The following is a 144,179-nucleotide window of genomic DNA, read 5'->3' as shown; positions in this document are numbered from 1 at the left end:
CCACGCGACATATCAGAAACAGGAGCGATGAGAGATCGGTTTTTAATTAGATTGGATAGGTACAGGGCCCGTATGCATAACGCTACTTAAGTTCAGATCTGTTCCGAACGGACGGACTTTTCTGAATGTCCTACGATACATTAGATTTACGATTGAAAATCTTAACTAAAGTTACTTTATGCATACAAGCCATGACACCTTTAAGATGCGAAATATGTTACAGTTGAATAACATAGATTTCAGTTTTTGATATATGACAACAATAAAAATATAGAACGAAACATTTCTTACTGGAAGCTTTTTTGCCATAAATAGATACGCACCTGCCATGAAAATAATTCCACCGCTTATTCCCAGAAGCACCAATAAAAGTATTCCCCAAAATGCAAGTTTGGATCCATTGGTATCAGAATTAGTTTTTTCTCCTAGAAATACTGATGTGTAAAGATTACTGCGTCCAAATGGATGTAAAAATTCGTCATTTTGCTGTCTTAGCGCATGCTCAACAAGATCCCGGAATTTAAAGTCTTTCGGAACTGTTTCGTCTGGTTCGAATGCTGCATTGACAAATTCTTGTGAGGACTGAAAAAGACAACAACACATTGCAATGCAATCATGTAACGTTATAAATATCAGAAAGCTGAAATGTTGCACTCTCTGGTGCTTTTAAAAAACTTTAAAAAAAATGCTAAGAACAATTACTGGTTATAACTTACATTACAAATTAGCTTCAGTCATCAATTAAGATATTGGCACTATCACACAGTGTTGAAAAACAAGGGCGAAGATTAATTTTGGCAACCAAATACTGTAATTACACCGCGTTTAAATTTACCATTTAAAATTCATCTCATCAGCAATTTAATAGACGTCACATGCTAACAAGATTTCGAATATACTACATGTACATGAGCGTTTGAGATCTACACCCATCTTTGGTAGGCAGCGTCTTGCTTGATCTCTAGTGTTCCATGTTGTGTTTTATAGACTGCTGTTTTTCGTGGATTTTTTATGTCATGGTGTCGTTGGATTTTCTTAAACTTATGATTTTTCTATTGTCCTATTGGTATATCTTTTTTATCAGTATTTGTTCGAGTTTCAGCATTATCAAATCGTTTTCCTGGTTTTCTTGTTATGAGGAAAAAATACACCCAAACATCTATCTTAACTCGACAACACATAAGTCTTAATGTTTAAACTATATTTTTTCTGAATACTAGCAAGTTTACTAAAAAAAAAACAGGTAAGCATCTTTCAGCTTAATAGGAAAATCACGCAGAAATCTCGTTTAATTGTTGTGTGGAGAGATAGGTCACTGCACCTGAATCAAATATTATGCCGCTATCTTTCTCGATGTCAAAAGCGGATATTAAAAACTATGTGCCATGCTACGAGAGATATACGATGTACCGTCGTGTTGATTTGTAATCAGATACTGTTTAGCAATGGTATTTTTACACGCGTTGTATTTCAAATGAAATACGACTTCACAAGTAACCTCGTTCACGTTTCAATTTCAAATAAGATAACAATGATATATTTCGAAGGCAAATGCTAATTCCTAACAGATTGAAAAGATGCAAGGGATTAACTCATAAAGGATCAAATTGGCAATTAATCAACTGACCTTGACCAAAACATGATAACTGAATTCCTCCTGTCTAACAAATATATATCTGTTCAATTGTGTAAATAATTGCAAAATATGTAACCAATTATATACCAAATGGCTGAAGTTTTGTCATTAATTCATTGACTATTTTCCAGAATTAGCCTTCATTTTTGTAAGAAAAATATACATAACCTTCAAGGATCAACCTTTGACATTAAATATTTTGAGGAATACGCTTCAATTTGTTTTGTGTCAAATTGTTGGCTACTTTGAAAACCACTTAAATGACAAAAGCGATGAAATAAAGTTAGAACTTTGCTCCAATTTCTCAATTTGAAATATGGTTTTACATGTATAAACACAGTCTGATTTTGAGGTGATGGTTTTTAGGCGGGGGCGGAGTTGGGAGGTGAGGTTAGAAGTATTTTTTTCTTATGGCTAAAAAATATTCACCGTTTTTTTTTAATCTATTTTCACTTTCGTATACCTTTGCATTCTGCATTAAAAATAAAATATCCATTTTCATTCAGTCTAGGACAAGGTTATACATTCCCATTCTTACCAGGCCAGATTATGCATTTTAAAAATCTTCATGCCCCCTTTCCCTCCAGATTATCAAACGGTCGTCCCTTTACTTTCATTGTAAACATATTTTACAGGTAAAAAAAAATGGGTATGGTAATAATTAACTTGATATAGTAGACTATAGATTAATTACTATAAATTTCAAGTGTAAATGAGGATGAAAAAGGAGGGGTAGCTATTATTTGAAATCGAAACCTGATTTTTTTTCGAGCCTGTAATAGTATTTTTATACCGTAGACTTGTACTAGCCTTTCATATTTATCATGTCGTAAGACCCAATTATTCTGTTTCTGACCTAAGATATCGTTTTCTTGTTGAGTATCAATACTTTATATTTACCTAAGAGTTCTTTTTATTTTGTTATACATTTCTTCCGAATTAGAGCCAACATTGAATTAAAATGTATATGAATAAAAGTATGCTAACTTACGTCAAGCTTCATCTCATGTCCTCATAGAAGCCAATATAACACACACATTATATTATTTAAAACATTCAATAATCATTAAAAACATGAAAGTAAGAATAAAACTCTCGATCCCGATTAAAAGATAGAACATAATCTATAACTGAATTACATTTTAATGCAAAATGCGATAATTGGTAAATTAATTATTAATATATTAATTGTTGAAAATGCAACACATATTCGATTTTGAATGGTTTAATATGGCTCCAAACTAGTTTGTGTATTATGTACACAACAGGTGTGATCGATAGGGACGATGTGACTATACATTTGTACCTGCAGCTGGACGTTAAATAATAATGTTGTTGATTAATTTGTATAAAAATGAATAGGGGATTTAATCGCTCTTTAAATATTATATTACCGTTTTAATATTATTTTGCTTCAGTTATTTGATATATAAATACAAAAAAGTCATGTTAGATACCAGAGGTTGGTTTGGTTTATTCAACCTATGCCAACATTTTGATATTTAGGTATTTATTTCTCAAAAGTCATACTATACGATATGGTGCTGCATCTGCATAATCAAATGGTGTCATGTTGTTATCCTTGAGTCTCTGGGGCAAGTTCACAAAAATATATCATGATTTTAACTACAATTCAATTTTGCAAACACTTCATTTTTGTTTCTGAATTTTAAAAGAGTAACATTTAATGCTTAAATATACTGACTGTATTTTACCTTTCATTAATTAAAAATTGTTATAACAACACCTTTTGTATTTTGTTTGTAGGCATAGGTTGAATATATTTTTATCAAATGTTGGCATAGGTTGAAGACACCGTTGGTTTATAGCAGGAAACAGGGAGAAAGCCCCTAGGGAGTCAAATATATGGCTTTTACTTGTCTTGCTCCTAGCGTCTCAATATCACCACCCACCCACATTCCGTCTGTCCGGTCACCTTTGCAGTAGACAGGTGCATGTATAAATACATTATAGTCAATACGTTAAGCGTTTAATTACATTTTGTTTTGAAAAGTTGTGAATACATTAGAATCTGAAATTAAATTTTATTTAACAATCAATTATAGTTCTCTCTCTAAAATATCACATTCATAATATCAAGTAACTTGTATCGTATCATGTTACCGAAATTTAATTTTATTTAACAATGATCATATAATATTATACATGTACATATATGTCCCCCCCCCCCCCCCAAAAAAAAATAAAAAAAAATACTACGGCTGAAGTATTAACTGAATGAAACTCTGGTGTTTTCTCCAAAATATATTGTTTTATACACAAATACAAGCAGGTAACTACAAGTATTTCATGTTAGGTTATGAATGAAATTATTATTTTAGCTGTCTTCGTATCCAATTTTATATTTTTAACATATAAATTATAAAACATATTTACATACCACTATCAAGTTTGCCCTCGATCCCATGTTTCCCTCTAGTATAAATGAAAAAAGTCAATTTAAAATAATGTTTTATTTAATAATAGAAATGAGCGAACAAAGCGTTCCCCGGACATACGCTGCAAAATTTATGGTTCATTGAAAAACAAGCATAATAAAGAAAATTTCGCCTTCCGTCAAAATAACGGTAACAGCTTTTCATCGAAGATTTTTAAATCAATATTGCATTAATATAAAAGGTATTCCTTTTACTATCAGATCAAAAAGTGAGAAGTTAATTTGCACGTGTCGATCGAAGCGTGATTAAAACGTGCCAGTTTATATTTTTACCGGAAGACTTGAACGCCAGCTGATATAACATATGTTTCGCTCTATAATAAAAATCATCAATGCGTTTTTACTATCGCTAGTGAATCTGTTGCGAACAAAATGTATTGTTTAAACTAGAGGATAACATTTTCATGTAAGGTCACAACTTTCAAGGTCGTCGTCGAAGACCTTCCAGCTACATGTACATGTACAATGTACGACCGAGATGAGAATATGGAATTTGATTTTCATAATGGTCATGAATTTGAATTGGTCTTGTTTTTTTTCTTTCAAATATATTATTCTTAATTTATTGAAAGAAATGTATGTTTTTGAAAGAAAAAAACGAGGAATTTCTTTTTTTTTAATAATTTGGCTAGAAGTTATTTAACATTTTGTGTTTCGTTTTCAATTCATTTTTATTAGTAACAAGAACATCAAATTTAAATGAAATTCACACGTGGGACTATACTAAATTTAAAACACACCATTTTAGATTGTATTTCCAATCAATACTGCAACCTAATGACAGCCAAAGACTTGCGTACATTTTTTTGAACGACAGATCTAGAAAGATGCGATAAACTCGATTCAATAACGCACAAGAACGTACTTAACCCCGTGTCCAAACTAGCTAGGTCAGTGGACCTTAGATCTGATGGTATTTGTAAATGGATGGCAATTGTGAAAATATTTGTCTAATGGGAAAATTAATTTATTAAATAATTAATTATTATAATAATTTGATGCTATAAGTTACTGTTGTTCATTTGTTGACACGATATTAATTATTGACATTAAATCATAAATAGTTATATATCCTATTGTTATTTCCTTCTTTAACCTTTTTTTATTGTTCATACCTGCATATCTATATACATGTATCATCCCTGTAAAAAGTTGTTAATTTTGTCATTAGATTCAATCGATTAAAAATGAAGAAAGTAGAGCATTTCTTTGACTCGGTGCGTGTTGATCGCGTGACTCATTTCAAACATTTCAATTTCTCTTAAAAAGCAGTAAAGCACTACAGGTTAAAGTCTAAAGCAACAAGGTGTGAAATTTAAAACGAAAGATAAAAAACGAATAGTTGTGTAATAAACATATTTATAGTTTTTGTCGTAGAGAAAATAAGGTCAAGAAGTTTTTACTGACTGCACTTTTCCTGTTATGAAATCTTATATCAACTAACCAAATGAATGGAATCAAAGAAAGACTCTTATTAAATGGTACGACGACGACGACGACGACGAAGAAGAAGAAGAAGACGAAGAAGAAGAAGATTGTCTTCATCCTGAGCTTCTTCTTTTTATCTCTGTTTAACTTCCTTCTGTGGTAAGGTGTACATCAATTGCTTGATTTTCGCAGTGGGCTTATATTAGACGGACGAAAACTGCTAAAAGCACTTTGGTATTTACAGTATAAAACGCACTTGCTTACATGTATTACAAAATATGGGCTTATGAAAGATATTAACAGCTATTCACTTTGTTTCTTCGTTTACCCTCGCTTTCCACAAACGACAGAAACAAAAAGGTTCGACCATTTTTGTTTTCCGACCATCACGAAATAATTAAATGATTTGCACCTGCTTCCAGTTCTGAAATATGGCAATATATATGCCTTTTAGCAGGTTTTCTGAATAATAGATAGATTTTATATCCCACCCTCTAATATATTGTACAATCAATCATTCAGCTAATTGATTTTGAAACACTATGCTAAATAGTAAAATTCTAGTTCATGTTTCATTTAAACCGATTTTTCTGGTCTTTGTTAGTTTGTATATTTTTTTTAAATTCTAGTTCATTTAGATATATTTTAGCTGGGACTATTATACTTACGTTAGTATAAAAGTCTCAGGTTTAAGAGTTTAGTGTGAGGTCTATTTTCACTGAACTAGAACACAATTTTTATTTAGAAGTCCAGCTGAGGACCACCTCCAGGTGCGGGATTTTCTCGCTGCATTTAAGACCCATTGATGGCCTTCGGCTGTTGTCTGCTGTTTTGTCGGGTTGCTGTCTCTTTGATATATTCCCCATTTCCATTTTCAATTTTATTATCGACTAAACAAATTAAGCATTTTTTTCCAATAAAAATGATATAACTTTTCATTTGTAACAGCTATGCTAGATTAAGTTGGGTTTAAATTAAAGTGAATCTTAATGGTATTTTAATCTTTTGATCGCTGAATGTAAATTTTACATTTAATCCCATGTAAACTGATAGAAATAAGATTTTATAAGATATATCTCTGGGTCTTTGTTATGAATCAACAAAGCACGTCAAGCCACGCGACCTGTTCCGAACAGCTGACTTTTGTATGGCTTATGATACATAGACACGAGTGTTATCTTTATTGTGTTAAAAGTAGGTTGAAAATCAAGCTTTTTATCACAATGATCATGAATTTTCTCAATGATAAGCTTTTACTGATCGTAAATAATACAATTTAAGCCTGAAACCAAAAAAAGAGATTTATTTGTGATATTAAGTAGGTTAACCTTCGAATTCAATTGTGTTACATTGTACATTTGAGATTAATTTGGTAAATGTATCGTATTTGTTTCAGGTTACTTTGATAAATATTAATTTATATTATAATGGTACGCTATATAGCTAGTAAATAAAAGCGTGCATAGAAAATAAAATCAAAAGACTGAAATTGATTTTTCCCTATTTTCTAAGATTTTCGATGAAATCTATGTACATGTACAATGTCAATCATGGATATATTAGACAAGATTTTTTGATATCGTAGCAAAATATTTTCATGTTGATATATAGTATCTATTAAGTTTACGGCCCTTGGTGTTTGTGCCATTTCATAGGATATTTGCAAAGTTTACAGGTTTTTCTAATGGACATTGCGCTTTTACAATTTTTGCTTCTTATGACTCCCCTCCGGCTTATTTTATTCGAGCTTATGACCTTTAGATTTGACCTGGCACTGTTAAATTTAATAATGTTCATTATGATTAAAAAATCATTTGATAGCACAGTAATGTATTATATATAGAGCTCAACGTAACATTTCTAAAGACGTTTAGTCATCACAGGTCAGTGTTCCCTTGATATCTGAAAATCAGGGAATCAAATTTTAGCTTTTTATTATATGTCCTGACTTTTATTTCGCCCATATTTCAAACACATATCTTAGTTTCTCATTCATTCTCAATTCTAGACTGAGGTCCTAGTTCATCAATATAACGAATTTTAATGCTATAAACCAACTGTTGTTTATTGATAAAAATCCATCGGGTCTCCTTTGGCAGTCTATAACTCTAAGCTCTTTGTTTCACTGTAGAGTAAGATACCACAAATATATGTTAATTTTATTTACTCAACTCATTGAAATTAAAAGTAGACGGCTGAAGGTTAAATCGTCCAGTCAATTTAATACAGGTGTATCAAAATGTTAAGTGTCAATGTCCATAGTGTTTTTAGAGCAAATCTCCTATCGTAATATTACAAGTGTCCGTTGCCCAAAATTTAAGCAAAAAGGGGTTGTAATGACATATTGATTATGTCTGTATGCAGTTGTGTAAATATTTGTCATTTCTTTTAATTGGCGCATTTATTTATTCATTCTGTACATAACTTATAAGTTGATTTGCAAATGAGTTTTCTTTATAGTTTGATAAAATCATAATTCTTAAATTCAAATATTAAATTTTCTCCATCCAGAAATTACCCTTTACATTTCCTATAAAACCCTTTAACCATTCATTCAGACACGAAATTATAAACGACGGACAATTATTGTTAAATATGTGTTCTTATGTGAAAAACTTGTGCAATTGTGAAATACTGTCCAACTCTGACTGTTGTCTAATGTTGGGCTATTTAAATGCCCAACCTACTATAGTAGAGGGGCATTATGTTATCTGGTCTGTGCGTCCGTTCGTCCGTTCGTCCCGCTTCAGGTTAAAGTTTTTGGTCAAGGTACATTTAGTTTTTGATGAAGTTGAAATTCAATCAACTTGAAACTTAGTTCAAATGTTCCCCATGATATGATCTTTCTAATTTTAATGCCAAATTAAAGTTTTGACCCCCATTTCATGGTCCACTGAACAAAGAAAAAGATAGTACGAACCTCAGTTTAAAGTTTTGGTTAAAGTTTTTGGTCAAGGTAGTTTTTGATGAAGTTGAAGTCCAATCAACTTGAAACTTAGTACACATGTTCCCTATAATATGATCCTTCTAATTTTAATGCCAAATTGAAGTATTGACCCCCAATGTCAGGGTCCACTGAACGTGTAAAATGATAGTGCGAGTGGGGCATCCGTGTACTATCGACACATTCTTGTTTATTGGGAGTTGAATCAGATACTCAAATATATAAAATGATGCACGCACCCACTATATCAATTGGTAACCCTATTTACATAGGAACCACTATGCCTGGAAAACTCCAACAAAATAAACATCCTTACGACACAATCCATTTACCACTATTTTTAATTATTGAAAAGACAAAGAATTTAGTACTCTAAGATCAGTGAGTTTAATAATTAAACTGTTTTTGATTAAACCTATTCATTTTCTAATGGTATGACAAAAATCAATGGGTTATTAATCAATAAACTTGATAGCTTTGTGTTTCAGATATCTGTAACAAACTAGAACATGGCAGGTATCTTAAATAACTGAATTAATCTTATACCAGTTTTTAAGATCTTCTTAACGGAAGATTTATTGCTTTTAAAATTTTATCGACTTTCGAAGCAGGTAATCTATTCGCATGATACTACAGTGTAAAAAACCATAGCAATGATAAGGTTATAATGATTGTATGCTATGATAAAAGAAATAGAGACTGAATAAACAAATCAACTGCTGACTAAATGGGGAAAAATAACGAACAATGAAAGATTGAGCAGCACGAGGATAGTTTAGATCAACAAACACACTACAGTAATCACCAGTTTACATGTAAGACCGAGCTTCCACATGCCATTACAATTTAAATGTACTTCAACTACTGCTTTTTAATAAAATGAGGTCATATTGCTGAAATCCCCCCTTTTAAATTATTGAAATCTTCCCTTTAACATTACATATTAGTGTAAATCGCGGTACTATTTGGCAAGTGTTGAAACAAAGAGTTTTTAAATCATCTCGCTGGCAGTACGTCGACTGAGATTGCGCGAAATCGTATAAGACACGTATCAATATCGGTCTTTGAATTGGGTTATTTTCTCAAAAATTGGCGTTTTTTGTAGAAAAAAGATTGATTGAAAGACAAATTAAGGAAGTACCATACACTTCATTTAAACACCATATCACAAATATTTCCGACTTTGTATGGTTTCAGATGAGATGCAGCTTAACGACATCGATCCCTTGCTTTAGTGGTACATGTGTATACATTGATTAGAATCACGTCATCAGTCTATAGTCCACAAGTTTGTCTTGTACCTAAAGTCAGACCACCAATTCAAACCCATATATAACCCAATGAAATTCAAAGTTTGCATTATATCTATTTTACTGATTCCAAGTCATCATCATACAATCGTCTTCTCTGCATTTAACATTTATTTCACGCTGTTAATTCCCCCTGCCGCTCGTCCATTCGAGAAAAAAGTATGAAAGAAACGTATCAAAATATTATACTTCTGCCAAAGTGACAAGTCAATGTCCAAATGTATATCACAAAAAACATCACAAGGATTTAAAGTTAACAAATATACGTCCTAAATCTAAGTGATACCATGGCAAAAATTAAACAACATGAATTGTATATAAATAACAAATTAAAAATGTAAATTAACATTTTTTTTGCATATTACGATAAAACATTGCACAGTTACGATGAGAGATCATGCACCAAATCACTCCAAATTATACCAATAAACAAGTAATACGGAATTTAATGCTTTAATAATTAAGTTTTTATGAACTTGAATTACAGATAATTATTCTTCCAAACAGAAGTTAAATTTAAATGAAGGCATTATTTACGCTTGTCGGTAAAATAATTCATCAAATTGTATTCACGTTCGACATCAAAGTGTTTTATAAATTCAACCGTCTTTAAAACTTAATATCAAATGAGAATATCGTTTTTTTAATGTTCGTGCACAACATGCATTATATATATTCGGCTAAAAGCTTTCACCCACACAAGTTGTTGTTTGGTTAACTTTTGCAATAGATGTCAAGAGACGCCTAGAGAGAAATCTACTTAGGAATACGGAACTCGGAAAAGGAGTTAACATGGTGTTTCACGGATACATACAAACTCCATCACATCGTGTGGATATTTTACTTAGATGACCGATATATTATAAATATACACGATAGATATACGAAGATGTGGTATGAGTGCCAATGAGACAACTCTCCATTAAATTCACAATTTTATAAAAGTGCACCATTATCATGATCATCCTGCCAAAGTACGGCCTTCAACAAATTCACAATCAATTTTGATCACAGTTAAAGTATTCGCTATAAAATGTTGAAACAGACTCTGTGAAAAAATCTAACAGTTTCGTAAAATTAGTTCCCTTCTTTGGTTAATTCATGAAAACAGTGTTTTGTTGGCTAACAGTATAAGCATGATAAGGGAGGGTTGAGATATCACAGAACATGTTTAATCCCGTCGCATTTTTGCGTCTGTCTCCATGTCAGGAGCCTCTGACCTTAGTCAGTTTTGAAGGTTTTTTTAAAATTCTAGTTCATTATATAAATATGTTCTGGAGTTTTGTATGACGTCCATTCTAACTGAACTAGATAAGGGGCAAGATAAAGCTCGACTCCGGATGCGGGATTATCTCGATGCATGTGTTGAAGGCTCATTAGTGGTCTTAGGCTGTGTTATGCTCTTTGGTGAGTTTGTAATCTCTGTGACACATAATTTCTGCATTACAATTGTCAATTCTATTCTGACATTGAACATGATTCATTGAAAAGAGGTGCATTTTGTACATTTTTTTTCAAATTAATCAAGGTTACATCAACTTAACTTTTACCGACGACATTGACTGCTGTAATATGACACTAGTGGTTATTCTCGTATCAAGGCTTCAAAACGAGACCTGGCATTACCAGCGACGTCACAATGAGAGAGGAAAAGTTATCAGCGACGTCATAATGCGAAAGGAGACGTTATCAAGCGTAAAACTGTCTTAGGAAGAGGAAAAAGACCAGTAATGGAACGATAAACAGATAATAGGCTCGAAACTTTTTAGCTCGGTCGCTGCGCTTACTCGCCAAAAAAATTCACATTGTGGCTTGCGGCTGATATTTTACGATATCAATGAATAAAAAACCCGATAATCTATACTTATGTTGAGAGTGATCATTACATATGTCTGTTCGGGATTTATAAATACGAAGCCGTCCCTAGTTAGAAAGGGTACTCATATATCCGGTATTACTTGACTACAATCAATTTGGCTAGTTAAATATTAATCTGAATATACCAGCTCTGACTTCCTCCCTGTCTGTGTATTTGAATATCTTTTTCTTTTGTCTTTTTAGGGAGCTACCATTTGATTTTTATGGGGGGGGGGGGGGGTCCTGACTTTCTGTTAATCGCTGTCCTGCCTTTTTATTTTTCACTCTGTTCGGTCCTGCCTTTTTTCTTTAGTTTATCCTAACTTTTTTTTACCTAAATTGTCGTCCTGACTTTTTATTTTGCAAGTGTCTCATCCTGCCTTTTTTTTTTATTCAAAACTCCTGTCCTGCCTATTTTTTTCAAATTTCATCCTAGCCCCCCCATAAAAATCAAATGGTAGCTCCCTTACTAGCTTCAAACAGACCGAGCATATTCTTATAAATGTGAAACGTGTATGTTTAATAATTTGGGATGTTTTCTGCTCTTTGGTCTCGTTTTTGTCTATCTGCATGACACAATTACATAAATCAGCATAACCATGATATTCAATTACCCGCATAATATAATTTCCAACTAAAATACTTCGTAGATGCTAATAGACACAATTAAGTTTGATATAAAAATTCTCCTTTGAGGGAATTTGATTTCCTACATAATTTCAGAATCATTTCCGGTAATGAAGAAATAGTTAATAGACCAATATTTCTGTTAACTTGAAAGAAAATCCAGTTAATTTGAGGTCATTCATCAAATAAAAAAAGGATACGTCTAGCAAATAGTTTTATTCCAAACATTTTCGTCATCAATAGATATAACTTTAAGTAGGCGTACTATACGGTTGTTTGATCATGTGTAGTGGCAAGTATTTCATGCAAAATCAGAAACAAAACAAATTAACACTCAATTAAATAGGAAAGTTGGACAAGTGAATCTGTTGAAATAAGGGGCTGAACTGTAGACTTCACATATACATGTATAATGACAAAAATATTAGATATTAAAGAGGTAAAATAAGAAAAATACAAATTACAAGCCTTAGGAAAATTCTCAAATCGGAAAGTCACTTATCAAATGACAAAATCTGAAGCTCAAACACATCAAGCGAATGGACAACAACTGTTATAGTCCTGACTTATTACATGCATTTCCTTATAATTACATTATATGTTTCATCATATTACTGTATTCTGATTGGCTACCTGTACATCAAGTGTTATTCCTAAAGCAATTGCATCACGCAATAAAACTTTCCATTCATGATAAAACGTGGTCCCACAATAAAGTGCACAGGTGAATTAAATAAAACAATTATAAAATTCGTGTTTTCATGATCATAGCTAAAAAATGTAATTATAAGTATTGAATGCTTCTTTTTGTAACTTCATAGGGTTGTAAAAGCGTTGACCGTGCGCACATTTTTGGTATGATGCGCTTCCGCGCTTCATAAAAAATGTACTTCGGTCAACGCTTTTACACCCCAATGAAGTAACAAAAACTTAAATATAGAAAATGTTTGGTTAACATGGATTTATAGCTAGTCTCCCACTTATATAACAACGAACAACACAAAAAACCTCGAGTATAGATTATGTCCTGCGGCAAATATAAAAAAAACCCACATGCTACAGTAGTCGATAAATGACACACACATATACCTCTCTATGTTATGGACCGAAACAGCGATTCGATAAGAATTTTATGTATTCATATACATTTTATGTGACGCGCTTAGCAACGTTTTTATATGGTTGACTTAAAAAAGGTCAAGAAGTTCAATCACGACCTGTCGCATATAGCTAGAACATTTTATACCAAAGAAGCTTTTGCCATTTTATAATGCAGCCTTCTCTATTTGAGAACATCTACCCAAATATAGATAATTGTGTATATGTATATGGGAACTCTAGTTATATTGTCCTCTTACTTTGTGTTTGTCACAAACTTTTTTTTTTTAAAAGTGTAAATGTCAAAAAAATAATTGAATTTGATAATAACCAAATACTTATACGTCTCAAAAGTGTATATGGCAAAAATAATTGAATTTGATAATAACCAAATACTTACGTCTCAAAAGTGTATGTGGCAAAAATAATTGAATTTGATAATAACCAAATACTTACGTCTCTACGCCGTTTAAAGTTTGGAAAATGAAGACGATATTTCGGAACCCTTGAATTCAATTCCCCGTCTGATTTTGCATGTCTTGGTAGTTTCGGACTTTCGGATTCAACATTTATTAACGCTGGCTCGGAAGTCTGATTTTTCAGAATGCCACGCCTGGGTAAGGGTGTTAAATTCACATCATTTTCTTTCGAAACAGTATCACTATACTTCCCATTGTTTGTTGGCGTTTCACTTTCTACAGAATCTTGCCGAGCGGTGCCCTGATCAAGGGTATATTTTCGTGAGAATATAGGAAGTATTTTGTGTTCATGCTTCCCAATGATAAAATTCCCGCCATTAAGAGTGCAAAATTTATGATTTGTAGCATTTGAATTAATTTCGTTTCCTGAAATGCTGCTAATTGCCTCTTCGACATATGGATCATTCATTTCGCTTAATCCTCATCTTTATACAATAAATCACTAGCTGGTTTATGCTGCCATACCAATAGAACATACCTTTACACTGTAGCAACAATCATATATGGTCTTTCTTTTATTCACTTTCGCGTTGAATTTCCCAGAATTCCATTCAAAACTATCTTCCGATCAGAGTTACGTAATCCAATATTTAAACCTGAAAACAGAATATAACTTTACACTGTAGTAACGATCATAAGGTCTTTCTTTTATTCTCTTTTGCTTTAAATTTCCCAGAATTCCATTCAAAATTATCTTCTGTTCAGAATTACGTAATCCAACATTCACACCTGAAAGCATACGACAGCATTAGTTAACTATTCATTATTTCACATTATAAACTCAACAACCAGGTATTGATTTGTTATTTCAATGTATTTTTTGGCTTATGTTTTTAAAAGATTGGTATATCATATAGAGTCTTTAGAGACCAACCTACATGCCATATGTATAAGGGTGTCTTCATTTCTGTATACCTTGATTTTAACCCATCCATTGTTTTTTATATCCCCCCACAGGCACTTGTCTCAGAAGAAAAAAATCATATATACGTTAATATAACACAAGGTACTTAACTTGCATTTTAGAAAAATGTCTGGCGGTGACGAAATTCCGTTATTATAAAAAGAATACATTGAAAAAATGAATAAGTCCATAAAAACGATCTATTATATAAACCAATGGAAAGAGAACAACTGTTATATTTCTTATTATGTCTTTGAAAAAGATGCTAATTATTACGCCAATTATTCACGTGAATTAGCTATCTTATCTTCTTGGTTACTGTATATATGTATTTCATAACATGTATAAGAACAGATATGATAAAGATAACAATGAATTCAAGGCATTACGTTACTGGCGCTTTCACAATTTTCACTGATCTTCAGATATGCATGTATATTTAAGTTACAATTACTCTAAATAAAGAATGTACTTAATTTGTAAATACATGTACTTGGAAAGTGAATGTAAAACCCGGCATTCCTTAACTACTAACCATAATTAATGCTTTCTATAGCAAATCTAATTAGAAATGACGCCGGAAGCATATACCTGATCAAAAGATTTTCACTGATGAGAGAAAATAGTTCAGCTTCTATATTAATGTCATTACAATTACTGCCTAATATCAGGAATAACAGTTTGATACTGAGGTATATAATGAAGCTGTCGAATAAAAACACTATCTACACAACTATTGGTACGGTGTTCCTGCATGTGCTTTAGCTGGTGTTTGTTAAAAATTTTGGTTCCAGGCTTTCATATGCACTTGTATTATATTGTATTTGTATATAAATGTCTCTGAAACAACACGATACAAGTATACAAAATGTTCGTTTAACTTTTTTTAATTTTAATTAAAATTTTAGTTTCGAGGCTATCAGATACGTTTTAGATAATTTGATAGCTGTTAAATGAACAAACAAGAACTTTATCATATCTGCCAACTGTCACTATTTGTTGGGGGATTTCCCCCCACGGAGGCTCCAAACTGAAAATTTTGAAAGAACTATTTTGTCTAAAATGTAAAACAAAGCAATAAATTGCCAAGGGTATAGGATTGTAAAAGTATAACGAAGCAAATCAACAACATTAAAATGTGAAGGCCCCGTTAAAGGTTTTATAGGACTATGATAATCATCTTGCACGAACAACCCCTCTGGGTATTTTAAAATGTTGGCAGGTATGCTTTATACATAAAAAACAAAATTAAAACAAATATTAGTATACATTATGCTGCATCTGTACGTTTGTTACTTTATGTACGTGTTATTGTCTCGTTTTTTGCCTGGAGCAACAACGAAGAGACATTTTAAAGTCGTTGAAATATCAAAATTGTACCGTTTACGTTAAGATAATTCATTGATCCTGTTGATAGTAAACAGCAACACGAGGTGTATTATAAGCATTATGATAGTTCTTCTTTTGCTTTCGTACCAACGTCTTTTTACAAATTTTTACAACTATCTCAAGGAAAATACGACTTTGTATTGATACATACATCTTATCATTTACAGGTTCCGGAGCACCTGAGATCACCCCTAGTTTTTGGTGGGGTTCGAGTTGTTTATTCTTTAGTTTTCTATGTTGTGTCGTGTGTACTATTGTTTTTCTGTTTGTCTTTTTCATTTTTAGCCATGGCGTTGTCAGTTTGTTTTAGATTTATGAGTTTGACTGTCCCTTTGGTATCTTTCGTCCCTCTTTTTTTTGAAATATCTATCTCTTTACCAATCTTATACAATTATACAATGTGTCTTATTTTCTACAGAATTCAAACACATATCTTAATCCAATCTTATAAAATTAAACATTACAAAAGTATCATGCCAAAAGTAAAAACATAATTTACCTGTAGATTTATGGATAACAGGCAGATTCCTTTAAAACATTCACTTCCGTTAACAATGCATCTGAAATCATTCAGTTATTTTCTCAATGATTTATCGTGACTTTCTTCAGATTTATCTAGATTCTAACAGACCGGAAGCACGTGATATAAATAGAAGAAAATGCAAATCAATGTTTTTATTTGAACAGGTTGTAGTGTATCAATAGACATCAATTAATGTCTTTATAATTAAGATTTTAAAGTCAATATACAATAGATAGATTAACCAATATAGTAATTGACTAATGGGATTTGAGAGTTTTACTACAGCTAAGTAATCTATTTATCAAGGGTCAATATCTCCCAATAACATTTTGTTTAGAACATCCATTTTGAATTCAAAAATTCTTGTTTCAATTTTATGTATATTATGAATTGTATTTACAGAGTGGGAGGTCTTTTAATGATTTTCACCTATTTTTAATTGTTATAACAATTGAAGACAATATCTTCCTGGTTGTAATTGCCAATGGCTAGTTTGTCAAGAAACGCAGAGTATGATAAGCAGTCCTTCTGGAATTGATTGATAATAATAAAAATGTCAATTTAGTGTCACATTTCCTTGTCTCGGACAATGCCAGAAGTAACAAATAACAGCCCGTTTTGTTTGCCAACCACAACTGGTAATATTACGGTTGCAAATACTGTTTTATTTGGATGGTGATTTGAGCCATGTTATAATATACCTGTAACTGTTTATTCGCAAACTGTCAAACAAAGTTAAAAAAAACTTGTCAAATACAGAACTTCAATCTGTCTCTATACAATCTTCGTTTAAGGTTCGAAACTAAACATTTCAAATATTTCAGTAACACCAACAGTGATTGTGCAAAGGTGTTGCCAATAAATGACTTTAACAATCAACTACGGAATTGACAAACATACGTCATCCATTCAGAACAAATGTTACATGTCATATTACACTGAGATCGCAATTGGACTAACACTAATTTTAATGTACGATCTATATGTTTCAGCGACCAAGGCTGCAACTTTCAACTACAATTTTTTTTGTATGTGAATGTGTAGTTTGTACTTATAAATTCAGTTCACTACTTTGTTTTGGACGTTATTGATTCTAATTCGACGTTGTCAGTTTCTCTTACATGTATGAGATTTGAATGTGCGATTGGTAAAATACAATCTAATTAAAAGTCGTATAGCAGTACATAAAGAAATCAATTAGCTTAAACTTACAAAAATATATGTTTTCATGTTTTAGATTTTATGTAAACTTTAAATTATACAACGATAGAATTGTAAAAGCATTAAACACCATACTGTAGTTAAAACAATAAAAGCCTACCTGCTGATACAATATTTATTATTTGCATTTACACCAATGTTAAGAAAATCGTTACTAAAACACGCACAGTTACTTTTGGTAGAACCCCAACTTATTCCGGTATATATCAAGTCATTAAATGGTCCTTTTGAAGGCACTTTTAAATTAAGCAAATCGATGTGTCTATTTTAGTATAACAGAAGACATTTCTGATCATCAATGTATTTATAAATACAATTAATGTTTTATTGTCGCCTTGCATTGATTAACAGATACTCTTCTGCGATGACAAGTTTGAAAATATTGACAATTTATTTCCTATAATATGTTTATAAAAGATATACTGTACGTAATTAAGTGGATGTTTGTTTGGGCTATTGTGCGATCCTTAAAATTGTAGATTTGATTTGATTTTTGGTGTTTTAACGCTACTTTAAAGCACCGCTTTGGGACTCTTTCGTTGCGGCCTGTTTTTATTGGTGGAGGAATCCGGAGTTCCCGGAGAAAACCACCGACCTTCGATAGGAAAACTGACAATCCTAGTCAATTAAGGTAGCAATACACAGTTAGGAAAAAAACTTAAAATTGACACTCATAATTTTTAAACACCCTCTTTCCCCTCCTGTCTAACAAAGAAGGCTTTATATGTGTGTAATGCATGTATATACTTATAGAAAGAGAATCTTCCATAGATTTGATTTCTAATGGTCATAAGGGTGAAATATAATCCCTTTTGGGTGTAACCATGGCAACAATCTGCATTTCTTAGATACAAAATATAGCAAAAAAGGGGGGTGAACATGTCACAAAAGTCTCAAAAATTTGGTCTAAAGGAAAATTTCAATCAATTACAGTAATACCTTTCCTGAATCCATAGGTTTATATCTATCAAGTGGTCCCAAAAAAATCATATGCTTATCTGCTCGTTTTTCCATAAAATTGAATTGAAAAGATCGAGTGCAAAATCTTTGTTGATAAACACTACAATAATGTATGGACCTATGAACGGTACGGATAGAAAAATACGGACTGTCAATCATATAAATGGCCTATAAAACATGTTAAAAACAATCTTAATGTTCATATAAACCCACTAAGAAGGCTATATTATTCTTCAATTATCTAAAAATCAATTTTATTGTACAAAAACTTTCATATTTAAAAAATTCACAGGGGCCATAATGCGAAACTAAACTTCTAACTGTGTATTGCTACCTAAATTGGAGTCGAGTGCACCCGAACGATCGGGGTTCGAACTCACAATCGCAGTGTTGTCTGGCTATTGATTACAGTAGTACGTGACTACTAAGCCCACTCGGACAACGATGTTCCTAAAATTGTAGAAGACTTCTCAATCTTTAAAGCATCTCATAATACATAGACACTTGTATTCAATGGTACATATGTTAGTATTGACGATTAATTTCTAATTGTTTGAAAAAGTATGTTGTTAAGAGTGTTTATAGCCATTTTAAATCAATAAAGATTGCAGCATTTTGTTTCAATCCGTCCATTGTGTTATAGACACTCTTCAGCGATGACCCTTTGAAAAATATTGAAAATTTATTTCTCTAATTTTTGTGCTATTTTCACATTTCCTGACCAGTGTGAGAAAAATATTTCTCCTCACTAGTGAAAAATCTGTTCTCGGCAAATGATTAGTCGAAATTTGATTATGACGTCTAAATGTTTTGTTTTCTTCTGAATTTTCCTATTGTGACGTCATGAAAACAGGCGACCATGCCTGATGACGTCGCATATAAAGAACACAAGTTTCTGAAAATCTTTGAAAAAGAAGGATAAAAATCATTAGAGAAACAGATTTCTACACTATAACTCGTGTATTACGACATTTCTCCACTCTCGACAGTTAAATTTTAGTTATTTAAAGAGCTCGGCAAGCCTCGCGCTTTAAATAATAAAATTTAACTGTCTCGAGTGGAGAAATATCGTAATACACTTGTTGCAGTGTAGGAATCTATATTTCTTATGTTTATAATTGATATACGTTTATAGAGCTCGAGGACGTTTGTTCAGGGCTTTTCTTTGTTCCATACATTTTATATCCTTTCATGATATATAGACTCTTATGCGATGATACTTTGTTTGTAATGATGATTTATTTCCAATAAATGTATAATAGATTTCAGATGAAAAGAGGGTTCAGAGTCATTGTTAAGTAATAAGCAATGCAGCAAGTTTTCAATCCATTCACGATTTTACAGACTCTCTTCTGCCATGATTGTACAATATTTACGATTTAGTGATATACGTTTGTTCAGAGCTTTGTATTGTCTGTAAAACTGCAGAAGACTATAATGACACATACTGTCTTTGGTGGATATCTGTCTTATTGGCAATCATAGCACATTCCTTTAATTTAAATATAAGATAGTAATGGTCAGAACCAACACAGATAACTACAATACCGTCATGAGTCGTTCACGGAAACACAGGATTTTTTCAGTTGTTGTGTATGGCTGATAATCATATGTCACTACGCTTACATAGTTCAAAATAAATTCGTCCCAGAGTATTTATTCAATATCAAAAACGTGTCAATCAACAGTAGTGTGTTTTTAAAAAAATAGAAATATGTGGTATGATTGCCAATGAGATAACTCTCCACCAGAGACCAAATGACGTAAAAGTATACACATAATGGCCACCGTACATACGTTGTTTTGTTTTCTTGTTGTCAATATTTATCAAGACATCTCTTTGTCGTTTCCGCTTTTCATTTGACATCCTTGATTAAGTGAACTGGGAAAAGATGCTTTCAGCTAATGATGAACAACGAAATCCAATTGATGCTTGTCATAATCAAAGATCCACGTCTAATTCACGTCATTTCTTGAGTGAATATTGTCACTGCAGTTCAACCTTTCAATTTTTTTAAAATACGAAACCTCAGTGAGTATAGCTTTATTCATCTGACAGATACTATATTACACATTACGTCTTGTAGGGCTTTATCTGAACGAATAGTTCAAACCAGTTGATCTCAGATTTAATAGTCTTGAATATGAAAAGGAGACCACATCCCTTGAAATAGAAATAAACTGATTTTCATGTACTGTTCTGTGCTTAAATGTATTTTAAGTCATCATAGATACCAGGGTTAAAGTTTTATGTCACGCCAGACGCGCGTTTTGTCTACAAAAGACTCACCAGTGACGCTCGAATAATTTTTTTTTAAAAAGGCCAAACAAAGTATGAAGTTGAAGAGCAGTACGGATCAAAAATTCCTAAAAGTATGCCATTAAGCTTTTTATAGGCAGCTTGTATTAAATGCGATATTGATTTTCTATTTCACTCAAACAAATTTTCCTACGTTATCTTTGAAATGGTCTTTTATCCTCGAAGGTGTTCTCAGCTTCATCCCATCTCAGGTCTCTTTCGCACTTCGATAAGATTCTTGTCGAAAAAAACCATCGACACTGTAATATAATCATGTAAATAGCCATAATTCTAAATTGCAAACATTTTCCCTCTTTTCCTAACTAACATCTAGCTTTTTTAAAAGAAAATCTAAACATTGGGATGTATGCCCTTATTTTGTTCAGTTATGGGTTGTTTGCCTGAGAGAGATTTTTATGTCCCACCTACGATAGTAAAGGGGAATTATGTTTTCTGGTCTGTGCGTCCTTCCGTTAGTTCGTTCGTCCGTTTGTCTGTGCATCCGCCCGTCTGTGCGTTCGTCTGTCCCGCTTCATGTTAAAGTTTTTGGTCAAGGTAGTTTGTGATGAAGTTGACGTCCAATCGACTTGAAACCTAATACACATGTTCCTTATGAATGTATGATTTGATCTTTCTAATGTTTATGTCAAATTAGAGTTTTTATCCCATTTCACGCTCCACTGAACATAGAAAATGATAGTGCGAGTAGCCTGGGGCATCTATGTACTGGGGACACATTCTTGTTTTTTACATGTTTATGAAATTTGTTCGTACTGGTTAATTACAATGGTTTACTTTAACAAATTGTGACTTGGATTTGAGAGTTGCCTCATTGACACTCACCCAACATCTTCTTATATCTATATGCAATGTACATACATGTTAAATGTGTAAGAAATAAAACAGAACGACATTCATTGGGGTTTTAAGGTGGTAACCAACACTTTCACTAAAATTAATTTGGCTCGTTTAATTTTCATAAATTTTTTACAAAGTATTTACTTTGACCTTTAACAAAAATATTAAAAAATGAAAACATTCGAACCAAGCGTTTTATCAGAAAAATTACACTGGTTATATAGCAGTTTGACAAACACTAATTTTGATCATTGAGAAGCTTTATATTGCTCTCACAACGCAACGTAATTAAAACGTTTAGCTGATATTACAGAGTTATCTCTCTGTAGTGTTAGGTACCACCTTAAATTAGATTTATTTAGCAAATGCATGATAATTTTCCATTAATCTTCATCGAAATCGAAAGTGTATGATGTCTTATTTCAAGGCTTTTAGAGAAACTAAAATAAACATTATTTTGACACAGAAGTTCGTTTGTGTGGGTCAAATATGATTGATCAATAGATAAAACGTTAGGATAAGTTTGCATGCTATTTATGCTAAAAAAGAAGAAAATATGGCAATTGAAATCAATAAATCATGGCAATAAGAAAAAGACGAAAAGAAAACCAACAATCCACTAAACACTACATACTACATGTTGAGCAACACGAACCTCTCAAAACTCGGGGATGAACTTAAGTGGTCCCTTCACAGAACTATTAACAACTAGGTTCTGTCACAACGCAGAAAACCACACGACATATCATTGGCATATTCATGGATATTCTGCAACGGTTAACACTATTTACTAGAAACTCGTTTTTGTAGACAATAATCCTAAAAAAAAATAATTCTAGGGAAACGGTCAATGTAAGCTCTGAGGTATAGTATCAACTTGACAGGTATATTCATCACACACATGTGCTGTGATGAGACTGTCATTAAAGTGAGAGGGTTAGCGCTATAGAACCAGGTTTAATCCACCATTTTCTACATTTGAAAATGTCTGTACCAAGTCAGGAATGTGACAGTTCTTGTCCATTCGTTTTTGATGCGTTTTGTTATTTGATTTTGCCATGTGATTATGGACTTTCCGAATTGATTTTCCTCTTAATTCAGTATTTTTGTGATTTTACTTTTTGCAGCAGAAAGTGTGATTTTTTAAAACCATATTTTGGTATTGAAAATATCCTGCAAATAGTAAAACATTAAAAATATCAAACTCCAACGAAAATTCAAATTGGAAATATCTTAAAATTGCAATATCAAAAGCTCAAACACATCAAGCGAATGAAAAACAACAAAATCATATTTCTGACTTGGAACAGTAATTTCCTTTTGCAGAAAATGTTGAAATATTGATAAAAAAAGTTATAATTACTTTATAATGAAGGAGTATAGATTTATTATCGCTGCACGTAAATAAAACGTTTGTTTTTTGTGCATTTAATGGATTCAATTTTTTTAAACGTATTTAAATGATGTTTAGATTACTACTTTTCAATATTTTGACAAACCTGTACGGCTAATGATGTAAAACGACCAATTACCGCTGTAATTAGTTCTGATGGATATTAATATTTCATAATGTATTTATTACCAACAATTCAGATGGCATGATCTGTTCAGTAGTAAGTACTTCTGAACTGAAATAATTCATAACAAGCATTTTCTTTAATTTTCCGTTTTTCAGTTTAGAATTATAAAGAAACTAAGTTTCCTTAAGCAAAATTGACCTTTGATGCCTTCAGCTAGAGGATTTACATCCTCTTTGGTTATAAAGCTTCTCTATTGTTCCAGCTCCTTAATATACTTTGCTTTCAAATATTTGACGTTGAAAGTTCCTGATAAAAATAAACCTAGAAAAGCTATAAAGTGTCGTTTTCATTTTTTATTAAGAGTATATGATTGCGAATAAAGCAGTCTCTCATTAAATCATTTGGAAAAAACAAATATAAAGTTTTATAGATTTTCACTCTATAAATTTAAAAAAACAAACTTTTATGATTCAATCACTTGACAATCGTTTTTAATATTCTTTTTTTGAAATTGATTAGCTATGACACTAGAAACCAAACAAATATTGATCAGAAAAGTATATCTGTATTATGTATAAGATAATGATAATTTAATAATTCATATTGGTTAAAAGTGTTATTGAAGGCAAACAATAGAATTATTGTTTTGCTGCAGCAATCAGGATGGCAGATAAACACATAATATATCTATGATAATAACATAAAGCCCAATGTGGAAGCGAAACTTTATAAAACAAACATTATATCGTTTACCATAGCGATAGGAATGACTGTTTATACGAATCTATACAAATTGACACAAATTCAGACGATAAAAGGCTATCGGGTATATAATAATAGCATTTGGTTACATTCGATAAATATCAATTCTGCTTTGCTAATATGGTTTGATTAATTTTCATATATTCAAGAACAAACGATTACAGTGACAACATGAACGTACTGCTATGCAAATAGACGCAAAGAATTGAAAAAAAAGACAACCTAAAATATTTGAAATGCATTTGATATAAACATCAATTTTGAAAAGGCTATAATATGTATACAGCTCAGTGTTACTTGCATTCAAAGAAGAACAAACAGTTATATTAGAACTGATATATTACATCGATTTCAGGGACAATAGGAACGACTATCTAAACTAATGAAAGGACTTATTTACAAATAGACACAACATTAGACATGTTAGAAGATACATGGTAATCTGAATTATTTGAAAAAACATTTCGCAAACTTCTATAAAATATCTATTAGTATCGACGATCCAAAGAGTGAAGGAAATATTACGATTAATCTGTGATAAAAGAAACATCTTTAAACTGGCCATCAACCCTAGTCTTAATTAACGTCTATTAACTTTGTAACCCATACCATCTATCAATATGATATATTTGTTTACATTTTGTACAGCTGAATGATTATTTGTGACAGGTTCATTTAACTTATGCCAAAACTAAAAACAAATACGTTTATAAACGTATAAATTATATATACGAAAATGCATGTACAAAGGAATATGTCAGTTCCTTTGATGTGTTTGAGCTTTTGTTTTTGCCATTTGATTATGGACTTTCCTTGTTGAATTTTCTTCGGAGATCAGTATTTTCGTGATTTTACTTTATTCATTCGTATGGTGGTTAAAAAAAAACCAAACAAACCCCGTGAACTAATTTTCATTCCTTTGCCAGATCACTGATTCAGTGTTAATAAATAAATGTTGAATTTCAGTGTTTAACGACATTAAGCATTTTGTGTAAAGGATTGTTAGCAAACTTAGAAAAAAACCCGCAATCATATATCCTCGAAAATGCAATTTGTCTCAATCAACAAAAAAGCAATTACCACGAAAATAAATGAATCCACACTAAGTTATAATTTGCTAATTAATATACAATTAGTTTAAACTTTGAAATTTAGAATCATCATTTATCAGGTACAATCAATCATTTTCTACATTTGAAAATACATGTAACAAGTCAGGAATATGACAGTTCTTGTCCATTCGTTAGATGAGTTTTGAGATTTGGTCCAAATAGAGTACGAAGTTGAAAGCATTGAGGACCAAAAACTCCTAAACGTTTTGCCAAATACAGCTTAGGTAACCTATTCCTGAGGTAGAAAAGCCTTAGCTTTCTATCAATATTATACAACTACTGTCTTTTGATGAGGTAAATATGCGGTTTTATTGACTTTTGAAAAAAACTGATATTCACTGAGGCCGACGGCCAAAGTGAATATCAATTTTTCAAAAGTCAATTAAACCCCATATTTATCGAAACAAAAGACAGTAATTGTTTTATTCCATATTCCGACGAAAGAAAATCTATTTGATGACAAACATATACCAAAACAAATTTTACATGAAACATTTTACCATAACGTTGCATGTAAAAGCGCGTGACGTTTAGCGCGGTGAATAACACTTTCTCGGGTGAATATGCTTTTTTTCAAAATCCAATTCATATAGAGAAACCTACTAAAATAATATCAATATGAATAATATATTTTATTCGTCAATTATGTAAAATAACTGGTATTATATAGTATATGGTGATACTAAACACTCTCACAGAAATTAATTTGGCTCGTTTAACTTTCATAAATTTTGACACAATGTTTACTTTGACCATATGACAAAATTATAAAAAATACAAAAAACTTGAACCACACACTTTATCGGAAAATTTTAGATGGACAAATAGAAGTTTGACTAACACCATTTTTCATCATTGAGAAGCTTAATATTTCCAGAATAATTGAACATAATTAAAACGTTTAGCTGATTTGTACAGAGTTTTCTCCCTGTAGTGTTATGTACCACCTCAATCCACGATTTTCTACATAAGAAAAAGAAAATGGTTGTACAAAGTCAGGAATATGATAGTTGTCCATTCGTTTGATGTGTTCGACAAGCTTAGGAAGCGTCAGGAAAGCTTCGACAAGTATGACATTTTTAAAATAAAAACCATCAATCATCATATCTAGATAACATCTTATGCAATTAAAGTACGGTGTAATTATAATTGGATCCAATATAAAATTCTTTTTTATTATGCTTGATGCGTATCTGCAATCTATAGTATAAGCTGACTAATTGAAAGCAAACCTTTAAACATCTATTAACTCGTTTAATGCCATAAAAAGACAACCACGCAAAAGAAATGCCAATAAACATATCTAAATAAGAAAAAACTGAAAAAAACTAAACAAAGCAGTATTGACAGGATGATAACATACCTTCTCTTATTTTTGCGTTATTTTTTTTATCAGTGTGAGAAAAATATTTCTCTTCACAAGTGAAAAATCTGTTCTCGGCAAATAATTGGTCAAATCTAATTGTGACGTGGATTTTTCTAGGTTTCTTCTGAATTTTCTTATTGTGATGTCATGAAAAAAGGCGACCATGCGTGATGACGTCACATTAAAAGTACACAACTTTCTTCATATCTTTGAAAAGGAGAGATAAAAATCATTAGAGAAACAAATTCCACCACTATAACTCGTGTGTTACGATATTTCTGCACTCTCGACAATTAAATTTTAATTATTTGAAAAGCGCGGCAAGTCTCGCGCTTTAAATATTTAAATATAAATGTCCCGAGTAGAGAAATATCGTAACACACGTGTTGCAGTTGTAGAATCTATTATAATATTTTAATGTTTTGTAAATATTGACCTCTAGTTATTTTGGCTTGATAACTGTTTATTTTGTGTACAGAGAAAATTAATGACGCAAGGCTAATTTGATAAGTTGCTAGTTTATTATCTGCAGTTAAAGTTGAACTGTCAGATGTGATTAAGACCAGAAAGAATGTCTTGGTGTGTAGGGTAATACATTAGCTATACCTATTTGTTTATCTAGAGATGAAGTAATTAAACTCGATAATAAGGTCAGTTGGTCAAGAGACTGGCAGATTGTGTATCAGCTGTGATACTGTAAGGATGTGTTTTCCTTGAAGTCTTGAATCAGTTAGATTCTGGAGGACTTGTATTTAAAGTTTATATGTTTAAACTTTGTAGCTAACTTTGTCAATGTGTCTGAAGTAATGTACATTTGTTAATAAACTTGTATATATAAATACCGTATTATTTACTTACTGGGAATTTACCACAGGATATATTGTCGTGCCATAGATGGCTATGTCCGTCCGTCTGTGTCGGTGTTGACCTCCCCTCGATCACGTTACACTATATATAAATAATCTTTACACCATAAACGTAAGCGTCATGAGAAACTATAATGTACCACTAGAGATCGCTACCTTTTTCGGTTTATATTAGTTTGTCCTTTCCTTAATACAATATTTGTTGTGGACTGCTGTCTTATTCGGATTCATATGAAATATCATACTGATAAAATACTAAAGACCTCCCTCATAAGCGAAACATATTGCCTATACGCGGTAGTGAGGTTATTAATTACTAGAATATACGAAATAACACAACAAAGACACAAATGAAAAATATCTTGCAGGGTTCTTAAACATCAGCATTTTATCTCCATATATGCAAATTGAACATCGGTAACGTACTATTTCCTACATTTCAAATATGACATTAAATAGTACACGCTTGTATTATTTGTCATAACCCGTATCGTTCCTTGAGTTAATATATATTTTATCAGCATGACACGTTTTTCAAATGCAGTTTGATTCCTAATGTACCCAAAATGCACAAGGTAACGTAAAAATCATACAATTGTTATACAAAAAATAGTATGCATATATAGTTTTGAATAACTCGATACAACACAAATGATGAATTCGAATCTTTTGATTCATGACACACAAATTGCAACATGCACTTGTCAAACACGTTGACTGCATTTTGACGAAGGATGTGACACTATAAAACAGACCAAGTATCTATCACAACTGAATGCTTTATTTATCAACTTGTAGTGAAATGTGAGTTTTTTATCCGTGTTTATGGCATCAATGTAATTTTGAATTGACATACCGCTATGTGTGTTTTTTTTAACTTCTGCTGTGCGTGTACTGATTTTGTGTCATGAATAATCATTATTAATTATACAATTTAAAAAAAAATATGTGTGCCGATTCGCATGCAACTCAAATGATATAAGAATTGTTAATGTACTGATAGAAAATGCAAAACATTTTTTACATGACTAACTGGATTGCCTCTTAGATAGGCAGACAATGCAGTCTATAATCAGTATGCCTATCGATGTAATGCAATAAACCCCTGTCATTGTTTTTGTATAGAGAACAACACAATTATCCGATGGAATAAAATAAACTTTCATAGAAATGTATCCTACTGGATTTTCTATATATTTACCACCTGATAAAGGATCCTTAGAGTCAGGTATATGTTGTCATAGTTATCATAGAAGCATTTTTAACATTGCAACAAATTCTTGAATGTGTCTTAATGTCTTATTAACTGCTCAACTAATACCGTTATTAAGAAAATTTATCATATCTCCTTATGTTTTTTTTTTATAGATGTAACGTAATTTTGAAACGTAATTTTACCAAGCCATATGCATGTAACAAATAGTCTGCGCAATGATTGGCATAATTTCTCATCTCGTAATTAATAAACCAGGATAAGATGCTGTTTTTAAACAATTTTAAGGTAGATTTTATGCTTATCCTTTGTACAGTAATAGACATTGTTCAAGACTTATGACTTGTGCTTTAATTTATATCTATAGCATAGCAGTTCAGCAAACATAATTTCTCTAAAAATATTGTTTTTATCCATGTTGTAGCAACGCTTCAATGAGGTTCAAATCTACTATTTTGTAACATATCGCACATTAATATAGAAATTGTCTGATAAACACAGCCACAGTTGTGAGAAGAATTTGGCTATGATTTAAGGTAAAACAAGAGTCCACTAACACGTGAAAAATTGGTGCTAAAATGAGGTACGAAGGGTGAATTAATCACTGTAACCAATGTATAAACATAAAAAGTATCAATTCAGAAGTTATCAAAAATTAAAGGTTTCAAGTCACAACGACAAACTTAATCTTAGATTGTTTTATATTAAGGTCATTTTTGTTTATACATGTTAACAACTCTCTCGGTTCTTATACATACATTTTTAGATGAAGATTAATTTGAAACTAGATGTGTCAAAGCGACACGAATGGCTCCATTTCAAAATGTTGAAAAGTCTGCAATTTCAATAACACATGTGGACACAAACATGATGGTAGTCTCACATGTAAAAAAATCATGTCAAAATCTGGAGGCATAGTTTAAAATCTGTATAACTGTGACTTTCGACAATTGTCAAAGTTGTTAACCCTTAATTTTTGCAAAAAGTAGCGGAGCAAAACGAAATTTAAACTTAATATGCAACTCATCATAGTTAGCTCATATACAAAAAATCAGCCCAATTTCTGAAAGCTTTAAGAAAAAAAACACCGTATAAATGTAATTTTTCAAAAATTTCCAAAGTCCAAAGCCCAAAATTACAGCAATAATTAGCCGAGTGAAACAAAACTTAAACTTGCTCTGTAATCATCATGGGTGACTCACATACCACACATCAGCCCAATATCTGAAAGCGTTTAGAAAAGAAGTCCGTATAACTGTGATTTTCAACAATTTATCAAAATTCCATAGCCCGTAATTTCGGTTAAAGTTAAACAAGCAGAACCAAACTTAAACTTGATCTGTAACTCATCTTGGTTAAATCACATGCCATAAATTATCCCAATATCTGAAAGCGTTTAGAAAAAAAGTTCGTATAACTGTGCTTTTCAACAATTTATCAAAGTCCAAAAACATATAATTTCGGTAAAAACTAGCAGAGCGGAACGAAACTTAAACTAAATCTGTAACTCATCATGGTTAACTCACATACCAAAAATCTGCCCAATATCTGAAGTTGTTTAGAAAAAAAAATCCGTATAATGGTTTGTTGCGCAATGACGGAATTTCGGAATTTCGGAATTTCGGAATTTCAGAATTACGGAATTATGGACAAGGGTAAAACTATACGGCACCGACAACTTCGTTGCAGGGCAAAACACATTCACGATTTGGACACATTACATGTTAATTTCATTCATTCATGTTTTAAAACCCCTACAATTGTGCTACTGTATTCCCTAAAGTACACCAAGTTCACGTTGTACATGATCTATTTGTACTCGGTGATATATGCATGGTTTTCAATCACGCAAAGATCACTGATTGTGAATTATAGGATAGTAGGATTGAACAAGCAAATACGATACAAGGTAGCTAATTACAGACAATGTCATTACACCAATGTTCAAAGTATCCTCAACGTTTATGTTTGATACACAAGCAAAATATATTTGTAACCAAACCTTTCCCATAAAGGTAAATAATTGAGTAATCACAGAAGTTTAAAAAGGAACAAAAAAAAAAAAAACCCCAAGCCATGATGTTAAAAACAAATAAAATCAAACATGAATCTGTAATTAATTGCATTTGGTTTTGGTTTTGCTGTTGTATCTATGGGTGTGTGTTGCTTGGTTTGAAGTTTTCTATGTAGTCTGCTGTTTGTTTTATGTGTTTGTGCTGATTATGATGGAAGGTAAAACGAAAGTATCGTTTTATAAATGTTCGCTTTGTTTTTGTTGTAAAATGAAACTTAGAAAAATATCAAATCTTTGATTTCGACTCATTGAACTATTCTATAGCTATAATAAATTGAAATCTAGTAAAGTATTACTTCAAGTATTTAAAATATAACCACTCCCATTAAATCTAAATTGAGATAATAAAAAATAACAAACACAAATTGTTTATGTATACAATAGAAAAAAGTCTGTTTCCTCATTACCACCAACTATATTATTCCTAGCTTTACAAAAAAATTAATCAGGATGAACATGTTTATTAAGTCATTGATTTATTGAACCCTTGTGATAATAACTGAATTAATTTATCAAAAAATCAGAAAATAACATTAAATTTATCAGTATGAATAATGAGGAAAACACAAATGAGACAGTATAGTTATTTATTATCAAAGAATGTCCAAATGAGGTACTGTACACTTTACAGATAAATAAAACATTATAAATAAACTCATCACAGATACCTTGCTCCTCCTACCTGTCATACACAGTTTCATCCTTTTAAAAAAAACATTGAATGCATCTAGACTCAAAAACGCCCAAATGGGCAAATAGAGTATAAAATGGAGGATCATTGAGGACCAACAAATCGAATGGTGTTACTAAATGCAATAACGGTAAAGCATCCCAAATAATTCGAAAAATTCAATGTTTAAAAAAATGTAGAAATAAGAAGTCTGAATACAATTCCAAATAAAAGACTACATATATGTCAGGACTATTCGAAATGTTTCATACACAGATACAAGCAAATGCAAACTGCTACTTAAAAAAACTGAGGAAAGTACTTAGCAGAACTGATGTTAAGAACTCCAAATCCCAATGTCATATACTGTGAAAGTATTTTAATTCGTTGGTATTATTTTCGTGGTTTGAGCAACAATTACATGTGCATGGGTTTTTAATTTTAAAATTCGTGATTTTAGTTTTAAAAAAAAAAATGAAAAAAAAAATGAAAACATGAAGTCATCAGAAGGTTACACATTGTCTTGATTGAAGGAAATTGCAAAGTAAACATTGACCCGTGTAAATCGAAGTGATCAAAATAATTAACCTGAGATAGGGTGATTAACAAATTAAAGACCATCAAAGGTTAGACCATATCATGTTACCTAAAGAAAACAGTTGCATTAACGAATGCTATTAACGTATCTTGAATTGTAAAATAATTCTTATCAACAGCAAGCCCAGCATGAAATTATTATTTCCCATACGTACCAGAATTATGAAGATACAAAATGAACACTGTAAAAATACAGGAAATCTGACTTTAATCGATCAAAGAATTTTTTATGAGAATGAAAAGATAAAATATTGTACAGTTTATGTTTTTTAAAGATTAAATGGGTATAATTCTTCCTGCAGCTGTCGTTCGTTTTGCGTTTGCTCTGTGACTATTATTGTAGTCTTCACAGATTTGACGATAATCAATATATTCCGTAGATCATATCAGTAGTAAAACCTACATAGGGATCTTTACATGTCTTGATTTGGACAACGGTTGTTTTATTTCGTTGAATACTTAAATTCGTGAATACGGTCATCCCACAATTAAAAGCACTTTCACAGTGTTTATTTTCTAATCTTATTTCATTCTAATAGTTACAGATAATACGATCTGGTATGCATTATATATATTCTGACAAGATAGTAAAAAGTGGTTCTGAAACACAAAATTATGAACAATTAAAAACGTAAGACTTTTAGGGTATACAGAGTACAACTTTTAAGAAGTAATTGTAAATGTCTTATAAATTATATAAAAAAAGTCTTATTTTCATCTTTTTCTCACCAATTTTGTATTGTATTATTACCCACAATTCAGTTTCAAAGAAGGTAGGTTGTTAAGAACAAAGAACACTAAGACAACGCAAAACGAAGTCAACCAGTTTTACAAGCACCCGGCCAGGTCCACATGTATTTTTCCATCTGATGAGTTAAGCCCTTTTCAACTGAATTTTATAGTTCGTTTTTATGTTGTACTGGTTTACCACTGTCCCAGGTAAGAGGGAGGGTTTGGATCCCGCTAACATGTTTAACCCCGCCACATTATTTATGTATGTGCCTGTCCCAAGTCAGGAGCCTGTAATTCAGTGGTTGTCGTTGGTTTATGTGTTACATACTGGTTTTTCGTTAATTTTTTTTCAATATAAATAGGGCCGTTAGTTTTCTCGTTTGAATTGTTTTACATTGTCATATCGGGGCCTGTTATAGCTGACTAGGCGGTATGGACTTTGCTCATTGTTAAAGGCCGTACGATGACCTTTAGTTGTTTATTTCTGTGTCATTTTGGTCTCTTGTGGAAAGTTGTCTAATTGGTAATCATACCACATCTTCTTTTTTATATCAACCAAAACATTCTAGGTGTTAGAAAGTAGTAGTTGCTTATTTTATGTTTGATGTACATGTATATCAACATAATGTCAGCTCTGCTTTAGTTTTGCTAATTCAGATTTTGTTAAGGGCTGTGTTATATCCGAATATGTTCCACTTCAATAATCTACATAAATATGAGCTCACGTAGGTCGAATATATGTTGTATAGACGCTTTGATTCTTAGAATGGAACTAGTGTTTGCACTTATTGACTCTTATTAGAGTTGAAATAACATTAATTTTCAAATTGAATTGCATCATAGGTAAACATAAAGTATTAGCCTGAAATTCAGATTATCGAAATTAGATTTTAATATATTTAATGGTTTAGGTTCAAATGTCATTGCTTTGTCGTATTATTTAACAATAGCTGAATTAACAAATATAACTGCCAACCAAGGAATCTATTTGATTGATGTTTGATAACAATGATACTCTGAGTCATACAAGTCTATTACATTATTTGCCGATAGTAAATACCGGAAATTACCGAATAATTAAGCAGAACTAGTGAAACAAATATTTTAACCTCAAATACTTAGAAGAAAAGAAGAAAACGAACTGATAATCCTTAGGGTTTATACTGTGCTAAATACATTTGTGTGATTTATAACGGGGCCAGGATTCGTAAGCTGCAGGAGCAATTAGAGCACCACTGATGCTATATTAAACATCACCCTCATATTTGTTAAGCTCTCAAACAATGTCAAATAAGTGCATAACACTGATCAAAACATACTCGCGTTTCAGTGCCTAACACAGTGTCCAACATGCTGGCGTGCCAGTGCAAGGAATGTAGCGTCAAACATTTTTATGTGTGTCAGTGCACAACACAGCGTCAAATATGTTTATGTTTCAGTCCATAGCACAGCGTCAATCATATGAATGTGTCAGTGCACAACACAGCGTCAATCATATGTATGTGTCAGTGCACAACACAGCATCAAATATGTTTATGTTTCAGTCCATAGCACAGCGTCAATCATATGAATGTGTCAGTGCACAACACAGCGTCATATATGTTTATGTTTTCAATGCACAACACAGCGTCAAATATTGTTATTGTTCAGTGCACAACGTTAACACAGGGTCAAACATAACTGTGTTTCGGGGACAACACATCGTCTAGAGAGCTAGTTTCTTAGCGCACAATACAGCATCCGGCGTGCGACGAACATGACTAGCGGCATGAATTATAACAATACAATTTAAAGGAAACAAAAATGACAAACATGAACAAACGACAACTACTTAACTACATGCTTCTGAATTTCGACAGGCTCATAACGAATGTGTTGTTTGTTGTTTTTTTTGTTTGGGGGGGAGGGAGTTAAACGTATTTTCTGAGTGGTCCCCTCCCCCAGGGCTTGGACAGAAATGTCAAAGCACAATAAGCATCACTAATATAATTCAGACAAAAGAGATCGATACAAAGCAGAAAAACACAAGACAGGACACTGACCGGAAGTGGCGAGTATTTATTCATCGACCATCCAGTACGTAATAACTCACTAGACCTTTGGCGTTGGGTGAGTTTAAAGATGAACTGATAACATTTATAGTGTAAATATTAGCACGAGTTGGATCCAAAGATAGGTTTGGTCATATTTCTAACATTCAAATTCGGCTATAATTTATACTTTCCTTTATACAGAAATGTAATATTACTGGCGTTCGATGGAATAACTTAATAGTTTTTGTACAGACATTTTTTGCGTATGAGTATATTTGTGTATTGCATATAGGAGATAGTGAATTCTGGAGAAGATTAATGCTGTTTTTTCCATTTTATGTCAAGTACGGATTTGTTTTGAATGCACTTGGACTATTAAGTGTAAGTATGTTACACAATCACTCACGTGACAATGAAATATCAAGGTGCAAAACTCTAGTTGGAAGTACTACATGTTAGTAGGGTCCAGTTAAATTCATAATAGAGAGTATTATACAATTACGTGGAGAGGGCTTACATAGGCTATGCCTGTTGCCCAATCCAATTAAATTTATTTGAATAAAATATTGTTTAAACTAAATTATACAATTACTGTCTTTTGATGCGGTAAATGTGTGGTTTTATTGACTTTTAAAAAAAACGGATATTCACTGAGGCCAACAGCCGAAGTGAATATCAGGTTAGCCTCAGTGAATATCCGTTTTTCAAAAGTCAAATGAATGTAATAGAAAATATTTACCAAAACCAATTGTACATCAAACGTTTTTTACCAAAAATATACACGTAAAATAACGCGACGTTTTGCGCGGTGAATATACTTTTTCTGCAGGTGAATATGCTTATTTATCAAAAATCCCATTCATATATATAGAGAGCCGTGGTGTAGTGGTTAGTGCATCGGACTACTAACACAAAGGTTCCTGGTTCGATTCCCGTTTGGGATGAAAATTTCAGGAACTCAATTTTCGGCTCTCCCTTGACACCATTTGCGAGTATGGTCTTGAGGAAACGATGATAGTCCGTCGGACGGGGACGATAAATGGCTGACCCGTGTTAAGAGAGAGCCATATCTCTTGCACGTTAAAGACACCCTTGTAGATTTCGAAAAAGAGTAGGCTAATGCCGCTACAAGGCAGCAATCGCACCCGCAAAGTGGAGAGGGATTAATATAAGTTGCAAAACTTGTTTCCCAATCCACTATAAATAAATATGTTTAAAACTATATATAGAAAAAACATACTAACATTTTATCAATATGGAATAATAACAAATTATTTCACAGACAAGATTATTGACATTTATCACAAAGGGAAACTTTCATGAACCCCTATCGTTAATATAACAATAACATTACAATGCCAGTATGACATTATTGATAACGTAACCTTCCTCAGATCTGTTTTAGATCTTTGAAATGCTTGTGTTTGATTGGCCTATCAATTTGTATTGCTATTTTCCCTTTTTATATTACGTGTACATGTTTTATTTGTATATGCCTCTTGTTTTAGTTGCATAAGTGTTAGTAGTCTAGTATGCATCTTCGTGTTTTATGTGTATATAGAGTATATGTTGTATTTGTATATATGCCTCTTCTTTTGTTTAACATGTATACATACGTTCTATTTGTATATATGCCTCTTCTTTTGTTTGACATGTATACATACGTTGTATTTGTATATTATATGCCTCTTCTTTTGTTTAACATGTATACATACGTTCTATTTGTATATGCCTCTTCTTTTTTAATGTGTATACTTTTTATTTGTAATGCCACGTTTAATTTGTATATGCCTCTTCTTTTTTAAAATGTTTATTGATTTTATTTGTCTATGCTTTTTTTAACGTGACTGTGTATATGTTTAATTTAAACATATATATGCCTCTTCTTCTTTATACTGCATCATTTAGCCTTTCTACCTGCCACTAGGTTTAAAGGACCATAACTCTATATTTTACAGGAAGTTGAAATGCGCAGTGCAATCACAACTTGTTTTCCATAGACACAGACAACTATCTTGAAAGGACCCTACTATTTGGCTTATTTGCACCTTTAATTGTGTTGTTTGGATCTATTTTTTATAATAGGTACAGTCATTGTATTGAACACAATCATTCCTCTTCACCGCTTAATTTATAGATAATGCACAGTGATGCACGTTGACCTAATATGAAAGTACATATGTAGTTGTCTCCCTTACGAGTATAATCAATTTCAAAATGTTCATTGTTATTTCCCTTGTTCAAAACTATACATTTCATGCTTCTTTATTTAATGATTTACATAATGCTTATTCAGTACATATTTGTTTAATTGAATAGATCTGAGTATTTTAAATTCATTGGTAAAAGATATTTATTTATATCCTTAATTTAGTACTTGCATGATCGCAAATCATTGATAACTTTCTTTGACAGACTTAGGCCTATACATTATATATGACTGGTTCAGTTCAATAGAAGTATATTGAATTGTCTGAGGTCTGAAGTATTCAGACCAATCAATTCAAGCTGTGATGAATGCAAATCTTCCTTAACTTATTGTGTTATGATATTGTAATTATTATGTTTATTTATGTTGGCCTAATTTGTGTTGTATGGCCTGATAGTTGTTTACCAAATAATCTTATAACTGTGCAGTTTAGAAATGATTGGAACTTTCTAGAATGATCCTTATAAAAGATTCGTAATTTAAACTTCTACGTTATTCCAGAAACTTCCGTTGTAACTTTCCAGGATTTTCCACAATGTTCCATTATAGAGTGTTCTAGAATTTTCCATGACAACACTATATATACAGACACTAAAGTTAAACTCTCATAATTAAACTTGGACATAGACATTGATAGACATTAGTATTCACAGCATTTGGATTGACACTTTTATTCTACAAACAACATCATACTGGATTGTGACATTAGTAGTGAACGTAATATTCAAATTGGATTCCGAAAGATTTCCGGATACAGATAAAGATAACAGATTGGACTCATATTTTGACAGTTAAGTTAACAGTAATATTTGTGTAATACCTTTTGTAAACTTTTGTATATTAAATATTGTTAAATTTTACTATTGATTTGTGTCTTTTGTTGGCTACAATTTAAAGGCGATTTCTGGCCGTAACAGAAATTGGGGGCTCGTCCGGGATACTGAATTATCTTATTCAAAATTTATTTAGTAATTTTTATTATAACTAGCCAACAAAATTCTACAAAATGGCATTTGATGCCGGTAAATTTTTGAAAACGCCTGACCTGGAGGGGTTTGATAATTTAAAGAAAGAGGAATTAGTGTTACTTGCTAAACATCTGAAATTAGATTTTAGAGTATCTATGAGAAAACAAATTATAAAAAATTTGGTTATAGACAAATTAGTGGACGCAGAAATTTTTGGTGAAGAGGCTCTTGAACTCAAGGTCGAAAATGTTGACGCCTTTAAATTAAAACAGCTTGAATTAGAACATGAACTTAAATTAAAAGAACTAGAAATGAAGGAAAGATTGGAAATGGATAAAAAAGAAAAAGAAGATGAATTTAAATTGAAACAAGATGAATTAAAGTTAAAACAGGCAGAACTTGAAATGAGGGAAAGACTAGAGATGGAGAAACTAAAACTTGAAATGGTCAAAGAAGAAAGCAACACTAAAGTCCAGTCAAAATCAGAATATTTTGATGCAGCAAAAAATATACGTTTGGTTCCCAAATTTTGTGAAAAAACAGTCGATAAATATTTTCCACAGTTTGAGAAAATTGCTAATAATTTGAAATGGCCAAAGCCATATTGGACTACAATGCTACAAAGTGTTTTTGAGGGTAAGGCCGCTGAAATATACTCTGCACTTCCATCAGAAAAAAGTTCTGACTATGACACGGTGAAACAGGAAGTTTTGAAAGCTTATGAGCTAGTACCAGAAGCATACAGACAGAAATTTAGATCTTATAAAAAGTTTGATTCGCAAACCTATGTGGAATTTGCTCGGGAAAAAGAAGATCTATTTGATAAATGGCTTACTTCAAAGAAAACTTCAAACAATGTGTTCATTTAGACTTAAAAACACATTTAGACGACAAAACTGTTGAGTCAATACACGATGCAGCTGTTATTTCAGATAATTATACTCTTTCACATAAAAGAAGTTTCAAGGGTCAAAATGTTAATACTTCCAGTGGAAATTACAAAAATCAAAGCACTGAGCATACTGATAGTAAGCCTGTTTCACAGAATAAGAGTCAGTCCAGTTATAATATGTCTAGTCCAAAATTTGATACTTTTGAGAAGAAGTCACTGACTTGTGCTTATTGTAAGAAGATTGGTCACCTGATGGCTGATTGTTTTAGACTTCAGAAGAAGAATGAACGAGATAATAAGCCGAAGACCAGTGCTTGTACGACACCTTATATTACCAGTACGTTGGAATGTCCTGCGAGTCAGGCTTTTAAGTCCAGTTTTTGTGATTACATGGAGGAATATAAACCCTTTATGTCTGATGGGTTTATTTCTATTGTTGATGATACCACTCTTCAGCCTATTAAGATTTTACGAGACACTGGAGCTTCTCAGTCTTTATTGTTAGAAGGTGTGTTGCCTTTGTCCGAGAAGACTTCTGTTGGTGCCTCCGTTTTGTTACAAGGTGTAGAGTTAGGTTGTATAGATGTTCCTCTCCATCATATTTATCTGAAGTCAGATTTGATAACTGGACCAGTTATTGTAGGTGTTCGTCCTAATCTCCCTGTAGAGGGTGTTACATTATTGCTAGGAAATGATCAAGCTAGGAACAAAGTGGTTGCTGAACCAATTGTTACCAGTGAACCAGTGGTGGATGTTAAATCACCTGAAGATGATGCTGACTTGTATCCATCTTATGTTGTAACTAGGGCGATGGCTAGAAAACAACAAGATGAGGATTTGCAAGAAAACAAGTTTGATTACATGGACCTTTCTGACACTTTCCTAACAGACATTGAAGGTCCTGGTAGCTCAGAAAAGGCCATAATAAGACCAACTTATGTTAACAAGAATGTAATTATGCCATGGCCAGACGTAAACAGCCATTCATTAAACAAAAAGAACTTTTTGGAAGAACAAAATAAAGACCCTGAGGTTCTTCAGCTCTGCAATAGGGCTCAACCACAGGAGGAAGCAGACAAAGTGGCTGAATGCTATTTCCATCAGGACGGCATTTTAATGAGGAAGTGGAGGCCTCCTGATGCTACCCCAGAGGAGGAATGGAGAGTGGTATACCAAGTGGTGGTGCCTAAAGTTTATAGGCAAGAAATTATTGGTCTTGCCCATGACACCCCCTTGGCTGGACACTTAGGTATAAGGAAGACTTGCCTTAAGATCTTGCAGCATTTCTACTGGCCAAGACTTAGAAATGATGTTGCAGAATACTGCAAATCATGTCATATATGCCAAGTTGTTGGTAAGCCTAATCAGAAAATACCACCAGCACCACTTCTGCCTATTCCAGCCTTTGACGAACCTTTCAACAGAGTTCTAATTGACTGCGTTGGACCTTTACCAAAGACCAAAACTGGAAATGCGTATTTATTGACGATCATGTGTACCTCCACTCGCTTTCCTGAGGCTATTCCGCTAAGAAATATCAAGACACCTACTATTGTCAAAGCACTTATCAAATTTTTCACATTAGTAGGACTTCCTAAGTCTATACAGTCCGACCAGGGATCAAATTTCATTTCAGGTTTATTTCAGCAAGTCGTGTACAAGTTATGGATTGCTCAGTATAGATCAAGTGCGTACCATCCAGAATCTCAAGGTGCCTTAGAACGTTTTCATCAAACATTGAAGAACATGATTAGAACTTTTTGTCTTCAACTTGACAGAGACTGGGATGATGGAGTTCACTTTCTACTTTTTGCAGTCCGAGAGGCTGTTCAAGAATCCCTTGGATTTAGTCCCTTTGAGTTGGTATTTGGCCATACTGTAAGGGGACCGTTAAAATTGATTAAGGAAAAGTGGCTTACTGAACATACTGACTTGAATCTTTTAGACTATGTATCTAGATTTAAAGAAAAATTGTACACTGCTTGTCAAATTGCTCAGAAAAATTTAAAAAATGTACAGAACAAGATGAAAATATGGTATGATAAAGATGCCAGGGACAGAGTTTTTGAGCCTGGTGATAGGTACTTGTATTTTTGCCAGTCCCTGGACATTCTTTACAGGCTAAATATTGTGGTCCTTATACAATAGAGAGTAAAATCAATGATTTGAATTATATTGTAAAAACTCCAGGTCGGCGTAAACAAAACAGAGTGTGTCATATTAATATGTTAAAACCATATTTTGAGCGTACTAATGAATGTGAGAGTAAACCAGTTGCCACTTTAGGCATGGTTAAATTTGAGAACAATCATGACAAACCAGATGTAATTGAACCACCTTTTAGTTCTAAAACTTTGGAAGAGACAGTTAGATTGAAAAATTCAGAAATTTTGTCAAATTTAGACTCAAAACTTGCACATCTGTCTTTTGATCGTAGAGAAGAAATAAAAGCTTTGGTATTTTCTTTTAAAAATCTTTTTCCAGATGTGCCAAACAAAACCACTGCTGTTTGTCATGATGTTGATGTAGGAGATGCTTCTCCAATTAAGCAACATCCTTACCGGCTCAATCCACTCAAACTTGAAGCTATGAGAAAAGAAATTAAATATATGCTTGACAATGATATTATTGAGCCGAGTAACAGTGAATGGAGCTCTCCTTGTCTCCTTGTGCCAAAACCAGATAAAACTTTTCGTTTCGTGACTGATTTCAGAAAAGTAAATTCAGTCTCAAAATCTGATTCCTATCCGATTCCAAGGATAGACGATTGTATTGACAATATTGGTCAAGCAAAATTTGTGAGCAAATTTGATTTATTGAAAGGTTATTGGCAAGTTCCATTGACACAGAGAGCTCGTGAAATATCAGCTTTTGTTACACCAGATGGCTTATTTCAATATACTGTAATGCCATTTGGCATGAAAAGTGCTCCAGCTACATTTCAAAGAATGATCAATAATGTTATAAAAGATTTAGACTGTTGTTATGCTTATATTGATGATCTTATTGTATGTAGTGATAGCTGGGAACAGCATTTAACACATTTGTATGATACTTTTGATAGATTGTCATATTCAAATTTGACTGTTAATCTTGGTAAAAGTGAATTTTGTCAGACCACTGTTGATTATTTAGGGCATATAGTTGGCCAATGTGAAGTAAAACCTATTATGGCTAAAGTGGAAGCTATTTCCAAATTTCCACCTCCTACAAATAGAAAACAACTTATGAGATATTTAGGCATGATAGGATTTTACAGGAAATTCTGTTCAAATTTTGCTACTGTTGTTCAACCATTGACTCATCTTTTACGAAAAGATTCTAAATTTATCTGGAGTGAAAATTGTCAAAAAGCTTTTGAAAATAGCAAATCACTTTTAATTAATAGTCCAGTTCTGATTACTCCAGACTTTGAAAAACAATTTAAACTTGCCGTTGATGCAAGCGATGTAGGAATAGGAGCTGTTTTATATCAAGAGACAGATGATAATGTTGAAAAACCTATATCATATTTTTCTAAGAAATTAGATAAACATCAGAAAAATTATTCAACTATTGAAAAAGAGTGTTTTGCAATGTTGTCAGCACTTCAACATTTTGATGTATATTTGAATCCCACTGTATATCCTATTCTTGTTTATACTGATCATAATCCTCTCACCTTCATGCATAAAATGAGAAACAAGAATCAGAGGTTGACTAGGTGGAGTTTATTGTTACAGGAATATGATGTAATTGTAAAACATATTAAGGGTAAAGATAATGTAATAGCTGATGCTTTATCTAGAGCTTATTAAATCACTTTGGATATATCATGTATTTTTGTTCATATTATTCATGATAAGTTTTTGTTACACTAAAACTTCTTTTAAGGGGGGAGGTGTTATGATATTGTAATTATTATGTTTATTTATGTTGGCCTAATTTGTGTTGTATGGCCTGATAGTTGTTTACCAAATAATCTTATAACTGTGCAGTTTAGAAATGATTGGAACTTTCTAGAATGATCCTTATAAAAGATGCGTAATTTAAACTTCTACGTTATTCCAGAAACTTCCGTTGTAACTTTCCAGGATTTTCCACAATGTTCCATTATAGAGTGTTCTAGAATTTTCCATGACAACACTATATATACAGACACTAAAGTTAAACTCTCATAATTAAACATGGACATAGACATTGATAGACATTAGTATTCACAGCATTTGGATTGACACTTTTATTCTACAAACAACATCATACTGGATTGTGACATTAGTAGTGAACGTAATATTCAAATTGGATTCCGAAAGATTTCCGGATACAGATAAAGATAACAGATTGGACTCATATTTTGACAGTTAAGTTAACAGTAATATTTGTGTAATACCTTTTGTAAACTTTTGTATATTAAATATTGTTAAATTTTACTATTGATTTGTGTCTTTTGTTGGCTACAATTTAAAGGCGATTTCTGGCCGTAACAATTGGTTTACTGTTGCTTAGATATAAGACAACCCCCCCTCCCCCAATTTTTTTTTTAAATTGAAAATTTTATCAATCTTAAAAAAAAAGTATGACCCCCCCCCCTCTTCCTATTTTTAATAAATTTGAAATTTCAAATTATATAAATTCACCAAACACATTTGACATGCTATAATATTTTGCGGTGGTATAAGTATAAAACATTACAGAGAAAATGATTTTATTCTTTGCTAGATAATGGAAGAAACAGACTATACTTAATGCAACTGGTGAGTGAAGACCTTGAGTTATTCCTCTTAGTATAAGAAAATGTCAAAGAAAAACTCTGGTTATTCCCCTTGTATTCATTTGTTGTTTATAAAAAAAAAATGAAATACTGTTTTCTCAGGCGTGCAAGAATATACAGTCATTGTTTTGGTTTTATTTTGCTCTAATTGTAGATGACTGTTTAAAAGAACAAGTGGAAAGGCTACATCGTTTTATGTGCTTATTATGTTTTTCGGTCCTCAATGCTCCTCAACTTCGTACTTTATTTGGTCTTTATACTGGAATTGTTTCAAACATCAACGAAGAGTCATTTGTAGAGAACACGCGCGTCTGGCGCAAATACAAAATATCAATCTTGGTATTTATGATGAACTTATTGATATGAGGTTTTTGTTTCTTATACATGTTTTCAATTTGTTTGCTATGTTCGGATAAGTTATGTTATTTCACTAATTTACTAAGTACTAAGCTCTAACAATCAATTCTATATTCAATCACTGACGATGATATTTATTTTAATGATGTTGTTTAAAAACCATGGTAACTAACGTTTTCAATCTTGAATTATAATAACTTCCTGTCTTGTAAATAACCGGATGTATTGTCAAGACGTTCAATAAACCTGGATGTGCAAACTCATTTCAAAATGTTTAAAATGCGAAGCTTAAAATGGGCGCCGTGATAAGAAGCAGTTATTTGGATTAAAATGAACTTTCCTTTAAAGGAACTCGGCTATTCATTCTTTGAAATTATCATCAATTTTCAAGAGCAACTATACAAAAAGTTCAAGATGAAAGACGAAGTATTGTAAATATATCTTCATCTTCTCAAACTGATCATTTACATTACGAATACTTTATATGGATGTCTTTTAAACTATAAATTATAAGTGTGTTTGCTCTCCATTTAAAACAATGTAAATTGTAGGGATTTGTTGACTAAATGAATAAAATGTTCTTTGTAAAGAAAACAAGATATTTTTGCGATTCTTCCCATGTTGTACTTCCGATTTCTAGTTCAAAGAGAATACTTGTCTGTGATGTCAAAACACGGACAATATACGAATAATGTATAGATAAATGAGAAGGGCTTTAAACAACTAAATAATCGTAAAAATATGCATTTGTCAATTTGCTTAAGGATCATGATGAAACGATGTACGTTGACCACCATGTTCATTTCTATTTAATTGGCCGTTTATTCTCTTCGTTTATTTTGCTGCTTATTCCCTCAACTCCATATAACATGCAGCGTTCACTAAATTTTACAATAAATAGTCGAACCAATGAATTCAGCGTTGTTATAAAAGCTAAACTGATTTAAACCATTAAAAGACATTTCACTGGTTTATTTATACTATATGTAATTTTGTTCCAACACTTTGTCTACATATGTCATTTTAGGAGAAGTTGAATTATTGGTCCCTTTTATCAATTAATGTAGCTAATTACGTGAGTATCAATACTAAAATTAATTTCTGGATAATTAATAAACGTTTAAATATGTTAAAGTAGTAAATTAAGTCGAATACATGGCGCGGATATAATTTCACTCTACTTAAAATATACTTCGTGCGTAGAACTATAATGCAAGAAAAATAAGTCCTGAAAATTAATCACATTTATTTTGCATGTGTAATGTTTGATAAGGGGATATTTATCTCATGACAGATAATTTAAAATAAAAAATTGACAATTTATCATTACTTTTAAGTGTTACCTTCTTTGTATTTTTAAATATATATAATTATTTACTTGTTAAATAACGATCTGGTGTAGAGTGCTGCTGTGCTAATATAGTATATTCACGGTAATGGATGATCACAAATGACGGGTGTATGAATTTTGGTCTTCCTGTTAACTTTCCCTGTCGGCATTTAAAGCTCTATATACTGTAAAGCCTCCTATTTGCTGCTCAGGATGCAGAAATACGCGGACACATCCAATATCGTTAAATCTGAAGCTCTGTGTAGAATGTTATAACTCAGGAGGGGTTTATACATATAGGTGGCTGAACCGACTAATGGCTTTAGTTACTTATTTATCCTGAATTGATGAATTATGTTTTACTTGACTATAAAAGGCAACACTTTTTAATCCTACTCTCTGTCCTGTTTATGGTTGATTTTTTTATGATATTGTTAGCTGATAATCCATATGCACAGGGTTGGGTTCAACATCATAGCATCTACATAGAGTTATGTAATTTTTGTGTACTGAACGAGTAGCTAGCCTAGCTGATATTAATATCTATATAGCAGCTAGGCTAGCTACACGTTTAATAGTCATAAATCTACGTAGCTTTATGTAGCCACTACGATATTGAACCCTGGACACATTTAAATAAATAGATTAGTGAAAATAAAACACAGTTTAAACAATAAAGCTGTCTACTAGTATTTCATTTCTATTCGTTTTGGAAAATATCCAATTCAGCTATTAATTATATCAAACACCGTGAAGGTGGGCAGATTTTAAACATGATACAAGTATAATATGTTACAAATACTTCAACAGCTGTTCAACAATTTAAGTTTATTACATTTACAATGTCAATAAATTTTACTTACACTCATTCATTCATAGGAAAATGGTGGTTGCAGGATAAAGTAAGATACCTTTTTATTAATTAACCCATGTGTATTATTATCGTAACGAGCTATGTACGTTGTGCATATTAAACTAAGATGAAACCTACAAGAACCTTACCGTTAAAATGAATAAGACTGTTTGATTTCTGACAAGTATATTAACGATATACTGTTAAAACTAGATTTGTGAGTATTAGAATAGGATAACAAATATTTGTGTAGATCAATTTATCAAATTTATTTTAGCATTTCCGTAAGATAATACAATCACTTAGGGATTGTAAATCCTACTACAATCCAGCACATAAGCAATGTATCGGTATAAAGCAGGTACCCGACTCTAAATAATTCTTGTTAAAAATATCAATTAAATTGAGGATGAATAAAGGCAACAGTAGTATACCGCTGTTCAAAACTCATAAATCCAGGGACAAAAAACAAAATCAGGGTAACAAACTAAAACCGAGGGAAACGCATTAAATATAAGAGGAGAACAACGACATAACACCAAAACGTAACACACACAGAAACGGACCAAGCATCAGACTAAACACCACGAGAATAACAAATATAAGTGGGTAATGTGTCAAAGAGACAACAACTCGACCAAAGAGCCGACAACAGCAGAAGGCCACCAATGGTCATATCAATATTGCATATTGACAAAATAAACGATACCTATGTATCAAAAAAAGTTATCACAAACTGATAGCTGATCTAGTTTAAACGAAAAAATAACCATAATCTGCAATCAATAATTGTGAACATGATATACACTTGTTATTAAAATGCACTTACATTAATTGAATTTCTTCTGTTTTCTTTATCCAGGTAATAGTATATTAAAGACGATTTAGTCACCGATAAATCCCACTCTGTATTTCTCATCTAACATCTTAATGACTGTTTCCTGGAAAAGTTCTATAAATTTAATATAAAACATCCCAATTACTGATCCATGACCGGAAAACAATTTTTTAATCACGTGATTGCATACCGTTAATTGTTCAATAAAATCATTTTCTTGTCAGTAGCAGGATGCATACCGTCACTGTAGGATTGATGTTTATTTTCTAGGTGTGAAGCCTTAGTTAGGTTAATTTAGTAACTTCTGCTGTGATGAATTAATGTTTAGTAAGAGTCATACAGAAATATATTGATCAAATGTTGTATAAATCTATGTATTTGATAATGTTTTTAATTAATTGAATTACAACCTCCAAATAAAGTCTCGTTAAAAGCCTTCTTTATAAGGTGACACGATTTTTGTATTAAAAACACAGGGCACCGACCTGACGACATATAATCTTCAACTAATATTGCTAAGTTGGTGAACACACATTATAAGCTATACATCGTGTTGTCGCAGCTCCTGTGTTTTGTTAAACAGACATCACCAACGATATGCTATTTGAAATCAATGTTTTTTTTGTAATTATGGTAATTACTAAATCCAATAAAAAAAATCATAAGAATGTTGAATATCGAAAACTCATTGTTTATCCCGCATCATTTGAAGATTTATGTCAGAACTGATATAAAATATACTACAGATGGATATAAATGGTCTCTCAAAAAGGTTTGACGGTATGATTTCAATAAAATTAATAAAGCTATGCATAAAGAAATCAGTTAGATTTAACATACATTTCTTACTTAAACTTTAAACTATATTAAGAAGATAAAAACACTAGTATAGTATTATACACCATACTGCAACTAAAACAGATAAAAACATACCTGCTGACACAATATTTGCTATTTGCATTTACACCAATGTCATGGAATACGTCACTGGAACAAACACACTTACTATTGATAGAACCCTAACTTATACCATATATGTCAAATAATTTAATGGTATTATAGAATGTGCTTTTAAATTTAGCAAATGGATTTGTCTATTTAAAGATAACAAAAGACATGTTTGATCATCAATTTATCTATAAATACAAGTAATGTTTATTGTCGCCTTGTATTGATCATCAGACTAATCTATTAATAAACACCCTTCTACGATGACATGTTTGAAAATATTAACGATTTGTTTCCTATTTGTTTATAATTGATATACGTGATTAATAGGAAGTTTGTTCCAGGCTATTGTTATGTCTATATATCCTGAAAGATTTATAATTTGCCAAGTCTTCTGTAGCTTTAATGTCGAGACAATATCCTTGAACAAACGTCCGCTTAACTACAGAAGACTTTGCAAATCATAAACCTTTCAGGATATATAGACACTCGTTTGCGATGACACATTTGATAATTATGGGTTGTTGGCCTAGATAAATTTTTTTACATGTTTATAATATCTTTTTTCTTAATGGTTATTTATTATTGTTTACTTTAACAAATTGTGACTTGGATTTGAGAGTTGGTTCTTTGAAACTCATCCAACATCTTCATATATCGATTTACAATGTTCATACATGTATAACGTGTAGGAAATGAAACAGAACGACATTCATTGGGTTTTAAATTAGATCTATTTACCAAATGCATGATAAGTTTCATTTAATCTTCATCGAAATCGAAAGTGTATGATGTGTGATTTCAAGGTTTTTGGAGAAAGTAAAATTAAACATTATTTTGGCACAGAAGTTCGTTTGTGTGCTTCAAATATGATTGATCAATAAATAAAACGTTAGGATAAGTTTGCATGTTATTTATGCTAACACATAGGAAAATATGTCAATTAAAAGCAATAAACTGATGAAGAACTGGCAATATCATGGCCATAAAAATAGACGAAAAGAAAACCAATAATCCACTAAACACTACATACCACAGGTTGAGTAACACGAACCTCTCAAAACTCAAGGATGTACTTAAGTAGTCCGGTAGAGTGATTATTAAAAACTATTAACAAATAGGTTTTGTCACTACAGAAGACTACACGACATATTATTGGCATATTCACGGACGGTTAACACTATTTACTATATATGGTATTCGTAAACAGACTTCAATTTTTTACTAGAAACCCGTTTTTGTAGACAATAATCCTAAACAAAGTATTTCTAGGGAAACGGTCAATGTAAGCTCTGAAGTATAGTATCAACTGGACAGGTATATACATCAAGCACATGTGATGTTGCAGCAGAAAGTGTGAATTTTTAAAATATTATTTTGGTATTGATTTTTTGGCAAAAAGTAAAACAACAAAAATATCGAACTCCAACGAAAATTCAAAACGGAAATATCTTAAAATTGCAACATCAAAAGCTCAAACACATCAAACGAATGAAAAACAACAAAATCATATTTCTGACTTGGAACAGTAATTTCCTTGTGCAGAAAATGTTGAAATATTGATAAAAAATTATAATTACTTTATAATGAAGGAGTATAGATTTATTATCTCTGCACGTAAATTAAACGTTGTTTTTTGTGCATTTAATGGATTCAATTTTTTTTAAACGTATTTAAATGATGTTAAGATTACTACTTTTCATTATTTTGACAAACCTGTACGGCTAATGATGTGAAACGACCAATTAATTATTGCTGTTATTATTTCCGATGCGTATTAATTTTTCATAATGTATCTTTATTTGTGACCAAAATTCGGATGGTACATGTATCATCAGTTCAGTAGTGAGTACTTTTGTACTGACATAATTCTTAACAAGCATTTTTTTTAATTTTCCGTTTTTCCGTTTAGACTTATAAAGAAACTAAGTTTCCTTAAACAAAATTGACCTTAGATGCCTTCAGCTAGAAGATTTACATCATCTTTGGTTATAAAGCTTCTCTATTGTTCCAGCTTCTTAACACACTTTTCTTCCAAATATTTGACGTTGAGCGTTCATGATAATAAAAAAAGCGCTTACGACGCATAAAATCTACTAAGTGTTGTTTTCATTTTTTTTATTCAGAGTATATTGTTGCGAATAAAGCATTATCTCATTAAACCATCAACAAATTATTTTATAGATTTTCTTTCTTTACATTTTGAAAACAGAAATATGTATATATGTATGACATAAAATCAATCAGTTGAAAATCGTTTGATTTTTTTTTTAAATTGATTAGGCATTTGACACTTCAAAACCAAGCAAAATACCTATCAGAAAAGTATATCTGTATTAGTATAAGATAATGATTGTTTGATAATTAATTTTTGTTTAGAGCGTTATAAAGGCAACAAATAAAAGCATTGGTGTGCAGCAATCATTTGGATGGCCGATATACACATCATGATATTTTTATGATAATACAAAAGGAACCATTGTAGAAATAAGTAGATATTATATCGTTTACTATAGCGATTGGAATAACTGCTCATACGAATGAACGAATATCTATACAAATTGACACGAAGTCAGACGATAAAAGGCAATCGGGAATATAAAAATAGCATTTGGTTACATTCGATAAATATCTATTCTGCTATGCTATGATGGTTTGTTAAACTTTCATTTATACAAGAACAAAGAAAAATATTAATGACAATATGAACGACTATCTACACGCATGAACGGAGATCTACGTAAATGGACGAAAAGACATATGAAAAAAGACAACCTGTAATATTTGAATATCATTTGGTAAACTCCTATAAACATCAATTCTGTAGTTGTTATAAATGTTAGTGTTACTTGAATCTAAACTAAAACAAACATTGGAACTGATATATTATGTAATATCGATTTTATTGACCATAGGAACGACAATCTAAACAAATTTACGGACTTCTAGACGCAAAGCCAGTTGAAAAATACAACCTAAAATATTTTAATAGCATTTGGTTAACTTCTATAAGATGTTATAAGTCTTATTGTTAATTGTATTTAAACTACAAATCAGTGCAAATAGACGAAAAGCCATACGATTCTTAGTCTCACTGGGTCGATGCCTCTGCTGGTGGAGATTTAGTTCCACGAGGGTATCATAAGCCCAGTAGTCAGCACTTTTTGTGTTGACATGATGAATTATCATTGATATTGTTATATTTATAAATTAACTATTTACAAAATTTTGAATTTTTTGAAATACTAAGGATTTTCTACCTCAGGCATAGATTACCTTATCTGTAATTGGCAACACTTTTAAGAATTTTGGATCTCAATGCTCTTCAACTTCGTACTTTATTTGGCTTTTTTAAAACTTTTTCGGATTCGAGAGTCACTGATGAGTCTTTTGTAGACGAAAAGCGCGTCCGGTGTATACATAAAAAATTAGTCCTGTTATCTATGATGAGTTTATTTATTTAATATCGATTGAAGTGACAATATGAATTATAATCTACTCAAATGAACAGACTGCTATGCAAATAGACGCAAAACTAGATAAAAAAAAACACCCAACAACATGAATTGTTGAAATAGCAATTTTGAAGTTTTGAAGTTGCTTAAGGTTTAGTTTTACTTGTATTTAAAGAAGAACAAACAATAATATAAGAACTGATTTATTATATCGATTTCATGGACAATAGGACAATAGGAACGACTATATATACTAATGACAGGACTGCTGAGCTAATAGCCACAACATTAGACGATATAATGCAAACTAAAATATTTGAATAATATTTGGTATACTTCAGTTCTGCAGCTGCTATCAAGCTTAGTTTCACTTGTATTTATAGTAGAACTAACTTTCAAAGTGATATATTTTATCGATTGCAGTGACAATAGTGAACGAACTGCTATGCAAATAGACGCAAAGCCAGATGAAAAAAGACAACCAGAAATATTTAAAAAACATTTGATATAAACATCAATTTTGAAGTTGCTGTAAGGCGTAGTGTGACTTCTATTTAAACAAGAACGAACAATAATATTAGAACTGGTATCTAGTTTCAGGAACAATAGGAACGACTATCTATACCTATGAAAGGACTGATTTGCAAATAGACACAAAATTAGAAGATACATGGCAATCTGAATAATTTGAAAAGCATTTGCCAAACTTCTATAAACATCAATTCTGCTGTTGCTCAATTTTGCTATTAGGCTGAGTTTTATTTTCATTTTCAAGTTATACAAAAGCAAACAATAAATTCAACAAAAATATCTATTAGTATCGACGACCCCAAAAGTGTAGGAAATCTTTTGATTGATTTGTGATAAAAGAAACATGTTTAAGCTGGCCATCAACCCTAGTCTTAATTAACGTCTATTTACTTTTTAACCCATACCATCTATCTATATGCTATATTTGTTTAAATTTTATACATCTGAATGATTATTTGTGACAGGTTCATTTAACTTCTGCCAAAATAAAAAACAAATACGTTTATAAATGTATAAATTTATTGTTAGAGGATATCTGTTAAAAAACAGGTTAATTGTGAAAAATCATATATGGTAGATTTTACATATTATTTCTGTTTATTTTGTTAACGCAAAGTTGTCAATATAATGGATTGTTTTGCGACTGTCATACACGTGAAAGGCTTAGTTAGGTATACACCAGGTTCAATCTACTTTTTTTTCTATATAAGAAAATGCATATACAAAGTCAGGAATATGGCAGTTCGTTTGATGTGTTTGAGCTTTTGTTTTTGCCCTTTGATTAGGGACTTTCTTTTTTGAATTTTCTTCGGAGGTCAGTATTTTCGTGATTTCATTTAATTCAAATTCGTATTTTAAATTCTTAAAAAAGCAAGCTCCGTGAATTAATTTCGATATCAGTGTTAATAGATTAATGTTGAATTTAAGTGTTTAACTAAATTAAGCATTTTTTTTTTAAAGGATTGTTAGCAAACTTAGGAAAAACCCCGCAATCATATATACTCGAAAATGCAATTTCTCTCTATCAACAAGCAAGCAATTACCACGAAAAAAAAATGAATTCACACTAAGTTATAATTAGCTAATTAATATACTGTTAGTTTAAACTTTTCAATTTATAATCATCATTTATCAATTATTCTTCATATGAAACATTGCAATTTTTTAATAAAGCATTTCAAACATTAAAAGACAGCGGAAACATAGTAGTCTTCGTATCCAATCAATAGAAATACAAATCTCTTCATGTACAATTGGAACATTGCAATTAGAGAATCATTCAATTTGATGTATGATGGAAATCATTTAATGCAAATTTCAGGTATTTCTGTAAAGTGCATGTTGACATGCAGATACAAAATAAGCCCTTTACATATTTTAATCTGATAAAACCAAATGAGGGAAATGCGCAAATATCACCAGGTAAAACAAACAAATGTCAGACCTTATTGCATCAAACATGTCAAATGCACTTGCAGAAATTAATCCATCGAGTTAAGGATTTTTTATATTCACAACAAAACTCATATATCGAGTATAATATGAATGTTGAAAATTAACTTTGTTCTATATTTTCCTATAACAAGTATAAAACGTCAGGAAAGCTTCGATGCGTTTGGCTTTTTTTTTTTTAAACATCAATCATCATATCTTGATAACATCCTAAGCAATGAGACTAATTATAATTTGATGCAATATAAAATGCATGTTATAATGTTTGATGCGTATTTATATTGTACTGTATAAATTTACTAATTGAAAGGAACGCGTTAACCTTTCATTTGTTAAATGCCATACAAAGACAAATCATTACATCACGCAAAATTAATACCGGTAAATATTTCTAAATAGGAACTGGACAAACCAGACAGAATAGTATTGACAGGATACAGAAATTCCATTGACATTATATGCATCATTATATACGTTATCGAAGTTAACAGCAGGAACTACTTACATGTACCACCAGAGATCACCAGTTTATACTATATAAAATGATATATATACAAGTCATCAAAGACAAAACAAACAATGGTTATCGATTAATAAACTTACTATCAAAAGAATATGCATTCAATTTCCTGCAAACAATTAGTTATTTTTTTAGATACCAGTTGTTGGAAATTATCCCTCCATGATAATTATTGTCACAAAAACTGCGAGGAGCTAACTTAAAAAGCTCCGAGCATCCTACTGGTATGTTCTGAGCTTCATCATAGGAATAAATCTATGATCCCTTAAGTTCGTCTTTTAAATCCTTGTCATATTTTGCTTAATTTACAGTGAACTGCTGTCATTATCGAATAAAATGGAATACTTCTAATATATAAGTAGTTAATGTGAACACCACATGATGCCTTTAAACGTTAGCGAAATTGCTAAAATAGTATTCAGTTATTGCTTTGATCACTTATTTGTTCTAATAATGAATATGCATGAAATTTTGCCATTATACGATAAAAGGTCACACTCGATCAATATCACTTTCTATCCTTTATTATTGATTATTTTTTATGATATTTTTAACAACTCCACACAAAAGACCAAATGACACAGACATTACCCACTATAGGTCACCTCACGGCCTTCAACAATGAGCAAAGCCCCTCCCACATAGTCAACTATTAAAGGCCCCGTAATGACAGTTTTAGTTCGTAACCCGGATTTGTTTTCTCTCAATCGATGTATGACTTTCGAACAACGGTATACTACTGTTGCCTTTATTTAACTGATGATCCATATCTGGACACATTTAAAACATAGAGATTCAGAAAATGAGGTTCAGTTTAAACAATAAAGTTATCGACTGGTATTTCATACATATGAATTATCTCCCTTAACGCTTAGGACGACATATTTAAAACATGACACATGTATAAAATGTAACAAACTCTTCAACACTTGCTTAACCCTTTGTGTTTTCTAAAGTATCAACGAACACAAAAGATTTATAGCGATAACCATATCATTGTTTTAGAAAATGTAAATATGGAAGCCTTAAAGATAATAAAAAAAATGACTAAAACACAGTTGAAATTTGACCTTATTTATTCTTATTTAGTGTCATATTTTTTTACGGATTGGGAGGTTCTTCATGTTTGTATTATTTTAATTCTTTATATAGGAATAAGAAAATGTGGTACGAGTGCCACTGAGACAACTCTTTATCCAAGTCACAATTTATAAAAGTAAACCATTATAGGTCAAAATACGGTCTTCAACGTGGAGTCTTGGCTCACACTGAATGGCAAGCTATAAAGGGCCCTAGTTTAAAACAAATCAACTGGGAAAGCCAACGATTTAATCTATATAAAAAAAACAAGACACAAGAAATACTTACGAACCACATCAACAAACGAACAAACGACAACTGCTTAACACCAGAGTCCTGACTTATGAAAAGGTGCAAACTATTGCAGCGGGTTAAAACGTTTTAATGGTATCAAACCTTCATCCTCATCTGCAACAATAGTGTATGTTTCTTTTTTAAATATGTTTATTCGTCCACATTACACATATGTGTTGTATTTTTTAGCATAATAGACAGATTTGTTAAGACGCCATACACACATTTAGCTTATATCATTAGTGTCAATATCTATTAGGTATCTCTTGCCTCCGTGTTGTGTCTTTAAAACAAACAATGGAACACTCTTCATTTTTTCTCAATCAAAAATCAATCTTATGGGGTTTAATATTCATAATCGCTCATTTCAAGTGAAATGAATTTTACCTACTCGAGTAGAAAGAGAGTATGACGTCATAAACTTTGTAAATTGACAAACTTCAATTAACAGATCATAAATGGTCTTTTAACCTCGAGTATGATCTCGACGTCATCTCATCTCAGGTATCTGTCGTCTTTCGATAATAATGTTGTTGACAACCCCATCTTTATCATCATGTAAACATATATCATTCTTAATTTCAAACATTTTCCCTCTTTTCCTACTTAACGTCTATTTTTGTTTACTAAAGATATAAACATACAATGTACATACATGTATATTGTGTAGGAAATTGAGATAAAAACGATATTCAATAGAATTCAATAAGATTTATTCAGAAATGCATGATAATTTTCCATTAATCTTGATCTATCTTGAAAATATGTGATTTCTAATTTGAAGGCTTTCAGAGAAACTACAATAAACATGATTTTGGCACAGAAGCTCCTTTATGTGCGTCAAAAATGATAAAAACAATAGATAAAGTGTTAGGATAAGTTTGCATGATATTTTTGCGTAACAAAGAAGAAATATTGTATTAAAAAAGCAATAAAAGAGGGACGAAATATAACATAGGGAGAGTCAAACTCATAAATCGAAAATAAACTGACAGCGCCTGACTAAAGACGAAAAAGACAAACAAACATTCAATAGAACACAAGAAACAACATACAAAACTAAAACATGAGCAACACGAACCCCACCAAAAACTAGGGGTGATTTCAGGTGCTTCGGAAGGGTAAGCAGATCCTGCTCCCCATGTGGCACCCGTCGTGTTGCTTATGTTATTAAAAAATCTGGTAAATAGTCTAATTCGGTAGGTCACATTCATGAAAGGGAAGGGGATTGTAGTTACGACTTAAAGAACATATCCGATATCATTTTTTGAAACGGTTATTCAATAACGGTCAACAGCTCGACCAATAAATCGATGAAGAACTGACAATACCATGGTAAAAAGAAAAAGAAAAAAGAAAACCAATTATTCACTTAACACTACATTGAATAACACGAACCCATGAAAACTCGTGGATGACCACAAGTGCTCCGGAAGAGTAAGCAGTTCCATCCCACACTAGTGGTATTGCATAGAACTATTAACAACTAGGTTTTGTCACAACAGGAAACTACACGACATATTATTGGCATATTCGTGGATAATTTGCAACGGTTAACTTAATTTAATGGGATCACTGATAAACATATTTCAATTTTTTACTTGAAATCCGTTTTTCATAGGCATAAATCCTAAACCTATTTTTTTTGGGGGAAATGTACAATGTAAGCTTTGAAATATTGTATCAATTGGATAGGTTTTTATATCACCTACAGGTGATGTTGCAGCAGAACGTGTGATTTTTTTAAACATTATTTTGGTAAAGAAAATATTCTGCCAAAAAAATAAAAATAAAAAAAAAATGACGAACTCAATTGAAAATTTAAAACGGAAACTATCTTTAAATGGCACTTTTTCAACCAAAGATGAAGAACTGGATCTTGCATCACTGTATTGGATATCTAAACTACATAAGTGTCCTTACAAACAACGGTATATTGCTGGGTCTTCCAAGTGCTCCACGAAACCTCTTTCTAAATTATTAACATCTATTTTATCAGCAATCAAAGACGGGCATCAAAGTTATTGTGAAACTGCATATTCTAGAGGTGGCGTGAATCAGATGTGGATACTTAAAAATTCCAAAAATCTTTTAGAGTACATACAATCTAACTCTCTTTCATCTTGTAACAGTATTAAAACATTTGACTTTTCTACTCTTTATACAAGTATTCCACATTCCAAACTAAAAGACAAATTGAAAGAGTTGGTATTACTTTGCTTCATAAAAAAGAATGGCCAACGTAGATACAAGTATCTTGTCTTAGGGAGGGATAAATCATACTTTGTAAAGAATCACTCTGATTCAAACAAAAAATTCTCTGAAACCGATATTATCAAGATGCTTGATTTCTTGATTGACAACATATTTGTAACGTTCGGAGGACGTGTTTTTCAACAGACTGTCGGCATCCCAATGGGAACAAACTGTGCCCCTCTACTTGCCGACTTGTTTCTTTATTATTATGAGGCTGACTTCATGCAGGAACTTCTTAGGAAGAAAGATAAGAAGTTAGCAATATCCTTTAACTCTACTTTCCGCTATATAGATGATTCAAAATTTGGTGACAATGTGGAACGCATCTATCCCATCGAATTGGAGATAAAGGATACTACAGATACAGTTAAGTCGGCTTCATATCTTGACTTACATCTAGAAATTGACAATGAGGGTCGGTTGAAAACAAAACTTTACGACAAAAGAGATGATTTCAGCTTTCCAATTGTGAACTTTCCATTTCTAAGTAGCAACATTCCAGCAGCACCTGCATACGGGGTATATATCTCCCAATTGATACGATATTCCCGTGCTTGCGTTTCCTATCATGATTTTCTTGATAGAGGGTTACTGCTCACAAGGAAGCTATTAAACCAAGAGTTCCAAATGGTGAAGTTGAAATCATCCCTTCGTAAATTTTACGGACGCCATCACGAGTTGGTTGACCGTTATGGAATAACCGTTTCACAAATGATATCGGATATGTTCCTTACGTCGTAACTACAATCCCCTCCCCTTTCATGAATGTGACCTACCGAATTAGACTATTTACCGGATTTGTAATCACATAAGCAACACGACGGGTGCCACATGTGGAGCAGGATCTGCTTACCCTTCCGGAGCACCTGAGATCACCCCTAGTTTTTGGTGGGGTTCGTGTTGTTTATTCTTTAGTTTTCTATGTTGTGTCATGGGTACTATTGTTTTTCTGTTTGTCTTTTTCATTTTTAGCCATGGCGTTGTCAGTTTGTTTTAGATTTATGAGTTTGACTGTCCCTTTGGTATCTTTCGTCCCTCTTTTATAAGTCCAAACACATCAACATGATCAAACGAATGAAAAAAAACAACTTATATCTTATTTTGATTTTGTACAGTAATTTCCTAATTTCTAAAATGTTGCATTATGGATAAAAATATAATTACTTTATAATGAAGGGGTATAGATTTATTATAGCTGCACGTAAATTAAACTTGTTTTTTTTTATGCAATTAATAGACTCAATTTTTTTTAAAACGTGTTTAAATGGAGTTATAATGTACTACTTTGCATTATTGTGACAAACTTGTATGGCTAACGAGGTATAATGATCAATTACTGCGGTATTAAAAAAAACATATAGATATTTCATAATGTATTTTGATTTATCATTTTGAGGGATCACCAGCTTAATATTTTTTTAAATTTGGAAAATAAAAGGAAACTTAGATTTTGCCTCCATCAGACAAAATTGACCTTAAATATATTTGACTATGGTATTTAGGTCCTCATTGGTCATATAGCTCTTGTACATCATTGGCTTTCAAATACTGTAAAATCAGGAATTAATGCGTGCATTTATTATTGCGATTTTGTCATTTTAGACTAAAATGCGATTTTAATTTTTGAGACATTCAGAAAAATCCTGTTTGATTCATATGAAAAATTCCAAAATGCGAGTTTTATTATTGCGATGTTAGCCCTTTCGCATTGTTTTCAATGAAAAAAATCGCAATAATTTCTGAATTTACAGTTTTTGACGTTGCTTGTTTCTGGTAAAAGTATATATGAGAAAGCGCTACGGACGAATGAAATCTATAGTCTTGTTTTCATTTTTGTTCAGAGCATTTATAGAATATAAAGCATTATGTCATTAAATCATTTGGAAAAACATGTATATTTTTTTATAGTTTTTTTTGATACATTAAAAAAAATCAAAAAAGAAAATCAACCAGAAATACGTTATGGCATTAAATCAATCACTTGACAATAAGACCAACTATTTATACTAATAAAAGTACTGCTCTGCAAATGTACACAAATTAGACGATACTATAGCAGTTGGTAAACTTCTGTAAACGTCAATTTATTGGTTATGCTATTGAGCTTATTTAAACATCAATCTATAAAAGAGCTAACAATAAATTCAACAAAATATTTATGATATCGACAACCGAAAGAATCAGAATAATATATTTTGATTGATCTGTGATAAAAGAATCATCTTTAAACTGGCCATTAACATGATTAACCCTAGTCTTAATTAACGTCTATTTACTTTTTAAACCCATGCCATCTATCAACATGATATATTTGTTTACATTTTATACATCTGAATGATTATTTGTGACAGGTTCATTTAACTTATGTCAAAATTAAAAACAAATATGTATGAAATATGTTGTCAGAGAATGCCTTTTACACAAACAGGTTAATTGTGAAAAATTAAAATACTGTGAATTCATTCAAATTCGTAGTGTGGATACATATTCATTCTTTTTCGAGACCAGTGTTTATAGATAAACGTCGAATGTAAGTGTTCATCGAAATTAAAACATTTTTCTAAAGTATTGTAAGCAAACTTACGAAAACAGATATCCACAAAAATGCATTTTTATTTCAATCCACAAACAAACAGTTAACAGGGGGAACAAGCGAAACCACACATAGTCATAATAAGCTAATTAATGTACAATTAGTATAAAGTATTCCAAACATTAAAAAGACAGCGGAAACATAGAAATTGTCGTTTTCAATCAATGAAAATAAAAATCTCTACATAATCAATTTAAACATTGCAATTAGAGAATCTTTCAACTTGATTTATGATGGAAATCATGTAATGCACATTTCAGGTATTTCTTTAAAGTGCATGTTAACATGCAAATACAAAATAAGCCAATTACTTGTTTTAATCTGATAAAAGCAAATGAGGGATGTGCGCCAATATTACCAGGTAAAACAAACAAATGTCATACCTTAATGCATCACACTTGTCAAATGCACTTGTAGACATTAATCTGCATGTCTTACATGTCAACCAGTATCATTAATAAACATCGGACTTATGCTCTACACTCCCATCAATAGTAAACCTTTATTCATCAAATATTTGAAATAATTGGTACTATAGGGCTTAATCCAAATATTATACATGTAATATTGGTCCTCTCCGCTGCGTCTCAGTGAATCGGTCAGTATTACTAGGTCACTAGTAGTACAAGGACTGATCAGCTCGAAGTCTACAAATGCGTCTGGTTATATCTCCTTACGGACTGAGAATAGTGAGCTAGCACACTAACAATCCCGCTGTACGTTTAATATGCATCTACCCATCCATCGAAGGAGAATTTATATTCACATTAAAACTCTTGCGATGTAGTATACTATTAATGTTTATAATTATCTTTTTTTCAAATATAACATTTTCCTATAGCATGTATATAACTTCAGGAACGCTTCAACAAATTTGGCTTTTTATTTAAAAAAAAACCATCAATCATCATATCTAGATAACATCAATGGCAATTAGAGTAATTATAATTGAATCTAATATACAATTCATTTTGTAATGCTTTATGCGTATCTATTATCTGCAGTATGAGCTGATTAATTGAAAGCAAACGCATTAACCTTTACCGTTTAATGCCATTAAAAGACAAATCATTCAATCACGCAAAATAAATGCCCGTAAACATATCTAAATAGGAAAGAACTGGAAAAATTTTGCAAAGCAGTATCAACAGTATGATAAAATACCAAAAATAATATTCACATCATCAACGTTAGTGTCATGAGCTACTAGTATGTACCACCAGAAATCACAACGGTTTTCATCTAAGTTCGTCCTTTTCTAAATATATTTACGTGTTTTGTTTTGGACTGCTGTCCTATTGGAGTGAAATATCAAATACTGCACTTCGCAAGCAAAAAATATTGACCTTACAATTTGCGTTCATGAATGTATTGAAATTGTCTAAAAAACACAACGATAGTTGACTTGAGATGATTTGGATTTTATTCTAAGGTCTTTTTTGGTTCACGTTACCAGTAAAAATCGTTGACGACATAGGTTCGAAGGATAAAACAATCAAAGTAACCAATATTAACCGAAAAAATACTTTCAGCTTATCTATTCAGAAGTTAATGAAGGTTAAAGGTTTCGACTACAAACGACGAACTTAATCTTAGATGGCTCTGGCTTTCGTTTTAAGTTCAATTTTGCCATAAAGGTTTTCAACTATCTTGGTTCTTATACATTGTTTGCGTTCAAATATTCTGTTTTGAGTGTTCCCGATGGAGATAAAAGCACTCCAGTCGCATGACATATTTTCAGATATTCATGTTTTTAAAAACATGACAATGGTTTAAGGTATAAGTTCATGATGTACATGATCTATTAGTACTCAATGATATATGCATCGTTCTCCATCACGCAAAAATAACTGATTGTGATTTACAGGATTGTAGGATTAAACAAGCAAATACAATAAAAGGTAGCTAATTAGAGTCAATGTTATGAGACCAATGTGCAACGTATTCTCTACTTTTATGTTTGATACACCAGCAAATTAAATTTATTCAAAATTTAACCAAAACCTTTCCCCTAAATGTACAACGTTGAATGATCTCTAAAGTTTAACTCCCTGAGAAAAGAACCCACCCAAAACAAGCTATAATGTGAAAAAACAAGAATGAATCTGTATTTTGTTTTTGTTTATGTGCTCTTGTATCTAGGTTTGTTTTTATAATTAGCTCGGTATAAAGCTTTCTATGTCGGCTGTTGTTTGTCTTTTAAATATGTCGTTTTTTCCTCAATTTCTAATTAGCTAAAGTAAAAAATACTTCTTGCAAAATAATTTTTGGGTGGTATTAGAGCAGAAGTAATATTAAATTGTTCCAGTCTGGGTCATGAATGGTTAAAGAAAGCGTCGTTTTATAAATGTACTTCGTGTTTATGTTGTAAAAAACTTAGAAAATATTGATTTTTTTTTTAAACATATTAAACTGTTTTGCATCGCTGTAATGAATTGAAATATATAAAAGTATAACTTCAACTATTTAGAGTGTAACCACTTCCAATAAATCTACCTTGAGATGATAGTAAACGACGAATACAATTTTTTTTATGTATATAAAAGAAAAATCGTGAGGACTTTTCCCCCATTACCGCCAAAGACATTATTCTTAGCTTTACAAAACAGTAAATTAGGATGAAGATATGTATTGAAACATTAATTTATTGAACCCTAGTAATAACAACTGAATCAATTTATCAAATAATCGGAAAATAACTTAAACTAAATCAAATGACAAGCTAGTATGAATAATTGGAAAACACAAATGAGACAGAAAAGTTATTAATTATCAAAGGATTTACATGTGTGTCATTTTACACTTTGCAGACAAATAAAACATTATAAATACACTCATCACAGATACCTTGCTGATCTTGAATGTCGTACACACCGATTCATCTTTTTAAACAAACATCATGGAATGCCTCACGAACCAAAAACGTTAAAAAGGTCAAAAAGTTAATCCAAAATAATTCGAAAAATTCAACAACCCGTCTGAAAGCAACACAAAACACTACACTGTTATAGTATATCAGAACATTTCGAAAGTTGCATAAACAGATAAAATCAAATGTCAACTACTACATTTTGTACTTAAAATACTGATGAAAGTACTTAAAGGAACTGATGTTGAAAACTCCAACGCCCAATGTCATATATATTTTTTTCTAATCTTAATTTATTATTATAGTTGCATATAATACGATCTGGGAAAAAGCTCACAAAAAATCTTGGGACTCTTTTTTTAATTCAGTAATGAAGATAGTTGATATACGTATTCAACATTTTAAAGAACATTTTACTATTAACAATAACCACAATAAACCTATTTCTCGTATCAAACATAAACTAAAAGACCTAGCAAAGAAATTTGTTTTTGTCCCCGCCGATAAAGCTGCTAATAATATTATTATTGTTTGAGGTAAATTTTACATTGAGGTTCTGAAAAAAGAAATCACCAATTCACCAACATTCCAACTGACTCCTTTTTCAGAAAACGACATCTGTAACAAACATAAACTTTTAGCTACCGCTTTACAAACAGAGCAAAATACAATGAAAGTCCCAACTATGTATTGGCTTCCGAAGCTACACAAAACAACTTACAAATATAGATTCATTGTTCCACTACTAAATTGTCTACTCTTCTTACCAGCACACTTGGAACCATTAAAAACCTGATAATAAATTGTTCAAATAAGGCCTTCGAAAATAGTGGAATTAATTACTTTTGGAGTGTCAAGAACTCGTTGGAAGTACTTGATAAATTGCATGCTTATATTGGTGATTTTGAATCTGTTCAAAGTTTTGATTTTTCTACCCTGTATACCACATTTCCTCACATTGTCATTAAGAAAAAAATCACACACCTAATTAAATGGGCATTTAAAAAATCAGAATGTGAATATATATGTTCAAACTCTTTTAGGTCATTTTTTAGTAGCAATAAACAAAAAAACTATGTCAATTGGACATGCTTTGATACCATATATGCCCTTGAATTTTTACTAGATAACATTTTTGTTCGCTTTGGGGATTCCGTATATCGTCAGATTATCGGAATTCCAATGGGGACTAACTGTGCACCACTTATTGCGGACCTGTTTTTGTATTACTATGAGTTACAATTTATAACAAAAATAAGCAAAGACCCATCGAAACAACATCTGATAAACAAATTTAATAATACTTTTAGATATTTGGATGATATTTTGGCTCTCAATAATGACGACTTCAGTATGTATATTAAAGAAATTTATCATGTTGAACTTACTTTAAATAAAGCTAATACTAACAATGACCACTGCCCTTTCTTCGATCTTGATATCTATATCACTAACGGAAAGCTGAATACTAAAATTTATGATAAAAGAGATGATTTTTCATTTCCTATCGTTAATTATCCATTTTTAGATGGTGACGTTCCCTTGTCACCATCTTACGGTGTTTATATATCTCAACCTGTACGATTCGCTCGTGTATGTAACAATGTTTTAGATTTTAACGAGAGAAATTTATGTATTACTGAAAAATTATTACACCAGGGTTTTCGATATCACAAACTAGTCAAAACATTTACTAAATTTTATCATCGGTATAAGGACATCATTCGTAAATATAGCTCAACATGCAGACTTCTTATACATTCAGGTATTTCACATCCAATCTTTTATGGAAATATTCTTTATAAAGCACAAAGGTGTCCGTATTCACCTCAAAAACTAACAAAACCTTTGAATGGACTTATTAAGAAGGGATATAGTTACGATATTGTTGTCAGGTCATTAAAGATTGCATATTTTGGCGTTAATATTGATTCACTTATAGGGTCTTTGCATCGGAACTAAACACATTTATTCAAAAACCAGTTGTTGGCATGACACAGGTTATGTTCTTCTCATATATGTTATGATGGTATGATACTAAACCCCTAACGAGAAGGATTGTGCCTGATGTTCATATGATGAAATCATAATCTTTCAGTCAGTTTAATTGAAGTCTGGAGCTGGCATGTCAGTTAACTGCTAGTAGTCTGTTGTCATTTATGTATTATTGTCATTTTGTTTATTTTCTTTGGTTACATCTTCTGACATCAGACTCGGACTTCTCTTGAGCTGAATTTTAATGTACGTATTGTTATGCGTTTACTTTTCTACATTGGCTAGAGGTATAGGAGGAGGGTTGAGATCTCACGAACATGTTTAACCCAGCCGCATTTTTGTATTATTTTAATTTTAATTTCTTGTGTACAATTTGGAAATTAGCATGGCGTTCATTATCACTGACCTAGTATATATTTGTTTAGGGGCCAGCTGAAGGACGCCTCCGGGTGCGGGAATTTTTCGCTACATTGAAGACCTGTTGGTGACCTTCTGCTGTTGTTTTTTTCTATGGTCGGATTGTTGTCTCTTTGGCACATTCCCTATTTCCATTCTCAATTTTATTTCTTCATATAAGCTAGTAAAGAGAGATTTTGAAACCAAAAAATATGCACAACTAAAAGCGTGAGACTTTTAGGATATACATACATGTGTTACACGTTTAATAATTGTAAATTGTAAAGCTTCTTAATTTTCTGTTTTTTCCTCACCAATGCATGCATCGTATTATTGCTTCCAATTCAATTTCTAAGATAGTAGATTAAAAATGAGAATGGAAATGGGGAATGAGTCAAATGGACAACAACGCGACCATTAAACAGACAAGATTCTTAACAACAACGAAAACTTAAGACTAAGCAAAACAAACTCCACCAACAATTTGTAGGTGTTACATTGTATATAGTTGCTAATTTTATGTTTGATATACATGTATACCAACTTGTTATCATCTGTGCAATAGTTTTACTAATCGTAATTTTTTCAACCCGTCCTATTTTCTTCGTTTGTGACATCACATACATGTATCTTGCTAAGTACTTGCAATGAACAACGTGACATTAAGACATGAATGACTGACACACCATTATCAGAACACTTTCAATATACGTTGTAAAGACGCTTTAATTCGTAGAATCAAACTAATGTTTGTACTAATTGACTTTTCTGAGAAATGAAAAAAAAACATGTTGTTTTAAATTGAATTACATCATAGGTGAACATAATGTATTAGCCTGAAATTCAGATTATCCAGATTAAATTATAATATATTTTATGGTTTAAGTTCAAAAGACATTGATTTGAAGTATTATTTGAAAACAGCTAAATTATCAAATCTAACAGCAAACCAAGGAATTAATTTGATTGATGTTTAATTACAATGATAGTCTTGGTCATCCAAGTCTATTACATTATTTACCAATAGTAAATACCGAAAATTACCTAATCATCAAACAAAGCTACTGACACAAAATATTTTAACATCAAATACCAAGAAAAAATGAAGAAAACGAACTGATAATTCTTGGGGGTTTATTCTGTGTTCAAAACCTTTGGGAAATGTATAACGGGATCAGGATTTGTAAGCTCCAGGAGCAATAAGAGCACCACTGATGCTATATTAAAACAGCACCCACATATTTGTTCAGGTCTCAAACAATGTCAAATAAGTGCATAACATAGATCAAAACATGCTCGCGTTTTTATGCCTAACACAGTGTCGAACGTGCTGGTGTGTCATGTATGAGTCATTGCTAAACACAGCGTCAAACAAAATATGTGTCAGTGCATAACCCAGTTTACATAGATACAAGAAGATGTTTTATGTGCCAATGAGATATATCTCCATCCAATCTCAGTTTGTAAATGTTAACCATTTAAAGTTCGATCGTCAGCACGGAGTCTTGACTCACACCATATTTTTTCATGAATGTTTTGGTTTCAACCCTAATTCTAAAACAGCGTCCTACGTACGACGAACGTACAGGAACAAACGACAACAACTGAACTACAGGCTTTTGATTAAAGATGGCCACATAACGAATGTAGGGGGTTAAACATGTTTGAGAGCGCCCACCCTCCCCTAACCTCGGACAGTGGTGCAAGAGCAAAATAAGAATAAATTATACAATTCAGACGAAAAATATCGATTTAAAACAGAAAAAGAGCAAACAAAACACAAACCGCACGTAACAGGATATTCGACCACCCACTATCCCTTACAATATTAGGTTAAAAAAATCTTTGGGTCAGGTCAGTTCACAAATGAACTACAAATAGATATAGTTTAACTTATAGCACGAACTAGGACGAAAGATACGTTTGGTTAAAAGATGTCATATTTCTTGTACATGTATTCACAATTGGCGATAGTACGTTGTGTTTTTATTTTAAAGAAACATAATTATTAATTTGAAAACTCTCTCGGTTACTGGCGTGAGATGGAATAACTTAATGCATTGTTAGTTTTACTGTATTTCTTGGTCAATGGGTCCTCAACGCATCGAGAAAATCCCGCACTTGGCTGTGGTCTTTAGCTGGCCCCTAAATAAAAATATGTTCTAGTTCCGTGACAAATACGCCTTTTTTGTTTATACAGCATTATTCTATGTGCTTTGTGTGTATTGATATGTGCTATTTTTTTTTAATTTCAGGCATAAGTTTTCTATTTGTTTGCTACGTGCGGATTGATTATGCTATCTTACTAATTTACTTAGTACTAAAATCTAACAATCAATTCTAAATTCAATCACTGTCGATAATAATTATTGTAATGATGTTGTTAAAAAACCATGGTAACTTACGTTTTCAATCTTAAATTATAATAATTTCCTGTCTTGTTATTGAACCGGATGTATTGTCAATACGTCCATTAATCCCGGATGTGCAAAATCATTTCAAAATGTTGAAAAACGTAAAACGCAAAATGGTCGCCGTGATAAGAAAAGAGGGTATAAGGATTTTTTGGCTAACGGAATAAAATGTTTGTTGTCGAAAACATTATGTTTGTTTTTGTCGATTCTTCCATTTTGTACTTCCGATTTCTAGGTCAAAGATAATAATTCACTGTCATGTCAAAACATGGACAAAATGCAAGTAATTTATCGATAAATGAGAAGGGCAATAGATAACTTACTAACAGTATAAATATGCATTTGTCACTTTTACTTAAAGGTCATGGTGAAATGATGTACTTTGACCATTATGCTCCCCATTTTAAAGTTACAACTTTTATTCGCCGTTCATGCTGTTCGTTTATATTGCTGCTTATTTCTTGAAATCTATTGACAATGCAGCTTGTTAAACAAGTTGCTATTTTAAGTCAGAGCAATCGAATCATTGTAGTTATAAATACATTTCACTGGTATATTTATATTATTTGTAATTTTGTTTCAAACAATGCAAATGTCATTTAAGAAACTGTTGATTTGTGTATCCTATTCGTCATCCATCTATTGACGAAAGCATCAATGATAAAGATGTTTTCTGGATAATTAATAAAAGTTTAAATATGTTAAAGAAGTAAATCAAGTCGATAAAATGGCCCGGATTTTCCCCTCTAAGTAAAAAAAACTTCGTAAATAGAATTATAATATCCTTAAAAAGTATAAGTCCTGAAAAATAATCACAAATCGCATTTATTTTGCATGTGTGGTATTTGATAAGGGGATATTTATCCAGTGACATTTACTTTAAAAAAAAAATCGAATATTTATCATTATATTCAAGTGTAAGCTTCTTTATACTTATATATTTTTCTTGTACTATATCGATCCGATGTAGAGTGCTCGTGCGCTTATATAGTACATTCAAGTCAATGGCTGATCCTTATTAATGATAACAGACCTTCAACTTATTGTTCGATTATTAAACAAAACCACCCGGCCAGGACCCCCTTCTTCCCAAATGTATCTAGTTATATCCAGTTAAATAACAACTTTTCTAACAAGGATGTCAAATAAGCGACTCTCTACACTTTATTAAAATGGTTGACACTCATCCTTTAATCTCTACCGATCGGCATTTAAAGACCTGTATATATAGTTTAGCCTCCGATTTGCTGCGCGGGATGCATAAATACGCGGACACATTAAATCAGAATATAGAATATTAATATAATGTTCTGTGTAGGATAAGGGCTCTGTTGTCAGCGTTTTTAGGAAAGTTAAGAACTATAGAGGGGTTAATACATGTAGACGGCTGAAACAACTTATTGCTTTGATTACTCATAAGTTTTGCAATGAATATGTATAAAATATTTGCCACTAGACGATAATAGACAACACTCGATTGTGCCTACCCTCTAGCCTCAGTTTTGTTTATGTTGTATTTTAGCTGAAAAGCCATATGTCTGGACACCTTTAAAATATAGAGAAGTGGGAATGAGATAAGGTTTCAACAATAAAGCTGTCTACTAATATTTCATTTCTTTTCATTTTGCTAATAAACTCATCATAGATACCAGGACTAAATTTAGTATATACGCCAGACGCGCGTTTTGTCTACAAAAGACTCATCAGTGACGCTTGAATCCAATAAAGTTAAAAAGGCCAAAAGCATTCCATATATTTATAATCTCACACACCGCGAAGGCAGACAACTTTTAAACACGATACATGTATAAAATTGTACAAATACTTCAATACTTGTTCAACTTTTTTGTGTTTCCTACAGTATTAATTTACAAAATAAATAAATATTGATAACCATACATTAGTCTCTTGTTTTTGAATATGTTAATATTGAAGCTTTTAAAAAGATAATTAAAAAAATATATAGCTTGAATCACAGCTGGTATTTGACCTAATTTATTCGGATTGATTTAGTATCATATTTTGTACAAAAGTCTTGATTGGGAGGCTCTTTATGCTTGTATTGTCTTCTTTTTATTCCTTGTATAGATATAAGAAGATGTTGGTATGAGTGACAATGACACAACTCTCCATCCAAGTGACATTTTATCAAAGTAAACCATTATAGGTCAAAGTACAGTCTTCAACAAGAAACCTTGGCTCATACAAAACAGGAAGCAATAAAGGGTCCCACAACTTACTAGTGTAAAACCAGAAGGCCATCGGTCTAATCTATATAAAAACAAGAAACGAGAAACACTTATGAACATATCCACAAACGAAAACAATTGAACATCAGATTACTGCCTTAGAACAAGTGCAAACAATTGCAGCGGGTTTAAATGTTTGAATGGTACCAAACCTTTACGCTTATCTGAAACAATATTCTAAATAATTATGCCAATTGTTCTCTATTTATTACATTTTAGTACTATATTATTCTCTTTTCTGTAAACCCCACAAAGACTCATGTATTGTATTTTGGTATGAGGGCATTATATGTCTCCATTAATCGGAGCAAAATAAGTAATTCAAGTATACGTAAAGCAATGTGGTTTTTATTTTGAAAAAAGGCTTACATGTATACATCTACGTATGTTTTATTACATTATTTATACTTAAACCGATTTAACCCTTACAGTGCCGTAATATCCCCGTATTTAATTCTAATGATTGTTAATCACTGGTAAACCAAACTATGACACGGTAATTAACAACTTGCAGTTATTTTCCATGAACAGTTTTAATCAATTTTAAAAAGTAAATTATCACTGATATTCGATATATTTATCATAGATTTAATCAAAATACTTGTTTCTTCTTTCAATAAAGAACACGTGTTATGTTACAATGTTTATCGCTGGTCAACACTATACTAGAACTGCATAACATAACCGGAAATAAACAACCGACTCCATACACATTTCTCGGGATTATTCTTCGTTGAATTCTTAAATTCGTGGTTCGCTATGACTCACGAAACCCACGAAAATTGGTATACCACGAATAAAAATGAATCCAAAGTAGTTTTGTTCATAATTGTATTATATGTCTCAGTTAACATGAACTTCTTCCTACGAAAATGCCGGTAATTTTCCGCCATTGGAGTTTTGAACTTTTTATAGTTTAAAAAAGGTCGTTTTTCATAAAATCAAAAGAATGTCATAGAAATCATATTAAAATTTTGTTCGCATTGTAAACAACTACCAAAAATTGATCTCCTGTTCATTAAAAAAATGACACCATTTTATTTGAAATCTGTTATTTCAAACAACTCGAGATAAGTCTTTTAATTAGAATTGAGATATAATAAGAATTAAAATACTTAAACTTTTATTTTTGTGGACTAAGAATGTCGTTATTGCTTTATTTTGATACAAATTATCAACCGCCATATGATTTCAGTACTTTTTGTTCATCAGAATTGGTTGTTCTTCATAAATTATGTTTACTTGAAGGAAAAAGGTATTAAATATTTGTACGCGTTGACTAAAATGCAAATGTTTCTTCTCATATTTGAAAATATTGTAACGTCAATTGCAATCAGTTGTTATAAATTCTTTTTTTTTTTTGTATAAAATTTGAATATTTGAAGAACAAGCATCTGTTTACTTTTGATTTTGTTGAACCAGAATGCAATAATTTCTTCATTTGAATGGAAATTATTGACCACAATTTGATTTTTTTACTGTATATAGTTTTAAATTGGTAGTTTTTTCATAAAATTAAAAGAATGACAGAGAAATCATACTAAAATTTTATTCGCATTATTTAAAATATCCAAAATTGTTCTTCTTTTTATTGAAAATGATACTATTTTATTTGAAATCCGTTATTTTTAACATCTTGAGATAAGTCTTTTAAATAAAATTGAGATAAAATAAAAATTAAAATACTTAAATTTTTATTTTTATGGAATAAAAATGCAGTTATTGCTTTTTTTGATAAAAAATATTAACCGCCATATGATTTCAGTACTTTGTGTTCATCAGGATTGGTTGTTCTTCATAAATTATGTTTACTTTAAGGAAAACGATATTAAATTTTTGTACGCGTTGTGTGAAATGAAAATATTTCTTCTCATATTTGAAAATATTGTAACTTCATTTGCAATCGATGACCGCTGATTGATCGCTAAAACAGTAACGCCTAAGGTTGCAAGTACTGTAGCACATGGGCAATGCGTCGGTATAAAACAGGTACCCGATTCAAAATAATTATTATTAAATATGATATCAATTAAATTAAGAATGGAAGTGGGTATAGTGTCAAAGAGAAGTTTCAGTCAATATGACCAATGGTCATATCAATATTGCATATTGACAAAATAAACTTTCACTATACATACAAAAAAGTTATCACAAAATAATAGCAGAATTAATTTAAACGATAAAACAACCACAATCTGCAATCAATAGGTGAATAGCATATAAACTTGTTATTAAAATGCATTTACATTAATTGAATTTCTTCTTTTTTGTTTATCCAAGTAACACTTTATTCAAGACGATTTAGTCACCGATAACTCCAACTCTGTATTTCTCATATAACATCTTAATGATGACAGTTTTCAGGGGAAAAAAATACCGTCACTGTGGAATGAATGTCTATTTTCCAGGTGTGTAGTCTTAGTAAGGTTAATTTTGTAACTTCTGCTGCGATAAATAATTTTTTAGTTAGAGTCATACGGAACTGTATTGATAACATGTTGTATAGATTTATAATGTTTTAATTAATTAAATTTCGTTAAATACATTCATTATTAAAAGACCGAAAAAAGCACGAATTTTATATCAACAGAATGATGAAGAATCGTGGACCAGCATAGGAATAAAAAGACAGATGAGCTTTGTGTCATTGAAAGTAGATTTAACAAAGTCAACGAAAGAATGAAGGAACACATCGTGACAGAAAAAACAACAACAAATAACTGGGAACTCAATATGATCAGCGTTAAAGAATGTAAAGCCAAACTCTAAACCTAAATAAGATACCAAATAAAAAGCCTCCCTTTTATAGCAATTTTCTGAAGTTATCTTTCTTTACCCGCAATACAATTCGATGAAAAATGTTTCAAATAAGTTACGAAAACTGATAATCTCTCGAAAATAACGTTTTAAATTTCTAGTTAAAGAAACGCGTGAACTTCATTTAGGAAATATAATGTTGATGTACTGTTTATTTTTACAGTAAATTAGTAAAGACAATTTAATATCCTTTAACTGTATTGTTCGCTTTATAGATGACGTTCTCTCACTAAATCATTCAAAATTTGGTGACTATGTTGAACGCAATGGAAGGGAATATCTGCCATTATCGCAACGCAAGTAAATCATCATTTTGTGATTGTTTAACGCCGTCACGTGGTGACCCCCTATGAGACCGCAGGGGGTTCATGACGCGTTAATGGTGACGTCATCTAACAATGTTGTTGTGTTTCATTGTTTATTTTTCAACAAAAGGCAGCAGAAAAAGTCTAGCGTGTGATGACTTCGTAATACGGTTAACTACCGACCCTCTACGGATCAATAGGTGAATTAAATCCATAGGGGATTCGATAATTTACTAATCCTCTATGGATCCGTAGGGGGTCAATAGCGAACCATATAACTTATATCATTATACATTTCCTAATTTGTAATCGCAATTCCTAAGTTTGCAACATGCAAATTCATAATTTCTGAAACGTAATTTCTTTGTATGAGTCACGTTTTTGGAGATCGTGTCAGTAGAACATTTTTAGCAGTGGTTACCCTTACCAGACAATGAGCACATATACATATTACAAATTAAAAATCACTTTTTTTCAAATTAAGAAATTGCATTTACAAATTAAGAAATGTATGATTATGGCGAATATTCCCTTCCATAGATCGCATCTATCCTATAGAACTAGAGATAAAGGATACAACAGATACAGTTAAGTCGGCCTCCTATTTTGACTTACATCTAGAATATAAAAATGTGAGTATGTATCTCCCAATTGCTACGATATTTACGGGCGTGTTCTTCCTATCATGATTTCCTTGAAAGAGGATTGCTGCTCACAAGGAATCTATTAAATCAAGAGTTCAAAATGACGAAGTTGAATTCATTCCGTCGTAAAATTTATTAATCACGAGTTACCGACCGTTTATTCAATATCCGTTTCACAGATGATATCGGATAGGTTCCTTATGTCGTAACAATCAGTTCCCTTTTCACGAATGTGACTTATCTAATTAGACTATTTACAGGGTTTGTAATAACTTGAGCAGCACGACTGGTGCCACACTAGGAGAAGGCTTTGTTAACATTTCCGGAGCACCTGATATCACCCCAGTTTTTGGTGGGGTCGTGTTGCCCAATCTGTAGTTTTCTGTGTTGTGTTTAATGTACTATTATTTGTCTGTTTGTCTTTGTCTTTTTTAGCCATGGCATTGTATGTTTATTTTCGATCTATGAGTTTGAATGTCCCTCTGGTATCTTTTGTCCCTCTTTTAAGTTGTACATTAAAAGTATTCTTACAAGCATGAAAATGACAAATGACATAAAAACAAAACAAATCTAAATTTAAATACGTCAATCCAAAAAAATATAAACCTTTAGGGTAACATTTAGCAATGATCTGTTTATTTTTTTGAGAACAGAAATGAGGAACGTTCAAAAGAGACGACAACAATATTAAAGCGTGGAAAACTGACAAAGACCATCGAATAGTTATCAACACTGTGAAGAAATCCCCCCACCTAGAGGCGTGCTTCAGTTGGCCACTAAACTTAGTATACCAAGTCTGAGTAAAGGGACGTCACACGTAACTCCGTAACATTTAAATGAATATTAATAGAACAAGAAGCTTTCTTTAATGAAAGAAGGGCAATATGTGAACCCGAAAATGAAATAAACTTTAAAAAAAAACCATACAACAAGTTCACAAATTTCGTCAATTAAATAGTCACATTTGAAATCAATTTATTGTATTACAGGTTCCATGTAAACGCCCTACCATAAGATGTCCACGGCTATTTTGCGATTACTATTTTTATTATTCATGTCATTGTCATCAAGTTACACACATAAGTGTCTGTTTATCAAGTTAGTTCTGTTTCAGAGAGAGCTAGAAAAAGTCGTTTAAACAAGGAATGCACACGGAATACGCAAATCGAAGCATTGCGACATAAATGAATGTCTACTGGGTTATATCATTCACCTTTTCTGAAAGACACCGAGGATTATTCACGAACCTTGGACAATGTAAACCTACATGTTTGTATCGACGAGTTCTACTTCTAAGATTCAGATTGTGACAATGACATTTTGGACCTGGCTGACAAATTGATTGAGGAAAACAAATGAACAAAAATAAGAGATCCCTATGAAAGAGACACATTGTATTTACAAATGAGGAGTATTATCAGATAAAATGAATAATTTCATATTTGCGCCTTTGGTTTCATAATATATTAACCTTTGAAATGCCCGCAGGATATATTATAGCTGTAACGTGTACTAATTGTAGTAATATTCGTTTACTTTTAAAACATGTTTTAATGATTTTTTTTTCTAAAAAAAACCCTCTGCAAACAAATGAACAAACATATGTTCTAATACAAAAAAAAAAACCAAAAAAAAAAAAAAAAAAACCAAACCAGACGGATTATTTGGCATTTGTCACTGAGACAACATCCTAATAAAACAGAACATGAACAAAAATGGCATCGATCATTTTAATCACGGTCTGGCCTTTACCGGTGGGAAAAATCATATACCATGTCTTTGATCTATGAAGATAATTGTTTTCAAGTATGATTCAATATGATTAAATGACAATGATTGGAAACGGAGACGGAAGCCAAGTGATGATAAACTTGTTCATGGATAGTTGATTTAAAAAAAATAGAATTCATTCACTAAAACTTGAAATTAAATTAAAACAAGAACAACAGAGTAAATAATAAGGTAAATACAACATATTCTGCTACATGTATTTAACTCAAACAATGTTAACCTAAAATAAATAACAATATTCCAATGCTACGCAGTTCTTTGCCTGTATTGCAAAAAATTAAGATAACTTGTTTTTATCGCAAGACGTTTTAAAATAAACTATCATAGAAAAAAATGTTCACATAAATCTGTTAGAAAACCCTCTTATACTTTTTTGCTCGACACTTTGAATACTTATTAAAAAAATAAATATAACTTGAAGAAATCTACTTTTGCTAAACATACAACCTCATATTACTAAGTGAACCTTCCTTGCACACAATCAATTAGATACATAATATAAGGAAAAGTGCTTTTAAAATATCTTTTGGCTTCATTTCAAGAATAGAATGTTTCAGTTTTTCTGGAGTGACTTGCAATTGTCCTAACTCTGAACGGAAACATTCAATCACATATTGTGGTTGTTGAATCAACTCTTTATGTGTTGACTCTTTGCCGACATTTTCCGAATTCATTAGTTTTCTACAAAAATGACTATAAGAAAGCACAAGGTATGATAAAGGCTATTTTTGGCCCCCTCTCCAAATAATTTTATATTAATATCAATGATGGTCTTAGTGTAGACACTTGAAAAAATAATGATTCTATTGTGTTCCGGTGAAAGGAAGGTTGCCTAGCAACGTTTTTTTTTTTATTAAGAATGCAAATTATTACATATTAATTGCTTTATCAGTACAAATTTAAATATTTGCAAAAAATATTGTTTGTCCAATAAGAACTTGCAGTCATAAATGAAACTTCCCTTTGAATATGTTTACTATAGGCTTACAAACAACCTTAGTAAACTGAAATGTTGCTTAGCAACGGTTAAAAAATGGGTTCTTGCCCCTCTCAAGGGGCCTCGCTGGTCTAAATCAAATTTTTAATTAATATAAGATTTCGCTATTTTTTTCTTAAATGAACTTTTTGTTATACCTTATAGAAAAATAAAAAATGAAAGGAGGGGTCACCGATCATTTACGCTCACAATTTGCCTTCGAAAGAAGCATACATTTTTGTAAATGTACTTTTTTCTGTTGACATAATAGGAAAAAAAGAGGTAATATCGAAATAGAAAAATAACCTAACTACAGAAATTTCTTAAATTTTACAAATATTAAGGTAATGTATAGCTTATTTGAAAACAATAATAAAAAATATAGGCCACCGATGAGTAAAAAAAGATATTTCAATTTTAATGCCAAAAAGTAGCATTTTTGCACCAAAGGTAAAAAAAAGATAATTTGAAATTTGTTCAATGACATAAAATTGAGAATGGAAATGGGGAATGTGTCAAAGAGACAACAACCTAACCATAGAATATATGCTAGTTCAGTGATAATGAACGCCATACTCATTTCCAAAAAATACACAAGAAACTAAAATTAAAATTACACAAGACTAACAAAGGCCAGAGGCACCTAACTTTAGACAGGCGCAAAAATGCAACCGGGTTTAACATGTTTATGAGATCGCATCCCTCCTCTTATACCTCTAGCCAATGTAGAAAAGTAAACGCATAAGAATACGCACATTTAAAATTCAGTTCAAGAGAAGCCCGAGTCTGATGTCAGAAGATGTAACCAAAGAAAAATAAACAAAAATGACAATAATACATAAATAAAAACAGACTACTAGCAGTTAACTGACATGCCAGCTCCAGACTTCAATTAAACTGATTGAAAGATTTTTATTTCATTATATGAATATTAGGCACAATCGTTCCCATTAGGGGTTTAGTATCATATCATCATAACATATATGAAACGAACATAACCCGTTTCATTCCAACAACTGGTTTTTGAATAAATGGGTTTAGTTCCGACGCAAATACCCTATAAGTGAATCAATATAAACGCCAACATATGCAATATTTAATGACCTGGCAACAGTATCGTAACTATAGCCCTTCTTAAAAAGTCTATTTAAAGGTTTTGTTAGTTTCTGAGGTGAATACTGACATTTTTGTGCTTTATAAAGAATATTTCCATAAAAAATTGGATGTGAAATACCTGAACGTATAAGAAGTCTGCATGTTGAGCTATATTTACGAATGATGTCCTTATACCGATGATAAAATTTAGTAAATGTTTTGACAAGTTTGTGATATCGAAAACCCTGGTGTTATAATTTTTTAGTAATACAATTTCTTTCGTTATAATTTAAAAAAAAAATGTTACATACACGAGCGAATCGTACAAGTTGAGATACATAAACACCGTAAAATGGTGACAAGGGAACGTCACCATCTAAAAATGGATAATTAACGATGAGAAATGAAAAATCATCTCTTTTATCATAAATTTTAGTATTAAGCTTTCCGTTAGTGATATAAATATCAAGATCGAGGAAAGGGCAGTGGTCATTGTTAGTATCAGCTTTATTTAAAGTAGGTGCAACAGGATAAATTCCTTAAGTATATTTACTGAAGTCGCCATTATTGAGAGCCAAAATATCATCCAAATATCTAAAAGTATTATTAAATTTGTTTATCAGATGTTGTTTGATTGAGTCTTTCCTGATTTTTTTCATCAATTGTAACTCATAGCAATACAAAAACAGGTCCGCAATAAGTGGTGCACAGTTAGTCCCCATTGGAATTCCGATAACCTGACGATATACGGAATCTCTAAAGCGAACAAAAAAGTTATCTTGTAAATATTCAAGGGCATATATAGTATCAAAGCATGTCCAATTGACATAGTTTTTTTGTTTGTTGCTACTAAAAAATGACCTAAAAAAGTTTGAACATATATATTCACATTCTGACTTTTTAAATGCCCATTTAATTAGGTGTGTTAATTTTTTCTTAATGAGAATGTGAGGCAATGTGGTATACAGGGTAGAAAAATCAAAACTTTGAACAGATTCAAAATCACCAATATAAGCATGCAATTTATCCTTTACTACCAACGAGTTCTTGACACTCCAAAAGTAATTAATTCCACTATTTTTGAAGGCCTTATTTGAACAATTTATTATCAGGTTTTTGATTATACCAAGTGTACTGGTAAGAAGAATAGACAATTTAGTAGTGGAACAATTGCTTGAAGACGAAATAAATCTATATTTGTAAGGTGTTTTTTGTAGCTTCGGAAGCCATAAAATAGTTGGGACTTTCATTGTATTTGGTTCTGCTTGTAAAGCGGTAGCTAAAAGTTTATGTTTGTTGCAGATGTCGTTTTCTGAAAATGAAGTCAGTTGGAATATTGGTGAATTGGTAAATTTTTTTTTAGAACCTCAATGTAAAATTTACGTCAAACAATACTAATATTATAAGCAGCTTTATCGGCCGGGACAAAAACAAATTCCTTGGCTAGTTCTTTTAGTTTATGTTTGATACGAGAAATAGGTTTATTGTGGTTATTGTTAATAGTAAAATGTTCTTTAAAATGTTGAATATGTATATCAACTATGTTCATTACTGAATTAGAAAAAGAGTCTAAAGATTTTTTGTCAGCTTTTTCCCGTTTTATCCATTTCAAAAAGTAAGTACGGAGTGAGTCGTGGATGATATTACGACACTCATTTTAATTAATAATTGACGGCGGGGGGGGGCGATATTTAGGTCCTTACCTGATGAATGATTTTAACTCTCGGTCTTGAACAATGTTAAGATCTCCTTCCATAACATGGGAAATGGGTTCATAAATGTATTCGGAATTACTACAATTACATGAAGTAGGTGTATTTTCACTGATATTAACATCTTTACACAATTAGTTATAATTAAACACAAATTCCCGGTTAGATTTCTTGTAAATATAACAAATACGAGGGAGCTCAGTATTGTCAAAATATATAGGAATTTATTCTTTAACAGAATGGTCGTTAACTATACCGGCAATATTTACAAAATCAAAACCTTTATTGACATACTTTATTTTAATAAAATGTTTTTATGATCTTCTGGGCGATCAATTTTGAGAAATTGTTTAGAATACCACTATGCCATAATAATTTGAACTATTTCATACTTAGGACTGCTATATGAAATTGTGTTGCAATCCTCCAATTTTTTTTTAACCTATTAACCGGTAATGGACAGAGCTTTGTTAACAGATAATGTCTGCCGTTGGTTTTTTTTTAAATAGAAATTAAGTCTGAAATATTGGTATGATTGGTCCGAAATTTTCTTTGATTGCAATTTTTTCTATGACCGTAAGAACGGGTTTTACGAACAGGTTTAGAAAATATATCCAAAATGTTATGAATATTTTTTCATATATTTCTTTTTTTTATTCTTTAAAAATTCCGTATTGAACATAGCAAAACATGTTTGAATTAAAGCCAACTACAAATCAATTAGTCATTTTCTTGAACAAATTAAACTGAATGCAATGCAGATTTTCTATTTGTGAACATGTTCAGGTAGAAATGAAAAGTAAGTCAATTGAAGGTCACTACACGCTGATCAACAACTAAGCAAATCAACCAGGCAATAATAGGTTCTTTATATTTTTTGAAGTATGAACTTAGTTAATTTTTAGGAATATACTACTTAATACGGTGTTACACTATAATATAAACATCTAGGTTATCATTATTTTTTGGAAACATTCTATATCGAGTGTAGAATCCCACATCTTGCTTAGCAACAGCAAACATTTTTTTAGACCACTACAACACCTTTGTTTCAATGTGAAGGTCTTTTCATGATAACAAGAATATACAGGATTAAATAATTAGAGATGAGTTTGAACAGTTTTTAAAGATACTTAACATTTAATGGAATGAAAGAGATGTGACTTGTACCACAAACAGACATCGTATGGAATAAAAAGACTAATCCAGGCAATTACGAATTAATATGATGTAAGGGTTGGAATGTGAATATGTCCTTTGCATGGGTACAAAATCTATGGTGAATTAGAAACGACTTCTCAAGGCAAAAATGGGGGGGGGGAGGATATTAATCATTTTTGAGTTATTAAGAGGCATCAATTGACCTAAGGAATGAATCCTATTCTGCAGTAAAGAAAATGGTATAGCCTGTAAGAGCATATATGGTCTAAGGGTTGGACAATCATTTAACCATGAAAGTCAAAGGTCAAGAACAAAACATCAGTAATTAGACCTTGAGATCAACGGTAAATGTCATAATGATATTAGACTGTTATGATATCTGAGTCATGGCTATACACTGTATGTCAAATATCATAAGTCAATGTGTATGAGAATAAAATTTCAAAATAGAAGAAGAATAGTTATGCTTAACATAATGTATCCATTCATTTCATCTTGGAAGCCAGGGAAAATTGACAAAGAAAAGTGAGAATTGAGTACAAAATAAACTGATGTTTCTTTCACGATGAAAAGGACTATGGTTTCAATGGTTTTACAGTTATGTAGTTATTTTAGGGCCCTTTATAGATTGGTGTTCGGTGTGAGCAAAGGCCCCGTGTTGAAGGCCGTACATTGACCTATAATAGTTTACTTTTATAAATTGTTATTCGGATGGAGAGTTGTATCAATGGCTATCACTGCATCTTCCTATATCCATGGAATATTTTTGTTATCTGTATTTATGATGTGGATACTGGCAATGACGAATGATTTGTGAAATATCATGTAAAATGCATGTATGTGATTAATTTGCATTTTGTGATTTTTTTGTTGTTTTTTTGTTTTATGATTTGTTTATCAAAACGAACTACAGCAGCTGTAATTAGACATGCAAGGTACTAATACGAGTATATAAGTTCGGGTTAGGGTAAAGGTTGTCGCCTGTTTAAACGTTAACACATTCTGCGTTTGCTTGCAGCTAGTAAGAAACCTGTTCAGTGGTTGTCGTGGTTCATACGTGATCCTTGTTTCTAGTTTATTTTCATATAAAATTAAACCGTTGATTTTCCTGTTTGAATTGCTACATTAGTCATTTTTGTGTCCTTGGTAGCTTGCTGTTCGGTGTAAGCCAAAGCTCTGTGTTAAAGGTCGTACTTTGACCTATAAATAAAGGCAACAGTAGTATACCGCTGTTCAAAACTCATAAATCCATGGACAAAAAACAAAATCGGGATAACAAACTAAAACCGAGGGAAACGCATTAAATATAAGAGGAGAACAACGACATAACACTAAAATGTAACACACATAGACAAAATCCCACGAGAATAATATATATAACATCAAAACCAAATACATGAATTTGGGATAGACAAGCACCGCGACACGTCCTATCGCAATGTGAATTCACACTCAAAAATAAGAGATACTAATTGTTTACTTTTAATTGTTGTGTCCTGGAAGGAGATTAGTATCATTGGCACTCATACCACATCTTCCTATTTAAATATTTGTTGCAGAAGGTATTTCTTTACGGTGGATGTGTATGTTTAAGTGCGGATTCATATGAGATGGATTCTTACAGTATGCACCTTTTTTTAATTCATTGTACAATTAAATAAATATAATAAATGATTTAAAACGCCTGATATCGTGGGTTCTAATACCGGCCTGGTCAAACCTAGGACGACTTTAAATTTGGTATTTGCTGATTTCCGTTAATCAATTGGCATTAAGGAGTTAGACTAAGAGCAAAGACTAGTTGGATCGGAGTGTCAAGTTAGAGTAATATTTCTTCCTGTGGACTGTAACCTTTTTAGCTAGCACAATAAAAATTATTATTGAAATAGTCAATTTTATGAATTAACTGTCAACAAAACTTTATATTGTTTGCCAATCTACGGATAATATATTCAGGAATAAATAACCTTTATTAGCTGTATTTGGCGAAAAGACCGTCACTGATGAGTCTTTTGTAGACGAAACACAAGTCTTACAAGCAAGACATCTTTAATTAGGATGCGTTTTATTCCTTTCATATTCAATGCTTATTTTATTTTCTTTGACGTGTAAATATCTGATTAAAAAATAAAGGAAGCTTTTATTCTTTTGAAAATGTTTAAATTCACTATAGTACTGTTATTTTAGAAGATATATGATTGCTTGAATGTTGTTTTCTGACCGTCCAGTGACAAATACTTTATGCATGCATATTTATAACGGAAAGATATGTGGAGAATGATTGCAAACAAGAAATACGAAGTATCACTCGTTGTCGTCAAGATAGAACAATGGGAAGGCGGGGGACAATTAAAAATATCAAGTCCAATAAATTCAACATCATGACAAACAAAAACCTCAAGATACATAATTTAGATCATAAAAGTGTTGGATAGTTTTGTTTAATCTTGCTTATTGTTACACTTACACAATCAACTTATTAAAATTGTCACATGGTGTCTTCTTATCTCATATGAATTACAATATATGTTATTATTCACAGTTCTGTGATTTATTTTCGCCATCTATATTTGTATCAAATGTTTGCCTAAAATGTTAACTTGGCATGCCATACTTGGTAGAAATGCGGACGTGAAAGAAAGCACTTTTCACAAAAGTGTCAACGGAGGTTAAAACATTCCAGGGCGGCGATTTGTTCAATTATGAAACTAAATACGTATATGTATTGTTTGAGTATGAGCCAGTTATATTCATTCACAATTACGTTCCAAGAATTTCTCTAAAGTTCCGTCTAATTTTGGATCAAATTTCGACGGTCTTCTAAAATGTCATTTTAAATTCAAGAGTAATGAAATATCCTGTTTACCTGTCTCAAATATGTTTATTTTTCGTCCTAAAGAAACTAACCATTGATGCGTAGCATGAATACATGTCCGTCGTCGGATCCAGTAAATACCGGACATTATCTCCGATCCGCAGTTCGTTTACAAATTTCGATGATTCAATGAAAACTACGACGATTTTTGTAACTTTTTTGAATTTTTTACTATGAGCGTACTTACGACCCACTAAAATATTTAAACCGCATCAATATTTATGTTCGAGGAATGTCTAGTATAAGTGGTCCGAGAACACAATTAATTCGTGGTGCATTTCTTTTAGAACATAAATGAAAATTAAAAAAATCCCACCTGCGCTTTCTCAATGAAATTTTTACAGTGTGTTGTACTACTTTTGGGACAAGTTATATCAAAATTATAGAAAACTTCATCGCCTCTAACTCAAAATATGGACAATTTTGTGTTTAGGGTGTCTTGAAATCTTTTGACAGCTTCCGAAGTGCTAATTTTTAACCTTTTTCAGCTGGACCAAATCACTACTTTCCTGTAAAATTCTGGACCCAAATTGTTTTACAGTGTAATTTCACCCCACTACTTACAATTTGAGGCATTAAACATGGAGAAATAAATTTGGAAGGGGTTTAAAAATTATTGGCAAGTAACCCACTGTTAACAATAGGGACTATATTCGTGAACAACGAAAATCAAGGGACGACAATTGTGGTCTCGGACCAAGTATGATCATGAGTCGTAGGTACGCTCATAGTTTAAAATGAAAAAACGGTTTGGAAACTGCTATGTTTCTGCCCTTTTCGTGAGTCCTGAGGTCTTTACAACAATAGAGCATGAACAATATCAGTGTAAGTTGAAAAATCTATTGATGTTTACAAAAATATAGGTTTTAAACTTAAAAATAATGTATTAATTATTAATGGCAAATCATTTTATAATTTGAACGAAATCAGGGGGGGGGGGGGGGGGCGTTCTCTGATCCTTATCGTACCTTGTGCTCGACATGTGAAAAAAGTTTATATGTGAAAAGTAAACAAAACCACGAAAGTGAAAATTACTGGATTGTAGTGTACATATATAGATCTATATAAGAAAATGTGGTATGAGTGTCAAAGAGACAACTCTCCATCCATGTCACAATTTTGGAAATAAATCATAATATGTCAAAGTAAGTTATTTAACACGGATACCATACAGTTTCCCACGTTGACCCTCAAATACGAAAAACAAAATTTTCCTTCTATAGATAAGAACACGAGTGCGTTATTTTTAAATCTTTATCATAACCATGAACGGACTTTGTTTTATCTGTCAGAATGGAGAACGTTTAACTTAGCGGTAAGCTTTGTTTTTTTTAATTACAATTACGTGTTTATGCATCATAAGTCTGTCAGTGAAATACACCAACTAAAATTCATTTTATTTGAATTTATGCAATATAAAGACAATTTAACTTGATATCAAGATCACTTCACATATTCGTATGACCTGTTTTAACTTGTAAATATGTGCAAAATGTTATCTAGTTAAATGATATTTCTACTGTGTCATATAAGAACGTATGCTTTTAATTAACTTGACACATTTGTTTTTAATAGATTATTGTTAAAGTTGTGTTAAAAATATCACATATTAGTAAAGTTTATAAAAGGCCGTGCCCAACATTGTACAACAGATATGAAACATTCACACTGTATGACATTAATTACAATATATAACAACATATTTCATATAAAACTACTACTAAGACATATTATAAATTTCTTATTAGTATCAGAAACATTCCATAGTGATGATGATATGGATTGTTAACAAGGTTAGATAACGCATTTTCTAGCATGTGATCAGTCATCGAAGATAACAAGCTGAAAGTGTATTTATGTCATAATGATATTGTTAAATTTATGTATACGATTTACACACTTATCTTTTGACCTGACAGAACATTAATATTTGTTAAACGAAAATACTACTACAACAAAAAATCAACAAAAAGTGGATTAATGATTCGACTCACCTCTTGGCAGAAAAATCCGCATCAGGATAACGTATATATTGAACTATAATTTTGCAAATTGTTGTAAAATTGCGTTTAAGTGTGACTTTTACTTCGTTTCGTTTATCATGTTTATTATAACCTGATACTGTATCATTAGAGCCTTGATTCTTATTAAAACTCTTTTGAATATGTAAAGGCAAACAAAGTTTGTAGAAGGGATTGTATATGGTACGAGTAAACAAGTTATCTTGCACAGACATTTATTGTCCTTATAGCGATAATAAATGATTGCAGAAATCGGCTTGCTTATCTCATTGCTGTTGTAAAAGATAACTACGTTAATGTATTTGATTGATAGCTAGACATTAATATAAGTTCTCAATATTTCATATGTTTTACTACCATTGTTGTTTGAAATTGACACTAGTAAGCTAATTTCCTTCTCACTATATCTCTCTAAATATAAACAAGAAAAAACAAAAAAACAAAAACATCATAAAAAACAATCAATGCGAGTAGTCGATTCACTATATCTAGACATGGTTAGTTCGTGTTCAAACCTACTTGAAACATGTTGTCTCAAACATCGTTTAATCATATCTAACCATATATACATATATGCATCTACAAATCCATCTAGACATTTGTTTTTATTTAAACGATTCACACGGTGTTAAGTGATCAGAAATTGATACATCTTTGACATTAAATGGATTGTTAGTGGTAACTTTGTCCGTTTGCTCTGTAAATAATAAATCCTTATTTTCAATACGTGTACATGTTAGAGTTATCGAGCTTTTTGGTCAGTTTAATTTTGGTTATTATTTTGGTTTCAATTGTGGTTTTAGTTTATATAATCAATGATGAGGTTCGTTATCATTTTGGATCGACGATTTCTGTTACTGTACGCTTTTCAAAATTGTTTTTCAATTGATGTTACTCAAACTGTTTAGAAAATTTCTTACTACGTGAACTTTGATCTGAGCGTGACTGATGAGTATTTTGTAGACTAAACGCACGTCCGGCGTATCAAATTATTAGCTTTGTACATTTGATAATTATATAATATGGTTAGTATTATTTCTATCTAAAAAATAAATTTGAAAGATTTTGTAAAAGAACATTATGTTATTATCACTACAAACCATTAAAAGTCTGAAATGGCCTATATCTGTACTCGACTGTACTGATTTTTACTCGACCAGTCTGAATTCGTCTTAGATTTACCTATAATACTCGACTGTAGTCTGAACCGTACTTAACAGTCTGAATGTGTACTTGACCAGTACTTAACTGTTTTATACGAGTCTGAACCGTACTCGACCTAGTCTGAACCATACTCGACCTAGTCTTAACCAAACTAGACCTATTCTTTGTATCTATCAGATGAATTTTATCAATTTAGGATTTTTTTTTAATAAAAATGAAATTTGAACAACAACTTGAAATTAAAAATGTATTCAATACAGTATTGAAATTAAAATTTCACAATAATCAATCATAATATAACTTCAACTCAATATTAATCAACACTTACATAATAATTTATATCAACTTTTAAAATATAAATAAAACAAGCTGATCAAATTATCTAAAACAAAATGAATTGTGACTAATATTTTCTATATTATTCAAAATTTTATGAATATTTCGGAAGTATTTTATGGTAACTGAACTATTTTCACCATTAACTTAAGCCTAGTATAGGTTTATGGTGTCAGTTAAGTTCAGGTAATAATGCAGTGAATGTTTTTTGTATTAAGATATATATAAAATAGTATATAAAACAACTTAATAAATTTTAAAAAAATAAGATCTTAATTGTTTTGTTTTATTAAACCAAGAATTTAATTTAATCATTATAGAATTTCCATAGCAATCCTTGATTACCTTTTTAAAAAAGGAAATGTATTCCAAAGTAACAGTAAAACAAAATTTCAATTAATTTAAGTTTTTTGTTGTCAAATTATCATGGCATACATAAAGCACTTTAATATGTTCTAACTACCTCAGTACATGTGTGTTTTACAGGTAAAAAGAAAGCCCTATTTTCTAAAATTCGTGTATCACTTATCTAGTACCTACATGTATATTCGGAAGGCCTTGTTATTTAATTTAAACAGAATGTTGCAATCTTGAATCAATGTAATTTAGAATTTTAAAATACCTCTGACCAGGTGTGATCTTATTCATGAGTTTGCCCCCAAGCAGAGGTTATACTTTATATTTCACCACTAATCAGAAAAACAATTTTATTTATTTATTTAATTTTATCCCTTTTTGATATAAGTTATATATAATATATTTTTTTATCCTAAATATAATCAGAGATATATTTCTTTTATAAGGTTAAAATCTTTTATAAATTTTGTTGGCTGTTGTTATATATGTCAGTTAAAAAGAAATCTATTTATTTTAACAGTTAAAAAAGTAGAGTTTTTTTGTCTAGTATGGTTCAGACTGGTCGAGTATTGTTCAGACCTTTGGTTAAGTATGGTTTAGACTGGAAATATAGGTCGAGAATGGGTTAAGACTGTTTCAGACTGGTCGAGTAATAGTTCAGATCATTTTCAACGGCAAAGATAAGGGTCAAGTACGATTCAGTACAGTCAAGTATGGTTCAGACTGGGATCGAGTAATGTCAAGTAAAAGTCAGACCAATTCAGACTGGTCGAGTAAAAATCAGTACAGTCGAGTACAGATATAGTCCATTTCAGACTTTAATGGTTTGTAGTGTATCCAACATGGAAGAAGTGCAAGTATAAGTCACGAATTTGTGATACATAATTATGTAATCGATTGTTAAAAAAGATATTCAAAAACAAGAACTCTGATGAAAATTAAAAAAAAAAAATCCGCTAAATTAATGTTTTTATAACTTCAATTAATTTCTTTATTTGGGATGACTTAAAACTCGTTAATGTAAGACATACTTGGAGTAAACTGAATAAACAAAACTATTGTTTTCACTATAGATCCCAATGTAGCCTTCAACAACGTTTAAAACACATACTACTTATTTTGCTATAAACGACCGAAATGACAAATTTAAAGCAATTCAAACGAGAAAGCAAACGACCGCATTTAAGACAAACAAAATGAACGAAAAACAGATATGATTTAAATCAACGAACGAAAATCACTGAGTTGTAGGTCTCTGACTTCGGATAAGCCAAACGGAGTGTGGCGGGAATAAACTGGTTTGAAGGAGTACCAACCTTTCCCTAACCTGGGACAGCGTTGAAACATAAGAACTTACCATACACTTCATTTTCTAAAGGGATTAAGTCATCAGATCGATACAGAGCAGAAATACATAACACATACACATTGACAGAACGGACATGGCAGGGTATTTATACATCCAATACTTTGCCGATCACCTGACATATGCATATATTTGTAGGAAATAATAATTATTATAATAAAGATAATAGCCTATTAATAAAACAAAAATATGGTCTAAGAAAACCCTAACTTTTGTTATGATCTTTAAATATTGCCTTTTAACGAAACATTCATAATTCACTTAGTTTAAAGTCATTTTGGGAAACCCTAGGAATTTATCAAGGACATCGCATTTACTCGGTTTAGATATTTCCTGCTTATGTGATGTAATATTTTTTTGGATATTTTGAAAATTTGGTACGAAATCATTTATAAGGAAACTGTCCGTTATATTTGTATCAAATTCTAGAAGCCAAAATAGCAGGCTGACATAATTACGTGGCACAACGGTAGTCGGTGACGAAAAAAAAAGTCAGCGTAGTTATTCTTCTAAAAAACATTGTTTAGTTGTGCCATAGACTTGTCGTATTTCCACTGTTATTGAATTGCGAAATGTGTTAGTTTTGCGATTCCTCAATCTTTCATAGGCCTACCATGAATTGACTTGAAAAAATAATTTAAAATTACCACCCCTTTATCGTTTCAACTCTTTCAACACTCTTTTGTTTTTTCAAAGAACCTCGATATTATACCACTTGATGTTTTCATGTTTATATTCGTATGATAACGTTATTTTCGTAAATTAATCCGGAATCCCATTTTTACATGTACGTAAAAAGAAAAATAACAAAAATACTGAAAATTCAAATGGAAAAATTAAAAGATCAATCACATCAAACAAATTGGAAATAACTGTCATATAGTGAAATTGATACAGGCATTTCCTAACGTAGAAAGTGATGGATGTAACCTGATGGTGTTGCTAGATAAGCATCTCACTTCTATAGCATTCGTTTATATAAATTCAGTGACCACCGTTGTTGCTTGTTTCTGAAGCATTTCGTTTTCACAATGAATAATTGTCTCTAGTACACTGAAGTTTATTTCAAATTCTGATGTATTACAGATTTAAAAAGATATATAAATATACTATTCCAGAATTTTAATTTGTACGCAAACTCGCGTTTCGTTTACAATAAATATTTAAAAGTTAAATTAAATACGAAATTAAAGAGGTAAAACACTAAATTCTTAACAAAATTCCAAATACAGCAAAGGTAGCATGTTGCATGGGTAAAACATCTTCCTTATTTCGAAATATTTAAAGCTTCGTAAACATGTAATTAACATGTAAGTTCGAATATATAAAAGGTAATTCTTGTTCAAATTTAATCTCTTTTGAGTTTTTCCATCGTTAGGTTATATCGTAAATGCATGTCGTGAATCAATATTTATCTATAATAAATATATTAGTTGTTAGGATTAAAGGATTTTAAACATATTTTTCTAAGTACAGACTTAATAATTCGTTTATCTTAGGATATAAATGATATTTTATACCATGGTCTTTAAATGTTATCACATAAGACCAAAAAAATAAAAATACACAACACAATTGCCATTGCAAGTTACTAATGCAAATTCTCATTGTACTTTTAAACTACATTCTTTAATCCATTTTAGGTAATAGTCATTTTGCCTGAATCGGTATTTATGCATCCCGTCATTTTGTTATCAATCTGTGGAATTTGTTATTGATGGCTTTTATTTATATAGTATATATACTCCATATACTCTTTTGGTTATTTATTGTTGCAATTGTTGTTTTTTCGTGATCTTTAGTGGGGTTTTTTCAGATAATAACACAATATTGACAACTGTAACATAGTTTTGACATTTATACCTTATATGTTGTATTTTTTTTGGGGCCACAATTATGTTGTCAATATAATAGATTTTTTGGCCACAGCTTTACAAGAAAGGGATGTACACATTTGGCTAATTTTAATTCACTTTTTTCTACACATGAAAAGGTAAGTTCCAATGCAATGTGTCTGGAATATAACTGTATATTCAAATCGATTGATGTGTTTGAGTTTTTGCCTTGTTATTTGATGAGGTACTTTTTCTTTTGAATTGTCCTTGGAGATCAGTATTTTTTTTATTTTCACTAGAAGGTGTAAAAACATAGACAATCGGAGATTGTAAAAGTGGAGTTTTGTCCTTCAACCATGATGCCAAATATTTTAAATAATATCAATAACTTGCGCTTAACAGAGTAATTATTATAAAAAAATAGTATGTACAGTTGGACGATGTATGCCTTAGTATTAACATAGTTTGCCTTTGGAAAAGAAAAAAAAAGAGGGACGAAAGATACCAAAGGGACAGTCAAACTCATAAATCAAAAATACACTGACAACGCTATAGCTAAAAATGAAATAGACAAACAAACAAACAATAGTACACATAACAGAACATAGAAAACTAAAGAATGAACAACACGAATCCCACCGAAAACAAGGGGTGATCTCAGGTGTTCCGGAAGGGTAAGCAGATCCTGCTCCACAGGTAGCACCAGTCGTGCTGCTTATGTGATAACAAATCCGGTAAATAGTCTAATTCGGTAAGTCACATTCATGAAAGGGAAGGGGGTTGTAGTTAAGACGTACGGAACATATCCGATATCATTTGTGAAACGGTTATTCCACAACGGTCAACCAACTCGTGATGGCGTCCGTAAAATTTACGAAGGGATGATTTCAACTTCACCATTTGGAACTTTTGGTTTAATAGATTCCTTGTGAGCAGCAACTCTCTATCAAGAAAATCATGATAGGAAATGCAAACTAGGGAATATCGTATAAATTGGGAAATATATACCACGTATGCAGGTGCTGCTGGAATGTTGCTACTTAGAAATGAAAAGTTCACAATTGTAAAGCTGAAATCATCTCTTTTGTGGTAAAGTTTTGTTTTCAATCGACCCTCATGGTCAATTACTATAGATGTAAGTCAAGATACGAGGCCGAATAAACTGTATCTGTAGTATCCTTTGTTTCTAGTTCGATGGATAGATGCCGGTCGAATGTACATTGAAATTGGACAAAGTTGAAATATAAATAATTGCGTAATTAATATCCGTTATTTCTTTTTTAGAATAAAATGAGTGAACCTAATTGCGACAACTATTTCAAGATAATGATTTCTGTGCAGCAGTATGGAACCGAGTCGCAAAGGGAACTTATCAAACATCAATTGAAAAGATTGAAATTGACGTTCTGCGAATTACTTAATACGAATTCTCATGAATTGTACCATTTATATAACCTTAGTAGATGCTGTCAATGTGGACCTGTAGATAAATTGCCAGAGATAAACAGTATACGTGAAGATCAGTACTGTATTTTATTCCAAAAAGGAAATGAATTGCGTCTCAAAGGTCATCCTCGAACAACACGCGATTCTAAATGTTGTAACTTTGCTAACTTTTCTGTCAGCCTTGATGACCTAGACCTTTCACTGGGTCATACACTACTGATGCACTGTTGTCGTGAACTTCTTTGGCATTGTTGTTTAGCAGCAAAAAATAAAACGTTAGAAGAATTTTTGAACGATCACAAGCATGATATTCTTCACATGTCGATTTTAACGAATCAACCATGCCGGTTATGCAACAATGGCATCAAGGCAAAAGGGAACGGTTTCCTACAAAAAGGTGATTGGGATCTCCTATTTGTCAGTATGGCGTCTAGTGATGATCTTTCTTTATATTCCGCAAAACAAGGCATTACTGTAAGCAACTTGAATCCAAGGTTATCGCATTCACTTTTACAAGCCTTCTCCGAAGAAGTGAAATTGTGCAAACGCCTTCGAAAAATCCGAAACAGCCTTGCGCATCGTCAATCCATAATAATACATTTAGATGAGTTTAAAGAGATGTGGTCAGAAATTGAATCAATTCTGTTGCAAATATCAAATGTGTACGGCGGGGCTAGATATGTTAAAGAGAAACTTCACACATTAAACACTGAAAGGAGTCGTGAAGAACTGATGTTAGTTATGAAAAGTGATGGGGTAAGTTTTACACGTTAACCCTACATGCAAATTAAAATTGCAATTACATTCATGTTTTCATTATTATCTAAACAAGCCGCATTCTGTTCCAGTGTGAAAGGTAATATTCCTTGAAAGTTTTCTGCATTTTGCTACTGTCATGGAAAATGAATATTGGGATTGGACCTATTGGACAACAAAGAAGCTTTTTAACTGTAACACTCTCTCTCCAATTTGCTAAAACCCAGGCACGTCGAAAAATTAACTCGTGGTTTAAATGCATATTAACTGTGTCGACAGAACGATACTTAAGTTTAGTTTTTTATCATTACAAAGACTTTAGTTTAGACCTTACAATCCCAATGATCGAGGTATATTAACTTTGAGATCGTCGATTCGACAAAGAGCTATTAAACGATTTAATCCGTTGTGTACCTTCATCCATATAATTCAATGATTTTCTTCAGATGCGTGCATCCTAGTTGAAAGGTTTATGATTAGACTTATCTAACAACCTATTTTGCAATTGACATGTTGTGTATTTCATTGTATTTGTCGGCATATTCCTATTTGAAGCAAAGCACGAAGTTTCTTTAGTAAGTTTAATATCATAAAAGCATGCTTAGTCGTCAGTTCCGAATTTATTTCTGAAAACAACTTCATAAATGCAGTTTCGTTGTCAGAATATTCTGTTTCCAAGGGGTTTTTTGGTGGTTTAGTATATATTTAGTTATACATCTACCGAGAATGATCAACTGCATTTTCATTAAATTTGCCTGTAGTAGTAAAGTAAAATTATAAATGATAAACCAAGAAAAGGGAACCGGAATGAGTCATGAAAATCCAACATTTGCTATACCAATTAAAAAATAAATTATAAATTTAATTTAATAATGAGTTGTATGTTGCGTAAGCATCAGATCTTCACAATCCTTTTTTACGACCTCTAAATTTCTAAATATACCTACACAATATAACTGAAAGAACCATTTGAATAATTATATTTGAATTACAGTTTTTAAAGAAAGGTGGTTTTAGTTATGAGAAACATCTTGTTTCTTTACATATTTAATCGAAATATTAAGCAGCAATCTGCATGATCTGCCTGTTACATTTTTGTAAACACGGTTTGTTTTTAAATCTCAATTTTTCTCAGATACTGATCATTACGCTGAATCATTTTGACAGACAGTTTTATTTTTCTAAATTTGTCCGTATAATTCATTATATTAAATTAAAAATTGAACTATCCTATACTAGAGTTTTCACGATCCAGTATTTATACTTGACCACCGCTAGGTACAATGTATTATGTCATGATAACTACTGACATAAATAAGTTTATTACATTTAAATCGTAATCTTTTAAAATATAATTATTGACACTTTTTTATCTATTTTATCACATACTAATATTAACATGTTTATAAGGCCGTGATACTGTGATTCGTAATAATTAGGTCTTTCCACTTTTCCGTGGAAAGACCTATTGGTTTTCTTCTGATTATTATTAGGTCTTTCCACTTTTCCGTGGAAAGACCTATTGGTTTTCTTCTGATTATTAGGTCTTTCCACTTTTCCGTGGAAAGACCTATTGGTTTTCTTCTGATTATTATTATTATTTTTTTTTTTCTTCCGCCAACTTTTTGTTCCTTCACAAGTTTTTTGTTTCGCAAGATGTCGCTTAGATATATGGTATATGATATCGAACAATTAATACGCTTTTGAAACTGACACCGCGTAACCAAAATCTTATCCATGTAAGAGTTATCTCCCCGAACCCTGTTTTTCTTGTTATTACTTATATGTCGAAACCGTATATGAAACCGACAAATTTATTTTACCAAATTGCTCTTTATATCCTCAGGATGATTTGATCTATTTTGACCGAAGCTATCCGGAGACTCCATATGAGAGTTATTACCCCTTTTTTGTTTGATATAAGTGAAATGTATTTCTAACTGAAAAACCATAAGTGATAAAGGCCTATGGTTTTTTGATTTGAGGTCCTTGGTTCAAAAAAATGAAAATGAGGTCAAGGTCAAAGGTCAAGGTCATGTTCAAAATTTTGATTTTGGCTTGTTATCTCTCATTTTCAGAAATCTTATAAGATATTGACAAAATATTTTCACACAATTGTTAGTCGCAACATGTTGTTACACATGAATTTTAGTCGAAAGGGTACGTAAACATTTGATGCGAGTTTTCCCCCCTTTTATATCTTATATCAGTTGTATGGTAGTATAACTCATTAACAATACAAAGTATAGACCTAGAGTCTTTTGATTTGAGGTCCTTGGTTGATGACCTTGAAATTGAGCTCAAAGTCATTGGTAAAATTAACGTTCTAGATTTTGACCTTTGCTTTTACCTCATATGTATACATGATAAAGACATGGGACTTTTTGCAATAGGTTGCAAGCAATGTGACCTTGTAAAAGCCAACCGGAAGTGACCTTTTGTTTACCGGAAGTAGCTATTTTTTGTTCTAAATAAATGTAAAAGTATGTAGAACCATATATTTTTGGAATCAGTGTCAATTAAACTATCAAACTATACCGAAAATTACATCGTTTGAACCGGAAGTAAACAATTATCCCCCTTATCTATATATTTTTCCATAGAAACCATACATTTTTGGAATCAACGTTCAATAAGCTGTCAATTGACGGTTCAATTGACATTTAAAACCAAATTTTTAATATTTTCATAAAAAAAGATCCTTACTGGTGGAAAGACCATCAATGGTTCTCTGAACAATTGGTTTTTAATTATTATTTTTTTTCTTCCGCCAACTTTTTGTTCCTTCGCAATTTTTTTGTTTCGCAAGATGTCGCTTAGATATATAGTATATGATATCGAACAATTAATACGCTTTTGAAACTGACACCGCGTAACCAAAATATTTTCATTGTAAGAGTTATCTCCCCGAACACTGTTTTTCTTGTGATCGCTTAATATTCGCAACCGTATAAAAAACCGACAAATTTATTTTACCAAATTGCTCGTTATATCCTCAGGATGATTTGATTTATTTTGACCGAAGCTTTCCGTAGACTCCATATGAGAGTTATTTCCCCTTTTATATTTGATATAAGTGATATGCATTTTTAACTGGAAAACCATAAGTGTTAGAGGCCTAGGGTCTTTTGTTTTGAGGTCCTTGGTCCAAAAATTGAAAATGAGGTCAAGGTCAAAGGTCAAGGTCATGATAAAAATTTTGATTTTGGCTTGTTATCTCTTATTTTCAGAAATCATATAAGATATTGACAAAATATTTTCATAAAATTGTTAGTTACGACATGTAGTAACACATAAATTTTAGTCGAAAGGGTACGTAGAAATTTGACGTGAGTTTTCCCCCTTTTTATATCTAATATCATATGTATGGTAATATAACTCATAAACAATATAAAATAGAGGACTAAAGTCTTTTGATTTGAGGTCCTTGGTTGATGACCTTGAAATTGAGCTCAAGGTCATTGGCAAAATTAACGTTCTAGATTTTGACCTTTGCTTTTACCTCATATGTATACATGATAAAGACATGGGACTTTTTGCAATAGGTTGCAAGCAATGTGACCTTGTAAAAGCCAACCGGAAGTGACCTTTTGTTTACCGGAAGTAGCTATTTTTTGTTCTAAATAAATGTAAAAGTATATAGAACCATATATTTTTGGAATCAGTGTCAATTAAACTATCGATCTATACCGGAAATTACGTCGTTTGAACCGGAAGTTAACAATTATCTCCCTTATCTATACCTTTTTCCATAGAAACCATACATTTTTGGAATCAACGTTCAAGAAGCTGTCATTTGACGGTTCAATTGACATTTAAAACCAAATTTTTATTATTTCATATAAAAAAAGATCCTTACTGGTGGAAAGACCATCAATAGTTCTCTGAACAATTGGTTTTTAATTATTATTATTTTTTTTCTTCCGCCAACTTTTTTTTCCTTCACAGGTTTTTTGTTTCGCAAGATGTCGCTTAGACATATGGTATATGATATCGAACAGTTATTACGCTTTTGTAACTGACACCGCGTAACCAAAATCTTTTCAATGTAAGAGTTATCTCCCCGAACACTGTTTTTCTTGTGATCGCTTAATATTCGCAACCGTATAAGAAACCAACAAATTTATTTTACCAAATTGCTCGTTATATCCTCAGGATGATTTGATTTATTTTGACCGAAGCTATCCAGAGACTCCATATGAGAGTTATTTCCCCTTTTATATTTGATATAAGTGATATGCATTTTTAACTGGAAAACCATAAGTGATAGAGGCCTGGGGTCTTTTGATTTAAGGTCCTTGGTCCAAAAAAATGAAAATGAGGTCAAGGTCAAAGGTCAAGGTCATGATTAAATTTTTGATTTTGGCTTGTTATCTCTTATTTTCAGAAATCTTATAAGATATCGACAAAATATTTTCACATATTGTTAGTCGCGACATGTAGTTACACATAAATTTTAGTCGAAAGGGTACGTAAACATTTGCTGCGAGTTTTTCCCCCTTTTATATCTAATATCAGTTGTATGGTAATATAACTCATTAACAATATAAAGTAAAGATCTAGAGTCTTTTGATTTGAGGTCCTTGGTTCATGACCTTGAAATTGAGCTCAAGGTCATATGTTAAATTAACGTTCTAGATTTTGACCTTTGCTTTTACCTCATATGTATTCATGTTAAAGCTATTAGACTTTTTGCAATAGGTTGCAAGCAGTATGACGTTGAAAAAGCTAACCGGAAGTGACCTTTTGTAAACCGGAAGTAGCTATTTTTTGTTATAAAATATTGTAAAAGTATGTAAAACCATATATTTTTGGAATCAGCGTCAAATAAACTCTAAAACAGTACCGGAAGTAACAAATTTTGAACCGGAAGTAAAAAATTATCTCCCTTATTTATATCTTATTGTATAGAAACCTTATATTTTTGGAATCAGCGTACAATAAGTTGTCATTTGACGCTGAACTTGACATTTAAAACCAAATTTTAATATTTTCATATAAAAAAATCATTACTGGTGGAAAGACCATCAATGGTTCTCTGAACAATTGGTTTTTAATTAATATTATTATTATTATCATTACAAGGCATATTTATAGCGCATTATATAAATCAACAATTACTCTAAGCACTTTAAATGTTAAAACAAAAGTACACAAGTTCGTACATACACGAAATTACCAAGTTAAAAAAGACCAAAATACTTTTAAAGCATACATGTTAGTGTATCAGTGATATTTGTCTTGTACACTGCATGAGGCAAAACAATTTTCAAGGAAATCCGACGATTCCATTCTTCTGAATGATCAAAATCGAAACGATTTTCTTACGATATGTTTAAAATATAAGTTTAACATATATTCTTTCTTTCGAAATCAGTAAAAGGTGTATGTTGTTAGACTCCTTAACTAAGCATCTTTTAAGATTTCGCGGCTTCATTATTTACGTACACATTGTTAATGATATAATTAAATTCTTTGTGACTGTTATACAATCGAGCTGTTTTGTAAGCATTGAAACAATATTCAAATAATATTTTGAAAATTAGACTTCAATGATATAAGATTGGTATGAAATAATAATTTCTGTTTAGTTTAATTAAAACCGAAGAGAACATTTTTAATATTTATATAAAACTTAGCTAATTTTGAAATATAACACCTGTGATCCGAGACCACATCTGTCGTCCCTTGGTTTTCGTTGTCCACGAATATGGTTCCTAGTGTTAACAGTGGGTTACTTGCCAATTTTTTTTATACCCCTTCCAAATCTATTTCACCATGTTTCATGCCTCAAATTGCAAGTAGACATGCAAATCTAACCTAATGACGTACGGAAATTCAAAAAAAGGGAGAGGTGATTAAGTCAAATATGGATAAGGCTCGTCGAATTTTGTCCAGAATTTTTAAGAAAATAAGTGATTTGATCCAGCTGAAAACAAAATTATCATTTCGGAAGCTGTCAAAAGATTTCATAACCCTCTAAACATAATAGTTATCAAGGTACCAGGATTATAATTTATTACGCCAGACGCGCGTTTTGTCTTCATAAGACTCATCAGTGACGCTCAGATCAAAATAGTTGTAAAGCCATACAAGTACATTGTTGAAGAGCATTGAGGACCCATATTTCCAAAAAATTTTGCCAAATACGGCTAAGGTAATTTATTCCTGTAAAAATGTCCATATTTTGAGTTAGATCCGATGAAGTTTTTTTATAAATTTGATATAATTTGTCCACGGAGTAGTACAACACACTTAAATTTTTTTTATTGAGAAACAGCAGGTGGGAATTTTTTAAACTTTCATTTATGTTCTCAAAGAAATGCACAACGAAATAAGTCTGATCTTGTGTCGTTAAAACAATGATTTAAGCTAGGAAAATCAACATTTTTAAAAAAAGACTCAGACTTTAAAATTAGATGATATGACTATCAAAATCGATAATCATATAAAGATGCAAAAATCTATGACCTTTGTTGAAAATTTTTCAGCCTGTTGTCGTGGCATTTAAAAAGTTAGTAATGTTGACATTTGAAATTCAAAAAAAGAGAGAGGTGATTAAGTCAAGTATGGATAAGGCTCATCGAGTTTTGTTCATACTTTGGTCGAGTAGTAGTTATTTTTTTTCCAATGGCAAACGTTAGGCGTCAAGTGCAAATCAGAATAGATGAGTGTGGTTTAGATTGTTTTTTTTTTTTTTTTTGAGTAAAATAAACACCAAATCAGTCAAGTCGAGTGAAGACCGATACAGATAAGTACAGATATAAGCATTTTAATTTTGAACGTATATTTAATTTAGACATTTGCATATATTGCATGATTCTTTATTTGGAAGTTATTATAAAATTGAGAATGGAAATGGGGAATGTGTCAAAGAGACAACAACCCGACCAAATAAAAAACAACAGCAAAGGGTCACCATTGAACAGGTCTCCAATGTAGCGAGAAATTCCCGCACCCGGAGGCGTCCTTCAGCTGGCCCCTAAACAAATATATACTAGTCCAGTGATAATGAACGCCATACTAATTTCCAAATTGTACACAAGAAACTGAAATTAAAATAATACAAGACTAACAAAGGCCAGAGGCTCCTGACTTGGGACAGGCGCAAAAATGCGGCGGGGTTAAACATGTTTGTGAGATCTCAACCCTCCCCCTATACCTCTAACAAATGTAGTAAAGTAAACGCATAACAATACGCACATTAAAATTCAGTTCAAGAGAAATCCGAGTATGATGTCAGACGATGTAACCAAAGAAAATAAACAAAATGACAATAATACATAAATAACAACAGACTACTAGCAGTTAACTGACATGCCAGCTCCAGACTTCAATTAAACTGACTGAAAGATTATGATTTCATCATATGAACATCAGGCACAATCCTTCCCGTTAGGGGTTTAGTATCATACCATCATAACATATATGAGAAGAACATAACCCGTGTCATGCCAGCTTTGTTATCAACATAATTCAAAAGAGTCATACGATATTCGGACCGTTGTTTGAGTATAATTCAAATAATATGAATAAATCATGAGTTGTTACGCATTTTGGTCAAGTATGGCTAAAACATTGAATACAAGTTTTATATAATGTAAAATATATGTCTTTATATAATGTAAAATATATGTCAAGTAAAGGTTGAAACTATTTCATATTGGTTGAATATAGTTCAGACTTTTAATTCAGTGTGTATTAATGTCGAGCAAAAGTCAAAAAAGTAAATTTAAAAATGAGGATATGTGGTACATGTAAGAGACAATTTTTCATAAGTCTAGAGTTAAATGACACATAAAGTAACAACTACGTGTAACCGTATGGCTTTCAACAATGAACAACGCCCATATCGCAAAGTCAGCTATAAAAGTCCTCGTAATGGATTATGAAAAACCATTTAAAAGAGAAAACTAACAGCATAATTTATATACAAATTAATGAACGAAAATTAAATATGTTACGCAGCAACAAACGACAGTAACTGAATAACAGGCTTCTATCTTGAGACAGTGAACACACATAGTGTGGCGGAGCTAAACTTGTGGGAAGACGCCAACCCTCCCCTAACCAATGACAATGGTGTGACAGTACAACATAAGAACAAACTATCACAATTTATTGCAAAAGGCTTAACTCAACAGATGCATCAAAGAGTTCACGTAGCAGGGTAGCTATACAACATAACAACAAAAAGACACAAATACAGATCCAATTGCTCTCGCAGATAAAGGCACCTAGTTCAAAGCCAATAACAACCAATAAAAATAAAGGAGAATCAAAGACTAAAATGTAAATCAGTATACAACAAACATCCAATGCATTAAAAGTGTAAAGATTCATTAAAAGTTACCAAAATTCACCCTGTGAAATGCATGGATACAGATTATTCAACTGTATACTTGTTTGGCTTCATAACTATTTTGAATTTAGCATCAAAGAAAATTCTTTTGTATACGAAACGCATGTCTGGCGTATCAAAATATAAGCCTGGTGCCTTTGAAAATTATTGATACATGTACCAAAAAAAGATATAGGTATAGTTTTGAATAGGTGACATTTTATGATTAAAATGAACCTCACAAAATATTATATCCAAATTTACCGGTTTACGTGACTGTATCATATATTTAGTACAAAATACAGCAATTTTGTATATCAAATAAAGGTTCTTTTTTCAAGTCTGTATCACCTACCCTGTATCGCATACCCCGTATCTCATAGCAAAACCCATAACGAATATCTGGCGTGACGTCATCATTCGAATGACGTCAACGTTTGATCTATGACCTCCAGTTGCTGTTCCAACTAAAAAAATGTCCTATCATTTCAACTAGTTAGATATAAATCAGTCATGTTATTTTTTATATTTTTTTAATTAAAACATGTAGTTGAAATGATATGATAGTATCGTTTACTTAGCGGATTATTCTAAAAATTCATGGTCTTTTAAGTATTTTGAGAAAGAGATATGGTTAAAGGGGACATTACGATTAGATGTGGATATTCAGCAAATAAGTCTGTAAACACAAAGTCAACTGAAAAAATACAGAAAAATCATACTTTTTTTTTCTTGGTTATATTTTCGGACGATTTAAAAAGCACCAGATATTCCATGAATCTGATTCTTTTGAAATATATGATAAAAGGAATAATACATAGCAAAATCTCGAGGTGATATAGCATGCGATACGGATTTTGCCATGTATTATTCTATATTTATCACATTAAGGAAATGCCTGTACCAAGTCAGAAATATGACAGATGTTATCCATTTGTTTGTTGTATTTGAGCTTCTCATGTTGCCATTTGAGTTTCCGTTTAACATGTTCCTCGGATCAGGTACTTACGTTTTTTAGACATGCAGGTTAAATTTGTCTTTTAACATTGAACATGCATTTTCCTTCCTTTCTTGTTGCTATTCATGTGTATATCCAAGTGTCGATTAAAAGTTGAGTATTTATTCTGAGAGGATGAAGGTCAAAGGTTTATATATAAACTAGTAATATCAACACGCATTAAACTAACTTTTAAAAAGCCTAAGAGTTACTAGCCCTGAATCATTTAAAAACCTAAAGTCATTTTAAAGTAATGTTTTAGTTGCGGATTCAATTATTTTACACAATGTTTTTTTTTGTGTTTCTTTTATTTTTTAAAATTTCATTTTGAACAAAATAAGGAAATAGCCGACTTTTGTTGATATTGGCAATTGGTAAATGCTAATATGACTTTTTTCAGGGAATAGAAGCAAGTAATGCAGTCATCCGGTATATCGAGGAGCATCTTAGTACCAAGAAAGAAAACAAAAATTTGATCAAGAGTGTAGAAGTAATTGGACATAAAATTGACATGATGCAGGAATCTTTAAATATGTTACAAAGATCATCTAATGGAATTAAAAGTAATTATTTAAACGCACACACACACACCACGTGGTAACGTTACTTACTTACATATATTGTCCCATGAACAATGTTACTAATGCTTAATTATTTACTCACCTGTTTTTTTGGTGTTTTCATGAATAAATATGACTTCATTCTACATTAATTTGTGAGATCCTTTGTGATAAATAATTTAGCTGATCTTCATGCCTTGTGTCTCTATGTATGATGTTTGGGTAAAACTGTTTTACCTGGTTTACAGTATAGATTTTAAAATCGTTATCGGTTTATCGGATAACAGGTAAAACTGTTTAATCCGAACATCATACATAGTACCGCAAGAACAATTCCAATAATTTCCAAAACACGACGAAACGATGTATCTAAATTAAAATAGTAAGGTGTGATTTTAAACTGACACAACTCTAAAAATTCCAAAATGACGACACTTAAGATGTTACAACAACTGCGTAAACATACAATTTCTACCATCAGATATTTTCCTGCCATCACTTGTTTTCATTGTTTCCAGTAACTCAGGTTTCCTTACTGGACTCTAGTGTTTAGGAATTTTTTTAATTATACTAGTTTACATTACAGGGTTCTATTCATTTGTTAGGGATGTACAAGAACGCGGTCCCGTTCAAATATGTAACCGTATTCAAAATGTATTATTACTTTTATAATCATTATCTAATTACTATTTATTTGGGATATTTGAATACGCAGCCTTTGCTTAAATTACCCTACAATTATCAATTTTAAAATATTGTACCAGCTTTGATCCGTCAGTCCTGTGTATTATGAATGTATTTCACGCAGTTGTTGTAACATCTTAACTGTCTTTATTTGGGAATTTTTATGTTCCAAAATATGTTCATCCTTATGTTATACCAGTCATATATAAATTGCCACTGTTTAATTATTAACTCACATACGACATAAAAGAAAACATTGCAAAATGAAAAAGCGCTTCTCTTGGTTTACCTCCACCAGGAACACTCGAATCCGAATATTTGAACCCGAAGTTGTATAAACAAATCAGTTGAAGAGAAACACATTTGGTTTCATTTCTCATCCTAGTAAGTGATCTTCAACTTTTCCGTCTGTGATATTAACTAACCCCCTTACATTTAAAAAGTACATACATTTTCATTGATGAAAGAGTTGTTGAAGTTTTGGATAGGTTACTTGCATTTAAGGGAACATAACATTTTGTTGACAATTTTTCTGGCTCTATACACAACACTTCCAAACAACCATATCGAACTACATTAGTATATTCAATTAAAAAATCCCTCAAAAAAATGATCGCAGATTCATTTTTCTGCAGCTCATATAAAGCCGTCTTCTGTAATAAACACGCAAAAAATACTAGAAATATACTCATTTGATCTGTGATAAATCGGTAAATTCTGTAAATAAACTCTTTATCGAAATTTGAACTTGAATAGATTAATGGTCGTTTCGGTAATATGATTTATAAACAGGGTAAACACATTATTGCTACTTAGATTTTGTTAACATTGTTTTATTCTAACGTCACTGATGAGTGTTTTGTAGACAAAACGCGCGTCTGGCGTAAATAAATTTTTTTTTTTAAATTGCTGTTACCGTTTTGCTATATTTTTCTTACAATAATTTTGTTTCCACAAATAAACCCCGTTTTCTTTATAATTGTGTCATGAAACAGCCATTACATTTACATACAATCCATATCAATATATCAACTATTGAAAATGTAATTATTGGTTGTGTCGATACCAACACCGATATTCGAGTCAGTAATTCCGATGAATATACATCCTGTCGATAACAATTTACTAATTTAAGCATCCAACAGGATTATAAAATTGTCGGACAGTTTATCAAGTATCTTTACTTAAAAACCATTGGCGTGTAATGTTTTGTATTATAGTCTGGTTTTAAAATTGTGTAACTAATTTAAAGTGAAGGATTATCAAGCCTTTAACATATGTGTAATTGCATTATATTTTAAAACGATATAATTATGATATATCCCCACAAAAATAGAATCAATATCATGTTACTAACAGCATTTAGAACAAGTGCGAAGTTTCTTTAGCTATAAAACCAGGTTAAATTCATCATTAACTACATTGAAAATGGTTCTATCAAATCAGGAATATGACAGTTGTTATTCATTCGTTTAATGTGTTTGAGCTTTTGATTTTGCCATTTGATTATGGACTTTCAGTTTAGAATTGTCCTCGACGTTCGTTTTTTTTTTGTGATTTTACTTGTTGGTATATTAAATTCTCTGTACTAGAAATGTTTTGTCGAAATTGTCTTTAAAATGAATCTTAGTAATGTGTAATAAAATTTCAAATGTATTTATAATGCAGGCAACAAAATGGAATTTGACGTAGAAGTAAATGGATTTAAAGTAAATCTAGATAAATCGTCATGCATGTTTATACAGGAAAGTAAGTAGAATTTAAATTACTTATTGTTTTCACATTAAAAATAGGAACACATTAAATTGTACACTAAGTGGACGATGTTTACAATACCAAGCTGTTATATCAGATTTTTTTTTTTTTTTTTTAATTTAACTCAATCTGAATATTTAATCTTTTAAGGTGAGATTGCATCCCCAAACATATATATTATCAATGGTCGCAGTATGAGCGGCATGTTATTTTCGTTTTAATCACGATGCTATTACGTCATCATTACGTTTCTTCAACGATTCCGTTACGATTATACTACGTTCTCATCACGCTTATTATCCGACCTCACTACGATTATCACGATCTTTCTACACTCATCACGTCCTCACTACGACCATACCACGATTTATCCGTTTTCAACACGATCTTAACACGCTACTACTGCGATTATAGCACATATGTACCTCGACAATAATACCATCATACCGTTTATATACCTCGATCTTACTGCGCTCCTATCAATAACTTCTGTCGTCAACAACGTGTTCCATATAAATACTGTATCATTCCTTCTTTTTCGCATTGATACGTAGAGTTTCTCGGAAACAACGCAGTCATCCCACCAAAATCTCCATAAGGGTAAGTATAGAGGCAGAGGCAGAGGGAGATCTGATAGAAACGAATCATGATCCAGAATATATATTTCGGACCGACCAATCCAACATAAATCAAAACTGTATGCTGGTCCATCAAGATAAAATGACAATATGCTTTAGTGAACGATAGTAGAATTGACACAGATGTGTCAAGCATGGTTTATCCGTTGGAAATATAAAGGACGAGAGGTTCAAATAACATACAGACAATCAAAAGCTGGAGAGCTTGTATAAATGTTATATGACAATGAAAATGAGCATGATGATCGTAGTATGTACGTAGTCAGGTCGTAAGAACAGCGTGATGAGGACTGCATAGACGTGCTAAAATCGTACTATGGTATTAAACAGCGTGATATACGCGTTTATAAACGTCGTATAGTCGTATTGGAAGCGTGTGCGGGTCGTGTCGCGGTAAGAATATGATGGTCGTCGTGAGATCGTAGTAAAGTCGCTGTGAGATCGTTTGCAATCACCCCGACTAGAATTGCGCTTTCGCTACGCTATCGCTACGATGGTATAGCGACCTTTGCATTCTTACCACGACCTTTTTGCGCTCTCACTACGCTTCTATAACGACCAGATTTCGCCACGACCGCACCACGATTGTTATGAACATGTTCAAACTTGGCCACGCTCATCACGAAGACCTCACAACGACCGTACTACGTCTTTACTGCGATCTGTACGATCGCTCTACGATCGTCTTAATTATTTTTTTTCACAGATCGTAGTGCGATCATGGCCTAGTTTGACTGCGGTTTAATCAACATACGAACTTGATAATGATTATTAGTAAGAATATGGTGCACTACAATAGATAAAGAATGACAAAAGAACCCAAATAGTACAAGGTTTAGCTGTGAAGATAAATGGTCTCTAAGATTAAACAAAAATTTGATTGGAAGAAACTGCATAATATGTCACCACAAAAATCTCTAAACTTCATTGGTTTCAATACAGAATAGTACACAGAATCATAGGCACAACTAAATTTTTATTCAAAATTAAGAGAAAGCAAACAGATAAATGTATCTTCTGTAATGAACCTATTTAAGTTATTGAGCACTTATCATGCTTATTTTGGACATGCTATAAAATTTCATATTTATGGATTAAACTTGGTTATTCGATTTATTACCACACACACATATTAATTCATTTTTAATATAGATATTATTTTTTGGGGGAAATTTAGTTAATAAAGAAAATAATATGATAAACACTTGATTATACTCCTTACAAAATTCTATATTTATAGAACAAAACTCTGTGAAAATAAGGTAGAATTTAGAGTTACCTCAAAGATTCTCGCTAGAAAAGAATATATCTTTCAAAAGTTACCTTTTTCATATGACCAATATTTGCTGTGACCCTTGGCTTCAAATGATAGAAGAATATTGTTTATAATAAAATAGTAGGTACTTTTTGTACTTGAATTACTGACACGTACATTTCTTACCCTAAATATCCAAATCACCATATTTAATGATTATGGACCGGCAATAAGCCAGTCCGAAATCTGATATGGGTTTAAGATTGTTACATGAGTTTCTGTGGATCAATATTTTTTCTTTATCTGCGGGATATGAAAATTAAAAGTCTAAGGTATTTGAAATAAATACATTTTTTTTGTTTAATTTTTATATAAGAAGAAGATGCAATATATTTATAACAATGGATGTTCATTGTTTTATGATGCACAGAATGCGTGACCCGTGTTATTTTTAGAAATGTAAACAAGGTACCAAGTTCTTAAAATAACTCGTCACCGAAACATGGGAAATGATTCATAGGTTGTGTCTTTTTTTCTCTCAAAATAGTTATTTTATATTCTGTTTGGATTATAAAATACTAGTATACGGTTTTCATCATTTAAAAAAGTAATCATTATAAAAGAGGGACGAAAGATACCAGAGGGACAGTCAAACTCATAAATCGACAATGAATATGATAAACTGACAACACCATGGCTAAAAAAGAAAAGGACAAACAGACAAACAATAGTACACATAACACAACATAGAAAACTAAAGAATAAACAACACGGACCCCAAGATATCTTTACTTTGAACGTAAACGATCTCGGGAGTTTTTATAGGTAATATATTTCAGTAACGGAAATTGATTTTCAAACCTCTCAAATATCCACTTGGTGTTTGTTAATATTTTGCAAATTTATAGAACAACCAAACAGATGGCAATGAAAACAAAGCCCATATTGCTAGATATTTATGTATGCTTGATGTTTTCTCTATTTTGTAACTATATTTAAGTTCCCATAGTTATCGCCTGTACGAAATTATAGAAAAAAATCCATGCATGCTGTACATTGAATGATGTAACATGTGTAAGAAAGACGTTTTTTTGGCTTTTTGTTTTTGCTTTTCCAAAAATTCCCAATATTTCCGTGATTTTTATGTATTTATTTATTTATTTTTCTATTCTTTATCAAATTTATGGATCATTCTATATTTATAATGTATAATTTGGATATATTTGAATCTATAAATGTATATATAAAGATGAAATAACACAACAAGTACTAACCGAACTGATTATATACTACTACTAGTTATCGAGGTCGGGATAAGATACCGATATTTAATGTATCCACTAACAAATGTCAAAATTATCAATAAAGAATGATTTACTAAAAACAAAACAAAATAAAAACAAAACAATGTAATTGAAATTTAGCAAGAAACTTATCATGTTCACCCCCAAAATTACATAACAGTACAACACAGGAAACGCTGTAGGTTATAGGTTTGATTTAGCTTATTACAATTTGAATACCAGATAAAAAAAAAGACGAGGTGTCAAAACAAAACATTCAAAATTCAAAAAAGCATGAAAAGAAACTAAAGGAAAAAAAAACGACGAAAAGAAAAACAACAGTTCAAGATAAAAAAAAAACAGAAAAATATATTGAGCTACACTTAAACATAAATTACCGACTCGGAGAGTTTCGAAAGGTTAGACAATATCTACCTCGTAGCTGCAAGTATACACATGTTTTAATTATTCTAATCATACTTCATGCATGTTCAAATGTCATATTTTGATAAGATATTACGAGGGTGTTAACTTTCTCAATTACATGGATGAGCGGATGACAATTTTTTGAATGTTACTCTCTATGGACAAATAAAAAATCGAAAATTTAACGGACGAATTGAATTTACATCAAAGTATTTAATAAAATGCTTAAATTCCACGTTTTGAATCAGATTTTATTATTTGACTGTCAAAATTAAAAAAAAAATAAACATCTTTCCTCACGTGACGTCATAGAAAATACTTTTAAAATAAAATTAGTCTGTAAACGACAATAATAATAGGAAATTCAGTATGATAATAAAGAAAATAACACTTATCTGAGAGTGTGAAAGAGCATGTGATACCCTCGAAAAAGCATTGTCAACCTTGATTTGCCATGTTGACAATGTTTTATCGGGGTTACAATCTGCTCTATCACCCTCTCAGCTATGTGTTATTTATATAGGATCTTATACATGTTATAATATATTCCGACTTCATTTAAAAATGAAACCATATTTGTAATTGGACTACTATCAGATAATTCATACATAGTATTGACATTTTACTATCAAAAAGTCAATACTATATAAAATATGTCATTTCAACATGAAGTATAATTAAATTTATTAAAAGATGCATATTGGTATACTTGCAGTTGCGAGGTAAACAAATAATTGTTGGTAGAAAATTGTCTAAAAATAACAAGTTCCTACGGACATATTTTCGAGAATATCTTAACATTGGTATTTATCGAGGATCGTATTTTGACCGTCATTTATTTGTTGGGTATCTGGACTTATATCCTTTGTTCCTACTAAACCTGGTAAATGGAGTTGATTTTTTACACACACATAATAGAATATACAATCAAATCTGTTCGGAAGATTGCATGTTTATAAGTTTTATTCTATTCTTAAAAAAACAACCACTTTGTATATTTAAGTAATTTTCCCAAAGTATTTACCTTTTGTACTAAAGAGGAGGACCTGGTGAACGTTTTATAGACTGTCCCTCTGGTATCTTTCGTCCCTCTTTTATAGACATATGTTGTGAATAACAGATGTGCATCGGATAGCTTTGATTAATGTAGCATTTGACGGTATCATATTTAATGTTACTACGTATTATCATTTTTAGATCCAACAGCAATGGAGGCTGAACATGAATCGCCCACAAGCATAGGTAAATATATAATATGATTGATACAAAAAAAGTGTCACCTTATGTACATTGATTTAACATTAAGTCAAAACTATGATTCTGCAATATACATGATAATGTCTTTGTAAGATAAATCAAATTAATATGTTATCACCTTTATCGGTTCCTTTTTGAAGGACAGAAGACATCATACATTTTTTGGCTAACACTTATTTTGTTCTGATCTTTCTATCTTTACGTAGGATCAAAACGTAGCTGATATATTTTTGTCTAAACTTCTGAAACAATATATGCTATATTTTCTGACAGAAGGAAGAATACACATCTATAGATATAATACCTAAGCCGTATTTGGCACAACTTTTTGGAGTTTTTGATCTTCAATGCTCTTCAACTTTATACTTGTTTGCCTTTCTTATTATTTTGATCTGAGCGTCACTGACGAGTATTATGCAGACAAAACGCGCGTCTGGCGTATCAAATCATATGCCTAGTACCTTCGGTAACTATATACATATATGTTGTACCTAAACTAATAAGCAGCGCCTACAATGCTTATAAACGAAAACAATTTTGAAACTTTCCTTAAAATTATACATAACAAATTGTTACTATCATTCAAAATGGAAATGAACTATTTATTTGATTTGTTATGTTGCGGTGAGTAAGCTCTTGCGTAATGCTTTTCTTTAGAGAATAAAATAGAATAGGAAAAAAGATAAGTAAACTTTACGAAAAAAAATCTTCAAATAAAGCAAAGTTAATAAGGATCTTTCCATGCCTTTGAACTCTTTGTACACGCACATATTTATCCATGCGAACGTTTTTGACATGAATTATGTTGAGTACAACTACAGTCTTCAAATAAAACGACATCATTAGACATAACCAACCTATCTGATCGTATTTCGGTCTATTGCAATAAAATACTATGGAGGGGAGATAGACTATATGAATTTTAGGCTGGTCCGTTCTATTCAAAATATAAATATTTAAAATTAAATATCTAGTAATTAAATGCTGAGTGTACATGGGAGAAAACTATCCTAAAGCTAATATTTAATCAGTTGGGCTGCTTTTTTTTTATCTAGCTCTGAACACCATACATTCAAAGAATATAAGATACTGTGTATAACCTTTACGTGAAGTATTGATTATCTTCTATATTTACATTCTTTTCCATGAGCATGCAATAACTATTCAGTATTCTATTGTGTTGTGTTGAATATTATTTTACTTTTATTTCATTGCATAAATCCAAAACCCACAAAGGTCCAAAATTGGATTCACAAAGTATGCTTTTTCTTATTCTAAAATATGATCATGTGAAAGGGCTTGGTCTCTAACGGCCACACATTATTTTTGCAAATGTTTTAATTGATATACGTCTATGTATATGTATCTTCCGTATTTGATAACTATGTGTTTCTTTTGTTTCGACCAACATGGTATATACATCTCTTTATCTCTCTTTTTAAAGGGTAAAAAATTTAGTGTAGGCAAATGCCTCATTGCGTCAATCAAAGCTACAGCACTGGTCAAGTGGGGGATGTCTTTGGCTCGATACTCACCGGTTTTAAATTAAAATAAAACTAGCTACCTATTACCCAAGCACTCCATATTTACGAGTTAAAGCAAAGATTGGTCGATCCGGGGTCAAAATATATGACCGGGTAGGATGGTTTGTCTTCCGGTGGTATAATACAAAGTCTGGTTCATATTTACCTTCTCGTCTTACAAATGGACGTGTAAAATACGTATGCAAAGAACGTTATATATGGCCTTACATCATATAAAAACTTTTATTTTTAGTCCACTTCTTACGTTGTCTGTATCCCTCCCTCTTTAAAATACTGGATCAACAGTTGGCAAAGATATGGTATTGTTTTATGTTTTTCAATGTTACTAACCTAACATAATCTTTCATATTTCCGTTAATCATTTTTTCAGTACAATGATTTCGATGACAATTTTTAATTGTATATCAATAGAAGGGATAAAATTCCTATACATTAAATAATTCAAGAAACACATTTAAAATTGCATGGCTAGGTTTTTGTATTTGAACTCCGATAGCATGCCCGCTAAACAAAGAAAACGGTATTACAGAACAATCCCTAATCGAACACACCTTAATTTGAAAAAAAGCATATATTGGATTTGTAATGTCAATACATTTCAAAATACTTAAAAAAAATCCCTTTGATTATAAAATATAAAGAAGCGATCATTCTTTTATCTAAATTTTCCATTTTCATAGAGAAACAGATTCTAACAAATTTTTGTTCTAGTATGTCCAGTGCACGATGTAATGACGATATCGCCGATATTGTCAACTTCGTTCATAATTTTATACCTGCTCGCAACATTGTCTACATCGTCCCCCGTTCCTGTCTAAATCGTTGACATTGCCGATATCAAGATGTTTATTCGTGACGACATTGTCTACCTCTTCACACTTTCCTGTGTACATCGTCGACATCGTAATGTTGACAACATCGTGCCGACATTGTCTACATCATCCCCCTTTCCTGTCTCCATCGTTAACATCGGCAACATCATGATGTTAACAACATCGTGTATTTTACCTGTACACATCGTTGACAACGCTAACATCGTGACACAATCGTCTACACCGTCTTCTTTTCAAGTCTACATCGTTGACATCGTCGACATCGTGATGTTGACAACATCGTGACGACATCGTTTAAATCGCCCCCCTTTCTTGTCTACATCGTTGGCATCGCTGAAATGTTGACAACATCGTGATAAATAGTCTACATCGTCCTCCTTTCCTTCTCTTCCTTGACATCCCCGATATCAGGATGATGACAACACCGTAATGACATCGTCTACATTGTTCCCCTTTCCTGTCTACATATCTGACATAGCCGACATCGTGACAACATCGTCTACATTGTCAGCCTTTCCTGTCTACTTCGTTGACTTCGCCGACATTGTGTGGATGACAACATCGCGACCACATCGTCTACATCGTCTCCCTTGTCTGTCTACATCGTTGACATCGTTATAATGACAGCAACTAGACGACATCGTCTATATCGTTTCTTTCCTGTCTACGTTGTTTACATTGACGACATCGTGATGTTGACAACGTCGTGACAACATCGTCTACATTGTTTCTTTTCTGTCTACATCATTGAAATAATCTATATCGTAATGTAGACAATATCTTGACGACATCATCTACATCGCCTCTCTTTCTTGTCTACATCGTTGACATCGCCAATACCGTGTGCTGACATCGATGACATCGCCAACACAGTGTGCTGACATCGTCGACATTGTCCTCCTGCCATGTCGACATCTACATTCCCTCCCTTTCCTGTCTACATCGTTGACATCGCCAACACCGTGTTCTGATATCGTCTACATCATCCCCCTTCCCTGTTGACATCGTTGACATCGCCGATATCGCGATGTTGGCAACATCATGACGATATCGTCTACATCGTCCCTTTCTATATCAACATCGTTGACATTGCTGACATGGCGAAGTTGACCACATTGTTATATCATCGTCCACATCGTCCTAATTGCTGTTTACATTCAAGATGTTTACAGATAAAATACGACAGAAACATATGTATGACACGATATCAACAACGTTGTACAACATCGAGTCGACATTGTCTACTTGGCGATATCGTTAATGTCAACGATGTAGACAAGAATATCAAACGATATCAACAACGTTGTACAATATCGTGTCAACATTTTCTACCTCGCGATATCGTCAATCCCAACGATGTACACAGGAGTACGAAACGATATCAACAACGTTGTACAATTTTGTGTCGACATTGTCTTCTTTGCGATGTCGACAATGTCAATGATGTAGGCAAGAGTATTAAACGATATCGCCATCGTTAAATATTATTGTGTCATTATTGTTTATTTTGCGATGTCGATAATATCGGTACAACTTTGTACACTGGTTATAAATGGATATTATTGAAATTATCAGACAAATTTCCTTTTAAATATTTTCCCCACAGCAACTTTCATAATAAAAAAAACTATAAAGAAAAACAGAAAATAAAGTAAAATGAGGCGTTCTCCTTCAAAGTATATTGGAAAATAATTGTCATATTTAAAACCATGAAGAATGTGTATAAAATTGACTAAGGCTAAATTAAAATTTGTATCTCAAATACTTACATGCCTCATATAACCTTTTTTTTTTATGAAACTCAAGCTTATATTTCAAGTCTTGTCAGGAAGGAAGTCTGTTTTTTTATATTTTTGATCATATTCACCCGAACAAAATGGTCACATTAAAAAAAAAACCTAAAAATCACTCAAACAACACGATACTAGCCGGACCCTAAACCTACCGTGAATAGTTCTCAAAGTTACCAGGATTATAATTTAGTACGCCAGACGCGCGTTTCGTCTACATAAGACTCATCAGTGACGCTCATATCAAACTAGTTATAAAACCAAACAAGTAGAAAGTTGAAGAGCATTGAGGATCCACAATTCAAAAAAGTTGTGCCAAATACGGCTAAGGTTATCTATGCCTTGGAATCCTTAGTGCTTCGAAAAATTCAAAGTTTTGTAAACAAGAAGTTTATAAAAATGACCAGATTATTGATATTCATGTCAACAACGAAGTGTTGACTACTGGGCTGGTGATACCCCAGGGGACAAAACGTGTTATCACAATGAATCAAAATTGATGAAAATAATTATCCCGAGGTCGAGAACAAAACGGTTAAAAGTCGTACAGTTAAGATGTGTTAACGATTATATTGGCAAAACCCTGTCTGACGTTACATACATTATTCATAGTTTGATTGCTGTTATTCGAAGTATTCTCTAGATTGTTGTCTGTATCCATGTAGTCAAAGTAAAATGGGAATATGTCCATGTTTTGATTTGGTAAACAACAGTTTGTTTTAATATTATGTTGAACACTTAAAGTATTGGATAAAGCAATCCACGAAAACAACAAAAACGGATGTCTCTCGAATAAAAGCACTTTTTGTGTGGACTTATGAAATGTATTAAGTGTTATGAATATGCTTCTATTGTATTGAAATTTAACAATCGGAAGATGTAAAAGAGGGACGAAAGATACCAAAGGGACAGTCAAACTCATAAATCAAAAATAAACTGACAACGCTATGGCTAAAAATGAAAAAGACAACCAGACAAACAATAGTACACATGACACAACATAGAAAACTAAAGAATAAATAACACGAACCTGAATAAACAACACGAAACTAAAATGATTTAGAGTTTAGATTTCAGTATTTTTTCTCTATTGGAGACACTAAGCTATAATAAATAATTTAATATATCTCTTTTATTTATAATAGCACATGCAATGGTGTAGATGCGTTCAATATAGGTACAAAACTTTCGCAGCATGACGAGGACACCAACGCATTTGGGTATTATTATCTGCATAAAACTGATTTGTTCGGGGAAAAAAACTACTAGAATATTATAATTACGGATGGAACCGAGCAATTTGGTGCATTTCTTTTTTTCTTTTAAGGTGTGATATACAGATTCGCCATTAACACTCTTAAAAAAGTAAATTTACTGCGTTGGATGATACAATATGCAAAGCAGTCAAAACATTTTACCATGAGACCAAACCAAAGTGTAAATACAGTAGAAATGGGTATGTATATCTTTTATCATTAAAAAAGAGAGAAAAATAAACCCTAATGTATTAAGGAACCTTACGTTTGTTTGACCAATTATGGAAACAGTTTTGCAATCATACTCTTGAGTCATTGATAAAATGCCAAAATATTAGAAACTATGGTGTTTTTTTCAATCCGCATGATACATTGGTTTATAAAGACAACAGTAGTAAACCGCTGTTCAAAATTCATTAATTGATTGATAACAAACCCGGGTTACAAACTAAAACTGATGGAAACACACCAAATATAAGAGGAGAACTGAGACACAGCAAAAACACAACACTAAAATGTAACACACATAGAAACGAGCTATAATATAACAATGGTCATTTGCCTGACTCGGTACAGGACATTTCAAGAGAAAGAAATGGTGGGTTGAGCTATTTTGTGGCTAGCCAAACCTTCCGCTTTTATGGCAACATTACATGGCAGGACTTCAATGCAAATAAATGGGAGAACATATAGGACAGAGAAACACACGAATAATAGCTTTCAAAACATTATTTGACAAACAACGAAAAAAAAAAAATTACTCAAAACATACCACAAAATACTTACGACTGAGCAACACGAATCAATCAAGGACTGGGGATGATCTATAGTGCTCCGGAAGAGTAAGCATATTATGTAGTAAGTTTATTTTTGTATTACATGTTTACTTCCATAATAAAAACCAATATTGTCCCCTTGTGATGCCTTTTCACTAAATCCATTGGGTGATGGATTTTCACTGCTATAAGAGTCTTAGATGCATGATTTCTTTTATGTCTTTTGATGGTTAGGATCTATATTTTCATTGCCATATCCGGACTGTGTTTTTGTTAGATGTTTTTTTCTTCTCTGTAACAATGTGATGAGTGAAGCAATGTTCATCTGATTTTTCTCGTATCATATAGTATTAAGCTCTTACATCACTGTCCAATGTTAGGGGATGATAGAATGTTCACGAACATGTTTAAACCCACCACATTACTTATGTGCGTCTGCTAAGACATGTTTTTTTTGTGGATTCATAACTGTATATTTGTTTGTTTGTTTGTTAGTTCTTCTATAAATAAGGCCGTTAACTTCAATTGATTTGCTTCATATTTTAATGTCGGACCCTTTTATAGTCGACTAAACGTTATGGATTTTATTAATTATAGCACGCCATACAGTTACCTTTGATTGTGTAATTCATTTGAACGTTTGTTGATATTTGTGTCATTGTCAATTATCCACATCTGATAAACCATATTTTTATTTTGTCCTCATTCTACTTTTTTTATATAGAACATCATTCTGAATAATTCTACAAAAAAAAGAACATACAATTTTCATGCATCACCCCCAGTTATTGGTGGGCTTCGTGTTGCCTAGTCTTTAGGCCACACCAATTTAAGTCCTTGTTCGACGGACCCGCCCGTACCTATTATTTTCAAAACGTTTTTATTTTAATTTATATTCCCGCTTCCCGCATCCGGAAATGTAATCGTGTCTATTTTCCGCACCGTTTTTTTTGAAAATATTATAAATAGATACGTTCGTGACAACTCGGCCGATTCCGTACCTAGATAGAAGGAGAGTAGCGGAGTCACTGGCCTGGATACCTGGCCCAATCATACTGCGTCGATAACATGTAGCGGAGCAAATCAGTAGCCCAGGCTTCGGAGTCCCCCGAGGATTGCCGATTGAAAAAAGATAGTTACACTTGTTTTTAAAATTTTATCATCTGTATATAACGATTTTAAACATATAAGCACCCCAGTACACTGTGTAATTATCTGTAAAAATATTTGATTCAGCATATAACCCATAAGTGGGAGTGCTCCGATATAAATATATAACAGAGGACATACCTGTACAGAACAAAACATGGTTTCCTTCCCCCTTACTTATATTCCCTATCAAAAATTGTTCGTTGTTAGAAATAAACTTCAAGGAACTTCGGAAAGAAATGACTTCAACTGCAATTATATTGTATGCTAGCAATACAAAACTATCCATAACCACTGCATGTTTATGCATATGTCCCGATTAATTCAGGGGCCTGTCGTTCAGCAGTTAGCTATCGTTTGTTGATGTTCATAAAAACTATTTGGTATTTTCCCGTTTGTATATATATATAGATAAGATCGTTGGTTTTCCTGGTCGAATTCTGTCAATTATCATTTTGGGGTCCCTTATAGCTTGCTGTTTTTTTCTTGGTCAAATCCCTGTGTCAAAGGCCGTACTATGACCTGTGTTTGTTATTATCAGGTTTGGAACAATCCTCCCTCAGACAGGGCACATATGGGGTCATTTTATTGTTGTAGAAAAGAAAAAAGAAATACCAAGGATTTGTATAGTGCTACTATCCATACCAACTGCATGTTTCTGCACATGTCCCGATTGATTCATGGCTACTCTACAAATCTTAAAAGCTTAGATTTTCTTATTTAAAAAGAGGAGAAATACATCATATTTTAAACAACTGTTCACAAAAGAGGGGCCCAGTTTGTAAATGTGTTAACATGGCTAAAGTCCAGGAATATTACAAAATTCTTGGACATGTTTTTACCATTTAATACCAGATAGATATATAGTTCTTTGGAAAAATATGAGCCGTTTTGAACTAAAAGGTGTTATTTACAAAATATATATTATTACTTCTATTGACCCCTCATTAAAAGGATATTTATAAAATTGAGGGGTTGTTCCCAACCTGAGTATGACTTTGATGGATACTAGTCTCATTAATTGGTACACATACATATACCAAATCTTATTATTCAATTATTTCTTGGTGAACAGGGAAAAATACTTCATAAATCAAAGAAATGTCAAAGTACAAGTGATAAATCAAGTTTTAATATTGTCAAAACCTACTATTTTATGTTTACAAAAAAAAACACTCGCCTTTACTTTTCAAGCTTCGCCTTTAAAAAATTTCAAATTAAATATTATTTCATTAAAATTTTTAAATCGCTCGCTTACCCTTATTTTTGGAGTCCAAAAATCCGTAGAACAAGAATTAAATTGGTGTTGCCTTAGTTTTCTTTAGTTATGTTCTTGTGTACTAATATTTGTCTGTTGTCTTTTTATCTTTTTTTAGCAATGACGTTGTCAGTTTTCTTTTTCGATGAATGAGTTTGGTATCTTTTGTCCCTTTTTAAAATGATAAAAAAAAATGTATTTCTGAAACTATACATGTATATGAGTTCAAATTTTCTCGAAAGTAATACTGCAGAACAAAGCATAGAAATTGCAAAGCTGATCAATCCAATATATTAACCAATACACAACAATTAGAGAATAAGTCACAAGTCAAATAAAGAAACGAACTTTGTGAACTACTGCAATCATGATCTTTTATCATATTCAACAGATGAGTTGAAGTGTGGTTTTTGTAAAAAAATCTACAGAACGATTGACGATTATGTGGAGCACAAAAAAACGCACCAGGTCAGTTTTTGTAACAACTATACTTCACATCACAGTAGCAGTCATCAACCTAAAAGCATAATGCAATAAGCAAAAAAGTGCTATTTTTCAAATGCCATGTTTTAACGCTTTTTATGTGTTTTGAGACCTGTTTCTAATAATGCCGTAGAGCATATTAGTTTTATGGGAAAAAGCAATGTAATTCAAGCCTCCTGATAGTTTAGATAAAGGCAACAGTAGTATACCGCTGTTCAAAACTCATAAATCCATGGACAAAAACAAAATCGGGGTAACAAACTATAACTGAGGGAAACGCGTTAAATATAAGAGGAGAACAACGACACAACATTAAAATGTAACACACACAGAAACGGACTAAGCATTAGACAAAATCCTATGAGAATAACAAATATAACATCAAAACCAAATACATGATTTTTTGAGATAGATAAGTACCATGACACGTCTTATCGTTATGTTAATTAATACTTTTTTGGTTTTTAAATATTGGAGTTTTCACATGCAAGCGATGTGAGAATTTGGTGTAAAAACTAAAATAAAAATAACAACACTGAGCTCTGAGTAAAATACAAACCAGAAAGTCCCTAATCAAATGGCAAAATGAAAATCTCAACCACAACAAACAAATGGACAACATATTCTGAATTGGTAAAGACATTTTTTGATGTATTATTAGTGAAGTTGAAACGGAGTATTTATCAACATGGTATTGATACGTTCAATGATTGGTTTTTTTTAGAAAAAGGACAAAACGTTCTTTGACATACCTATGGTTCATCAAATTTCTACTTAAATAATTGTCTACAGTAAATATATAGTTTCGCTATTGCGAATTAGTAGAAAAGAAATCAAGAACAACCTTTATTTATCTGATGTAGTGTTTATAGTAGAGTTTAGTAATATGCTCGATACAACATATCAATCGATCCCATTACAATCGAAAAATATTGTGTCCTTGTTTGTATAACATTAATATCAACTTTCGTATTAAGTCATAATGTAATTTGGTAATCTATTTATATTTTTAAGGAAAGTCAAACAAATGGTAAGTGATAATAAAGTAACAATGATGTACAGCTTAAACTGGTGTAAAATTTAATATTATAAAATATTCATGATCCTAATTTACAACAACAAAAAAAAACATATACCTATTTCAGCGTTCTAATTGTGAACATACACTATTTGGATAAGATGGACTTTAAATGTGTGCTGACTGCAATCATTCCCCTTGCAAAAGACATTGTTGTAACAGTAAAACATACAAACGAACTAAAAATAAAAAAATGCAACACATAATCAAAGAACAACGATCTATTATATCTGGCAGTTGCATATTTGTTTCAATCTGTATAATGCCATTACTCTTTCACAAACATCTGATATCATATCAGCATAGAAATACAGGCGTGAGAGACATTTGCAACTTCTTTCAATATATTTAAGCAGCACCAATCCACATGTCCAAGACATTGCTGATACGAATCTTTGATATTTATCTGAAGACATCTACATGTAGCAATAATATTTCACTTTAATGCGGATACAATGCAGTAATAAATACAATTTTCATTTCCTTGAGACATTAGTCCTATAAAAAAGATCAAAGAAATAATGACCTCAAAGGCGTAAGTCGAAATTATTAAAATAATTTTCAATTATGTTTTCCAATGTGCATTACTCTCAGATTGATTGCGGAGTATAAATGACACTTTTAAGCGCCACGTTAAGACGTTTCCGTGGCAGTCAGTTTTTATGAGTTGTGGAAGCCGGAGTGCGTAGAAAACAACCAACTTTCGAAAGGAAAACTGACAATCCTAGTCAATTTATATCGGATAAAATTGAGAAAGGAAATGGTGAATATGTCAAAGCGACAACCACCCGACCATAGAGCAAACAACAGCCGAAGGCAACCAATGGGTCTTCAATGTAGCGAGAATTCCCGCACCCGTAGGTGTCCTTCAGCTGGCCCCTAAAATATGCATAATAGTACAGTGATAATGGACGTCATACTAAACTCCGAATTATACACAAGAAACTAAAATTTAAAATCATACAAGACTAACAAAGGCCAGAGGCTCCTGACTTGGGACAGGCGCAAAATTGCGGCGGGGTTAAACATGTTTATGAGATCTCAACCCTCCCCCTATACCTCTAGCCAATGTAGAAAAGTAAAAGAATAACAATACGCACATTACAATTCAGTTCAAGAGAAGTCCGAGTCTGATGTCAAAAGATGTAACAAAAGAAAATAAATAAAATGACAATAATACATAAATAACAACAGACTACTAGCAGTTAACTGACATGCCAGCTCCAGACCTCAATTAAACTGATTGAAAGATTATGTCTTCATCATATGAATATCAGGTACAATCCCTCCCGTTAGGGGTTTAGTATCATACTATCATAAAATATATGAGAAGAACATAACCCGTGTCATGCCAACAACTGTTTTTTTAGAAATAAATGTGTTTAGTTCCGATGCAAAGACCCTATCAGTGAATCAATGTTAAAGCCAAAATATGCAATCTTTAATGACCTGACAACAGTATCGTAACTATATCCCCTTTTAATAAGTCTATTTAAAGATTTTGTTAGTTTCTGAGGAGAATACTGACATTTTTGTGCTTTATAAAGAATATTTCCATAAAATTTTGGATGTGAAATACCTGAACGTATAAGATGTCTGCATGTTGAGTTATATTTACGAATTATTTCCTTATACCGGCGATAAAATTTAGTAAATGTTTTGACCAGTTTGTGATATCGAAAACCCTGGTGTAATAATTTTTCAGTAATACATAAATTTCTCTCGCTAAAATCTAATACATTGTTACATACACGAGCGAAACGGAGTATAGTGAACCAGCACGAGCGGGGTTCGAACACTCAATCTCATCGTTTACTCTTATATAATGGATGCTTTGTACTGATTCTCAAACATAAAAAAAGAATACATATATACATTTGTATATACTATCTCTTTGTTCTGTTTGAGAACCAATTATGTTATGTATCAGTTAAGAATAATACGCTTGATAAACCGGATTTGCGAACAACAACAACAGTTTAAGATATATAAATTTAGTTAGCATGGTATTTGCTGTCAGTCCAAAGCCAATTTAAAACATAAAAAAGTGTGAACGATCAAAATAATAATAAATTCACATTAACTCAGTGGAAAGCCGTTATAAATAGAAGGTGGTATAAGAAATGTTCATAAATGTATAGCAGAATTATTTAGTCATGTTCTGATTCATTATTAACACAACATTTAAAGTTAAAAGTACAGTCTGAAATGTTTACCCTTTAAGTTGATGTCCTACTCAAATGAGAGATGAGTGTATACGAATCGTATTTGAATTACCGTGCTCTAAAAGCAACACCACCGTAAACATTAAGCCGTGATTTTGCAATAAATTGAAATTCATAAAAGCCAAAAGTTTACATAACACTTCATTAAAGACTAAAGACTAAATTTTTAATAACACTAGAAGACGGGCACAAAATTTTTTTTAAATTTCGCGAGAAGTACGTCGATTGAGTATTTGCAAAAGCTTTAAAAGAGATGTCAGAGGGACAGTCAAACTCATAGATCGTAATTACACTGACAATGCCATGGCTAAAAATTAAAAAAAATAAGAAAAATAAAAGTGCAAATAACACATTAGAGAAACTAAGGAAGACTAAGCAACACGAACCCCACCAACAAAATAGGGATGATCTCAGGTGCTCCTAATGAGTAAGTAGATCCTGCTCTACATGTGTCACCCATAGTGTTGCTTATTTTATTACAAACATTCAGTAGGTCACATTCATGAAAAGGATTGGGATTGTAATCACGACGTAAGGAACATATTCAATATCATCTGTGAAACGATTATTCCATAACGGTCAACCAACTCGTGATGGCGTCCGTAAAATTTACGAAAAGATGATTTCAACTTCTCAATTTGAAACTTTTGGCTTCATAGCTTCCCTGTGAGTAGAAACCTTCTATCAAAGAAATCATGATAGAAAATACAAGCACGGGAATATCGTATCAATTGGGAAATATATAATCCGTATAAGACACGGATCGACAATTGTTTCAAATGTTGATGGTATCTCAATAATTGCCGTGTCTTTGCATGGAAAAAAGATTGTTTAAGGTAGCACAATACAAAGATTTTTTCACTCCCAATCAGACAACTTTAAACTGATGTAATTCATTTCACTCTTCTTTATATTTTATAAATGAGGTACCAAAAGAAAGGAGAAAGATTAATCTTTCAAATTGTGATAATTTCATTATGACATAATTATTACATAATTAATTATTATGTAATTAGTTGCTATATTGTGATGTCCACACTTGAATGAATTTAGCATAATTGTTCTTCATAGCATGGAGGTCAAACTGTGTTGTGCAAGAATCTATAAAATATTTTGGGATGCTATGAATAACAAAGAAGCTAAATTCATTCAAGTGTGAACATCACAATATAGCAACTAATTACATCATAATTAATTATGTAATAATTATGTCATAATGAAATTATCACAATTTGAAAGATTAATCTTTCTTCTTTCTTTTGATACCTCATTTATAAAATTTAAAGAAAGATGAGTGGAATTACATCAGTTTAAAGATGTCTGATTGGGGATGAAAAATCTTTGTATTGTGCTACCGTAAAAGAGTTATAAAGGAAGAAGAAATCAATACATTTCTATGTCATAAAGCAAATATTTCCGAGGAGATGCGGCTCAATGACATCGGTATCTTCCCTTAGTACAATAGATAACTTCACAAAAAACATAGTTATTAAAAGGTTCTACTTGCAGTATAGCGACACGTTTGACACTATTGTATTGCATAAACATTTATAAGTGCAATTGTGAATAAAAGTCATCAATTTTGTAAAACAAAACAAAAATTATTCTTGAAAACAATTTACAGATTTAGATAAAAATAAAATAACATGTAAACCATTTTCCTACAAAAACTCTTTTTTACCTGTATATAAACGTTTGCAGTTTAAATCGGTTCAGAAATGCGCAGCTTTGACAATAGATAATGTTCCATTTAAATCGTACATAATGACTGAATTGAAGATAAACCTGTTTGATATGACCATAAAAATTTAGTTTAAATCTGTTCATTGATAGTAAACAGGTACTTCTTAATTAGCTAATGGTTGATGATTTGCTAATTTTTCAAAAGACAATATATTTAAATCTTATAATCATCGGGTTTTTTTTTAGGTATTGATGCCAAATTCACTGTTCTCGATTTATCAGATGAACTGGCTAACGAATTTATCAAATTTAGTAAGCGAAAGGGAACGACAATAGGATATCTTACAGTTCTAGATGAAGCAAAGGGAAGCCTTATAATTTGGACAAGAATGTCCATTACAGCCTTCAAAACAAAAGATGCCTTCATAACAGCTATTGAACAGTTAATGCAACACATTTTCTGGGAATGCCCTACAGATATGAACAAAACAACAAATCTGAAACTTAGAGTACAAATAAAAAACGTGTTTGAGAGTGGTAAGTTTCGTGTATAATGGTATATCTTACCAAATATGCGTTTATTTTAAAGTCAAAACTCAATTTATATATATAGATTCTTGTATTAGTATCTCACGTGATTTTTGGCAATTTCTAAGAAATATATATGCTTTAACTGGATATACAAACATGTACAACTTTACAATTCAATGTAGTTGACAAAATATTCATCATTAATTACATGTGTCAGTGCCAAACTGTCCTCCTTTCATTGCAGATCATATGCTGACTCTGCAAATCGATAAATAAAATTGAAAATAGAAATAGGGAATATGTCAAAGAAACAACAATCCTACCAAAGAGCGGACAACAGCCGAATGCCACCAATGAGTTTTCAACGCAGCGAGAAAAATCCCGCACCCGGAGGGTGGCCCTCAGCTTGCCCCTGATTATATATGTGCACGAGTTCAGTGAAAATTAGACGTAACTGTAAACTCCGAAACATAACAAATCTAACAACAGCCAGAGACTCCTGACTTGGGACAGGCGCAAAATGTAGCAGGGTTAATAAACATGTTTTTTGAGATCTCAACCCTCCCCATTTACTTCTAGCCAATGTAAAATAAACAAACTCATTGCAATACGTACAGTTAAACTTAATATAAATTTCAACTGTAAAAAAAATGATATTTGACCAACACTAGTTTATAAGTTAGTAAATGAATTCAGTGTTAAAACATAATATGTAACGCATTTACTCAAAGAAGCATATTCTGCATGTTTTGGATAAAACCCATGTACCGGTGTTAGTTACATATTAGTAGTGTTGATATCTGAGGAAAGATTGTTTCACAAATATGATTCCATATTGATACACAAATATTGGGGATCCGTTAACTCATAATTCTTTGCACAGATATCGTGTATTTAGCATATTGCATTGTTTTGTACTTCATAAGATATACGCATACAAATGTAGCTTCGAAATGTTTTAACTGAAAGAGAGGAAAACAGTATTTCAACCAATTCCTATTCAGCAATTCAAACGAAACTGATAATATCATGGCAAAAACTAGAATTCAGCGTAAAGACAGTACACAACACACAACATAGATACACATAATCTACCAAACTTCTAGACCCATCCAAATAACCACCGTGGCCGCCAGAAACCCAAACAACCGGATGGTGATCAGGACATCCGTTATAAAAGATGCATGTGGAATACGTCAATGAAACATCAGTCCAATGACTTCTGAAAAAATACAGATTTCAGTGTTCAGCTTTCGACAATCATTACCAAAACCTGGTTTCCCTGTTATATTGCAAGCTCTTATAAGTCTTCCTTCGTATAAATTCTTGACATTCTGTACGAATTCAAAAGGAACTGTGATATATTTTTGAAATTATTACTTTATAAACAACTAGTTAAAAATACTTTGCTAAATCTTTCGATAAATATGTAGGAGGTGCAATTGGGAAGCAGAAGTGCGAGTGTCACTCTGAAGTGCGATGGTTAACGCCGAAGTCCGATAGTCCTTTCATTGATGTGCGATAGTTTGACATGATGTTTTTAAATATAGCGTTACATCAAATACAACAGGGATTCGCAATCAGTTGAATTCGATTGAAAATTTCATGCGAACAAGGGAAAAAGTAAGGAACGATTGAAGTCCCGAACAATTTTATGCAGTACTAGTGCAGTTTGATATTACAAACATGTTTATATGAGGCGGCAAACTATTGGAAAAAAGCGGAAAAAGATGAACTAGATAATATATGCACAAACACCGTCACTCTCGCCTTATTTTTATAGTGGTTACATTATTTAGATTTCTTAAAGAACTAAGGTCGTAATTAACCTGACTGGTTCCTCGGTGAACTTATCAATTTATTATATTCTCCTTCGTGACGAACCATTTAATTTCAAATTTTTCGGTCAATACAGGACAGTCTGAATGCTTTTTTTCAACATTATATTGTCTGACACCATACTGCTGCGTTTTGATAGGAGAGTTGGCAAAAAACAAATCATATCAAACAAGATTTTATCCATAGTACACGGATGCCCCACTCGCATTTTCCTTTTCTGTGTTTAGTGGACCGATTTGGCATTAGAATTAGAAATATCATAACATGGTAAAACGGACATGTGTACTAGTTACAAATTCATGTATTTGGTTTTGATGTTATATTTGTTATTCTCATCGGATTTTGTCTAATGCTTAGTCCGTTTCTGTGTGTGTTACATTTTAATGTTGTGTCGTTGTTCTCCTCTTATATTTAATGTGTTTCCCTCAGTTTTAGTTTGTTACCCCGATTTTGTTTTTTGTCTATAGATTTACGAGTTTTGAACAGCGGTATACTATTGTTGCCTTTATTAAAATGATTCCCTTATTATTAATGTATTAACTTGATTTGTATTCAATTAATGAATTGATAACATTTTATTATATGTAAACATATACAAATAGTTGCTTTAGTTTAAGTAAAACTAGTAAGGTAGAAAAATTATTGAAATATATGTAACACTCCCAAACGTGTTAATACCCCTAAACTTGTTCGATCCCCAAAACGTGTATATTTCTCCAAATTGTGTCCCTTCAGGTTTACAAAGCCCAAACGAATCCGATTGCATAACCCCTAAACATGTCCGATAATTGTTATTCGCCAAAACGTTTCCACTTTAAAAAGCTCGAACGTCTCAAAACGTTAAGCGCTATGATTTTCTTAGTGAGGTCAATTACGTCAAACACAATTGATGAAGCTGCTTTTTGTTGGATCTTCAATAAAACAAAAACAGCATTTAAAAGACATAAATCCAAAAGTATTTTTGGCATATTAACCAAAAATGAAAAAAAGAACAGAGTAGAAATGAGAAATTCTAAATTTATCAACATTAGTTTGTTGAACGCCAGTTGTTTATTTTTAGCACACATGCAAGATTGATTAGCAACATATAAAAACATGTAATTTTTTTTTGTGGGACTTCAGTATAACAATTTTATATTTCCCTTCATATAATAGAGGCCGTCTAAAAATTATATTTGGGGAAGCTGTAACTACCAATGCAGATATTGAGAGTAAATGTATAGAGACTACAAATGTTACCTAGCTGCATACTATCGCAGCACCCTGAAAGATTTGTTACAAGGATTTCAATGTGCAGATAGTGGACATTTAACCTATAGCATGTGTATTGGAGATATATATTTAATATATTTTATGAAAATGGACACTTTGACGAAGGGGGGGGGACACGTTTCTGAGTGTTACATATATATTAAGTTATCATGGATGTATATGGTACAAAATGTATTCAGAATTATACCACTGATAATTTATTTCAAAATTGTAGGTTATGTAGATGATGAGGAAGACTTGTTTCGTTGTGGTGTTTGTTTGAAAGAGTTCTCTGTCCTCGAAGCATTTAAGATGCATAAGATGAGTTCGTGTAAAAAGGAGAACACAGGCCCACTTCCAAAATTGAAAATTTCAGGTTTTTTAATTTAGAAAGACGACAAATGTAACAAGCATGCACTTGTTATGCTATTTACTCAAATATTATTTTTTTACTAAAACTTCTATAATCATCCTAAGCGATGATGATAATTATCACTCTTGTCTGATGCACTTTTTAAGTAAAACACACAAAACTGAGTTTGCTTAAGCTGACAGTAAGAAAGATTTAAAACTGAAAACTACAATTTACACAATGACATCATTTGTATATCCTTTGTTGATATCTCTAATTTGCTATCATTTTGTCGTAAATTATGAAAATCGGTAGCAAAATTCAATAGACATAAAAATTTGGAATGGAAATGGGGAAAAAAAACAGCCGCAGGCCATCAATTGGACTTACAGGGAGAAAATCCCACACCCGGGACGTTCTTCATCTGGTCTCTTAACAAAAACGTGTACTAGTTCTGTGCTAATGGACGCGCGTACGTCATACACAACTCCGAAATATATATAAAAAAGACCTAAAATTAAAAATCATACAAGACTAACAAAGGCCACAGTCTCCTGACTTGGCACAGGCGCAAACATGCGGCGGCGTTAAACATTTATTTTAGGATCCCAACTTTACAAATACCTCTAGCAAATGTAGAAAAAACAAACACACAGCATTACGCATAGTAAACTCAGATTAAAAGAAGTCCGAGTCCGATGTCAGAATAGTTAAAAAAAGAAACTAAACAAAATGACAATGATACATTATATAACAAAAGACTGCTATCCAAATAAAACAACCCATTGTTGGGTTGCTGCCACTAAATTGGTAGTTTTATGAAAAATTTGCAGTTTTTCGTTATTATCTTGAATATTATTATAGATAGATGTAAACTGTAAAAAGCAATACTGTTCGGCAAAGTAAGATCTACAAATAAGTTAATAATACCAAAATTGTCAATATACCCCTTATGGATTTATTGCCCTTTAAGGACAATTTTACACAAGTTGTTTCTGTTTTTTAATTTAAAAAATCTTCTCAAATGAATCTTGCATAAATTAATAATTTTGTTTTTTATTTCCTTGTACCGCTAAAACGGAAAAAAATCGGTAATTTATTTAAGAATTGAATGCTTCTTTTTGGAACTTCATTAGGGTGTTAAAGCGTTGGCCGAAGTACATTTTATATAAAGCGCGGAAGCACTTCATTCTAAAAATGATCGCATGGTCAACGCTTTTGCAACCTTATGAAGTTACAAAAAGAAGTATTCAATTCTTATAATTACATTTTTTTAGCTAAGATCAAGTTTTTATGTAATTACCTGTGCACTTTATTATGGGACCTCTTGTCATCATGATTGTCATCATTAAAAATGCTCCGATTAAAGCTAGAATATGCAAAATCTATCAAATATGCACTTTTCCAATCGTTTTTGTCAAACATAAAAGTGGCCGCATCCGTGTTCATCCTCAACCTTTATATATTAAGTACCATCATCAAATACAACTTACATTTAAATATTAAAAAAGGAACACAAATGCGGCCACTTTCATTTATGACTGAAAACGTCTAAAATTGAACAAAATTGTGAAGGTTTCAGTAATTAAGCATGACTAAATGATGCTAAAACCCGATACATGTGCATTGTATTGTCAAAAACAGCCCATATTTACGTAGCAGAAGCATTTTACTTTCCAATAAATAACTAAAAAGTTATATTTTAACAATTTTGTAAAACTGCTATATTTTGGGGCCAAAAAGGTGTCTTACTGGACATAATCCTTTTATTGTGTAATGAAGTTAATTGAAAAAAATAACGCGAGATTGCAGTTAGCCAATCAGAATCACTTATTATAATGAAACATATATTTAATGTAATTATTTGCTTTTGAAAAAAATATGGCAGATATAATAAACATTTAAATGGCATCTTAAGCCACTCAATAATATATATTGAAAAGCAAAAAATAATCATTGATGAAAGATTAAAGCAAAAAATTGCAGGTGAGCGATTCAGGCTATTGAGAGTTTCTTGTTTTTAATTGTCTTGGCTTATCTTCAAATAGACATCAAATAAAAACTCCTAGATGCTTAGTTTTTTTATTCAGAGGAAATAAGTCCCACCAAAGCTCTAATGGTTTGTTATTACATGTGTGCGATCATGTTTTGCATAAATCAGCAAACCACAGTCGAACATAAAGGACAATTTAGTTTAAGCAGACAAACATACACACATTTTGTTTATTGAATAAACTAAGACTGAAATCATATTTTAAAATGTTGATCTTATATAAGTCGTTATTGTTATGTTAATATGATCAATGTATCATTTTGAATTTATCCTTTCATAAATGTGGATCGCTTGATGAATAATGAATCTTCAATTTTGATAATCGGATTCAACTTAAAAGTTTGTTGTACAGAATCCATATGTTTTGTCTAAATACACATCGATAATTTCATAGGCTATTGTAAACTATTATTAGAATAAAATCCTATACAAACTGTTCAATTGTTCGATAGACGTATGATGAAATAAATGGCGAATTTATACAGGGAATTTGCTGAAGATACAAGAACTCAATCAAGGAGCAGAAAAAAGCCAAAGACAAGCAATAAGTCTTCAACTCTGCATGAAAATCCAGCATCCGTAGGCAAGCGTTAATAGGCCCGTCAACAAAAATGAGTAATAGTTAAGCGAAAATGGACGACACACTAAACTCCGAAACATAAAAATGAATAAAAAATAAAAAAAAAATGTTCCATATAAAAAATGGTATTTTATCAATTTTAGTGTATTGCGTTACTGTCATTTTTAATTAAGTCTCCCAAACAAAGTTTGGAGACTTATTGTTTTTGCTCAGTTCTTATTTTTTTATTCTTCTTCTTTTTCTTTTTCTTTTCTTTTTCTTCTTCCGCCACTTAAAAAAAATGAACTTGTCCGCAGCGGTTCTCCAAAACCACTTGTCAGATTTACTTAGGGTTTCATAAAATGTTAAACTAATATATCTAGGTGAGCCATCATTCCTTCGTTTGTGTATTGGGGTCTATTAAGGGGTATTTTTTTTTTGGCGGGGGGGGGGATCTAAAAGAAGGGAGGGTTTACTATAGAACCTTATGGGATTTTATTTTCGAACATTTTCAAATGAATATAACTAGAAAACTTTAATTAATAAACACACACAGTCTTCAGAAATAATCATAGGACAATAAAATAAATCACATGAAACAAAGAGGGAATCCCTGGGGTGTTCATTGACCTATAAAAGTTTACTTTTTTTAAATTGTTATTTGGATGGTGAGTTGTCTCATTGGCACTCACACCACATCTTCCTATATCTACTATCTTGTAAACGGTCCAAATCTCTACCCCTAAACCATATATATTCTTGAATGGGACGATAAAACAAGTTTATTGATGTAAAAGGGAAGTCCCTGGGGTCGCCTCAATCCGTTCAATTTGAGAATGTGCTATTATCTAGTAGACAGTCCAGATCCTTGACCCTTTACCATATAAGTTCTTGTAGGGGACAATAAAACAAATCAAATTAAATTTAAGGGAAGTCCCTGGGGATCACCGCACCCCATTCAATTTGAGAATGTGCTATTATCTTGTCTAAACGGTCTAGATCCCCACCCCTTAACCATATATATTCTTGTAGGGTACAATAAAACAAATGAAAAGAAATAAAAGGGAAGTCCCTAGGGGGTCACTCCACCCCATCTTGTTTGAAAACTTGTAAACGGTCCATATTCCCACCTCTAAACCATATATATTCTTGTATGGAACAATAAAACACATCAAATGAAATATAGGGAGAGTCCATGGGGGGTTACCCCCACCCCGTTCAATTTGAGAATGTTTTGTTATCTTTTAAAACAATCCAGATCCCCACCCTTAAACCATATATATTCTTGTAGGGGACAATGTAACACAATTGTGTTTCATATCATTAATTATTATTATTACTGGAGTATTAATTAGGAAATTCATTAAAAAGGAATTAATTACAGCATAACCGAACAATTCAATGAAATGTACCCTTTGGACACTTAATAACGATTTGTACGAATATTATAGACATATAACCTGCAGCCAATAAATGACCATGTCTACTGTGAAATAACATGTACCCGTCAGGGGTTAATTGCATAGTTTAGGACATTAGGACAGATTGGTACCGGAGATTCCGCCGAGGTCTCCCCCCCCCCCCCTTGTGGGTAGGCTGGAACTCATGCGCTTAATATCCGAATGTACTCCATCATGACGAAACAGTTATACTATACGATCACGTGCCCGTGTGAGATATTGAACATTCGAACAATTCAACTTTAAAGACAGTTTGTGAACATTCAAACAATTGAACTTTAGAATCTTTCTTGACTTTGTAATTACATAATAAAATTATTTAATCACTGACTGTGTCACAACAATACAACAAATCAAATGAAATTGAAGGAAAGTCCCTGGGGGTCACTCCCACCCCATTCATTTTTAGCTCACCTGGCCCGAAGGGCCAAATGAGCTTTTCCATCACTTGCCGTCCGGCGTCCGTCGTCGTCGTTCATCGTCGTCCGTCGTCCGTCGTCGTTAACTTTTACAAAAATCTTCTCCATTTGAAATTACTGGGCCAAATTAAACCAAACTTGGCCACAATCATCATTTGGGTATCTAGTTTAAAAAATGTGTGGCGTGACCTGGCCAACCAACCAAGATGGCCGCCATGGCTAAAAATAGAAAATAGGGGTAAAATTGTTTATCAGGTCAAGATCTATCTGTCCTCAAATTGTCAGATGAATCCGACAACCCGTTAATGGGTTGCTGCCCCTGAACTGGTAATTTTAGGGAATTTTTGCTGTTTTTGGCTATTATCTTGAATATTATTATAGATAGAGATAAACTGTAAACAGCAATAATGTTCAGCAAAGTAAGATTTACAAATAAGTCAACATGACCAAAATGGTCAGTTGACCCCTTTAGGAGTTATTGACCTTTATAGTCAATTTTTAACCATTTTTCGTAAATCTTAGTAATCTTTTACAAAAATCTTCTCCTCTGACCTACTGGGCCAAATTAATCCAAACTTGGCCACAATTATCTTTGGGATATCTAGTTTAAAAACTGTGTGGCGTGACCCGGCCAACTAACCAAGATGGCCGCCATGGCTAAAAATAGAACATAGGGGTAAAATGCAGTTTTTGGCTTATAACTCAAAAACCAAAGCATTTAGAGCAAATCTGACAGCGGTGAAAGTGTTTATCAGGTCAAAATCTATCTGTCCTGAAATTTTCAGATGAATCGGACAACCTGTTGTTGGGTTGCTGCCCCTGAATTGGTAATTTTAAGGAAATTTTGCTGTTTTTGGTTATTATTTTGAATATTATTATAGATAGAGATAAACTGTAAACAGCAATAATGTTCAGCAAAGTAAGATTTACAAATAAGTCAGCATGACCAAAATGGTCAATTGACCCCTTAAGGAGTTATTGCCCTTTATAGTTAATTTTTAACATTTTTCATAAATTTTTGTAAATTTGTGGAAAATATTTTCCACTGTAATTACTGGGCCAAGTTCATTATAGACAGAGATAATTGTAGCAACAAGAATGTTCAGTAAATTAGTTCTACAAACACATCACTATCACCAAAACACAATTATGTCATGAATTTATCCGTGTCCATTATTTAATATGCACAAGACCAAGGTGAGCGACACAGGCTCTTTAGAGCCTCTAGTTAGAATGTACTATTATCTTGTAAACGGTCAAGATCCCAACCCCTAAGCCATATATATTCTTGAATGGGACAATTAAACAAATCAAATGAATATGGGAGCTTTATTTGGGAGACTTCGTAACAGCATCCTGTTACAATTACTTCTTGTTTATTTATGTTTTTTTAGATAACTATCTTGTTGTTGAATACAATATGAACGCATTCCCACGACTTATGAATCTACAACAACAGCTAACAGAACGATTAAAGGTCGAAAACTTCAAGAACAATCTTTTACTAGAAATGTTGCAATATCCTCGTGCAATTTTCTACAAAGCGAATGGTTATTCAAATATCGATTCAATGTATTTGAAATGTGAAAGACATCATGAAACAATTATTCCACAGGAAATTATAAACACACATGATAGAAGCGGTGCTATAATATGTTTCCTTGAAGCAGATTTTGGGCATTTGTCAAATATGGTAAGATCTAATGTGCTTCTTGCTGATAATCCATTTTAATATTAGTATCGATATAGGAAGATGTGGTGTGAGTGCAAATAAGACAACTCTCCATCCAAATAATAATTGATAAAAGTAAACCATTACAGGTCAATGTACGGCCTTCAACACGGAGCCCTGGCTCACACCGATCAAAAAGCTATAAAGGTCCCCAAAATTACTAGTGTAAAACCATTCAGACGGGAAACCAACGGTCTAATCTATATAAAAAAACGAGAAACGAGAAACACTTATAAAGTACATAAACAAACGACAACTACTGTATATCAGATTCCTGACTAAAAACAGGTTCAAACATTTGCAGCGAAATTCAACGTTTTAATGGTACCAAACTTTCTCCCTTTTTCTGAAACAATAGCATAACATCACAACATAAAAATCCACACGATAAAATATCAATTGGAACGCTTAACACAATCAAAAAATTTAAACTAACACACTATAAACGAATAAATTTGATCTGCGATACTGGAATGCAAATGCACAGTTAATAAAATATTAGGGATAAACATTCAAGGCCAAAAAACAAACAAACCAGTCTAAACAAAGCCGTAGCAAGGCACCACCTCGAAATATAACCCTTCGAAAATAATCACTTTTGAAAAAAACGGTTTTAATAATATCTACAGGTAAATGAAAAATAACTTTGTCGTTTTAGGTATACTATTTTTGTGTATAAAATTCTTCAAATATTTAGGAATACCTAGAAAGTTCTGTCATAAAAATACATAAGTTAACACTAGATACAAATTGAATATCAACAATAAAACTTTACAATTAGAGCTAGCTAAAACTTCCATGTACAGATTTAAGGAGAACAATCTTGATGTCCATACAAATGTAGTACGAAGAAGTGAAAATTAGTAGATATTCCAAATAATCAAAACTGGTATATAGACAAGATCCATATTGATATAGAATAACAAGAAAACATTATAAAAAGTATCAACAGGTCGAATTAACAAGAAAATACGATTTGAGAGTGCTCGCAGTTACTGACAGCTAGTAAAAAGCCAAAACAATTAATAATAAAAAAGCATGCATCAGAGACTAAAATCAACTAAAACACATCCCAGGGATTTAGTGTTTTAACGTCATCAACAGTCAAAGAAGACATGACTTGTGCAATGCCAAAAATAAATGTATCGACAGGTAGAAGGATAGTGAGGAGCAACTTCGTTAGAGATAAAAAAAAAAAAATTAACGTATGTGTGTCCCGCCTCAAAAGAAGATACAGTTTCGTTATGTTTTCATTTGCTAATGACAAAATCGTTATTAGTGCCAATGTAAATTATAGTCAGAGATCTAATTACAATATTGGTACGATAACCCTTACTTATAAGTTTGTTTCAAGACTCGATGAGTTTACACAGGTGCAGCCAAATTTACTAATCAAATCTTTGTATATATAAAAGTTTTAAGTAATTTATAGTATCGAAATCCCTGACACAATTATTTCCCAGTGATGCATTTATTACGTTCTTTAAAATCTATGACATCAGAACACACACGGGCATACCGAACGAGTTGGGATTAAGGAAAATTAACAATAGGAAATAATGTTTTGATTTTAAAACCTAGTTTAAGCAATTCATCTGCAGTTAATTTTAAAATCTCTTTTACACTGAATTGGACAATTGTTAATCATAAGAGGTGATGGCTGATCAATATTGACATCCCTTTTTAAGTCATCTAAATAGGAACTTATCAAGCATGGATTGATTATTTAAATGTCCCCAAATTGTATTTTGACGCTGTCATGCGTCCAAAGCACTTATCTATATTTTACATTCGTCAATCAGAAATGCTCAAAGCCGAAGGTTTGACAGCCAGGAAAAAGAAAATGAAATTGCCATTATTAGAAAAATCGACGGACCAAATGTGAAATTGAAGAAAAACAAGCAATTTGAAAGCAAACTTTCAACATTTAGACGAGGGAAGTCATGTTTATCTACGATTGTTATCAAATAGTTGTCATATCCTTCATATCAATTTTGCCTATACATTATCTTATACTTCATATGACGAAAAGAGTTTGTAGAACATTGAAAATAATTGCAATTTAGACGGGATGTTGTAAAAAAACGTTTTGATCAATGTTGATGCTGCAGCATTGACAATGTTTGATTGAGATTTGCAATTAATCAGATCATCGAACTAGAAATTATATTAACATGATAGCTTTTAGTATAGTAATGCCGTGCTGTTTAGCGTATCTGATTTTTTGGTTTAAATAATGACGGTACGTATATCTTTTAAATAAAGTTGATCAAGTCCACGTCATTTTCAGTCTAAAGGTTTTTTCTCTGTGTCAATCATATCAAACCTCCTCATTGGTAAACCACTTTTGTCATATATATTTACAGGATATTGAATGTCTTCACAAAATCAACAAGGAATTGCCTGATAATTGGATTAACAAGGCTATATTTGTAGTAAATGAAACCTCGTTGCCTGAATTTCATAGAAGCTACCATGTTCTGAGTGTTGAAATATGTAGGGTCCTCGACGTTGAATTGAATGACATCATCCAACGAATCTTTGGCGACAAAAAACATGATATATTAGACAGAATGTCCCTTTACTGTGAGAGCCTTATGTTAGAAAGGCACATATGTGTGAATCAGACTCTTCAATCACTTAATACACAGATTAAAGAAGCTATTCATTGGACGGAATCGCATTGGTTCAAACTGTCAAGTGAAAGAATTTTATTGGCGGGTCCATTGGAAGATGATATCTTAAAAAAACAATTGAGGATCGCCACACGATCTTACATTTGGGAAGGACCGCAATACACGTCAGCCAAATCAATGGTCGAGAAAGCTAAAAAGGAAATCGCCGAACATGCTTGCAAAGAATTAGCAACAGAAATAGGAAGTACTCTAATTAGGCATTTAAAAAAAGAGCTACCACATGACGGTAGTCAAGTCTTTAGTGATATATTCAAGTTCATAAACCTGAATAACTTTGAAATGACAGTTATTGAGGGCCTCATTATCGTCCTTGTAACTTTATTCTTCGGTTGGTATATAAGTGTAATTGTTATATATTTCAGAGGGGCGTACCTTGATAGTGAAAATTTCAGACGAGAAGTTGCCGATAAAATGTTCGCCGAGATAACTAAATACAAGGCTAAGATTTTGTCTGACATCCTCGATAACTTTCGAAAAAGGTCTTTAGTTGAATATCGTCATTTGAAGTTTTCTCTCGACAGATTTAGTGACGATTTTAATAGGTGTATAAAAGAAGAAACAGATTTGAACACAAGAGACAGGACAGTAAAGGCCTTCAAAGCATTAGCCGAAAGGTAGGTTCATGATTATTTTGTTTAATTTAGATAAAACTGCAACAGTCTTGTTCAATAGAAATTCACATGAGGTATAATCTTTCAATTAAAAAACAAAATCAACGTATTTACATGTGCACAAAAGTCTATGAAAACTGTTTGGCTCCGAGCTACTTGTACCATATAACTTGTACAATTAATAGTGAACATTTTGCATTTTTCCTTTGAAGTTTATTTGAGGTTTCTTTCCCGCAGTAGTCAGTACTTAGATACTGATATGATTTCAAAAACCCCTACAAAATCGTTATTTTCTGAAATTATATAGGATTAAGTTTCACATCCCCAAGGCAAAGTTTACCTTATATGAAGTAGCTTTTTATAGATCCTATCTTTATTGTAAAGCTCTTCAAATATTACCTAAGCACTACTGCCTTTTAAATGTTCGGCTTAGACTGTTTCTTGTGAAGTTAATTTCATAAAAACGCTTCGTATATATGCAATTCACAAAGTTTTTTGTAATCTTTATTAGAGAACTAAAACAAACCTTATAATAGAAAAAAACATGCAAATTGTGTGAGTTTTATTTTAAATTCGTGTGAACATCCGTCTTTTCCTTCATCCAAGCACATTTTTCAAGCTTTAAAGAAAAGAACTAAATCTGTTATTGTTATTATCTGATTTTTGTTATCATTTTCGGCGTGTTTAACATATTCATGTACTTCTGAGAAAAAACAAAAAAGCAGTGTGTTATTTATTATGGATTTAAGTATATATATATATATATCATGTGAGTGTTTAATGGACAATTGTATATGACCAGTAGTATTGCTAACTGGGTGTCTTGTCTACCTGATATCAGCAGGTTTGATTGTCACCTCGATATGTTTCTTTAATCGATTTATGAAATTGTATCATCAGTAAAATACTTTTGCCTTAATATTTTGGCGTAGACTTTGTTTGTATCCTACCTGAATTGTCAATAACGATATGCAAGTCAATATGTAGGTGCGATGGTACTCCGAACCGCTATGGTCACGCTGAAGTGCGTTGGTGACATTGTTTATTTTGTTGAAAACTACGCAGAAGTGCGATAGTGATTACGTTGAAGTGCAATGGTCTGACTGTATTTGACATTGAGTAAAAATAATGTTTATATGAAATAACATTAAAAGTAGCTGCTAGCCTGCCATTTCAAATATCTTTTAGTTTCTGTTCAGTTCCAACCAAAGACTTTACAATATTAATTTGACGGCGTGCACAAAGTTGACGGCAACTGTAAAATGCGCTTTTAAAGGTAGCTGTATACAACCGTGTTCAACATATATTTTAAATGGGAAGGGTTTTTTAAGATAAAATTATTAAAACTAGCCATTAAAATCCACATAATTAAAAAGGTTATCAAAATTAAATCTATAAAGTATGAAACCAACATGAAGAAAACGGCAAAAATGTGTGAAACTAGTAACAATAAAAGAAAATAAAATAGAGTTTTTGACCTGATATTTATAAAAATAAACGTATTTTCCTGCATTTCCGTACAACTGAATTTTTCGGATTCGGGCTTTGACCTAAAACGAACTGCACATAAAACAAATCCAAAACGGCCATGGTTAATGCGTTTATAATGTAGCTCGGTATGTGTTAGAAGTAGTAATTTGGAAGGATTAATACTAGAAAATGGAAGAATCGGTAAAAAAAAATATGTACTTGCTTTTTTTTTTTTATTCGAAATGACTTGATATTTAAAATGTGCATTACAAAAGGTTTTAAAAATCTGCAAATTATGAATGATTCGATAGTCCAGACTGAACACCTGAATTATCTAAATGTCCAACGATTATGTTACAGTTTAAGGAAATGACGTTTAACTCTATTTTCTGAATAGGGTCCACGTCATAGTCGGTTATTTGTTTTCTCTTTAACACATTCCCCATTTCCATTCTGAATTTTATCGCATGTTACTTCCGTTACCCTGTTCTTAGCCATTTTTTTTTTTAATTCCAAGAATGTGCATTTCTTGTGCTTTTTTGTTCGAAAAAAAGAATATGCTGAACATTTATGTTTAAAATTATGTTATAAACTAGGTGTCCAGTGTTTTGTTACGCTGTCGTTTTCTGGGGGGAAATGCCGATGTCGTAAATGATCTTAGTCATTTAAAGACGTCACATGTGTGGACTCAGCTTTGTGCACAACGCCTTTGTTTTAATATAATTTATAATTTGTCTATTTTTTTTATACATTATCCATTGTATTTTCCCTCCGTACTTTTATTCATATAGATGGAAGATAGTTCATGTTTAATTTGATTAAAAATAGAAAAACATCACCAAAATAATATTTTGTTTTCAAAATCAGTGATATTCAACGGCTTTTTTCATGTGGTTTTCCAACACGCATTACTATACCGACATCCGTTAGATTCGAGATTTAGCTAAAACAAATATGCTAGCTTGTACAACGGCTCACTAAATCTGAAAATGCTAGAAACAGTATGTAAATTATTTCCAGAAATCGGTGTACTGTGATTTTTATTGACAGCTTCAATGGAAATAGTCTGATAATCATAAAAACATATTTTCTTTCTGTTATCGTCACGGGAGATTTCCTAGTGTATAGCAAAAATTATTTCAATCTAATATAAATTTGACTGAAATAAAACAAATTTTATCTGATGATGTATTCTTTTTTTATGGAAATTCGCCAAATATTGTAAATCACGGGATTGCAATTATCATTTAACTATTGAACTTATCAATTTTATTCTTTTTTTCCCCTTCGGAATGCTAAAACATTAATAGAACAATTTATTTGTATTACTGTGCTGATATGACAAAATCAGCTAATGCGCCTTATCACCGGCCACGCGGACACCGGGGACTCCATTACACAAAATCATGAGGGTGAAACCATACAAACAGATAATTTTACGAAATAAAAGTATGTTATGAATGTATTCACACAAAATTATCCAATTATTGGTTTTATCAGTTGAATGAAGTGTAGTCACAAGTCTTAGGTGCGCGGATACACCGGACTAAACCGTATACTAGTCAAAATAAGAAACGATACACAACTTTGAACTACAATTAATCATAAAAATAAAAAAATAAGAAAAACTGTAAATCTATACAATGAAAAATGATTTTACGAAATGCAAGTATTCTATGAAAGGTCCTGGTTTTAAAATCTGAATACAACAGTCTTTTTCCAATGATGATACTGGTTATAGAAGTATTAATCTATATTTAATTATATCTAATATGAAGCTACAGATAAGAAGATATTATAGATATATATTAATATGCTATCTTTATACATCAGTATTGATTTTTTAGAATATTCAATCGGTTTTCATCATGATTATGTATTCGGTAAACCCTAAGAAGATACATCTTTTAACATAAATTTAGCTACAGTAAAAATACCAATACGAATGTGTTGTCTTTCGTCATATGAATAGAACAATGTATATATAATTGTTTAAATATGCGCATGCATTATCATTAGACATGTTACGAAAAGGTATATTCACGACGCTGAGGTTTACAAATTACAATTTAAATGTGGAGACTGTATCAAAACACAAAATATATTACCTGTATACATTGAATATAATTCAAAAACTGCATTAATCCTTTTGGAGGCCATTCGTATGGAATGAATGTTCAATGACATTTGTATCATAAGAAATATAGGAAATTGATATTAATAAATTCCATAATATTTTCAAGAAACTATAATGTAAAAAAATGATGGGGAAGGGGCACGATCATGTAAATGCAGCAGTAGATGTGGGGAGGGGGGGACGGAGTGTGTGAATTCTTTGGCTAGTCCTTAATAGACCTTACAAATAATCAAAGTATTATAATCTGTTTTATACCTACTCGTGTATATGTATGTAACGGTTATTTTTATATAGTTTTGAAAAGCAAACAAAGGAGTGTATGTATTTTGATCCAGTTGTTTGCCACCTAAATTTTTAACTAACGGGGTATGTTTTAAAACACTATAAAATACGATTTTTATGCAATTTCAACTTGAAACTTGTTGCATAAAAGTTTTAGAAAATTTACTTCCGGTCATATAGCGGCGAAGGCATGTATTTTCTTCATTTTTTTCCTTCTAACTTTGTCTTAATTTAAACAGTTTCAGCTAAATTTGTAATTTCTTTATAATGGGTTTGTGATTGATTGATTGTTGGTTGCTTAACGTCCAGTGGCAAATAGTTCATGCATGTTCAGAACGATAAGAGGTTTGTGTAAAATATGACTCACTAATCACCGGTTGAACATCCCTGCAAAAGTTTCAAAAGCATTGTGTAATGACTTTGCATTTACACCTTAACTCTATCTTTTGCGGACATTGCATTCATACATAGGTCATTGTGGACAACAGAAATCATAAATTTATTCGAAGTGGTTCCATATATAGGACACCAAAATGGTGCCTTTAATTCGACCAGACGAGGACTGCGATTTTCTCCAGAATTTTGTCATCTTAGCGGAAAAAAAAATTATCCATGTCGATCGCCCCTCTTTATCCGCTACAGGCGCCTACCACTTTGAGCTAAACCACGAGCAGAAAGAAGAAAATATTAAGAAACATGAATTTGCGTATATCAGAGTATCGGGTATATGTCGAACAAGCTACAAGGCGCTTAAACACTTTCAGAGTCATTGGAAGCTTATGTAGACACCAGACTGACGAATCAATCAGACTGTAGAGCTTTGTGCGGGATTAGTGAAGCGACAGGTTGAACTTCGTCAGGAACTGTAATACAACAAATAAAACTGACTAATATCTAACCAGCTTACTATGTTAATGTTATCAATCTGGGATCGAATGAACTTTTATTACTCTCAGTCCTCCCTTTTCAAGCCCGCCCATTACTGCACGCGTACACCTTTCATGTCACGATAGGCTGGACAGTGTTGGATCAAAAGGGAGGGAGTCTAGGGGTTGGAACCCCCCTTGTTTTGGACGATCAATGCATTTGAAAGGGGACATATGGTTTGAACCCCCCTTTGTAAATGGCTAGATCCACACCTGCCAGCAATGATAACACAAAAGAATGGTCATATAGAATGTTACATAATGAGACTCTAGATAAATGTGATTTGAAGTAACTTGGCCAAGACGTGCAGAATTTAGATTTTACCTGTTTAAATCTATAATTAATATTTTGACACCGTCCCCAAATTTAAAGTCTAATTTGTCAACCTCAGCGTCGAGAATATACCTTTTCGTAACATGTCTATTAAATCAGACTTGGTTTTGTTTTAAACAATATGGTTTAGAAGAAATGTTCTTTTATCGTCATCTTTCACAATTATTTATATTTAATGAATCACAATTGTTATTTGTTTCAAATAAGCATGTAGTATGTAAGAGTACTTATTGATGATATTGGTATTTCTTACCAGTCAATAAAGCAATTAAGAAATTCATCACAAACAAGTATTTTAGTCAATATCAAAATTTGTGTATAAAGAGAACAAAAAAGTTTGAATTTGTGTTATTTCCCCATTAACGTTATATTTTTCCTTGCAGGAACGAACTCATCACAGATTTCAAGTTTGAAAATAATACTTTGCACATATTTGCAAGAGGCGGAAGACAAAACCATGAAGATGTTAAGGAGTATGTAAAAACGTACTTTTTGCGTGATGTGAAAACAATAATACACATGAGAGAATAGTCTTATTCTAAGATAAGAACTCCTGCTTTACCGTAATAGACACGTGCACACTGCTGAGTCACGGGTGTAATTACAAAATGCACAAGTAGGAGTGAAATGCAATTTTTGTTCGACTTTATTTTTACATATTTGTTCACTAAATATGATTGCCTCTCGTGTTTTTCAGATTTCATGTTATATATACTCTTTATTTTTGTAATTTACGTTATCTGCAACTAATTCTATAGCATTATTACCTACCATTTTATTTCAAATATCTGCATTTATTTAGTTCTTTATGAAATTATCCTTGTATCATGTAATATTTATCATTAATTTGAAGGTCAATCAATTTTATATTCAATTTAAAATTTTCTATTTATTACCATCTGTTTCTTAAAAAAAAACTTTCAATTTATTTAGATTTTATTTACCTGAAATTGGTCAGAACGAAAATATTATCAATTTGTAAAATGTCCTTTTGATGAGATGTACCCAACTATAATCATTTGTTTTATAATTTTATATATTTAGTGAAAGCGAATATAAAATTGGAGGTCAAATATGCCTTGTATCTAACAATGTTTTAGTTTTAACAAGAGAAATTTATGTATTACTGAAAAATTATTACACAAGGGTTTTCGATACCACAAACTAGTCAAAATATTTACTAAATTTTATGATCGGTATAAGGACATCATTCGTAAATATAGCACAAACATGCAGACTTTTTATATGTTCTGAAATTTCAAATCCCTTTTTTTTTATGGAAATATTCTTAATAAAGCACGAAAATGTCAGTATTCACCTCAGAAGCTAACAAAACCCTCAAATAGACTAATTAAGAAGGGATATAGTTACGATACTGTTGTCAGGTCATTAAAGATTGCATATTTTGGCGTTA

The 144,179-nt window shown here is 31.8% G+C and overlaps 3 protein-coding genes across 5 annotated transcripts in view; 2 read left to right on the top strand and 1 right to left on the bottom strand.

Annotated features, from left to right (window-relative positions):
* Positions 1–47,330, bottom strand: part of LOC139498943 (uncharacterized) — a 49,643-nt gene extending 2,313 nt beyond the window's left edge. The window contains exons 1-4 of one of the 3 annotated variants that reach the window (XM_071287532.1): positions 17,975–18,171; positions 16,630–16,690; positions 13,815–14,566; positions 324–582 (exon numbers count right to left, since the gene is read on the bottom strand). In XM_071287532.1, coding sequence (XP_071143633.1) covers positions 324–582; positions 13,815–14,246 — 691 coding nt within the window. In that variant the 5' untranslated portion in view covers positions 14,247–14,566; positions 16,630–16,690; positions 17,975–18,171. Of the gene's footprint in view, positions 1–323; positions 583–4,037; positions 4,114–13,814; positions 14,567–16,629; positions 16,691–17,974; positions 18,172–47,124 lie in introns of those variants that run through there. The other 2 variants (XM_071287531.1, XM_071287533.1) reach the window with 2 other exon arrangements.
* Positions 47,331–91,937: 44,607 nt separating this feature from the next.
* LOC139497955 (uncharacterized) lies at positions 91,938–128,966 on the top strand. Its single transcript, XM_071286208.1, has 9 exons — positions 91,938–92,842; positions 102,581–102,743; positions 105,093–105,173; positions 109,979–110,023; positions 115,533–115,661; positions 119,036–119,112; positions 120,142–120,157; positions 124,360–124,650; positions 127,970–128,966. The coding sequence occupies exons 1-9, from the start codon at positions 91,967–91,969 to the stop codon at positions 128,122–128,124; spliced, it is 1,833 nt and encodes a 610-aa protein (XP_071142309.1). The 5' UTR covers positions 91,938–91,966; the 3' UTR covers positions 128,125–128,966.
* Positions 128,967–131,161: 2,195 nt separating this feature from the next.
* LOC139497954 (uncharacterized) lies at positions 131,162–143,574 on the top strand. The gene is made up of 3 exons (XM_071286207.1): positions 131,162–134,270; positions 136,676–137,619; positions 143,149–143,574. The coding sequence occupies exons 1-3, from the start codon at positions 133,998–134,000 to the stop codon at positions 143,294–143,296; spliced, it is 1,365 nt and encodes a 454-aa protein (XP_071142308.1). The 5' UTR covers positions 131,162–133,997; the 3' UTR covers positions 143,297–143,574.
* Positions 143,575–144,179: the final 605 nt, after the last annotated feature.

The sequence above is a fragment of the Mytilus edulis genome, chromosome 12, assembly GCF_963676685.1.
Source record: "Mytilus edulis chromosome 12, xbMytEdul2.2, whole genome shotgun sequence".
Lineage (NCBI taxonomy): Eukaryota > Metazoa > Mollusca > Bivalvia > Mytilida > Mytilidae > Mytilus > Mytilus edulis.
This window is presented reverse-complemented; position numbering and strand designations above follow the sequence as displayed.

Coding starts and splice junctions, on each gene's coding strand:
- LOC139497955 (XM_071286208.1), top strand. CDS start 91,967: ATGATTTCTGTGCAGCAGTATGGAACCGAGTCGCAAAGGGAACTTATC. Junction 92,843..102,580: donor TAGTTATGAAAAGTGATGGG/GTAAGTTTTACA, acceptor GACTTTTTTCAG/GGAATAGAAGCAAGTAATGC. Junction 102,744..105,092: donor ATCATCTAATGGAATTAAAA/GTAATTATTTAA, acceptor TTTATAATGCAG/GCAACAAAATGGAATTTGAC.
- LOC139497954 (XM_071286207.1), top strand. CDS start 133,998: ATGAACGCATTCCCACGACTTATGAATCTACAACAACAGCTAACAGAA. Junction 134,271..136,675: donor TTGGGCATTTGTCAAATATG/GTAAGATCTAAT, acceptor ATATATTTACAG/GATATTGAATGTCTTCACAA. Junction 137,620..143,148: donor TTCAAAGCATTAGCCGAAAG/GTAGGTTCATGA, acceptor TTTTCCTTGCAG/GAACGAACTCATCACAGATT.